The sequence below is a fragment of the Motacilla alba genome, chromosome 2 (genome assembly GCF_015832195.1).
Source record: "Motacilla alba alba isolate MOTALB_02 chromosome 2, Motacilla_alba_V1.0_pri, whole genome shotgun sequence".
NCBI lineage: Eukaryota > Metazoa > Chordata > Aves > Passeriformes > Motacillidae > Motacilla > Motacilla alba.
Genome location: NC_052017.1, coordinates 37,898,278 through 38,016,897, shown reverse-complemented (window position 1 = coordinate 38,016,897; position 118,620 = coordinate 37,898,278). Strand labels below are relative to the sequence as shown.

Below are 118,620 nucleotides of genomic sequence, written 5' to 3'. Positions count from 1 at the left end.
GCACAGGGCAGATGACTGTAAATAATGATAGAATCATAGAATCAAAGAATCATTTGTGTTGGAAAAGATTTCTAAGATCATCAAGTCCAACACTGCCAAGCCCGCCACTAAACCATGTCCCCAGGTGCCACATCTACATGGTTTTTGAACATTTTCAGGAATGGTAATTCCACCGCTTCCCTGAGCAGCCTGAACACCCTTTCAGTGAAGACATTTTTTCTAATATTCAATCTAAACCTCCCCTGGCACAACTTGAAGCCATTTCCTCTTTTCCTGTTTTTTGTTACTTGGGAGAAGAGACCGACCCCCATCTGGCTACTCCCTCCTGTCAGGTATCTGCAGAGAGCAATAAGGTCCCCCTTTGGAGCCTCCTTTCCTCTGGGATGAACACCCCCAACTCCCTCAGCTGCTCCTCATCAGATTTGTGCTCCACACCCTTCACCAGCCTGATTCCCATTCTCTGGACACACCCCAGCCCCTCAATGTCTGTCTTGCACTGAGGGGCCCAAAACTGAACACAGGATTTGAGGTGTGGCCTCACCAGTGCTGTGCACAGGGGGACAGTCACTGCCCTGGTCCTGCTGGCCACACTATTGCTGATACAAGCCAGGATGCCATTGGTCTTCTTGGCCACCTGGGCACACTGCTGGTTCATGTTCAGATGGATGTCAACCATCCCCCCTCCCAGACATTTTCCACCTGGCAGCTTTCCATGAATTCCCCAAATTATGGAAAACATGACTGAATTCTCTTTGTGAAGTGTAAGAAGCAGCATTCATTTTGTGATGCATTAACCTGGCAGTTTTGCTCATGGTCCCATAAAGGCACGAACAGGACAGATGTTCCCCTGCAGGTGCGTGTGCAGGGGGTCAGTTTGGCCCCGTGTCAAACACCCAACAAGGGGGAGCCTGTGCATGGGCACACAGAGGGCAAAGGCACACTGCACAGTAGGAAGCAGGGCTGCCAAGCCACACACATGTTAAGCAGCATGAGACAAGGCTGAAGAGGTTCGTGTTGGCCGAGGATAAGAAGGTGAAAAGAAAAAATCCTTCATGCAGCTTTGGCTGAGCTCTGCACCACAAGCCAGCCTGAGGGGTGCTAGTTTAGACACTGTGGAAAGGCAACATTGTTAAATTGGTAAATAATTTTTGCGATCTGCCTCTGGGAAACCAGGTGCATGTTAGGTTGACCATTTACCCATGTGTTTTCTCTATCCCAAAGTGTTGCACAGAAGAGAAGTCAGCTATCAGGATGTGCACAGGTCTGGATTGCCTCCTTGGGCTTCTGCATGAGCAGAGGGAAAAGGACCAAAGGATACCTGAGGTTGTCCTCGAGATCCTCCCATTTTCTGGGACTATGCAAGAACCAAGGCAGTCTCCAGCCTAGGTCAGAGACAATCTTCAGCTGTGTGCTGGCAACTGAACCTGCCAGGCGGCATACAAGAGGGCATTGGTGTCAGCCTCATTTTATACAGCATTACCACTGCGGCTAAGCCAGGGCTGCCTGCATGAGGCCCGTGGAGCATCACCCACGATGGAGAAGAGCTGTTGTACAGCAGCAATCCAGCAGCAGGCCTCTCTAGCTGTGCTTCATTTTGAGCTGCAATTTCTGACCCAGATGGGCTTTTGACACGTGGCTGTTTTCCTCTGCCTTGTACCATCTTACAAGCAGGACTCAATGCTGCCGCTTGGAATAATTTGAGTTACATTCTTCTTAAATTGAGTGGGTGGGGGGGGGCAGACAGAAGGGCACTTTGGGAAGATAAATCCCCTATCAATTTTAAGCATGTAATTTTACAAGTAATCCCCTCTCTCCAGCCAGAGGCAAAGGCAGTCCTGGGGCACAGTGCAGGGGAGAAAACACTGCCGTGGGAATTCAGGCCAGGCAGGAGACAGAACAGCTCAGCCCCGTATCAGTGCAAGCTGTGCATTCACCAACAATTTGGGAGTGCATTTACAGCAGGTATAAACTGCTCTGTGAAGGAACCTGGTGTGGCAGAGCAGTGTCTGCACAGAGGAAGGTTTTTTTCAGTGTGAACGGGCATTTTTCCCCCAAATAACCAAGAGTGTGCAGCCTGTCAGCTTCCACACACCTGCTCAGCTCCTCTCTTGCTGGTGATGCGTCTGTGTCCTTGATCAATTACCTGCCCAGCAAGCACAGCCTCTACAGTGCTTTCAGCAAGCTGCCCATTGCAGCTCAGCCAGCTGCCTCCAGGCTCTCCTCATACCTGGATGTTCCTCCCTCCCCACTCCAAACTTCAACTTTAAATTAAAAAAAAGTAAATTAAAAGGGGGAAAAAAGGCGGCATTCACTGATGAAGGCTCTTGCAGCTGCTCGCTGTACTCATCAAAGAGGAGGAAGGGCCAATTACTTCCTCGTAGGAACTGTTTCTGTAATCAAAGTGCTCTGCGGTTGAGCTGCAAACGCCGATTCCCTCCCGCCCAGCACAGCCCCTGGGTCATGAGCCAGAGCAGGAGGCAGCTGGCTGCCCACACCCTCATCAGTTTACACTTTCACGCAGGAACACTCATACCTCTGTTTTCCTTTGTGACATTCACCATTTCCTGGTGGAGTGAGGACAGGCCAGGCTGCTGCTGTGGGCACATTGTCACACTCAGGCTGGCACTGCAGACTCGGTGCCCAGCAAACTTCCCATGAACAAGAACAGATGCTTCCTGCTCCCATCGCCGGAGCATCTTGCCAGCCTGGGAGGTTGGGAGAGCGAGGGGAACTGAATCATGTTTTTGCTGGGAAATGTCTTTCCTGCCCCCACCATTTGCTGTGGTAAGGCTCTTGCAGCCAAACGGGGAAGCATTACTTGGGGCCCATCCACAGCAATTCAGGAAGAGTTGAGAAGAGCTCTTCCCAAGGACCTCCCAGCCTCTAGAACCTCTGTGCCTTGTCACACTATTCACAGGGGCTCAGACTTCATGGCGACAAGAAAAGCCATGTGCAGACATGGCACCAGAAAAAAACATGTCAAAAAAAAAAAAAAAAAAGAAGCAGCATTTTTGTGCTGTTATTTTTTTGTTATTTTTTCCAATGCTGGCAGTAATAATTTTGTTCGACTTTTTTTTTTGTGTATGCCTTTTTTTAAAAATACCAGTAGATACAATATTTCTTGGAGAAGCTTATCTCCTAAAAGAGTGCACACTCTAAAGTAGGAAATGAAGTTCGAAACATAACAGATCTTTGTCCCTCCTATTCTGGTTTTTCTATACATTTCTTATAACCCAAAGATTTGTCTTAAGCAAACAGTATTTTTTTCAGCTTTATTCTTTAGTGTTCTATCTTTTTCTCAGTTACAAAGTTATATTCTCCACATTAATGCAGTGTTTAAAATAACTATTTTAATGACACACCCAAAAAAGCCCTGTAACTGTAGCAAATGGAGTGCACCAGAAAACCCCATCCAAACACCTGGGAAGACAGAGCAGTAGCACAGACAGAGGGAGATGCTGGCTGTCCCTGCTGCCGTGCCCCAGCACAGCCCCGTGACCTTACAGCAGCTGACGATCTCATCCAGAAGAGAATCTCTTCTGCTTTGTTCATCCCAGCGTGCTGTCCTCCCCGCCAGATTTCATACAGAGAAATACAAGGAACACGGACACACAAGTTTAGCTTGCTGACATAATGCCCATATTTAATCTTTTAAAACAAGAACAAAATCAAGAATAAAATCAAGAATAAAAATTTCATTTAAGTCATACAGTACATTAATCTTTCAGCAATGACCCAATCTACAGTACTCAAATGCCTGGCATGAAGTCTATTATCTCAGCATTTAACAAGTGTATAACCAGTGACACAGTAAAAGAAGAGCTCACAATACACAGCTAACACAATGAGTTTAGATTTTCTTCTAAGAGTCCAGCTAGGGTTTGTAATACATGGGTCATTTTTGAACCATTCTTTAATCAGCTTTTTGTTCAGTCAATCTGTTTGGGACTTTTTTTTTCTGTTATGTGAGTTTTTCCATTATGTACAGGAAGATTATTTCAAATGAAATTGCACAAGTTAGAATATCTATCTATAGGCATACATGGTCAATCTAACTAAAAAAATTTAATAAGCAGTAATTACTCGGTCCTGGTTATACATTCCTAAAGGCTTAATAATACAGTTTAAAGAAGAAAAAAAAATAAAACAAAACACAACAAAACACAGCTGTAGGGTGGCAATCTCTGTAAGAAGCCTTCTTCCCTCCTGAAACAACCGAGGGCTAACTGTACTTTCCACGTTTGAAATGGGGTCCACAAAGAAGTCATTTCAGCAACTAAACAATAAAAAACATGTGACTGTGTCCTCTCTAAAGTTTGAATGGTTCGATGCATAATTCAGTGAAGCTCTCAAACAAATAATACTGGTAGGATGCAGGCTGTTAACTGAAATTAGGACAATATGCCCTGATAGAACATTTGGGTAGCAAAACTGCATGTACAAAAGGGCCATTACCCAGTGGTTAGAGCAGCTTGAAGCAGGACAGCCCTGCCTGGGGAAAGGGTGGGGGCTCTTCTGCTCCTCAGCCAAGGTTACAGCTGAATTTTCCCCACCTCTTATCAAGCACTTGCCCTGCCTGCTCTCAGCCCCTTCCTCCTGTCCGAGGTGGAATCCCCAGCGCAAAGGCGAGGAGAGCATGGCAGGGTGCGAGCCCTCCCTCTTCCCATCCCAGATCCTGATGCTGAGCAGCAGGCACAGGTCTGCTTCTGCTGCAGCTCCACCACAGGCAGGAGGGCTCCTCTCAACCCACTGTGGCGCAGGCAGGAGCTCTGCAGGCTGGAGGCTTCCTTTGTCCTGGCCTTGACCACCAGAAGCAGACTCCCTCCCAAGAGTAGCCAAACACTAGAGACCCTGAGGGCTACCTCTAAGACAACTTAACTGAACAAGGGTGATGGACCATCTTCTTCCCACATTAGCAAAACATTAACGTAACTAATTAACACAACTGCTCTGACTTCTTTTAATCTCTCTTTTCTGGTGCCAGGTCCTGCTACAAATGGAAAAACCCCCATGGAGAGCTGCTTTCCTAGATGGAAAAGCAGCAGAATCTTAGGTCTTGTGGATCTGCTCTGTAATTTGCTACTGGCATAAACGACAAAAAAAAGTCCCATTTGTTTGGTTGGTTTTTGTGGTGTTTTTTTAAGAAAAAAAAAAATCCAGATCATCTAATGCACCTTCTCTGCACATCACACACGCTCACATGCACACACACCAATGGAGAGCTCCAGAAGAACAGGCATGGGAACCACAAAGCCCAAATGGAGAAAAGATGTGGGGAATCTCACAGTTCTGTTTTCAATTCTCATTTAGCAATGAAGCAGCAAAATGATGTATTGCAAGAAATAAACAGTCACAGAACACACATACACCCGAATGCAACCATGGATACATTTTTCCCATTTTTTCTTTTTCTGACAGACGTTGCTATTAATTCTGACGGCTTCTTTCTGGCTGTGCTGAAGTTTTTGAAGAGCATCTGGTGCTTATTTAACCTTTATCACAACACAAGAACCTCAGTGGCAATGGACAATCCATCTCATTAGTGCCACAACCAACCATCTCTGCTTGAGATTCTCTACAAAACCCTTCTGGAAGTTGAATCTGACTCTGCCTCTTTAGTGCCACTCTTGGTTGTTGGTTGTTTTTTTTTTTTTTAAATTAACAAACACAGCATATTAATGCAAATTCGATGTTTTCTAAAAAATGCTCAGATAATTAGTTCAGCAATATGCAAAGTGCATCTATTTGGTTCTTTCCATAGATCACCTTCTGTTTTAAGTTTAAATTCCTTCACAGTTTAAAATATTGTGAAGAAATTATATGTATACTTTATGTATAGAACTATTTATATACATACACATATATACACACAACTCTGTACTTTATATAGCCATAAACACTCACTACTTAACTATTTATATTATATACACATGGCATGAACACACGCTCAGTGAAGAGTTGGTGCAGGCTGAAACCATTCCATCGGGTTTAATGGAATAACAACAGTGAAACCATGAGTGAGTTATCAAGAGACACAGACATACATCTATTAGATAAGTGAAAGACCAATTAAATCAGCTCTTCCATTTTCCTATTAGCACAGGATTGTTCCCACCCCATTCCATGCTCCATAAGCACATACACAGCTACTTTGCATTCAGTTTACGTCAGAGGGCAGTGGTGGTTCTTTCTCCTAAATGAAAGAGGAGTCCGTATTCACTCGGGCTCATCGCAGCCTCTTCTGCAGGAGTGGGCACAGCTGGGCCTGGATGCCGTGGAGGATTCCGAAGGCTGCGCCGCCGTCAGCTGAAAGCACCTGCCAAAGCTTTACTGCATGGTTATGGGACAGCTATCAACTGTTCACAGTCTGTGAACTCTCTCCAACAAGTGGTACAACTGTATAAATACATACTTTAGCACAAAACAGTTTAACACGAGGCAAGTCCAAGTACAAATGAGACCTAAAGGCCTATGGGTGAACTTTAAAGGCCAGCAGTTCTTCAGAGTGCATGTTGTTTAAGGAACGCAAGTCGGGTAATTTCAAAAGAAGTTTTGTGAAAATAGAGGCTTCGTTTGGGTGATTTTTCATAATTAAGGTCCTTAATGCACGGATTAGTGTTTCCTGAAGTGCCTCCACAGAATTGACATTTTCTATTCCGGAGCGATCTAAACAAAAGGGCAGGGTGAGAGGGAGAGAGAGCAATTAAAAAACAGGAGGGCAGGGGGGAAAAAGAAATTGACTGAACAGATGTAGCCTGCAACATAAAACCAGGGCAAGAATCCCTTACTAAATTAACAAGCACAAGAAAAATCAGATACTTATGCCAGAAGTTTTAAAGCACACACCAGAAGTCTTTCAAAGGTTACTTAGTACTTTGAAAAGTTAATGCTAAGTTCATGCCAAACTGGCAGCATTCAATCACTATTTCTGTGATCCCTAACCCATGTTTCCAGAGGATGACAGATTGAAGCAAATGTTTAAATATGTTGCTGAATCACAACTTTCAAACCAAGGAGAACGACAGGGTGCATGAAAGTAAAAATTTCAAACGTTTCTTAAGGCTAGATATAGAACCCTAAACTCAAACTGAAGGTTTGAGGAGGAAATCCCACTCTGGACAAACCACAGTTGTTATCTGCACAATGGGATTCTCGGGGGGAAAGGGAGTACAACCATTCGTATGACTGGGCACTATTTCTGAGCGTGTTCTGAAGCACTTAAAAAATGAAACATGATGCACCCAAAAAATTCCCAGCTGAGGAAAAGAAGAATGTCAACATCAAGACAAATATTATGTTCTCACATACTGTACTCCCACCACACCTGAAGCACTGCTTTCAAGAGAGCTGTATTTAAGTTGAACACACCTGGTATCATTAGGTGGAACCTAAGTAAGCGGCTTGAAAGGATGTATTTTTAAGTAAAACATCTCACCACATAATCATGCACAGTATCTTTTTTTTTTTCAAGCTGTAGCTTCTTTTCTTAAACACTATGTAAATTCAGCAGGGCACATACATAGCCAAGTGACTGGCACAAACAGAAATGTGCTTTGATGTGTACATGTACTTAAGCACTTTGCAGAACTGGGACGTGGAATGACAACAGCTTTCTGGAGTAACACTGAGTCAGATCGTACAGAGTGGGAATCCCTTCCTTATGCTGCCAGTGTCAATCCCATCAGATTGCTCAGGTGAACAGGCTAGGAAGTCCTCCTGGACTACTCAGTGCAGTTCCCTACCCCTATAGGAAAAATTATTACATAATCCAATTAAGGATGCATCTCGAAGCAGTTACATGTGTTTTCTTCCTTTAGGAAGACTGTTCCAGAATCTTCTACAATTAGGAGCTCTGATTACTATTAAACAATTTTTATTAGCACACACTCCACTTTTCTGTGAAGACTGTCCAATAGGTTTGACAGCTGCTGTCCAAGAGAACATGAGCGAGGAGACATCTCTCTGTCTTTATTAAATGATCTCTCCTGCTTATCCCCTGCTCTGCAAAAGCTTTGCTCTATTCTGAGCAAGTACAGTGACATTTGCACAGAACATGCCCAACAGAGTTTCACAAGAGCTCTGTACAGTGAGAACAGTACTGCCTTGCCTCTGAAGGTGGAAGAATGCAGCCCAGCCTTTCCTGGCTGCCTCAGGTGAGTTACTGTAGCCTCCTCACTTCAACAGTCCAAGTCTTTCTACCCCCTCTCATTCTACTTCCAGTTGCTCCCAGTAGCCAGCAGAAGATTTGGTTAGTATTATGTCAGTAAGGGAGAATAACAGAGGGTGTGTACTTCATATCCTTCTGCCACAAAGCAAGACCCTTAGTTAAGGGATCATCTGCTCTCTAGACCTGCACAAACCACATTCTTTCAGCTTTGCTTCCGCCTTGCTTTTTCCTCCTCCGGTGGCAATGATCCACCTTGCTACCTCTCCTCCATCTTCAACACATCCAACTAACTGAAGCCAGAGGTGAAACATTCCTTCAATTCTGGAACAGTACAAACATAATTCCTCAGAACCACCCAAGTGTGATCCTGCTTTTTCTTTCTTTGCCATACGACATGGGAAGGAGAGGATGTACAGAGTTACACAGTCCTTGCTACTACCCCTGCTTCTTCTGTACATTCTAAATACTTCTCCTAAGAGTGGTTATTCATCCAGTGTTAACTGGAGATGTTTTACACAAGCATTCTCCCAAATAGCAGTATTTAGAGACTTAGCTTCTTTCCATTGGTGGATTTTGGTTTTTTCTTAGTTTTAATCAACTAAAAGTCTTTAAAAAGATCTTTAATTAGTGCAGCACGGTACCTTATATTGTGGATCACTTAATCAACATTCAACAGTCACACTCCTTTCTGCTTTTGGAACTGATGTAAATCTTGACTACTATCTTTCTTTCAGTCTTCTCTTAAATAACTTCCATTCTGAGATGAAGTCATAATGGCCTTTTTCTCCCACCTTCAGTTCTTCTTACATTTATGGAATTTTTTCCTTTGTTTGCATCTCCATGTCATTCTCTCTGATCCTGTTCTTCAACTCCTCATCTCTAATGAAGCGCCACCTCCCCCCTTATAGGAAATTACTTTTTTGGTTACACTACTCCTCGAAGAGTGGGATGCAGGGATCTGTCTTTCAAGATCTGTTTAATCAACACATGCCCACAATCCTTCAGTTCTACAGGCACCTTCTCTTCCTGGCAATCCTTCTCACTGTAAGCATCTTCCCCAGGAACTCTGCTGAGGCCACTTCTGTTCTTCACTACCTGCCTGAGCATGAAGCCAGCTCATTTACTCACTTGTGCAAAGTAACAACTGCAGCATTTCAATCCAGTCTCATGTAAGAGAGCAAAGTTGCTCTGAAAATTTCTGAACTCGCAGTGATCATCAGGGTTAGCCTTGTGTCTGGAATACAGCCCCAACATTGGCTAATAAAGCTGTACTTTATAAAACCCTAAAAAAATTTGTGAAGATGTCCAGGAAGGCTGTGATCAGGCTGCAGATCAGATCATGAGGCAGCTAAGATACTCAGCAATAATATCCAAAATATGATCTGAAAAATCCTCAAGGACTGCAAGAAGCCTGAATACCAAACACCTTCTCTTTGTCCTGCTGCATGGCTGATACTACATGCTGTACATGTTACATGCCATCCCTAAGCTAACCCCTGCTGGGAGCTGGCAATCAGCACAGCGCATTAAAGGATGGGGAGATGGCACTGTGCTAGAAGCACATTTAACAGAACAGATACAGCCACTTAGACTGAAAACAGGTGGCACAGAGATTGAGATATTCTAGGACCCAGGAGATGAGCAAGCAAGAATGGCTGTAAACCTAGTTAGAGTGCACAAGAAGAAAAGAGATCTGGTTTGTCAGTCCTTATTTTAAAGGCTGCCTGCAGTTCTTGTCAAGAATTTCCAGAGTCAGGAAAGGCAACTAAGACCTCAGGTTTCTCTCTGCTACCTGAATATTTTCATCAACAGGTTCCATGCTTCCTTCAGATCATAGTGCCATGCTTCCTTCACACTGCCATTTGTTCTGGCTCTTGAAGCTTGCTAATTCTGCGCCACCCTCTGCTCATTATCATGGCTTACAACCTGAAGAAGCGACAGCTGCCCTGTCCTGTGACATTTCAGCTCAGCCATGCACAAAGCTATTAGACTGAAATGTCCTACCTTGTTACAGAGCCCTCACGTGCCTACAGCACCATGCCTGGGTGCCCCTCGTGATAACACATGGGTCTCAACTGCTCATGTGAAAGGGGTGCCCTTGTTCAAGGAGTTCAGTGCTCCCCAGCTGCTGACTCATTGTCTAAATGGGCACTGTGAGCATTCCTGCTACCTACCCCTAGGAGAGCTTCTGACCCAGCAAGCAGGGATTCTGCATCTTGCATTCCAGGCATTATATGCAGAGCTAATGTGCCTAATTTGAGGCTTGAGATAATACTACAGAAGTAGGTGCTTAATCCTTCTTTGAATCTGGGCCAGGGTGTTCTGTCTATCCAGGGACTGAAACAAGATAGGAGGCCAGTGAAGATGTCAGTGGATTGGCAGGACTTTAGTGGTGAGAAGTCACGATGCAGATGATAGGGCTTTCTTGCTGACATAGGCAGAGATCAAACTGTTGGATTTAGACTTAAGTAAAATACGCAATAGACTTAAATGACAACACTTGGAAGCAAAAATACCACCTTATCCAAAGACTTATGCTGTGCAAGTCAGGAGTAATTTCAGTGATGCCGTCCTGTGAAACTTAGAGGAGCCAGACAAACAGCATCTAAACAGCCATGGAGCAGCTATTTGTTTTTGCATTACATAGAAAGCAGTAGAAAACATAAGCCCACTGTCACCTTTTTTTTTTAAAAGGCAATATTAGAAAGACTAGGTCTCTTAAAAGGCACATTACAGGCTGCTAGTACCTTAAAACCTACTCAATTGCACTTATACATGAAATAACAGGGTATACATTTTACAGAAAACTTTTAATAAGAGAGTCAAAGGTGCAAGTTAACTTTCTATCCTTACCAGCAGATACCAGGACAACAGCTGTAAACAAACTCATTTCCTCATCGCTAAGTTGCAGGGCATTTAGTTTCTCACTAAATTCAAACATTGAGTTGAGTAGGTCACCAGCTCCCATTGAATGCAAGTCATCTACACTGTACTTCTTGCCACTCAGGAAGGTGACAGTACGTTCCTTTGCATCAAACAAAGATGCAAATCGTACCATTAAAACCTGGAGAAAGAAAACGGAAGAAAAAAAGAACAACAAAACCATATAAATGGAGGTGCATTTCTAGAAAAGCCAAGGAAAAAATTAAACTTTGTAACATCATTCAAAGTGTCTCATTAACCATTCTGGAAGCATTCTATTCAGAAACTGTCAGCATGCTATTGAGCTGCAAAACACAGTGCAAGCTCTGGCCCCATAATCTGAGAGAAACAAACAAGTGACAAAATTAGGGAGTGGATGCAGGGGAGGGGCTACAGCATATGAAAGGCAGGAAAATTAAAATTTAAGCCTCAGACAGCCCGAGCCACACAGACCATGTCATTCATAAATATGCCAGTAGGACAACTTGCCTAAGCCACACAACAGCCAAAGGCACACAGAGCATTAAAAGAAATGTTTTCTTGGCCACATTCATGAGGAGCAAAATGAAGGTACTGAACCAGATTCTCTCTTGGCATAAAGTGGAGCAGCTCTATGGAAACAATGCTGATTTACACCACCTGATGACCGGGCCCCCCTAGGCATTCTTTGGAAAAGTACCATGCCACATCACTGTACCCACAGGAATGTTAATGAGCTCTGCTAGAAAGGAGCCACATGTAGAGCTTTTAAGAGGCTGGGGAAGCACAGCTTGAGATGGCACCTGGTCTGCAGCAACTGGGAATACCCCTTCGGTACAAGCACCTGGGCTGGAGCAGTTGAGGTGTGCTAAACTTACCCCTTTGGGCTGAAATTTCTCGTGTGGTTTCTCAGTTGTACTGTGAAATGCTTCCCTCTGGAATGGCTTGTAAAGTTTCATTTGCTCATGTTCAACAACCTTATTTACATTTTCAAGGTTTAAGTTGCACAGAACAGCTTTCTTATTTGAAGAAAATGAACTAACGGGCATTGGTTAAAACTTCAGACTCACTGTAATCTCTTCGTGTGACACTTGTCTCTTCCCATTTACCCTATTAACTGCATCAATTCAAACGTTTACTACAGGTGACAGGAGAACCAGGTTTTCAAAGACTAGTACCTCTGACAAGCGTAAAGACAGAAGTGTTCAAAACAAACAAAATATTTGAGAATTCAAACACTGTTCATGCACATTACACGACCTGCTCCTAAATTTAATGAGCCAAACGACATGCAGCAACCTGGATGGAGACAGGAGCACTACGTACTATTCATTTTTGTCAGCTAAGCTATCTGTCCTTTGATGACATTAACTACAGAGTGCAGAAACCCAGATGCAGAAGCCATCAGAATACAACAAAAACAGGCAAAGGGCAGGCAGACAAAGCTGAACTCGTGCATTAGCACAGACCCACCAGGTATCCAGTAACCTTTCAGTTCAAAACGGTATTCTCCCTATAGAACTGGGCTTTAGAAACATCTTTAAAGAATGAGCAACCAGGATTAGTGCTGATATTCAAAACTGAAGCCCATACAGTTGTGCTGAAGGTAAAGACCTCACCTATTTCAATGCCACCATTCTAAACAAGGAACAACAGTTTGGATTGTGCATGCTGAGGACACATTTGATCAATCCTATCACCTGACCACAGCAACACAGGCACATAAAAACCTCCACTCTGGGAGGTTCCTTGATCATGTCCCTACCAGCTGAAGTCAAATCTGAGTCACTACTCAAAAGGATCCAAGGGCCCTGTTAGCTCTACCATCAACTACATTTGGAGGGGAGGTGGAGGAGGGCCCACTCAAAACCAGTCGAGTTCCTTATTTTAGGCTCTCTGCTGCTTCTGAGCTGGCTCTCATAAGAAGCCATGCAAATGCCACCACGATACACTGAGCTCCCCAGGACTCCCAGTTCTAAGAGACCTTTTTAGCTTGCGTGTGTGTGAATATAAATATAGCTGTGCAGCTTTTGCACCAACATTGTCTCCATGTGTCCTCTTACCCTCACAGGAACAGGCACTCCTCAAATACAAACTGCTAAGGAGCACAGTGCCAAACCAGCCACACCAGACCTGGAGGCAGCACTTTCACTCGGGTTCTTCTATTATAACATGCAGACATTGGAGTATCCTGGTTCAGTTACGCAGAAGACAGAAATGACCTGGGATGCACCAGGCTTTCAAGATGCTTTTGCCTTTATCGCAGTGGTTTCATTAATCCTGTTGTGGATTTTTTTCCACTGTTCTGCAGCCCTATCTTTTTTTTTTTCCTGTTGCTAAGATGCCACATAGGCCTTTAACTGCAAGTTGATGCTCACTAACAGGAATCATTAACGTTTCTTATAAATAAGTGAATAGTGACAAGCATGCAGCCATACATTATTACTAATTCCCGTGGATACAGAAACCTCCTTATCAGCAGTGCTTGTAACCAGCAAAAACGCACAGGAGTGAGAAAAGCTTCAGGTGAAGCAAGGCCAAGACAAAATGTTTTACTTGCAAAACATGAAGGTTTAGCTTTACATTATAGGGACAGCTCAAGCCAAATTTTTCACCCTCCTACTCCTTTGCAGAGGAAGGAACCAACATTTTTGTGAAAGGTGAAAGTAGTGAACAAGTAAAAATACAGCCCTTTCACTACAGGAGTTGTAGATGAATATTAAAAGGTCAAGAATAAGTATAACAGAAAAAAATTCATGACAGCAAAATGAAGGCAACAAGAAAACTAATTGACTCCAGGCAATAAGTCTTCCTGTATTAACTTGTACCTTCCAACCCAACAATTATCCATTTTAGAACTGGGCAGTATAAATGCAGACAGAAGACCCAACACATCACACAAGAAATGTCTTCATTTCAGGTAAATATAAAATCTCTCTTTGAAAGAGTAAATCACGTAAACAAGAGCAAAGGCATCACCAATGCTACACTCCCCAGAAAAGCACAGTAACATCAAATACTTGGGACTTTGGTTCCTCTGACCCCCTCTATTCAAATTTCACATTTGAATATTTATGAAGTGTGTCCTCTCTACTCAAATTTCACATTTGAATATTTATGAAATGTGTACGGTCTCCAGTAGACACAAGGGTCTGGAAGGGCAACTAAAACATGATGTAAAGGTCATCTAGTGAAGGTCACTAATTATAAAACAGCACCAAGCTCCGTGGTATAATTTCCAAATTAATACCACTAATTCACATATACGTCATGACCACAAGTGGATGCAATTAACCACGAGGACCTAGTGGGATTAGTCTAGAGTAAGTCAGGCTGCAGCTGGCACACAGTATCTACAGAGCTGCAGCAGTGCACATATTTACCATTGTTACTGCACTGGACATGGAAGCTTCAGACACTCCCAAGTTGCCACCTAAGTGGTGACTGGTCAGGATTGGATACTCTGGCTTTTGCAGGAAGCAGAGTGGCACAAGGAAGGACATGCAGAGCAGTAAACACATTCCTCGAGAAGATTTTTAAGTTAGTAGACAGCTTTTTAACCTATCCACCCTTCCAGATGCAGTACAGTCCTCCAGAGTAAGCAAAGGTAGCTAGAAACCCCTAATTATGCATTTATTAATGCCCAGGGAAGAGGGAAGGGTAGAAGGGCTGAGCAGTTTTGAGCTCGCTGGAAGAGGGACAGGCCACCAAGGTCTGACCAAACAGATCCCTTGGACACCATCACCTCAGAGAACGCTCAGAGCATCCATGAACAAGCTGGCTTTGCCTGACACACCCCAGTTCTATTTGGTTCTGTTTGTACAGGGTCAGATTGATGCATGGCTTGTCAGGTTTGCAATATGCACACAGTCGTCTTACCTCAAAGGTCCCAGCCTTCAGAAGATTGACCTGGTCGTGCTGGGAGAGGTCTCGGAAACCTGGGATGCGCTTGGCGAACTCCACCACTTCCTTTACTGCAGGTGTAAAACTCATGGAAAACTCTTCCCAGATTTCATGGCCAGACTTGTTTGGGTCCACATGGGGAGTCTTACTCATTGGGCAGACCTGATGTTTGCAAAACACAGACAGAAAACAACTTTTAAAGGTATCACTCCAAATACTGACAAATACTTGAGAGAAATATGTTTATTATTCAACAAAACTGCAATAATGACATGGAGAAAAAAAGAGATCAATATTCCTCAATCAATTCCCAAAGAAACTGGATTTCTTCCCCTTGCTTTAAAACAAACTAGGAAAAAAATCCATGGGATTGTTTATAAATCCGTTTATAAATTTGTTAACTTCAGAACCTACAACACTGTGTACTGCAAAAGACCTGACACAACCAAGGTTATGCTATTCTTCCCTGATCTCAACTGATCTGCTCTGACATCTGAATTTCTCTTTACTCGTATTATCCCTATAATTTCACAGTAAATTGCAATTTCACAATCAATCAGTTGCAATCTCATAGTCACTACGACATTCATTCTCCTATCTTTCTTGTTCTGCAGGCAACTGAAGTGCTTCAGTCAGGGCAACAAAGATGTCAACACCAGAGCAAGAAAGAAAGCCTTGGTTTCCTGAGTCACAGGTTTACACCCTCATTACAAGGACAACCCTCTTCTGCAAGTTTGCTTTTACTTGTATCACTGAAGGAGAACACCAAGGAACTGGTATTCAGTATTTCTCAGTCACAAGATGACAAAATGCTCTTTCTTTTATACAAACATACAGCAATTTTTTGCAGGAAAGTCTGAATCCATTACACTGAGATCAGACATATCAGTCAGGGCTGACTGCCAATAAATTCCCTCTGCAAGAGCCAACCAGAAGCTCTGCGATATTTTCAGTTCTAGCTTCTAAAATTTACATCTTTTAATGAAGCTTAAACCTTTTAATATGCATTTCACCTGTCATCATCAAGGACAAAAATTCCTTTTAAGTATTCCTCACAAGTATACTAAATGGTGTATGTAATCCTACATAATGTCAGCAAACAAAGAGAAAACAGTGAAATAGATTAGCAATTCCTCAGAGCTGTGCTGTTTTTGCAGGGCATCTTGAATATGGTAATTGCCTAGCAATTCTTTGCGTGGGAGGTTCTAAGATTACAAGACTATAATATTTTGGCAAAGGAAAAAGTCTAGGCACAGAACCAGAAGGACAGAAGATGCCAACCACTGCTCTGCCTGTGATATTGCAATGGTTCACGTAGGTATTGTTATAAATACAGCACTTTCCAAAAATAAGGAATCTCTGGTTCAGTACCTGCTCTGCAATGGATACAAAATCACCTTAACTTCTCATTCTACAACAGCATACCCTCACCCACAGGCCCTCAGTCCCAAGGGGAAAGTACCACTTCCACACCCAGTGCATTGTGTCTGTGGTCTCTTGATAGACCTTGGCCCAAGAACCAGAGTTTCTCTACTTAGAAGAGATCTGTAAGGATTGAGTCCAACTCCATGCTCCATGCAGAACCACCTAAAACTAAATCATATGCCTAAGAGTTCCATCCAGGCACTCCCTGAATTCTGACAGGCTTCCTATGGAAGCAGTTGTCAGCCTGTACAGTCACCAGTTCTCTTCAGAGGAACCTCTTCAGGAATGACCTGTTCTGCTTTTCTGGTTACAGGGATATTGAGTAAAAATGGCCAAACCCCTGCACATGTGTCTCCATACAGGTTCAGAGCCTAATTACTTGCCCTTATCGCTGATGACTCATTTTGGTCAGATTCTGAACTCACTGAGTTCTTGGGAAAAACCCTCATACATATGAGGGATGTGGGGCAGGGAGGGGGAGCTGCAGTGCTCTGCTGGATTTGGTTTTGTCTCCTCATCACTGATTAACTCCTGCCTGCAGCTGCCATGCACAGGTCAAACTGACTGGTTGAGCCTCTGCAAGGCAGCACCACTCCCTGCCCGCCCATACTGACAGGTTTAACCTCTGCTTCTCAGGAGTGCCAAGAATGCTATTGTAGTGACACCACATGCTTTCCCTGCAAGGAAGAAAAGGCTAGGAATTATTATTTGCCATGTTACAGTGCCTGGAGTCTGCAATTAAGGTCAGACCCTGCTACGGATGGCATGGTCTACATATGCAGTCAACAAAAAGAACTTTTTTGTTAAAAAAAGAGAAAACCCAAGAAACCAAAAAAGCCCCCATGGAAGTGCAGCATCAAAATAAACACCTTTACTGTGGAGACCTTTGAGGGTCTTCAAGAACGTGTGAAGGATCTTCACAAAGCAGGAGGCAGAAAAACACTGGCAGCTCAAGTACTTCAGAAAGGTCAGGGGCTCGCGCTTCACACCGGGAGCGCAGGATGAGAACGAGGATGTTATGTTCTCTCATCCCAGGCAGCTCCAGTGATAAAGAGAAGGACAATCTATTTTAAGGGGCTTACAGAACTGGTTGCCTGAATGGCAGAGAAACAGCAGGTGCAAGGCAAATGAGAGGGACCTGTTAAGCAAAAGCAAAAAAAAAAACCAACCAAACCAAACCAACAACCATATGCAAAAACTAGGAAGCATCCTTGTTGGGAAATCAGTGAGAAAATGCTCTAGCAAAGTCATCTAAGGTACCCAGAAGTGTGTCCTGAGCCTCACTTGCATAAGTACTACAGAGAAGACCCTGAACTTCTCTCTAATGGTTTAACTGTGCATCTTCCTCCTGCCTCTGTTGAGATCTGAACATATTCTACAGTGAAGAGGATGCGCAGCCTGTGAGCCTCATTAAAACAAAACAAATCAAAAAATTTCCATCACCAAAAAAGCAGCCTACCCTGCAACAGAGATTTTAAAATCCATAGTAAGGCCTGTAGATTGGCTTAAAATCCTAACCTCAGGGTTTGACCCCAGAAATTTGCTCTTAATACTCTTAAAGAAAATACAGTATATCTGACTGTATAGATTATTTGAAAGTAAAGTCTTCACTTCAAAAAGTGAAAAGGGGAATTTATAAACTCCTATTTTCATTTTATAGTCAAGTCACATAAAAAACCCATGACTTTTTTTCAGCCAATACTCTTTGATGTTATTTTTACTTTCAGTTAGCTAAGAACCAAGCCAAGAAACCCCATTAGTTGTATAATTTAGAATCCTTCACACCTTTAGCCATTTTTGTCCTTCATCACAATTTGCACTATCAAACTTGTGTCACCCTTTAAAGTTTCAGCAGTTGTGCCAACTGCGTGCAGTTTCCCTGACTACTGAGGCACAGCTGGATCACACCCATCAATAACGAAGTCAAATCAAACAATTGATATCAACATACCAGATGCATTCTTCCTCCAGTGCTGCAAGAGTAAGTGGCATTCTTGTTTGGAGAAAAGCCATCTTCTGGGATCCTCTCACACATTCGCTGAGTGTAACCACTGGGGAAATTCATGCAGTGGCTGTTTGTGAAGCACACAGGGTGCCCGCTTGGATAATGCATTGTGCTTCTCCCTTTGTACTGTCCACCAAGGTGCTGCTCCCTGTCAGGGTACTGAGGGCCACCGAGGCCACCAACACAGTGCTCGCCGCTCAAGATGTACTGCTCTGTGCTCTTTGACACTCTCTCCCCACTCTGAGGCTGCATCATCTCTGCTGGGTTTTGGGACTGTTCTTGGTTGTACATGAAAGTGTCTTTGTGGGCCCTGGTGACCATACCGATCACCTCCTCCTTAGCCATGTCAGCACTAGGAGGGGGAGAAGGGCTTTTGATGGTTTCTCGCTCTTGTTTGGGCTTGGAGGAAAGATCTTCTTGAGGTGCTTGGTCTTGATGTTCTGCCAATGCTTCACTGGGCAAGTGACCGCTGAACTGACTGTTCATCATGGTTTTCATGGCACTCTGCATTTCAATCAACATCCTCTGTTTTTCACGTTTGGGAATACGGCCAAATCGAACAGCTACCAAGGTGGAGAAATGGACAGCGGTGGAAAGGGAAGGGGGGTGGGAAGAAAAAAAGAAAAAAGTCAGTCCTGAAAGTGTTAGCATGCACATGCAAAATAACACACCCCAACAAAAAATTCTGCCTTTTCAGGCAAGATTTTAACTGCTCTCACCAATACCACAGCCTGGGTATTACCAAAGAGCTTTCGGGGCATAGGACTGGCATGAATACAAATGCATGCTGTTGTTTAGGGAGAAGGCAGCTCCAAGGCACACAGTCTGTAATGTCTTTTCCCCTTCTGCCTCAAACCTGGCTATGCATTATACACACAGTTGTGTTAACTGAAGAAGTGTCAGGCTTTAGGATTGGATCTATTAAATCAGCACAGCTTCAAGAGCTGACAATTAACTGAATGTAAACACAGTTCATATCATCTTTGCATAGAAGTCCTACAAGACAGGTCCTCACAGACCAATTACATAACTTACCAAAACAAGAGAATCAATGCTGAATCAAGCTTACCTTGGCAAATTTTCTTGGTAACTTTGCCTTGACAAGGACATTTTCTGCTGGCAAGGGGATGGGCATCATTGTGGCTGCAGCACTTTTGACCCTGTCCTAGGGAATCTACAACTGCCTCTACCACCCTATCCAACCGCAGCTGCACAAGGGCTCATAACCAGTTTCGAGTGATGTAATTATGCAGTAGTCCATCATTAATGTAAGTAAGTCTCTTTCATTAAAGCAGGTGCAACCTTGTGCGCAAACAAGCGCCTAGGGGATGAAATAACTCCTATGCACGACAAGAACTCAGAACAATTATTTAAAATAAGTTCTAACACTCCACCCACTAAATTATTAACAGCCCAAGATTCCTAGTTCTTGTGAAATAAACACCCAGAGAAAATTTAAAAGTGAAACAGAAGGAAGAGTTCTGGTTGTAGCAGTAAGTTGTAGCAGACAAATGAACTACACTTTCAGCCTTATTTATTAAAATGGCTCAAGGAGCGGACAGCAAGCAAGGTGGTCAGAGACACAGACCAATATCAACATTTCCTCCTTGCCTTTCCTCTCCCTCTAAGAAAAGAAAGAAAGAAAAAAAAGGAACAGATGATACATGCTCATCCTATGCACCCAAAGCTAACTCTTTAGGCTCTATGGTGACTACTCTAAAGCTATCAGGTTGGGCAGAATTCCCTATCATTGAAAAAGCAATAGTAACAAAAGAAAACAGAAGAAAAAAAAAAAAAAAAAAACAAAGACAAAAAAAAGAAAAATATGAGTCTTGTTCAGATTCAGGTAGGATACAGCTGTAAGTCTTAACATTAAACCTAAATTGAGACACTTGTTACAACCATCCCCGTAGCAGGCCACTGCAGCACATCGCACTGCATCAGCTCCTCGGGTGGGAGGACAGCTCTGCGGCTGCCTGCAGTATCACCTCACTAGCCCAGGACACTCATGGAGCAAGAAGGCAAGCTGAACTACATGCTCTCAGACAGGGAACCTCTCCTTGACAATAGGACTTGGCTGCATTATCTGCCATTAAGATCTTCAGCAATTGTTTTTGAGGTGGGCAGCAGATTCCCTCTCAGAGGATCCCTGCTCAGTACAGGAACGTACCATCTCTTGACATCCCAACAGACAGGCATTTTTTGAAACGACACTGCTGGCATCTGTTCCTATTCATTCTCATTATAGAACAGTTGTTATTCTTCAAGCACTTCTTATACTGGATGTTTTGCTGAATGCTTCTTCTGAAAAAACCCTGTAAACAAGCAAAAAAACCCCACAACTATCATTACAGCACATGTCAAATCCTTCCACCAGGATTCATGTCTCTGTGAGCACCTCACTGCATCGCATCAGCAGCTTCAGAGCCATCAGCCCCAAGAGATTTTAAAGAACTTTGTACTCCTCATGACTTAGTTCCCCTTTGTGTGTGATCTGTATGTAATGTGAACTAGTTATGATTTCTAATTACAGAAGATGCTAAGTTGTTCCCTGCACAGTCCGCACCTGAGAGCAGAGTATCTCCAATATTGCCTCTGTCACTGTACCAACAGTTTCTAAGACATGCTCTCAAACACCTATGACATCAAGTGCAAAGATGGGAGTCAAAATAACATATTCTGACTTCCATCTCTGCAGTTTGGCAACAAAACCATCCTGCTGCACCACATGGCCTTCAAAGGTGTTTTTTTTCAAACAACCCTTTATGCTGATAAGCTCCTTCACAGAACATAACATTTGCAATGTTACAGACTAAGAAAATACATATCTAGTTCTGGCTTTCCCTGTGGTAAATAATTGCTTTTCCAAAGCTGTTTTGTTCTGTGTCCCAGCCCAGGTGACAACTCACACCCACTCTCTCTTAATGCAATTAACATGCACATGTCTTGCGTGACATGGTCCTTACCACCTCTGCTTCCAGTTCTTGCTCTCTGCTGTACGCTCCAAGTCAGGCAGGATTGGACAAGGGGTGGGAACAGAAAGTACCGCAGAGCTTGGAAAATGCTGTATATTCTTAAGCGGTTTGCCTGTTCCCTACAGTTTCTGAAATGTCTCACATTTAATGGAGAACTATACCAAAATTTGTTTTGGCAACATCACCCCTTCTTCCCCTATGGGGAGAACTTGAGCATTTCACCAGCAGAAAGGTGAGCAGAAATATAGCTCACCTTGCAGCCCTCACAGGCATGAACACCATAATGAAATCCTGAAGCGACATCTCCACAGACTTTGCAAAGGAGAACCATGCCATTAAATTCTAGAATCAAACAAAAAAGTCAAGGATATAGAAACCAGTGACAACTGCAGGAACATGTTTCCAGCTTTTAAAACCTGGACTTGAATCGAAATATGTCAGGTCAGTTCAACACTTGAAAAAATACAGCAGAGGAACAGACAATATAAATGTACAAACTCCCTGAACAGTTCAGAAGGTACCAGTGCAAGGGTGGGGGAAAAAAGAGGACAAACACGAAGCAGTCAGACAAACAGGGAGAAAGCACACATTCACTGGGCTGTCAGAGTAGCACTGCACTCAGTAGCAGAAAAAGAAAGTTTGCTTACATTTAAGCACTTTAAAAAGGACCATTCAGTTAACTAGGCCACCAAAGTTCAGGCTCAATCTGGTTTTTCCATCAGGACAAGAAAGCCTATGAAAGGCTACAGTTTCCCCAACAGAGAATAAACATTTTTTCTTAAAGACCAGAAATACTAAAGGACACTTTGTAATATATTCAACACCCGCCATACACTGTAGCTATCTGGTAACAATTGAGGACTGGTAACAGCCATATCTACATATGTAGAGACCACTCATTTGAGTGCATATCCAGAATGGCTTGCACACGTCAACTTGAAAATACCTTCTAAAACCCATAAAAATGCTCATGGTTTGGGTTTTTAAGGTTTTCCCCAGCTATTTTATTTCAGCTTGTCAATAAAATTTTTTTTCAAGTCCTAAGTGCTGGTCTAACATTGGTTTCACTGAAGCCAATGGGAATTTTACCAGTGATTTCAGTAACCACAAAGTTACCTTAATACAACAGAGACAGCTGGAAATACTCTCACAGAAACATATTCTACCAGAAAAGTAACTTATTTGACATTTGGGTTTCATTTGTAAAGAGGAACTAAAACATTTTTTAAGTTTTTCAAAAAAAAAGAAGAACGAAATGACAACTTTTTCTTTTTTTTTAAACACAGTACTGAGCCAAAAAAGTTATCTATCTGAACAATTTACAACAGGTTTCATTCCAGGAACCTCAGCCCTGATACCAAAAACTTAGTTAATTAAGAATTTTAAAGTAAAAGGTTCTTACTAAGAACTTAAGGTAGGAATACTTAAAAAAAACCCCAAACAACACAGCAACAAAAAAACCCCTATCTGAGGTAGAACTATTAAACAGTTATTCTAGCTTCATAACAATCCAAAACAGTAAAACAGTTCTGCCAGTAAAAGAATTTAGCCTCCAAAAGACTAAATTTCAGCTGTTTGCTGAATCACTCATTCCAATACTTATTTTGAATCCTGGCCTTTCAAAACTGTTCAAATATTCTTCTCTATAACTGATCTTTTCTGATCACCAAAGAAGTGTAAAGTAAATATGCAGAGACAGATTGTTGTATGTATTTTAAAAGGCCATTCTTTAGTTCCAGTTTACAAGTATTTTATTTTTCACATCCACAGAATTATGACTTGGAATCAAAAAGATTACTGTTCTACCCACAGCTATAAAAGTATTACACTTGGGTAATTTATTTTGTTCCTCACAGCTGGGGGGGGAGGGAAGGTGAAGGGGCAGGGGACAGAGTATGAAAGAACAGAAAAACCAGATTTCCAAGACAGCTCCATAAATACTCTTGGAGGCAATTTCTGATTATATCACCTTTACTTCATCACTTCTTTTTAACCAACTGTTTGATTTTCCCAAGATCAGTTTTGACTAATGACAATTCGAAGTAAAGCTGGACTGTATTTATGGATCGTTTGAGGTTGGCAGCAATGGGACCCCCATCGTATCAGCATTTGTATGGCAATCACATATGTATTACCACACATATAATGCCAAAGATAAACACAGAGGCTTGCTATGCACCTACACCACAAGCCAAAAGAAGACCTGGTTGTAACACACGGGGTTGTAACACATAAGGGGAAAATGGTGTTTTCAGGAACTGGCACCAAACATACTTGTGACTCCATTATGGCCTTTTGTCAAACCAGCAACACTCGACTGGTTTGTTTTAATAGTCTCCTCCAGCCGATCGCTCTTCGGCGCCCCGTCAGAGCCTTCACTGCTGCGGCCATTGCATCCGCTTTCCGAGGAGGAGCTGTTTGGAGGAGATGGTACAGGCGAAGAGGACGACTGGAAACCGCTGTCTGAGCTCTCGCTGTGACATGAGGCTGGGCTAGATGCCGAGCTCGAAGAGCTGATGTAAGCTATCACACCCCCTAAGGCAAGAAAAAAAAGGCAGCACGTAGTGACATAACCAGCAGACATGCACCGCTGCCATGTGAGCCACGCCGTGACCCAGCACCACCAGATCAGCCATTACATGCTCCTGGGAGCACTCCTTTCCCTCCCTCTCTCCCTCAAGCTTGTTTGTCTCCATTCGTTTTCTACGGCTGACCTCCCAGTCTGCCTCATCCCCTTCTCCCATCCTATCAGCCTCCTCTGGTCCAGGCCGAGATGAAACGGCATAACCAAAAGATGGAGCAACAAGCCATGGTGCTGGAAGGATGGGGCAGCAGGGACAGGGCATGGAGTGACCCAGAGAGGGCTTCCCTGGCCACCCTCTGAGCAGAGCTCATCTGGAGCCAGAGCCAAGACAGGATCTTACAGTGCTGTGGAGCCAGAATGCAAACAAGCTAGGTTAGGAACAGAAATAGGGCAGAGAGAAAGACTTCATGCAGGCTACACGCCAGAGGCACAGAAAGGAAGGGCTGGGAGGTGCTCACGATGCAGAAGGGAAGGGGGCAAGGGAAGGAAATAGCACTGCAGTCTGGTTAGCCTACTGAACGCCATTTGTCCGACTACAAGCCTTTGTAGCCTTTCTAGCAGCAGCTCAACTCCAACCGCCAGGCTGCTATTTGCAAACAGCCTCTGTCCTGCCGCGTCTTGCAATCTGACACACTTGAGAATCCTTCATATGAAACAGCTTTTTGTCCTCAGGCAGACCTGGGAGCAGTTCTGGCTTTTCACAGGCTCCTTCTTCTTGCTCATAAGCAAGAGAAATAGTTTGCACTTCATATGAGTTTGTCTCCAAGACTCAGCATTTCAAAAGTCAATATAAAAACATTTGATATTTCACTCAAGAATTTCAAAAGCCATAGCCATGAAACCGTTTAAATAAATTACACCCAGTATGTTCTACATTTTATGCCGCTATTGCTCAGTAGACTCTCTTCACTGATGACTCAGGACATTGCAGCAAGGAACTCCACACACCAGTAAGAATTCAAAACTTTAAAAGGGCCATGCACTGCCTTCCTTTGCAGGAAAAAAGCACCGGTGTCTGTACAGAGTCCTTGATCAACTGAACTGGCACGGCAGGCAGACGCTGTAGCATCTTACATCAGCCATACCCTCCTCACAGATAAAAGCAGTGGTATTATACAACCCTGGAAACACCACTGCTTGCAGGGAGCAATTCTGACTTACAAATTTTCATTACTTTTGTTAGACATAACGGTCCTCTTAGCACCTCTGCAGCAGCAAAACTGGCCCACTTCCTCTTCAACATTTCATTTTTTTCTACCAAGGAAACCCTTGGCAGGAGGGTTCCCTAAACAGCACACAGCCCAGGAGCTCCTGGCAGAGCTGCCTGGGAGCAGAAGTCAGACTAAGGGGCCATGTGACACGTGCAGGACACACAGACTGCTGCTCACGTTCCCGGACAGCAGTGTCCCTGCAGCCTGCCACAGGCGTTGGTCCAGCACAGATTTATTTTTTTTTTTCAGGAAATCCTCTACACAGCCTAGCACGCATTCCGGATCAGGTTTTCGGAGAAAGGAGGATTGGCAAGGGGGTCATGAGTTCAGCCACGGCATGAGAAACAAGGCATCATCGGGCACCCGTGCTGGGCTAAGGCACCACCTGTTTGACAAAGGTCTGTGCCATCCATCCCCCAGCACCGCACGCGCCTCTGCCAGGTGCCAGGTCAAAGCTCACTGTTCACCTGGTCCAAGGGAGGCACCGGGCTCCTCAGCAGGCGCCATCCTTATCGGCAAGGGGCAGATCGGGACACGCAAGCACAGCCCCTGCAGGGAGCTCCACGTTTCTCCACGCTGCCACCGCGCCCCGTTATCTTTAAACCCTGCTCGTAAAAGAGACGCTCTTTTCCCTCAAGGGTAAGGCCAATGTCACAGAGGAGCACAGAAAGTGTGTGCCTGTGGGGGAGTTTCACCCCTCTTCTCCTTAGAGCTGGAGGAGCTCCAGATAGCTGGGCTGCTCTGGCACCCTAGAGAGCTTGGCAGTCTTGGCAGCGCCACAGTCGCAATTCCTCACACTTTTTGTTATTTTAAAAACGACACTTCCCTGTGAACCCTTGTTTTTGTTTGGTCAGCAGTGAAAAGTTGACTCTCACACAGAGCACAGGGTGACATCTCAGAACAAAGAGCACAGACACGGAGCACGTACACGTGCACACGGATGCTGGCACTCCGCAGAAAGGGGGTACCGGGGTGCTCGGTGGAGGAGGCAGCCCCGGTTCTGTCAACTGCCAGGGATTTTCTTAGGGAACCCATCTGCCGGAGGGTGGTGAAATGAGTCCTTTAGGCTACGCGGAGCCGCGCTACTGCTGGGGCTGCGGCGGCACTGCCGGCTCAGTGACAAGGTCCCTTTGGGCTCTACCTGGCGGGATTCACTTTAGGGACGGGGCGGGGGGGCACCGCAACGCGCTGGTATTCCATTAACACGGATCTGGAAAGCGGTAACGCCGCAGGGACGCGGAGCAGGCAGCCAACTGCCCGGGCGATCCAACCGGCGCCCGGGCCGCTGCGGCAGCAGGGGCTCCCCGGTGGGCACCCCCGATCTTCCTGGCTGACAAAGCGGGAAGGGAGCGGGGAGCGCGGTCTCCGTGCCCGCGGCCGCCCTCCCGCCTCACCCCATTCCACCGCACCGGGGCTGCGGCTTTTCCCTGCCGCGGTCACGCGGCGCCGGGGCTGGAAGAGCCGGGCCCGCCCTGCGCTGCCCCCGGGCCGCCCCCTCCCCGTTACACAACACCGCCCCCGCGCATCGGGACGGGCCGCGTGCCGCCGCCGCCGCACACGGCCGCACCGCGTGTCCCCCCGCGACCCCGCGCACTCCCCCGCACCGCGCCGCGCCGCCGGCCGCCCGCCCGGCGCCCCCCCACCGCGCTCCACCGCGGCGGGGGCGGAGCCGCGGGAGCCGCGGGGGCGGGGCCGCCCGGCGCCGCAGCTGCGGCGCGGCCCCACGTGTCCCCGGCGCGCCCCCGCCGCCGCCGCCGCCGCCCCGAATGTAGGTCACCAAAACAGCGGCCGCCCGCGCGCCTCACGTGTCCGCGCCGCCCGCCGCCCCGCGCCGCCGCCCCGCCGCTATTATGCAATGCGCGCGTCACCGCCCCGCGCGGCCAATGAGCGGGCGCGCCGCGCGGAACGTAAACACAGCGCGCACATGGCTCGCCCGGCGGGTCCATGTGAGGCGGCGCGGGGCCGTCCCGGCCACCAGCGGGGCCGGGGCCGGGCAGCGCCGCCGCCCGCCGCGCTCCCCCCGCCCCGCCGCGCCCCGGGCGACCCCCGCCCGCACCCCCGCGCCCGCCAGGCCCCGCGGGACCATCCCGCACAGCCGCCCCCCGCAACGGCCGGCCTGGCTTACCCGCGCTGACTTCCATGGCGACCTCCTCCCGCAGGGGCACGGGCGGCGCCGCGCTGGGTTCCGCCGGGCCCGGCTCGGCTCCGGTCGGCGCGGCGCGGCTCCGCTCGGTCGTTGTCTTCCCAGCTCCGTGTCCCCGCCGCAGCCCTACATGCAGCCGGCGGGAGGCTGGCTGGCTGGCAGGCAGGGAGGGAGGGAGGGAGGCGACCGCGCTGTCTCCTGTCAGAGCAGCGGGTGCGCGTCCCCGCCGCGGCGCCCTCCCCTTTACAACAAAAGCGCTCTCGGGAGCCGCGCAGAGCGAGTGCGGCACCGCCGCCCGCCCCGCCCCGCCTCTACCCCGCTCCGCCCCGGCGGCCGCCCCGCCCCGCCCCCGGCCGCCCCCCTCACCCAGTGACACACTTTCCGCGCCGGCGGCACCGCTCACGTGCGGCGGGAGCGTGCGGGAGCGCGGGGGCACTGCGGCGGCGGGGGCGCCGCTCCGCGCCGGGCGGTGCGGCGGGGGAGCCCCGCCGAGGTCACCGCCGCTGCCGCAACCGGAGCGGCGCTCGCCCCCCGCGGCCGCGGGGCAAGGTGAGGGGCGGCGGTGCGTGTCAGCTGCTCCAGCGCTGAGCACCGGCAGGAAATGCCACCGCTGTGACTGCCGCAGCTGACGAGCTCTCTCCTGTCCCGACACGAGCATCTGACAGCTCCCAGTTCCAACTGTCAGCGCTCCGTGCCCTTTTAGCCGCGTGTTTTCTCACTGCCGGGAAAAGGGAATATCCGGGAGAGACCCCTCTCGGCAGCGCACGTACGCCGCTGCGGCCATAGTCTCTCCCTCTGCAGCCATAGGGAGAGGCCATCACACAGTTGATCCCAATCTCCGTCTCTCCTGCTTTCTGCCGGGACGTGATTTTGTCACTCGCTCCCAGAGCGATTCCAGCCTCTAATACCTTATACCGTGCAGGGATGTCTCTGGGAACAGACCTTCCGCAACGGGGAGGGATGCGCCCCCAGAGGACCTAAAGCAGGGGTGTCCCAGTCGGGGTCCCCATACTCCTGCTCCCAGAAGGAAACCCACAAAGAAAATGCACCACAACAAAAAAAGGGAGCAAAAACCTGGGGAAGACTCTCCATTAAGCTCATACAAAGCCCAAAGTGAAGCTCTGGCCCTCCCTGACCCCGGGGTTCAGAGGCAGATGCGTGGCTTCATGCACTACATTGACCTCCAGACTGAGAGCAAGGCAGTGGAGTTAAATGAGGTTAACAATTGGAGGTTAAACGCAGCTAAATGTAGTTTACTGCCTCCTAATTTGGGTGAGTTTCCTCTCCTCTCAAATGAGGTAAACAGGTCAGTTTGTGTGAGCTTCATTGCTTCTCAAATAAGGTAAGAGGGTGAGTTTTCCCATTTTTCTGTGCATGGTCAGCAGTTGGGAGGCCTACAGCTTTCCTCTTGGTCCATGTTCAATATTTGTCACTATCTCCAGACCCTTCATCCCCCAGCCCCAATTTCCTAGAGAAAAAGTTCCTCATATTCCCAGTTCTCCTCCTCATACCAAATTTAGACTACATTTCCTAAGCCCTGCCATGCTGCTCTCTGGGCTCTTGTATAGTCCCTGCCTCCATGACTGGCAGCCAAGCAGTGCTGCCTGCTCTGGGCACGGTCAGGTGCAGGGCACGATAGCCCACCCTCCCTTCCCATGCTCAGGGCTCTGTCTCGCTCCTCTGCCTGGCTGCTGGTCCTTGTGGACAGAGCACAAATAAAACGTGTTTGATATCAGCCTATTAGGGCATCTCAAACCTCTCAACAGATTAAATTGGCCTACAGACTCAAAGGAGAAGGTAGTGAATACATCACATGCTATTAGAAAACTAGCTTGGATGTCAGGAAGAACAGCAGAGCAAGTCCTATCTGTCTGTGTATTCTGTGTCTCCGGGGTTTCTAATGCTGTATTTGGATTTTAAAAAAACAGATGTTTGAGTAATGTTTATTAACTGGTGGGTCATCAACCCCAGGGTCTGCTAAAAAACTCCTACAGAACTGCTCTGGGTCTGCTAAAAAAACCCTACAGAACTCTTGCTTTTGGATAAGGCTTCAATTTGCAGGTGGTGGTGGAAGCACCCAAAGATGAGTATGGAGGCTCTGGAACTCAGACCAAAGGTCCACCTGGCCTGCAGGCCGTTTGTGGTGCTCAAGGGAGGCTCCAGGTTTTTCGGGTGCGTGGACTCCATTCCTGAGAGTGGTCAATAAAGGGAAGGACTGCTTGTTCACTTCCTTTGTGGGCAAGGATAAATGCTGCTGCTCCTGCCTGGCGGGACAAATGGGAAAGGCAATGTACGCAGGTTCGTAGGATGCCATAGGGAGAGGCCATCACATTATTGCTCCCAATCTCAGTCTATCCTATTTACTGCCAGGACATGATTTTGTCACTCCCAGAGAGATTCCAGCCTCTAATATCTTTTACTATCTACTTTTGAGACTCTTAGGGATCATTATAGCAGTTTCAGCCTGCTCTTGCCTCTGGTGCTGCACTTGGCAGTCCTGAAGCCGATCCCCATCTATCTTCAAGAATATGTTTATTTTGCTTCCCTTTCCTATCTCAGAACAACCCATCCAGACCTAGGAGTGCTCTCTGTGCTCCTATAATCCATCCTTTCTGCTTCCTTCCCTGAGGTGGCTACACACACACACACGGTTTGCAAGAGCCAAGCACTTCTCTTAGGGATGTAGTATGGCAAAAAGCAAATAATGGGCCCACCACTCAGCCTCACACAGGATCCTTGTCTGCATCAAGGGCACCAAAAGGTGTGTTTCCTGGGAAGGTCCAGCAGGTAGAGCTGGCTGTGGGTGGCGACGGGATGCAAACAGTGTGACTTCTGTCCTGGAGTTTCCAAAGGAGGTCTCAAAAATGGCCCATCCACTCCTGTGCTCTAGTTCTGCTGTTCAGCACAAAGCTGTGGACTGCCACAGCAGACCATGAGAGGCACTTCAACGTTTGGAGAAGAAAACTGTCTTAGAGAGAGCATCAAGGTTTTCATTCTGCTTTCTAACCTGGAAAAAGACTCCACTCTGCCAATGTAATAAGAGGGTCAAATTTTTCTTAGAGCCTCTTTCTGCCTACCTCTTCCAAACCCACACAAGCAGAAAACCTGGCTAACAACTTGTGGCTCTGGGTGCTGGCCAAGTCGTGGTGCCTGGGCTTCTTCTTGAGGGGCTTCTCTTGGTCTCTAGCTTGGCTGCTAAAGCTTTAGTGTTACTTGCTGAGCTGCAAATAACCTTTCCGTAAAGATGTGATGCTCAGTGGATATTCCCTGGTCCCCACAAGGGTCTGTGATTCAGCTTTCCGTGAAGGGCATAACAAATCCTGGCTTTATGGAGAAGCAGTGTACTGCTGGCATTCACAGTGGCATGGCACCTCTCCAGCCTGAAGGCTGGGTAGGCACTTGAATGATCAGTGGAGGAGTGATTGGGAATTTGTGTGTTTGGTCAGTCCTTAGAATCCTTCAGCCTCTGTTTACTGCTGCTGTCTGCAGAAGACTTGTGGTTCTGGGAACAGACTGAAGCGAGGCATTGAAACATGAAGGGGCAGAGGAAGGGAAAAAGCACAGAAGGTGGGACAGAAAGCTTCTTCAAACCCCTTCCCACCCCTGGGAAGGAACACAAACATTTATCCCTCTTTACTCCCAGCCCACACACATGGAACAGTTCAAGCAGCGTGTTTAAATTCCAGAGGCTGCAGAGTGATTCCCATCTGTCCTGCCTCTGGGTGGGAGATGGCACAATGTTGTTGCAACCAACTAATGCTGACTTAAATGTTAAGTGCAGCTGATAGCTGGATGGTGGGACAGGATGCACTTTGGCCACCTCAGCAGAGGTATGTAGAGCCTGATGACTCTTTTTCCTTAGGCCTGAAGTGCTGGTGGTTCCTCAGGTTGGATCCAAATGCCTGCACCTTTCTGTCCCTGTGGAGAGGCCCTCCTAATCCTAGTAAACATCCACACATCAGCCAGGAACGCAGGAGTTTCCACCAGCAGGCATTTGTGCTTTCGGATGAGTTGGATTTCTTCACTACCTGGCACATTTACAATAATATTAGTTTGATCCCAGAACATAAACTTTGCTAAGAGAAAAAAATTGTTTACTTGAAGAGTGCCAAGGAGCAGCATTTTTTCATGCCACAACAGCTCCTGAAGTTTTCTATTTCTTTTTTTCCTTATTACCTCAGGAAAAATTCCTAACCTCTTATTTGTCTTTTTGACTGATGCTCAGAACAGTGCTGACATTTGCACAGATCTACAGTAAGTCCAAGTTCTCTTCCCTGGTTGTTTACAGCATACAATGGTTTAAATAGAATAAAAGATATTTTCCCCCATATAAAATTCTTTGTCTTTCTTTTTCACTCTGGTCAGTCTGTGTGATAAGATCCTCCTGAAAACCTCTGTCTGTCCTGAATAATTTGTGCTCCACAACTGCAGATGGAACTAGTTCATGCAAGTACACTTAGGTGAGGCAACTGATACCAAACCCGTGCTTGCATTTCCAGTTTCTTTAAAGCAGAGATTCACTTGCTATCTACAGTTACTACCTTAAATACTGCCCTCTAAAAGTCTTTATAAAGATAGCTGTAACTGTGACTTTCTTTCGTACATTAAATGATATAAATAGCCATAAGTCATCGAACTAATCTTAGCCTCTGGAAGCCAGTGGAAATTTTTCTATCGATTAGAGTCAGCTTGGGTGAAGCCCTACACAGTGTTTTCTGACCCCCTGCCCTACTTTTTCTCCATTCCAGTTTAACATATATATCTCTAACTCTTTCAGTTGGTGCACTTTTTTCTCTCTGTCAAATAGAAATCCTGATAAGGAGGTCCCAGAGGTCTTTAGCTTGTCATCACATCCCCTCATAGGCTGAATGTGTGCAGAATGCTTTAGGAAGAAGCAAAAGCTAAATATAGAATAATTTAAAGCTGCCCATTAAGGGCATGCCTACATGACACAAATGCAGCTAGCTTAGGTACTGGGAGTGGTGCAGTCACAGAGCTAAGTATAACCAAGCAGAGGATGTGGCTCACAAACCATCCCCTTGCACTCACATCCTGTCTCTCGGTATCAGAGCCTTAGAGGAAGATATAAAAGCTCATACCAGACAATCATATACCACCTTGGCCATAGGGTAACTCTCTTCCTGATTAAGCTCCTCAGCAGTCAGTTTATAGCCTGAAGCACATAACCCTGCCACTTTTTTCTCTTACCCAGCATTATGGCAAGTGTGCCTTTTCTTTACAGACTTTGGTAGTACAACTGGTTGCCTGGGCTGGTCAAATTGATGGGAAATAACCTCATGCAATAGTGATGTATTACCACTAGCCTCATCTGTCCCTGTAGATTTTAATGGATGGTGATGACTTGGACTTTTTGTCTAGAAGGATAAAGCATTAATTCTATGTTAATTAAGTCTATCTTATATGGCAGTAATATCACTGCCCACCTTTTTCTTTTTGTACTATAAGTTCCTTAATCTGTCAGTATATCATCTATTTATCCAGAAATCAAAGTATCACCTAATGAGACAAAGATGAGAATATATACTGCTTGATTGGGCCAAATGGGATTTTTGGGAGAGAAGCAGAATGGATAATGCAAAGGATATACTAGGAGCTACCCTTTGCCTTCACTGAAGACTCACACAACTTAGCTACAGGTGATTTCTGACACGTTGTGCTGTCTCGGAGAAGGCATCAGCAGTCTTGTATTGAAGGCACAGTCAGCATATGACTGCTGCCTTATGCTCTGACAGCTGCCAGTCCCTTCTCCCTACTACCCAAACCTCTCCAGGAGCAACTGCATTTCCCACTCTGGTGTCTTTTGTATTAAATACCCTTCTAAGTCTGGATTTTTGTATTTTCTTCTGCCTTTTTCCAACTCTTTTATATCACAGTGTCCTGAAGAGCACCTTATTTCAAAGCAGCGGTGCTCTCTAGGAAGTTAGCTAAGCTGGAGGCTGGCAGCAATCACGTTGGCACTGCATGACATGGTGCTGGCCAGGACATCCCTGGTGTGGTGTCACTGCTGCCTCCAGATCAAAACCATTGCTTCAGAAGTCTTCTCCCAGCTCAGCTCCACCATTCCCCTTCTGAACCCTCCAGGCCACCAAAACATAAGCCCAGTTTGATTTTTCTCTTCAAAAGCTTTGTTCATTCTTGGAGAGATGTAGTGTCATAACACAAACATAAAGCTTATCCTGGGCAGAGCAGAGATGCAAATGATGCCTTCTCGTTGTTTCGGGGAAATTCTGCAGGTTGTATGAAGGGGACACACAGACAGAAATGATAGCCCCAGCTCCTGCAAGGTTTTATGTATCACCCTTTCTTCTCTCTTCTGCAGCAGCACAAGCTTACTGTGATTACTGAAGTACTTTACAAGGAAAATTCCAGAGAAAACTCAGCTCAGTCACCAACAGAGGCAAATATGACTTGCATCTGGGCCTTAAATGGCAAAAGTTTGTAGAAAATGAGCAGCTTTCATTACAGGTGCCATTTGTCCCTGTGTATTGGCCTACAGAGTGAGAACTGCCTTTTACATCTAGTCAAAGCAAAGGCAAATATAGTCAAATCTGAAAAAATTCTCTGGGAAATAAACCAAAATGCATATTGGCCCTGAGACTTACTACCTGTAACTACCCAAAGGATGACTGGCAGCTCAAGGGCCAAGACAGCTCCAGGCTCTACACAGCACAGTGTTTTTTCCCCTGATTGTTGTCTCACCCTGGCTAACTTGGAGGCCAAAAGATGACCTACAGCTTCAAGGTGCTGAGTTGAATCAAGAGATGATGCATGGGATTTTGTATTGGACCTTGTGTGCTGCTGGATTAGGCCCAGCTGGTCAAACTCTTGTTCTGAAAAGCTGGCTTCTCTATCCTGCTAAGAGCCTAAAGAGTTAAAGTTATTAACTGGCTTCTGAATAAAATGCATTAGGAATAAATATGCTTTAGGATAAACCTATTAAATGGATAAAAATGCCATTACCAGGGGTGAAATATGATTGTGTGACCTTTTAAATAAATAAGCCTGCTATGCACCAAATTATGTCAGATAATAAGCTTTATACATGATAAAGTCATGCAGTAGGTCTCAATCTTCAGGCATTCAATGAAATATCGCTAGCCATAAAGGGCTCCTGAAATGTTACACTAAAGAAAATTGCTTCCAGCTATAAAAACTTAACTGTTAAAACAAATGGAGTCTCTCTCATGCAAGGCATTGGTAGCAAGAGCGAAAGCTTACTAGAAACAAACCTGAGGCATTTGCAAGTACACAACGCCTCTTAAAATAACTTAGATTCCAGATAAATCTGGAATAACTCTATTGAAAGCAGAAGGGCGTAACCCCAAAACACCAGCGTGAGATCCAAACTATATTTGTAGGGCCTTAGAAATATGTTGGTGGGATAGCTCTGGGTACAAACATTGCTGTGTGTCCAAACTAATATGCACTTGCAGTTTTGGCACTTGTACAAGCAGTGGAAATGCTGACCTCTCTGTCTGTCCTGAATCTTGGGTCTGGCTGTGTTATGCCTCAGCGACTTGCCCAGATTACTCCTGACACAACAATATTCCTGCTGAGGGACCATTTGTACTTGATGGGATGGAAACAGAGTTGGATATTATCAGCCTTGTGAATAAAGGCAGACATGCATTTAGCCAGATTCAGCTACCAGCTTCACATGCAGCAAAACTGGCTCTCTGCATTAAGTCAGAGTAAGAACTTTCTGCTCTAAACCATTACAAATAAGAGGGAAGGAAGCCAATTCTCTCATTCCTTCCAGGGATCACAGGCAAACCAACAAAACCTCCTGGTGAGGAGCTTGCAGTTTTAATAAAATCATCATGGTCACTTCATCTCTTGTTACATGAACATCAGCAAATAAACACAATTCCCAGCTTGGGTCTTCTGCTGGTTTTGGCTGGAACAGAGTTAATTAGTTTCAAACACAGTTCCAAGGACTGGAAATACTCTTGGAATTCCCTGACACAATCAATTATCTTCTTAAAAAGTTGATGTCAGACATTGACAAAAAGGACAATCCCTGTTTCTTCTGGATTTTCATTTTTTTGTTTCTTTTTTTGGCAGAGTATTCTTGTATGGGGGTGTTTGTTGTTTTTTTCCCCTGAATTGGGAGAACGAATCCTTGAAAGGACCTTCTTAACCTTCATCTACAAACACTGATAATTTTCACCAAAGCTCAATCCTGTGCAATCTTTTCCAGGAGGGGCACTTAAAGAGACATAACAAAATTCAAGCACACAAAATTAGCCAGGCTCGCTCCAGTTCCCAAAGAGCTCACTCTCTGAGCCGTAGCAAAGAAAGAGGTACATTCTCCACAATAAGTTTTAGTGCTCCTGCTAAATACAGTGAGGTACACTAAGGCAAACACAACCTAAACAGGACCACTGCAAAGGAATGGGTGGCATCATGAGGCTAGCAGTGAAATTTTATCCTGTTTTCCTGAATTGGAGTGCAATGTCTAGAAGCAAATAATAGATCTATTCCAGGCAGGAGTTCAGCTGCATCCTGAAGATGCCTCCAGGCACTTGCCATTTTGTTTTATTGCTGTTCCTCACACTGGTGAATTGTAAGCACCAGTCTCACAGAGAAGACACATTATCGGGGTGAAGGACAATGGCTTGTTATATAATCCTGCCAAATCCTTGATACAGCAGTTCTCAGCAACCAACCATCTTGCTCTGAGTCATCTGGAAAGTCTCTGGTTCAGTGAGCTTCCAGGAGCAGACCATCAAAACAGGTTGTATTTCCACTTCCCATTTCAAATTACAGGAGGCACTTATGAGTCAAGGCAATAATTTTCTCTTTATCTGCCTTCAGATGCCATCCCGCATATGGACCCAGCCCGTGCACCTGCTGAGCCAGAAGCCCTGTGGGAGTTCCCAGCCAGTGCTGGATGTCACAGCTTGCAGCTGTCCTGGGTGGCTGCTGGCACGAGGGCAACCACAGTGTGAGGAAATCCTTACCCTGCTCTTCAGACAACTGGAGATGCTACATGTGGGGGGCTGGACTTGCTCCACATGTAGCCTTTTTCCAAATATCCATTGCTGCTCCCTGTCAAAAACCTTTGTCCAAATGTCCATTGCTGGTCCCTGTCAAAAGCAGGCACCGTGCACATTAGACCTCTGGGCTGGCGCTGCATGACCATTCACATATTTTTCGTGTTTTATTTCCCTTTGAGGCAATGCCAAGTCTTAATTCAGTGCTGGGTCACGGATCCCACCCAGCAGGACATGTTACACTGTGTCCATCTTGGAATTAGGAGGTCTCCCGCCTCAGAGCTGGCCAGCTCAGACCCACTGCTCTCTCACCTCTGCTCTCCCACCTCTGCTCAGCCCCACTGCTCTCTCCCACCTCTGCTCCTCCCCGCCGTGCCTGACAGACAGTCACAATCAGCGCTTGTGACAACAGCATTGGCACAAGAAGCTGACCAGCTCATCCTTTACAAACCAAACAACTACAACTTTGGCAATCTCACTCCTACTGAATAACAACAACAACAACAAAAAGAACCAAGTCAGCAGCAAGCAGTAGCCTGTTGCACAGAGCTGTAAATAAACCCAGGAGAAGCGAGATGAGTCAGCTTAGGTTGGCTGGTGGGTGCTGAAAGAGATGGTCCAGGGTTACCACTTCAAGGTGGGCCAAAGTGGGGGAAGATGGAAGGCAGTCACTTCCCTGCTTCTCTGTCTGACTCCCTGCACAGGACAAAATTGCTTCAGCCTTTACTGCTATTACAAACTTCCTATGAAAGTTCCATACAATTCAGTGCTCAAGCTGTAATTCAGTTAACGGGATTTTAGGACAATTTGCAGAATCTGTGAAAACCATCAAGTTTCATATCTGTGGTTCATTTCAACAGTCATAATTTGGCTAACAGAATTATTCATGCTCAAAACTTCTCTTATTTAAATTTTTTTTTCCTTAAAACAGGTTAAAATTTCAGAATGTTGTCAGAATAGCACTTACTAGAAGGTGAGATTGTTTGCTAGAGAGGCATTTAGAAGTTTTTTGCTCTAAACAGATGAGGCCATCACTGGAGAAAATAGAACTCATGTATGCCACATGCTTAACATAGTTTTACGATTCTCGTATTTTTTATTAAACTAGCCAATGAAAGTAATAACTATACTGGAGATTTTCATTTAGCCTCAGGAGTCAGAACAGTGATTCAGTTTTTCATGGTGTTTTCATTTCTGTTTTCCTTCTCAGCAACATAAATCATAAATCTAAGAGTTGGGTTTTCAGTGTAACTTACAGTAGTAATCAACTTATTTTGTGTTTCCCATTGGTTTGGTATAACTATTGCTTTTAAATTGCTGTTTACAATGGACAGCAATCAGCTTCCCAGCACAAATCATTGGTCTAAAATTAAAAACTTAGTATCTTACTATTAGCTCATATGGATTTTAGTCTCTGCCTCTTAAAGGACTACCAGGCATCTATCAGAAATGAAACTAGTTAGATGAAGATTGGGGATTAGATTCTACAGATTCAACAGAACCAATTAAATCAAGTATTTTCTATAATTCTATTTTAAAAAAAACAAACCTCAAGAGAAGTCCTTTTACTTGCACACTGACTTTTCCTGTGTAGCTGAATCTTACTTTGTGTCTTTTTCTGTAAAAAAGATCTTAAGCAGATGTTCTCCACCAACACCCGTAGCAGTAACTTGCAAAGTGAAAATAATACAAAACTTTCTGTTTTGCTTAGAAGGTTCACTATGACTTTGTTTAACTGTGCCTTGGCAAAACCACTTTCAAAATAGCTGCAAACAAAGCAACTTATAACACATTATTTTTATATATGGCTCTGAAAGAACTGAAAACACAAAACTCAAAACACATAATTTATAAATGTTGTGTAACTTGCTATCTAAACTTATCTGACTAATCACGAAACCCGTGAGAGAGGCAGGTGGATTGTAACAGCAGATGAGTTGAAGGGCCGTGATTCTCATACAAGGAAAGGGTTCAAATAATTGCTTGTTAGTCACAGAAAAACAATGCTGCAAGAAAACTGTATGAATAAATGAATGAGTGAACACTGGACTAATGAGCTACTTCCTCTGCTTGGTGGATGAGCTCTCAGGGGATGACGACTCATTTTCCTTACACTCGTGAACACAGTGCAGAGTTAACAGGGTCTTGGTTTCTGCCTGCTGCTCTGTTGACACACAGCCTGGTGACAAGGCGGGGACATGGAGGGCTTGAGCACCGGACACAGGACTTTTATTTCACAGCGCCAATTGAGAACTGTCCTCCTGCTCTGGGTTTGGTGAAGTGCAGCCGCTGCCTGGTGTTTCAGGAAAGCCCATTGATACCAAAGACATGGTGGAGCTATTCTGAGGAGCTGTAGGTTTGTTCAGCCAGGTTTATACTGTGGGCACTGCTCCACACAGGCCTGGCTGATGAGCCCTGAGGGACCCTGGCTAGCTTTAGCCTTGTCTACCACGTGTTCCTGTCCCTGAGCAGCATCAGAGTACTAACAAGCCCCACTGAAAGCCAGCTTACTTGTTCTCTTCCTTTTTTTTTTTAACTTCTCCTCTGGTTCCCCTCTCCCCCTTTCATGTGCCTCTCCATTCCTGTGTTTCCAAGAGAACTCCTCAAGTTGCACATGGACAGCCACCTTGGGTCCAGAGGCACTGCTCTGCTGCTCTTGTGCAAGGAGATACAGACTGCAAAACCCCTATGGAGTCAGCTAGGGTTCAACATTACTAACTAGCGAGGTTTTCCCAAAGCCTGGCACCAGAAGTGCAGGGAGACCTGAGAAGGCTTGGAAGAGGGGTACCTGCCATTTGAGAGAGCAGTGTCAGCCAGCATTGGTCTTATCAGCGCCAGGCTTAATTTAATCATTCACCTGCTCTCTGATCTCCAGGATACCCCTGCTCTCAATTTCCCTGAATGATGAAGAGATGACAGTATTTAATGAGATTGAATGTCATCTTCATTACAATAAGAGCCTTTAATTATATCATTGAACATCATTTGATACCAAAGAAAAGCATGCTCTCTTAAATTTCAGGCAGTGACAAGGGGTCCAGAAGAACTGGGATCCAGTCCTGGCCCTGCCAGAGGCCTCTTCTGGCCCATTAGGTAAGAGCAGGATAGCCACTGAATTAAAGGTTGTGTAAGCAGTGTAGCTCAGACACTTCCTAACTGTAGGGAGCGAGGCTCTGCAACCTAAACACTCTGTGTGTAATTATTAAATTGAAGCTGATTCAGAACCTTGACACATAAAGAGAACAACCTACAGGCTCTCTCCATCCTTTCATACAGCTTTACATTTCAAACAATTACTTTAAAAGAGTTGGATCAAAAATTTGGTGGCTGCTCAAAGCCCCAGAAAAGAGCATCCAATTCAAATCCAAATTGGATTTTTTTTGTGGCTGCAGCAGTGTTTCCATCACTCTGAGTATTTTGGCTTGATACTCTCCGAACTAGATTTGTGTCTGCTGGAAAAAGGATGTTAAAAAATATGGTGTTTTTTCCCAGCTTGGAGAGTGAGTAGATAATAGAGTAGGAATCAGGCTCTATTTTTAGAGCTAGCTTTTTAATTCATTAGCTGTACAGAACTCTTCACAGGCAGTCACTTTTCTCTACTGGGTCAAGGCTAGGGAACAACTGCTGCATTACAAGGACAGAGATAAGTGAGAAAGTCGAGCTATAACTCTCCTCCATCGCTAATTACTTCATTCTAAGGCCCCCACAAAAATCACCAGTGAAATTCCATGACCTTCTGCTGCAAGGAAGGAGCCAACTGCCTCCTCCACCAGCATCTGTGCCTTTTGCAGGCATCGTGCCAGTGTGCCTCTCCCAGCAGCACACAACTGCCTCGCAGAGATTCCCAATGCTTCGGAGACAAAGCAAGGAAACAATCACACTCGCTGTTGATTAGTCCCTTACTTTTCAACTTAGCTCGTGTTGCCAAGTAATGAGCACTTCTATTAGCTATGTGGAAGGGAGTTTCCTACTTGCTTATTTAAAGAACATCCTAAATCACACAATCTGTTTTTACACATCCCACCCTTCAGGACAGAAATAGTGCCCTTGCCAGGTCCTCACCTTGTACCAAAAACTGAGTGATTAGCCAATCTAGGCAGCTGACACAAAAGTGAAATCCAGCCTAATAAAAGCTTGCAGTCAACTATTTTCAACAGCACCTAAAACCAGGCTGAACCAGCCCGGAACTGTACAGCCCCACGTTCCTGCAGTTTAACTGTGGTATTCATTTTGTCTTGCCTAGAAACCAGACAGCTCTTTTAATTACATCCAAAACATGCCTGCTCAGACTGAGAAATGATCAGTCCTGCAAACAGAGCCAAGTAGATGGCTTGGAAACAGATTACTAGATTCCTCTATGTCCTAATAGATTTGCCTAGTGAAATTCCTGAAGCTTCCTCTTCCCTCCCCCTGCCCTCCTTCAGCTACAGCTTAGTGTCCCTGTTTCAGGCGGACCCTTGGTGTCTGGGGAGGACTGAACTCACGTTACAGCCTCTCACTAGGACTGTCTCAGATTACTGGTTTCTACCACAATCTTAAAGAACACAGACTTCTTGCAATCTCTTGAACTTGCACAACAGGTTCGAGAATCAAGCAGGAAAAGCAGAGATCACATAACCTCTCTCTACCCCTGGCTTCCTAGCTGAGAACCGCAAACACTAAAGTTTTTCATCAATGTTTTGCCTTTTTAAAATAAAGATTTCAATAAAATATAATTAGTCTTTCCACTTCACATAAATTCTGCACAGCAATGTCCCTTCAAACCCAAAATCCCATCTAAGAGCATGAGGCATTTTCAGTGTGGAAAGACCCGAAGGCAATCTGACCTCTCAAGGACTTGGAATGAGCTGTCCATACCCAGAGCATCCTCTGAAGGCACCACCATCTGTTTCCAATGCCCTCACTGGTCTGCTAGATACCATGCCCTTTTAGATACACTGCCATCAGCAGTTTTCAACCAGCTTCAGAGGGGATAGCATTTTCTTTTAAAGTTCAAAGAATTACTGGACCACAAGGGCCAGCCTAAGGTAGGTCTCACTGAAGACACCTGCCACGTGTTGCAAGGTTTGAAAGTTGGCAAATGACACAGCATTAGTGCTGATGGCCCAGTCACCTGCTGCCACCTTCCCCCATTAATGACAAGGGTCCCAAACAGCTTAATAACCCCAGGAAGTTGTTGCCTTAAAAAAAAATCATAGATTTAGCTTGAAAGAACCTTAAAGATCATCTAGTTCCAAATCCCCTGCCACGGGCAGGGCCACTTTTTTCTAGACCATGTTGCTCAAACAAACAAAAAAAAATCCAAAGGAATGGACACACTGGCCATACTGGCACTACCTGAAGCCATTAAATCTACAAAGCAGACAGATCAGCCCCCTCTCTGCAATAACCCCCTCCATGCTCATGGGAGACCTCACTCATCAGATCTGCTCTGAGAAACTTCCACTTCATGTCCCACAACATCACAGGACTACCTTTCAAGAGCATCAGTGATACTTTAAAGGAGAGGCTAAAAAAAACCTCCCATGTTTAGAGCATATGGCTTTAATACTTTTTAATAGATTATTTTGCATTTTTCTTGTTTGAACCAAACAAAACATGTCATCAAAGAACTGCCACCTTGAGGCGTAATTCCTGGCTTTGAGAACACACTGCCAAAATATCTCTTCTTTAGACTACCACCCTCCTGTAAGAACTTAAATTGGAATATCAAGCGAATTTCTCAGCTGAAGAGAAAATCTTGACATGTTTCAAGTCTCAGGAAAAAAAAAACAAACAAACAAAACATTTCACATCCCAAGCTGAAGTTCCAGGATGACACAGCTACTTCTGTCAACCTTCTTCACAGCCTTCTGCCAGTCTCTTTTCCTATCACTACCTAATGGATATAATACAGAATCTGTGGAAGCTACGACAGCCATCCACCTAATTTACCAGGACCTACATTTAATCTCCCAGCCTTTATGTGCAAACTGACTTCAAGCTGAAAAGGTCACACTGTGATTTCACAAAAAGTAGTCTAAATACTTCATCTGTAACTGTTACCCAAACGTGTTTATTTCTACCACCTAACCATGCAGAGTGAATCAGAATGCAGCTCTTTAACACAGATGCATGTTTTCTGTTCTGGTATCAAAAGGAAGGTTTGATAAACTGTCCCCCCTCAATCTTGACAAATGAAATACCTACTCTACAGTCAGCCTTTTACTATTCATCCTAAAATCTTATCATTCTTTGCAATGTGCCCACATTTTTAATACTGTGCACTGCAATGAACAGAGCAAGCTTTACTTTTCCATTCTGTGCTTAGCTGACTTAAGACAATGTTTGTAGCTGAGAGGCTCAAGAGCTGCTTTGACACTGAAGAAGTACAAAAAAACAGAACTTGAAAAATAAAATAGCCATTAGTATTTAATTACCCATAAAAAATAAATGAGCACTTTCAGTTTACATCTCATTGCACAAGATCAAAGCTGGCCTTCAGTCCAAGCACAGGACAAACAGAGACCCCAGCCTATAAACAGTGACTAAATAAACTCAGACCAAGAGAAAAAAAGAACATGGACCAGCCCTAGGGCTTTCAACACACATTGCACATGTCCTTCCCTTCCATGCTATCAAAAGTGAAACCCATCACAGAACTCTATACTCAGGGCCTACAATCTCCACAAGTATCAAAATACATTTTCAAAAACCTGTCAAAATATGGAAACACCCGAACTCCTGGAGAATTCTACGCTTATCCACGAAACCCAAGAAGCAGCAGAAGCACGTTAAACTGAACAACCTGCATGATCTTTATTAGACGGCCACGTTTACAAGAATTAGCGGTAGCGGTGCAGCTGCAGGGTGTTGCGCCTTCTCCAGGCGGCACGGCGCGAGCCACCGATGGTGTGGTGGAACTTGTGGCCCTTGCCAAGCCCGCGGCTCTTGCGCCCGGCTGACGTCAGCCCGCGCATCTCTCTGTGCTTGTGGACGGGCTTGGTGATCCATTGGGTATCGGGGTTCCGCCTGATGGTCTTATGGAAGGGATCGATCAGGATCACTTCAAAGAACTTGTAAGTGGAATCTTCGCCCACCCAGTACGAGTTCAAGACTCTCAGAGCCCCACAGTGACGGCCAGCACGTTCCTAGAGGAAAAAATAAATGCAACGGGCTGTAAAACCATGGATGGAGGGCACTCTGCATGCAGAAAGATTACTAATTCCAACATAAAATTTCAACTTTCCCTAGGACAATCTCTTTTCCTGTAAAAACTCATCCCCTTCCAGCTGCAAAGGTGCAAGGAAAGTAACAGCTGAAAAGAACGCTGTGTTACACAAAAAAAGGCTCTTTGGATTCCTGCATGAAACAGGTTTTAAAGACCATGAGCAGGAAGGTGCTTGATTGACAAAAGAAAGAACTCTTTGTACACAGGAGCAACCAGTCAGTAAAAACACAATGTTAAAAATAACTTCAACGTGAAGATGAAGAGCATGAGCTACACTTGGGGTGATGGAACAATCTTTTATGGGAAGTTATGAAAGACTGATTAATTTCCACATCCAAAGCTACAGGGGAGAAAGAAATTTCTGCAGAGTGTAAGCCTGAACTGGTGAGAGTAAAGGAACAGCTGATGCAACAAATCTTTGTACCACTGCTGGCGTATTAGTGTGTGCTATTCCTATCCTCACTTGTGGTTAGGAAGACACAATCTTAGTTTAGAAAACAAAACAAAGCAGAAAATAGCAATTATGCAACTCAATCTGCTTCTCCTGTCAAGAATACTCCTTATTTAAAACACACTAAATGTTTAATTGTAGCACTTTATCATCATCATGGGGAAGCATGAACCAATGGACCCCATTTATCTTCTTCCCCAATGTGATCTTAACCTATTGTTACAAGCTTTCCTCAACAGCTTGACTATTTTCTGCACATGGAATAACATTTTTTCAAGTCTTTTTATTCTTGTGTGAGAGCAACACCTGTATGAAACATTAGAACACCAATCACCCTTAACCAGCTTGTGTTCAAGGATGGGAGCTCCAGCTGAGGTTTTGCATTTCTGTAATCTGAAAAATAAAAGTCTTCCAGAAAGACTGTGTCAGATTCAGAAAATCTGAAGCTAAAACTGAGATAGCTGTCCTAAGTGAGCATGTCATTAGCCATGAGGTATCTGGGAATAACACATATTAAAGAGAATGCCTTGAGCACTGAAAACAGAATAGCATTTTTAATTCAAACTCATCACCTGTGTTTCTTTTAAATAAGCATGTCCCATTTATATTTTTTCCCTGGAAAAAAAAATCCCACCATATTCAACTTGCAGAAGTCACTCAACAATATTTTTAAAGTCCTGACAACAAAAAAGCCTTCTGCTTCAAGACAGAAATGCAATGACACTCATCCTTCTTCCACAATGTCTAGTTTGAGAATGCAGCCTGGTATTAACTCTAACCCACTGAAAGAAGGTTCTTTTGTAAAGGTGAGACTCCATCTCTTCCAGACTACAATTGTGATAGCAACAAAGCTTACAACATCTCATCAAATCGAAGTTTACATTTTGAGTATTTCTGTAACAAGATCTCACCTAAAAATAAGTTAACCACCAAGCTGTGTGCTTGTGAGATACCAGTTTTTTATAAAGAAAGCAAAAGGTCTCTGGCACATGGCCTTCAGCTCCTGCAATACAGCTAAGTGTGCTGTGCAGCACTACTACACAAACAGGTGCTACAGGCTTTAAGACAGGAACTCACGTGTACTTTGTGAAAGGACATCACCTACAGCTGGTGATCCACACCTTAGCACATGCAAGTTCTTATTTCTCATGCCTAGCTCTTTATTTTACTGTGGCTTGGACTAGTTATGTGTTTGTCATGACAAATATTGTGGCATACTTGAGAAGTATGACCTTCACTAAACCACTCAAGTGGTTCCCATAGACCCCATTTTAAAAGTCTGAATAGGTTTTTTTATGGTCTCAATAGTTTTAAAAGACTGCTGCTTTCCTGCCACCATTATTCAAAATCTTCCTAACAACTTATTAACAAAACAGCTGGTTTGGTTTTGTATTTTTTGTCTCTTGAGTATTTTCAGCTTTTCCAGACTAAAACTTTCCAGCCCGAATCTGTGAGCAATAACCAAAATACTCACCTCTGCTACAGACTGAAGGCTCCGGGCAAACTTGAGCTGGTTAACACCATGATGCACAGGTTTACCATAGGTTGCACCTTTGGGGACTGGGCGTTTGCGGCCACCACGGCGAACGCGGACACGGTAAATAACGTAACCTAAAACAAACAGTGACTCAGGAACTAGAACAATTCTAGTAGCAATTGCACTGCATTTCCAATCCCCCCAAATTTACATTAAATGCTGCAACACGAAGTCATTTTACCAATTTTTTAGCAAAATACACAACTTGAGGTGGATAGATGGAAACAAAGATGGTTTTGTTATTTTCATTACAACTGAGTAAGGAAAGTGATATCCTGATGCAACTGGTTTTGGCTCCAAACCAGAGCTTATGGCACCTTTCCACTATCCAGTCCCAAACCAAGATCTGCTACAGCTCTACTGTAAAACAATCATAAAAAAACCCCACAAAAAACCCAAAAAAAACCAAAACAAAAAAAAACCCAAGAAAACCACCAGCAAAACCACTACCCTAATGGCACGATTCAGATGGCAGCACTCAAAAAGCACTGAAGCACAAGCCATCCACAAACCCTGCTGAAATCTGTTCGCTGAGAAATGACAAAACTAGACAAACAGTGACAGAAGTGTCAAGTCCTAGCTTCTTATTGTCTTTGTGAATAAATACACAGGGTTTTTAAATGGATTTCCACAAGTTACACATGGATAGCCACTTATCCCATTTCTTTCCCTGACCATTATCTGTTTTTCAATGACAGTACTAGCTCCATTATCTTGCCCAAGTGCATGCAGCTGTAACACAGTCATAATATGGCTTGGGTTGGAAGGAACTTTAAATATCATCCAGTTCCAACCTCCCTGCCATGGACAGGACACCTTCCACCAGACTAGCCTGCTCAGAGCTCCATCCAACTGGGCCTTGGACAATGCCAGGGATGGGGTATTCACAACTCCTCTGACTGATGTGTTCCCATGTGATGAGGTCCCAGTGCCTCACCACCCTCACAGTAAAGAGTTTCTTCCTAGTATCTAATCTAAACTCACTCTTTCAGTTTGAAACCATTTCCCTTGTCCTGTCACTACATGCTCTTGTGCAAGTCTCTATCCAGATCTCTTGTAGCTCTTTCCAAGGTGCTAGAAGGTCACAGTTCAGTCACCTGGAAAAAGTCGAAGTAACAGATGACAAAACTTGGGCAGAAAAAGGACATCCCCCAGACCTAGGATACTAAAACCCCTGCTCAACTGTGTGGCACTAACACTGCACAAGAACAAAAAGTGAGGCCAAAGCCCGCTTGATCTTTACCTGCCAGAAGAGCAACAGAAGGCACAGATGCAAAATTAAATGAAGTGAAGGTTTTAGGCTGTGGGCCCTGCTACCAACTTAGGACATTTATGATACTCTGTTCATTTCACGCAGTTTATTGGGGGATACTTCAGTTTCAGACTTTGTTACTGCTGTCACTCTGCGGTGAGGCACAGGGACCTCACCTGCCCGTGCCATTACCTTGCTTGGCCTTGTATCCCAGCCTGCGGGCTTTGTCCGGCCGCGTGGGGCGCGGGGCCCGGTGCAAGGCCGACAGCTGGCGGTACTGCCAGCAGCGCACGCGCAGCAGGAACCGCATCACATCCGACTGCTTCTTCCTCCACAGCTCCTGGATGTACTTGTAGGCACCCATGTCTGTCTACCTGCTGGATAGAGAGCTCAGTGAAAACAGTGCACCAACAACAATTCCCAGCTGGAACATCTTCCAGCACTGAAGGACAGGGAAATCGCACTCTTCTTCGTACCACTGACACATCTGGGAACACGGATCACACCTGGCAGCCTTCAGCATGACACCCTGCAGCCACCATTCCCAGCATCCTCCTCTCTTATTTATTCTGGAGTGTTAAACTCCTCAACTGAGAAAATGTCAGATGTGCTACGCCTGATACTACTGAACCCAACCGTTAACACCTGAATCGAGTTTTACATACAAATCTATCAAGAACTACAGGACTGTGAGGAATTAAAGGTAACTATGACTTTACTGAAGTTTTTACTTTTAAGTGAAAGCTTAACAGTTTTGTTTATAAGTGGAAGTTAAACAGTTGCTTAAGATATGAGCTGGATTGGGATTTGCTTCCCCAGGGCTATTCACAGGGTGTCTCCCACATCTCAGGAGACAAGGCCTTCCTCCACATGCGCTGAAACTGGGCTTTAACTAAAATGAGGCATGCTGACCATGTCATACTAAAGAAGAAGTGTCATAGCTCAGTGTGCTGCTGCTGCTGCCATTTGAGTTTTGCTAGTTTTGCTCCACAGATTCCCTGTAGAGCTTTTTTTTTTTTTATTATTTATTGTTTTTAAAAATCGTTTCTGCTGAGCACCATCGGGGGTAGTTTGTAGTTTGTATTGCCTTCAGCAGAGCAAGGGCCCAACACAAAGTTCTTACAGGGCAAATTTTGTCCCTAAGAAAACAATGATTATTACAAACTCCCTCTTCTGAGTTGAGTATGTCTTAATAGTTGAAAGTGTCTCAAAAATCACATATTACTTTATTTTACATCGTGTTTACTGCTGTTTTCTTAAAAACCTCTAAGGCCTTACACATCTGCAGCAATCAGCACGTGTACCTGATCTCCATCAAGCCCCCAGCCCAACTCACCATCAGATACACGCAGCTCACTTTATTTGAATGTAAAAACACGCCACAAACAGTTCGGGTGTGATTTTGGATACCCCTCTTGTTCGAACCTGCCCAGCTATAGCTCATCCACCCCCATCCCCCGCCACCCCACCTTTTCACGGCCTAACGGCACAATAAAACCCCACGACCAAACCGCAAACCCGGAGCAAACCAGGCCGCGCCGCCTGTCACCGACCTGCGCCCGCTCTGGCGCGCCAGGCCCACCCGGGCTGCCCCGCTCCCCTCCCCGCCCCACCGAGGCGCAGCCCGCGGGCCCTCCTCCGCCGGCCTCCCAGAGGCTCCGCGCCGCAGGAGCAGCCCCATCCCAGCCGGAGCCGGGCGGGCGCGGCGGCGGGACGGGCGGATGGGCGCCCGGATCCCGGGATGGGCGCGGATTGAGGGAAAGGCCGCGCGCGGACCAGCCCTCACCTGATGGCGCCCAGCGACGGAAAGGAAAGGCCCTACTTCCCACAAACCCTCGGGCCACAACACACTTCCGGCGGCGGCGGCGCTGCCTCATGGGTAATGTAGTCCCGCGGGGGTGCGTCCCTCCCCGCCCGGCCCGGCCCGGCCCGGCCCCCCGCGCCCGCCAATGGGCGGCGGGGGCGGGCCGCGCGGGTCCGTGGGGCCGGCCGGGACGTCTGTCCAGGTGCGCGCTCGCGGCGGGGGGGCGGCCCCGGGGGCGCGCTCGGGGGCCGGGGGCGCGCTCCGGGGCCAGGGCATTGGGGCACGGCCCGCCCGGGGGCTGCTCCTGGGGCAGGGGCTTGGCGAGATGCGGCATCCCCCGAGACACCCCCTCTCCCCAGCCCCCGTAAGAGCCCCAGGTCAGGGATTGGGACTTTGCTTAAAACCCTGAAAAGAAGCCTTTAAAAAAATATCTCTAAAATTCCAATTATTTTAAAAATCGTAAGATTATGAGGAAAGCCTGAGGGAGCTGGGTTTGTTTAGTTTCCAGAAGAGGAGGCTTGGAGAGAACCTCATCCCTCTCTACAACTCCCTGAAAGGAGAGTGTCGTGAGGTGGGGGCTGGTCTCCTCTACTGTGACTGCAGTGAGAGGACCAGACCAAATGGCCTTCAGCTGAGACAGGGGAGACTCAGATTAGGTATTAGAAGAAAAATTTTCACTGTTAGGACAGTCAGGCATTGGAATAGGTTGCCCAGGGAGGTTGTGGAGTCACCATCCCTAGAGAGGTTTAAAAGGCATCTGGATTTGGTGCTGGATGATGTGGTTTAGTGGTTTAGTGATTACGGTGGTAGTTCTGGGCTGATGTTTGGACTGGATGATCTAAAAGGCCTCTTCCAACCTAACGATTCTATTTTATTCTAAATAAAAAATGCTAAGGGAAAAAAAAAACAACCCTAAAACCAATCATAAAACCTTTTCAATGGAGGATAGGGAGAGGGCACCATGGAGTCCCTGGTTCTGCAGGCCCTGGCTTTACCCACTGATCTGCTCCTGTCCCTGCTCCCCTCCCTCCTGCACATGGCACAGCACAGGCTGGATGGGGCATTGAGCAACCTGGTCTGTTTGGTGGCATCCCCACCCATGGCAGGGGACTGGAAGGAGAGGATCTTGAAGCTGCCTTCTAACCCAAACCATTCTATGATTCTATGAGTTAGGCTTTCCCAGCCTGCAAAGTCCTTTCTGCCTGCCTACCCGCAGCTGCAGGATGACCTTTCTGTTTTTCAGTGTATGCTTTTCGGAGCACCTTGGCTTGTGAAGAATTACCTGGTTAAACTGGAATTGAAGCAGCACAACGCCAGCCCCTCCTGGTCCAGAAAAGGTACTCTTCAGCTCTCTCTGTGGGAATTGGCTCCAAACAGCAAACTGAGTCAGGGCCTGCTGCCCTGCCGTGGCTCACTGGAAGAGGGAAATGCCCCACACTTCTGGATGCCTCCTGCTAGAATCAACCCCCACCCATCAAACTGCTTTAAAGCAGACCAAAAAAACCTACTTTCTGCATTTGCTTTCCCGTGCTTCTGCCTTTAACGCTCCTGTTTTGTTGTTCCTAGTCCATAAAAGCTAGAACCTTTCTGTGAGCAGAATAAAAGGAAAGGAACCACCATTTCCTTCCATTTCCAGAAGCCATCCTGGTACCATGAGATACCATCAAGCCCACTCACTGCAAACCCAGGAAGCCTGATAACGCCGTGCACACACACGCCAACAAACACAGCCCCTGCCCCGGGGACGTGCATGCTCCAGCGCTCCCAGTCTCCCCAAACCTGATGGGACAAGTGTCGAGGCTGCAGGCAAGCATCAGCACCACTGGCAGCAGCCGAAAACCTGAAAAAATGGTGTGGGAGGAAACTCTAGTCCTAAAAATATCAGTCGCTGGCAAGCGCTGGGAGGGAGCTGTGCCCCCGCTGCTTCGCGCTGTGCCTTGCGCCTTCCGTGGGCTCGGCTCCCGCCCGTGCCCATCCCCATCCCCATCCCCATCCCCATCCCTGGGCCGTGCCAGGCTCACAGCCTCCCGTGTCTGCACAGGGCTCTGCCGTGGAACCGGCCCCCAGGAAGCATGGGAAAGGGCTACAAGGTGGTGGTTTGTGGAATGGCCTCAGTGGGAAAGACTGCGATTTTGGAGCAGCTTCTCTATGGAAAGCATACTGTTGGTGAGACATTTTTACTTTTGGGGGGGGGAGGTTGTTTCCTTTTCTAGCATCTTGGTCGGTGTGGGCCCCAAAATGCCAATAATGGAGGACTGCGGACTGTGCTGAGGTGAAGGAGGAAATTAATATGGTTTTGTGGCATCTCTGGGCTGTTCTTAAAATTCATAGTCCCTTGCTTACAGATTTTTAAAAGAGTCGTGGAGAAGTCGTTCCATGATGTTCCCAGTAATAAAACACAAGAGTGTTTAAAAAGAAACAGACACTGAAAGTAGGTGATGTGCCTGCTGCGTATTTACAAAAAAAATATCTCGTTCCCTGAAAGATGCCGTAGATGCCTGAAAAATAAATAGCTGTCACATGATGAGTGTAGACACTGTTTAGACTTTTGTTTAATCTTCTCAAAGCTTTATTTTGCTTGGTTTTGGCTAACATTTAATCAAAGCTCTGGAAAGAAAAGCAGCTCACCTTTAGGTTCCACATTCTATGCTGAATTTCGAAGGCCAAGTGTCTCTGCTCTCTAAGAAATCCCCACGGGGAAAACAGACTTCACAGAGGAACAGGGGATGCCTGATATTTGCCGTGCACAAAAGAAAGGGAACAAAGGCAGAGCCTGCATGTTTCCCTCTGTTTCCACATTTGGCTTTGAAAGGAAGGGCAATGATCATCAGGCTGACTAATTATTCCTCACCTAGAAAAAAGGGGTGGCATCAGGGCTTTGACAGAAGATGTTTAGTCACTTTGCATTTTTTTCTCGAGATGGTAAATTAGACGTTGGGATAAGATGTTGGATAAACACAAGGATTTCTAGCATGGTGCTTTGCAGCACTGCACCTTTAAAATGTGTGGATGGGAGGAATTTGCTGGCAAAGCGTGATACAGAACTGTGTGCTAATACCCGTGTTTAAAAGGAGGATTTCCTCTAATGTTGCAGCAACATCTGTTTCCAGCATCCTACTGAGCGCTAGGCACGTAGCCCCTGTGTTGCTTTCAACGTGAAGGCTGCAAAGCTTTGCAGGCTGAAGGTTTTTCCCTTTGCTACCAGCCTGCCTCTCCTCTGTGCCGGGCTGGGTGACTGTCAGAGACACCCGAGCAGCATGAGCAAGGCCACGTTACTTAAATCGTATTGCCTTGCATTAATTCCTGTCTCCTATTAGCAACTCTGGCAGGAAGGATATTCGGGTGTTGCTGATCAGAGGAGCTATTTATGGAGCCAGCCATGTACATGATTATACAATGTCATGGACACTGGCTGACATAACCGGAGGGAGGCCTCGTGCCTAAGGTTTAGCCGTGGGTGTCCCTCTGTCACTCCCAAATGCCCCACTCCAGCTTGGCCATTGAGCAATGCAGACCTCTCTCCTGGCCCCCTGCACTTTAAAAGATCCTTTTTTCTTGCCTGCAGCTCTGCTCTTATTTTTTGGAGTTACTGGTAAGGGAAGAAACAGATGATAGCAGATGGGGAGTACAAGGGGAGAAGGAAGAAGGTAGTTTCCTGTTTTCTGTGATTTTGGTCAAATCATGTTCCTAAGACATTCAGAGAAAGAGTGCAAGTAGCAGAGACAAGATGAAGATATGGAGAGGGTCATTTCAGAGCTGCTGCACCCCCAAGAGATGAGTGGCCATGGCTCAGCAATTTTGATATCCCCTGCACAGGCCATCAGGCACATTTGAGGGGATGGACCTGGTGCTTTGGCAGTCCTGCTGTGTGGTCACCATCCTCCCTGCCTCTTCCTCAGCACATAGACAGTTATGGCAGGGAGTGCCTGGAGTATGGGCTGGTGGAAATGGTTCTCAGAAGACCTTAAGCTACTGTTACACTCTGTATTGATTTAACTGCTGAATTGCAGGGGCAGAATGCCATTGTGAGGGTCTCACTACACAAGGACAGAGTTTGAGGAATGGAGAGTCTTTGACTGCTCCTTAGCTGAGCTGCTTTAAATTGCACAATGGTGCTACCATTGCAGGGGTGGCCCTTCCACACCTGAAACATGATTACAGGATCCTGATCCTCGTTTCCTAAAGCTTGTGAGCTCCAGAAAGCTGATATGTACATCTTGGCTGCTGGCCTTTTTGGCCGGAGGCAAGAAGGGACTAGTGTGTTTGCTGAAAGCCTGTCTGTTCAGAGCCAACCAGCAAGGCAGCTCACCGGGCAGTGCAACATGGACACAAGCTGTTTCAAAACCTGTGCTTCCTGACTGACGTCAGGAGCAGCTCTGCGGCCGCTCCAAGGGCTCAGGAGCCGTGGGGAGCATGGCCGAGCCAACAGAGGGAGTCTTTCCGTTCTGATGGCAGGCACATCCCCCTCTCACTGACGAGAGGCACGCTAGAACTTGGTTGGAGGCTCAGAGCACAAGGTCTGCTGCCATTCTTCAAGGTGTCACAGCCACTGTCACGAGGGTCTCCTCCTGGCTGTAAATCAGCCACGAGTCTGCCAGTGCTCACGTGCCTGCTGTTGACTTTGCTGTAAAAAGGAGTGGTGGCACAGCTGGTGTCAGGGGAGTGATTAGAGTCCTTGGAGGTTTCATGCTGCTATGTAAAGCCCTTGGCTTTGAGCCCGTGCTCCTGGCTGTGTGCTTGGTGGTGGTGCTGTAACCCCAGTTGCACTGTTTCTTTTCCTAGAAAAACAAGCAGCTTCAGGTCTTCCTGGCTTGCCATGGATGAAGCCCCTAAGTGCCACTGTTACTTACATGGTCAGCAGCTAACACTCTTTGCAAAGGCACAAAGATTGCTTGAGGTCAAAGAGTAAAAAGTACTCAGGAAGGAGGAATACCCCAAAAAAGGACTATCTGTGTCCCTGTAGCATGTGAGCAACGTCTGGTATTGGATTTTGTGCTAGGCTTGAACTGTAAGGGAATTTGCCTTGTGTCCCAAGATGGGAAAGGAGAGGACAAATAGATGAGAGACGCTCTCAGAGCCGTGTAGAATAATGTAGCTATTGCAAGGTGGACACTCTCACCAAACTAATACAGAGAATTAGAAGAAAAACAAAAGGAAATGGTTGAAAGGGGTGCAGATTTAGCATTGAGTCCTGTAGGGACTATATTGCCGTAGGTCAGGGCAAATAGTTGCTAAGGATTGCACATGTGTATGTGGTGCGTATACAGGTACAGCAGTGTGCCCGGGTGGCCAAGAAGGCTGATGGCAGCCTGGCCTGTATCAGAAATAGTGTGACCAGCAGGGCCAGGGCAGTGATCATCCCCCTCACCTCTGATGAGGCAGCACCTTGAATCCTGTTTTCAGTTTTGGGCTCCTCTCTACAAGAAAGAGTGGGTCCAGAGAAGGAAAATTAAGCCAACCTGGAGCGGGGCATTTGGGAGTGACAGAGGGGACACCCACGGCTAAACCTTAGGCACGAGGCCTCCCTCCGGTTATGTCAGCCAGTGTCCATGACATTGTATAATCATGTACATGGCTGGCTCCATAAATAGGGAAGGGTCTGGTGCACTACTGTGATGAGGAGCAGCTGAGGGAGCTGGGAGTGTTCTGCCCGGAGAAAAGGAGGCTCTAAAGGGGGACCTTATTGCTCTCTGCAGATACCTGACAGGAGAGAGTAGCCAGATGGGGGTCGGTCCCTTCTCCCAAGTAACAAACAACAGGACAAGAGGAAATGGCCTCAAGATGTGCCAGGGGAGGTTTAGATTGGGTATTAGGAAAAATTAGGGAAAGGGTGTTCAGGCATTGGAGCAGGCTGCCCAGGGAAGTGGTGGAATCACCATTCCTGGAAGTGTTCAAAAACCAGATATGGCCCTTGGGGACATGGCTGAGTGATGGGCTTGGCAGTGCTGATTGAACAGTTTGACTCGATGATCTTGGAAATCTTTTTCAGCCTTAACTATTCTATGATTCGGAGATTGCCTGGTACCTGGCATGATCTCTCTTTTTGTGACTTAAGTGTTGTGTTCATCCAAATCCTCCACCTTGCTGTCCTGAAGAAAGAGGGGCCAGTCTAATCTCCTGAGTCATGAAAAGGGTCCTTGACTGGCAGCAGGACATTGTCCCACTAAGTACCTGTGGTACCTGGCACCGCTTGGCCTGACCTCTCTTGACCAGGCTAGCAGGAGACTTGCTGGCTTAGCTTTGGCACAGGACATGTCTGTAAAGAAGATGGATATTTTTCCTTAAACAGTGTTCCTGTTCAGTGATGATGCAGAAAGGAGTCTTTCTTCTGCCTTTAAAATATTTCTGGCCTCTCAGCCTATACTAGAGCTTATCAGCTCAACAGGACGAGATGAGAACTCTCCCTTGTAGAAAACTTATCTCTGCCTGCTGGCTGTGTAAATAGCTGGTATGGTCACATTATTCATAAGCAGCTACTTCAGATCCTCTTACTAGCTAGGAATGAAAACACCATATATTACTGTGGTAGAAGCCATGATGAGAGAAATTGCCTCACTTGTTCCAGCTGGAGGGATTTGGGGTTTTGGCTTACACACTTTGGATGTGGAGACAAATTAACCTAATTATGCATTCACAGAATCATAGAATGGTTTGTGTTGGAAGGGACCTTAAAGATCATCTCCTTCCAACCCCCTTGCCATGGGCAGAGGCCCCTTTCTACATCTTCACTTCTTAAATTAAAACTACCTGGTGATAGACTTGCAGTCAGCTTTGCATTTTAGAAATAGATGAAAATGAAACTGAATGTATATAACTGAGGCTCTAAACCTGGATATTTGTTGGTGGGACCAGTACTTCCCTAGCAGCTAAATCTAAACAGATCAGCTCCTCTTGAGGTTTGTCCAGCTTTTTCCCAAGTCAGGGTTCCTCTGATACACTGTCTTATGAGATCTAAATAAGAAAAGACTGTTATTCTGCAGTTTACAAACATAAGGAATAGCAGGTTTTAGGAGCTCTTTGCTGAATTCCTCTGGAAAAAGGGAAGAGGAGAGTACACAGGAGATCTTCAAAAGTACTCAAGAAGACACAAAATGTGTACTGCCTTAATGTTCAAGATCCAACTAGGAACTTTTGAATTTCCATCGCTCTTGAAAATTTGATTTACTTAGCTATTTGCAGTTTATCTGCTGTGCCTAGCCTAAGTGTGCAGCATTCATTAGTATATTGAGCCTTTCCTTTTCCTCCTTGGGAAGCCACAAGGGGTTGGAACAACACCCAGTTTATGACTGAGGCTTCCCGTTGCAGTTCCTCTGTGGCAGCAGTCGGTAAAAAACAACGACCTCCTCCTCTCCTAAGATTTGCACTGGCTAAGTAGGTGCTAGAGAGTGGCATCACTTCTGTCTCTTCCTCCTTTCCCTCTCCAAATTCTTCAGTTTTCAAAGGAAGCGTGGCGTTGTGCACTATCTTGTTAGTTCCTCTTCACCCCTCTAGCTTCTGAACCTGAAAGCTGGCCCACTGTAGTGCTCTGCTCCACGGAAAAACTAGTCAAGCTGGCAGCAGTCTGCAGGACAGTAACTCCCCAGCACAAGGTGCCCTTGCCCACCCAGGTAGAGGTGGTGGAAAGATGCCTGAGGATGCCAGTGAAGGGAAGGAGAATCAGAATCTTTGTGGCAGGGAGGATGGGATGGTGCCAGCCCTCTTTCTAGGACACTGACTAGTGTTGCTTCTCTTACAACAACTTGCCTGACCCATTTTTGAATGGAGACCTAGGAAGTATTTGAATGGATGCTACTAACAAGAAGTGTGAACGCCATTGTCAGCAAGATACAGCTGGTACATGGTCTGGGCTTTAGGAGCAGGGCCTAGAATAAGGTGACACAGGTATTTCTAAAAATTGTCTATGTTTACTTAGGAAACTACTTGCATACACTCCTTCCCCCAGTGCATGTAGGTGAAATTTCACCTCTGGAATCTGATACTGGTGCATAAATTTCAACTCCCTCCTAAGTGCCCCCCCTATTTCACATCAAAATTTGTTGCTCTATTCTGCTGAGTTAAGTCCCAGGTCTTAAATTTTCCTCTTCATTTTTAAATAGGATGCTAAAAGACATACTTTTCACTGCTGCTTTTAATGCCATTAGGAAGAGATTGTCACAGGATAACAAGGATATATTAGAGGCTGTTGGATTACAGTGTAGCATTTAGAGGATGAAAAACTGTACAATGTTATTTGTTGCTTTTAAAAAAGAAAACTTAGGTACTTATGGTTCCTTCCTTCTTGCCAAAGCCATGTTTACTGATGCTAGATATTTCCTTGACCTGTCTGTACAATGCAGCAAGGCAGAGCAAGAATATAATGCTGTGTCAAAACAACGGTGCTACATGCAGAAAGGGCTTTGTTACTACCTCAGTCTTTAAAAGTGCCTCTTAAACACATTCTACAATCACACAGGATGCATTTGTGCTTCCTCTTTTCATTAACCTTTGCTTTGTCCTTCTGTTCTTAGTTTTGCTCCTACACATTAGCGTGGCTATATTTGGAGGCGAGATAAATTAAATCTTTGGAAACCTAATAAGAGTTTGATCTATGAAGACTGCACAGAGAGGGGCAAAAAGAACAGCTTGTGCCACTTTCCTGCACAGGAATGCTGCATACATCATGGGAAACCATCAGCGTGGGTGGAATGCTTTAGCTTGTTTGTCAGTGTGAAGTGTTTTGAATAGTGTCATTGAATATAGCAAAATCCTTATTTTCATAGGCCAGATAATCCCTTGTGTTTTCTTAAACAATGCACTAAAAACGGTCCCTTTTTGGCAGACAAAGAGAATAAAGCAGGACTCATTATTGTAGTCCTGCAGCAGCAAACAATTGTGTATAGGAGTGCAGTGGAGGCAAAAACGTGGGTTGCAGAGGGCTTATATGAATACTTAAAACCAACTCTGAAAGTGGCCCAGCTACACTATACATAGATTGTTTCGACCTGTAACCTTATGCACCTGCATCCAGGAAGAACACAAAGCTAAGGTGATTGATGTGTTTTCAGGTTTGGCTTAGGAACAAATAATTTTAATTAGTTCAAAGCAAGCTGCCTTGAATTACCTCACATTTACTGTGTGGAGAGGAGGAGGGAAGGAGGGCCGGTATGCAGAGAGTCAGGGTGGAACAGGTGATATGTATATGAAAGCTTGTTACCTTGTGCATGCTCTTGCCTTGCAGTAAATGAACTTGTTCCTATTAGCAAATCTGAGTCATTTTAAATCCCTAGGGGATGGAAAAAGCTCACTGTGTATTTAAGTGAATATAGTATGGAACTTTGTTTGCCTGCAAACATCCCCTTCCCTTTCTGGCTTAATTTCACTTATTGGTTAGTTGTATCACTAATTCATTTCCAGAATTATTCCTTTGGCTCCTGCTTCTGCAGTATGTTCCAGCTCATTATGAGGCAAAGAAGTAGGCTTAAGATGTTAGTACTTGACTATCTGGTGTTCCCTGGCTGTTGTTCCAAAAGGGTATGTTTGGGCAGGCTCGTTTTGCAGCATGTTTGGCACAGAACTGGTACAACTGGGTGGTTGGAGTTTGGAAAACTTGGGAGGAGAGCATATATCTTATCCTATTCTGAATATGCACATTGCACAGATTAATTTTACAGGCATAATCATGTGCTTACATATTAATGCATTTACAGTGTCAATCACTATTGGAAATAGCTAGTGCAGTCATCTATGAATACAGCCCTCCATGGAGATGCCAGGCAAGGTCAAGGCCTGGTCAAGTCACTCTGTAAAACACACTGAAAGCTACTGTGGGGCAAAATTCTGCTGCACTGCAAAGAATTCTTATAGTGAGGCTGTACTTACAGCAGTGGAACATTCCTGCTTGTTTTCAAACAGGCTTAGAAGAGGGTGCCACAATGGAAGATGTGTATTTGGCATCGGTGGAGACAGACCGAGGCGTGAAGGAACAGTTGCGGCTTTATGACACCAGGGGTCTGCAGGAGGGCGTGGAACTGCCCAAACACTATTTCTCCGTGGCTGACGCCTTCGTCCTGGTGTACGCCGTGACCAGCCTCGAGGCGTTCCAAAGAGTCGAACTGCTCAAAAAGGAGATCGATGTCTTCAGGGACAAAAAGGAGGTAAATAAATGCATGCTCGGCTAAACACTCTATCAGTGATAGGAAGTTAAGGTCGCAAAACCCAGCTTTTGTTTCTGTAAACGTCGTGTACAAAGGAAAATGAAGGTACCCACAGCCTTGGGCAACCCAGCAAAAAGGAGGCCTTCACATGCCAGGGAAGCTTAATTCACATGCCATGCAGGTCATGTGAAGGAATGCTTTTTTTTCCTCCTTATTTCCTCTACTACAGCTAAAATTCAGTCAGCTGAATGCACCAGCCAGGACACTTATGACTAATAAAACATGTGGTCTACAGCAGTGCAGCTCATGTTTTTTTAGATATTGTACAGGGGAAGTCAAGTGCATAGAATAATGTAACGAAGGGCATTATCTTTGTTTGTTTTGCATTCATGTACTTGATGGCTTACAAACTAGTGTAATTGACAATGGGTCTCCCAGACATTAGTCAATTGGCAAAGCAGCTTTAATGTATTTTAACAACCATATTGAATCAATTCAATTGTGTGAAATGACTGCTCTATTTTCCCTTAGAAAGCAGCGAGTGTTTTCAGCTGACAGCGTTCCAGCTTAGCTAAACAAATATAACTTGCATGTGGCATTAGCATTACGGCTTTTCCTACAGCATCTATATTCTGGAGCGGTTTTCCCTGTTAAGTGTCTTTAGCCTACAGCTTTCCAAATGCCTGTTTTATGCTGTTTAAAAGAAAAAAAAAAATGCACGAAGAATTAATTGGATAATGGTAGGGAGAGACTTTGCAAAAATGTAACTTGTTTTGTACTGACAGCACACAGGGTGGTAGAGGAAGGCAGGTTCAAGTTTGATGGCAGATGAATGTGCAGTCACAGGAGAGGTATGTTAGGTGGTAGGGCTGGTGTGAGCTGCAGACTGTCACGTATATCAGGGATGCAGGAGTCAAGCATAATTCCCCTGCAGGGCAAGGAAAGGTGGACAAGCAGGAAATTTTTCCCAGGCACTGTGTTTTGTGATGGCCCTGATTTGGTACCATACAGCATATTGTAATGCAGAGAGGGAGTCACAGCCCCAACAGGATCTGTGTCCTGCTCATCTGTGTTACCTGTCAGAACTCTTCTCTCCCATTGCATGCAGGTATTTTAGAAAAAAGCCAATTTGCTTATCCTTTTGGAAAGCTTAAAATTGTGATTCTGACTGAGGATAACATGGTTAAAAAAGTGGTGACCACAGTAAGATGGATAAAATAGTTTTCATTCCTATGATTTCCATAAAAAATAGGCTTTAAGGTGTACAAGGTGAGATCAGGAGTCCTACCTTAAAGTGATCTGTTAATCAGCTGATTAATGATTCTGTGACTTAAAGTTCAGGCTCCACTAAAATGAATTCTGTACTGAATTGGGGATATATCTCCACACATGGTGCTTCTGAGCTGGCAGAACTTCAACTCGTTAAGTGGCACAGTCCCCTGTTGTGTGGCAGATGACAGAAAACACTGATGGCTGGTTCCTTGCCTCTGCTGGCTGTGGGAGCTCTCCAGCACGCACCTTAAAGCCTGGCCAAATTTTATGCTAAATAGAGGTTTTGTTCTGTTATACTGACAGAGCTTTGCCATAGCTAAAATTCAGCTGGAGCATGCGGTAAATACACATGAAGATTATAGCTTCTTTCAAAGCCTTCACAGAGAGGGGGGAAAACCCCTAAGCAGCATTTTTCCAAACACCCTGGACTACCATAGAAAAGAAAGGAAGTCTGAGACCTCACAGGAACAGGACAAACATCTGTAGCTGGAAAGAAGCAGAAGGCATTCTGGAGTTAGCCTGAACAGGAAAGAGCAAGCAAGTGTGGCCACAGCAAACCCCACAAATCATCATCAAGAGAGGACTTTATCATTTGATCTCTCCCAAACCACTAGTGTGGAGATGAAAACAGATTTTGACTAAGGACCTTGAAATAAAAATGTAGGCATGGTTTTCCCCTAAGAGCTGGTGCTGGTAAAACACTTTTAGAGAACTGTTAAAATAAGGAGGAGCAGTAGCTGCACATGGCCAGCACTGCCTTTGGCACTTCATAGAGCTGAAGCACTGGGAAGGCTTCATGTACCTACTGAGGTCAGCCACGCTGGACTGTCTGGGTGAAAGTGACACAAGTCACTTGATGGATCTTTACAACAGCAGATCTGAGTTGACAGAGCTCTGCTGCTCTTGAAACTGCTCCCCAGAGGACACTGCTGGTGCTTATCTGCCCCTCTCAGCAGACTGTCCCCTTCAGCCTTTGGGTTGGCTCTCGGTGCCTGGGGCTGGGCAAGCCAGCAGGGCTGAGCTGGGAGAGGGGATCCATAGCCCAGCCTGCCCGGGCTGCTGGCACGGTTGGCTTTATTGATATTGTGGGATGGGGCTTGGGCAAGAAACAAACTGGGCAAAATCCACCACTGTGGGATCCAGGCTTTCTCTGCTGCTGTGCATTTTTTCACCTCTCAAGCATCTGCTGCTGTGACCTACTTGGATGTCATGCTCTTATCGTTTGTCTAAGGCAGGTCAATTGCCAAGTAAGTGGAGAATAGGGCTGTTTAACTTTGGATCTCTTGGCTATTGTTTCCCTTCAAGCAATCATTGAGGGCAGGGAGTGGGGTGGCAAGAAGGGGAAATCCTGCATATCCTATGATTAAAACAAGCTTCCAACCCCTAAGTAGATGTGGCTAATTCAAATCCCAGACCCTGGTATTCCAATCTACATGCAAATTACTTTGTGTCAGTGCTATGTTACAGAACAAGACTGAACTGTGTTGCTACTTGCTCACTGTTTAAAAGGATGGTGACTGGCGGATGGTTTTGGTATAAAGCTCACCCTCTTGTTTGGTTTGTAGGTTGCAGTTATTGTCTTGGGAAACAAAACTGACCTCCTGGACCAAAGGCAAGTGGAAACAGAAGCAGCACAGCAATGGGCAAGGGCTGAGAAAGTGAGACTGTGGGAAGTGACTGTGACAGATCGGAAAACACTGCTTGAACCCTTCACCTTCTTAGCTAGCAAACTGTCCCAGTCCCAGAACAAATCAACATTTCCCTTGCCTGGAAGGAAGAGCAAAGGGAATAACTGTGAAAACTAGACTAGCTTAGCATTGTCTCCTGCTACCAGGTCACAGTCTAAGTCCTTTTTGTGCCATTTGCTCCTTGCAGTTTCACTTAAAGCAATAATATCATTCAGCAATAAAATCAGCAAGCTTATAGCTAAGACGTATCCTTCCTTCTCATAGACTTGGCTTGGAAAAGCCACTGGTGGTAAAAGCCTCAAAAAGCACTTTAGGAGAGCAGTTATTTTGCAGCCAGGGTTATGGAGGAGGAAGGGATACCTCTCTAGCAGGGGCTTTTACTATGCCTGGATACATCCATGTTAAGGGACAAATGAACAAGCTTACCAGTATATAATCCCCCTGCAGATCTATAGCCTGTAGTCACAAAAAGTATTAGCTGCAATAAAGCATTCCATTTGGAAAGGTGATATATTTTAAATGGCAACAGTTCTTTTACCTTGACCTTAAACAGGGCCACAGGGCTTTTTGATGCTGCAAGAGGCTGAGATCAGTGTCTTGCTGTAGGAGAAGGATATGGAGCAGGAGGAACAGTTACCAGATTTAGTCACTGATGTTTTGCTAGTGTCTGGAAGAAAAGAAAACCTAACAAAATCCTAACAAACCACCCCCACGTCTTATGGGAAATACCCCAATATGAACCTTGTCACCAAAGTCTAGTAAGCAGTGCTTTCAGGTCAGGAATTCATTTGTAGAAACCAGAACAGCTCTCAGAGCTCATTGATTGAACAACAACCGAAGGACAACATAGCTGTGGGTTTGTTCCAATATGTTCCACTACAAATCCCGTGGGTGTCCCACATTCCCACAGGTGGTCATTTTACTGAGAATTATACGGATCGATTCTGTGTGCAGGAGGTATCGCTGGGCTCTGCTTAGGGCACGCATACCTGGCTGCTCAGGCAAGCTGCAGCAATCCACGCTCCCTCGGCCAGGTAGCAGCAGGTACCAAGCGCTGTATGACTCTGCAGGTGGAGCCAAGGAGGGTAGGAGGCTGCCTGCCTTTCTGGAGACCTCCCTGGGCAAATGCCCAGAAATACCTGCACAAATGGCCCCGGTCTTCATGTGCTGCACACGGTCTGGCTGCAGGAGCACAACTGCATGTGCTGTGTTTGACTCAATGCTGGCAAACCTGTGTGCTGCAGGAATCTGCTGTCCCAGACCAGTCTGGCAGTAAACTGAACAAAAGGGGTATATAGAGCAACAGAATGAGCACTTTTTCCCAGACACAGGGGCCAGTTTTTGGTATCTAACAACCTCCTGTACTAATTAATGCTAGCTTTTCTTTGTATTTGAAGGCAAGAGCAGGGAGAGGAAGTACCTAGTTTCTGCACTTTCCACTAAATTAATTCTCTTTTGAACAAATACTGAGAATTTCACTGTGAATCAGCAAAACCACAAGCATTATTTGCACTGTCATATCATAACTGCTAAATAGTGTGCTTAATGATCACAATTAAGCTCATAGTATTGCTCTTCCTGAATACTGATTAATAAAGCCTGTCAGCATTACTAAAGTCTGTCAACATTATTAATGTCAGAGCAGCAGTACACTTCACTAAAAATTAAACAGGAATCCCTACCATTATAATGAAGGTAGACGAAACTGTTTATGTGCTTTGCTCAATATAGTTTGAATTGCTGTGGCCAAGGAGTAAGATAAGAGAGCAATTATGAATGAGCAAGCTCTTGTAATGCCCTGCTAGGAACATACAATTGTTTCCACACTGCAGCTGAGTAAGCACAATAGCACGACCTCCCCACACCTGGCCAGAAAGAGTCATTGTGCCCAGCGATGCTGCAGGATGACACTCCCTCCTCACTCATTTCCTACTGAACACACTAGCACTCCAGGCTTCTCCCTATCCAGAAGACTCCGTATTTGCCAGCATGCTTGGGAAGTGGAGGTGACTTCAGAGCAGCAGTGGTTCACCTCGCTGCAACCTCTTACCAAGGAACAGGTCATGTACCTCCTCTTCAGCTCTGCAGAACCCTTCTGGAAGGGAATTGAAGCAGCCTTGGATCCATCAAAATAAGTGAAGATGTCTACTAACAGCACATCACTAAAGCTGACCCTTGAGCCAAAGGAGTGCAGGCTGACAAGTCAGAATGAACTTCAAATGCCTGAAGATGGAAAGAATGGGGATGACTGGTTCCTGTGCAGCTCTGCATGCTTCAGACTCGATGCCAACTCTTCTGCCAAGACTGATGTCACCTGTAGGCTGCCAGAGCTGTGCAGTGCAAGTGTAGCTTGCTCACTTGCTCCACCGGACTCCCAGGACTCGACAGTGTTTTAAGACAGGCAAGAGAAACAGTATCTTCTAAATTACTAAGGCCATTTTTCCAAATAGGCTACATAAAGGCAAACACATTTTCTTTGATTTGGCTAAATGTACAGTTTAAATCATTCGAGGCATTCAGATTAAAAAAAAAAATCACTACCATTTTCTTTCATAAACTTACTCTGATGTTTTTCTAAATATCATAGTGTTTTACTGAGAAGTGATGAAAAATCTAGTGTCTGCTCTACAAATGATATGCACACAGTGGCTGATACTGAGTAAAAATTAAACTTGCTGTAGTAGAGTTTTACACAGGGTGAATAAGCAAAGTACAGAGTATAACGTAGTACCTGATGGGCAGAACATTTATTTTGCTCTTCCTGTTCCACTGACTCAAACCCTGTTCTAGGTCACTGGGATCACTTACCTTCTGCAAAACCAGAGTCCCTTCACAAGATAATGGAGAAAACTTATTATAAAGAGGAAAAACAAATTAGTAAACTAAACTCTCTTTCTCTAAAGCCTCTACCCTACTGAATAAACAGTGTACAAATCACTCGCCCCCACCATTTACAGCAGTTAATTTGACATGTCCTGGTGGCACAAAGAAAGAAGCTGGCAAAAAACTACTGAGATTAAACCGTTTACCTCTTTACTCAGTAGAGGAGAAGGAAAGATTACCAGAGATGCTCCTAGTGTGATGTAGCTATGTACCAAACAGGTAAACAGCTCGAGGGAGCTCATACAGCAAAACATGCACTGTGTCAAATGACAGCAGTTCAGCCGATGAGGGTACAGTGCTACTACCAACCCATCGAGAAGGAAAGGACACCTCTAAGTAACAGATTGCTTTGGACCAAGTTAGATTTGCTCTGTATCTAGACAGGAAGAGAAGTATGTAAATGAAATACATACAGAATTTATTTTAAAATCTGAGAGCACAGACAACCACCCAGCACTCACAAGAATGTCGCAAGGTGAACACTTGCCATGAAAACTGAATCTGTGCTTCCGGCCTTTACCTTAAGGGAGCGGTCAGAAATGCCATCTCCACAATTAACTACCCTGTTGCTACACACCTCAGTGCAAACACTATGTCTCTAGGAGATAATCTTTATAGGTAGTTAAAGGATGTACAGATACTCCTTTATGGTGTTGTCTGCTACCTCACCAGGACATGATTCCTTCTCTTCCAGGTGTGAATACACCACTCCACCAGAAAAGCATCAAGACATTTTTTTCTTCCTTTTACTTCCTGCTTCTTTCCCTTACAGATAGCTTACACTTTTCTGGTTGTACTTTCAAACAACATGCCAGTCCTGCAGAGGCAACACTGTGAAAACTTAAGCTAAAAAGTAACTATTGTGGACTCTGTGGCAAGTTATTTCCTCATGGCCAGGTCCCTGCACAAGACTTAGGGAACAGTTGTAAAGGTCGTGTGCTGTCATTCATTGTATGGTTGTCTAGAACTGTGTTCCTAAAATAGCAGCAGTCAGTGCACTCACCTGCAGATCTCCCTTGTCCTTAACCACAGCATAAACCCTCCAAAGCTTACAGAGACACTATTCTGGCAAAATGATAAAGCAAGGGACTAAGCAGAAATCTTTTCTTCTTTTTTTTTTTTTTAAACATTTTTTATTAGCACAGTAACAAATGCAGACTTAAGTAGCCCACAACATACAACCAATCCACTGAGTGACTCCTATTCCACACCTTACAGTTAAACAGCTTAAGGTATTTCACTACAGGTTACCATAAGTCCTGATTAAACCCTTTATTCTTTTCACAAAGATAGATTGGCTCATAAAATAATACATTAACTACTCTCATTTCATATATGAGGCCATATATCCACCTCTCCATATCACAGATCATGAGATGACAGTCTTTAAAAAGGATTTGTTAAATACAATGTGCCCTCCATAGGGAAAAACAATCCAAACATCTTTTTACAAAAAAAAAAAAAAAGAAAAAAGAAAAAAAGGTCTCAACCTAGAACAAAATAAATCCCTCAAACCCAAACAAACAAAAAGCAAAAACAGTGTGTAGAGTCTTGAAAGGACTTTTACATAAATGTCAACCTATGTACCTGTACAAAATTAAGCTGTTTTAATCTTTTACATATTGCAAGCAAACTGAAAACCAAAGAAGTCTAAGAAGTTTACATTCTTCTCGGTACTATATGTGAGCTAATATTGCTGAACTAATTACAGTCTTAAAGTATGCTATTCCAAATCCTAGCTGTCTACTGTAGCAAGATACCTTAAGTTACAACAACAAAATCTTAGGAAATAAAAGACTGAATAAAATCTGTTATAGAAATACCCTACTCTTTACCAGCACCCTCCCACCCCCCACCCCTTCAAAATCATAAGCAGCTCTTTCCATCACAGACAAATAATGTAAGAGTTTGACGAAAATCCAATTTATGTAGCGTATCTTTTGGTCCATTGTCTGGCCATTCTGTCATGCTCTGCTCTGTTAGTCATATACTGAGTGGCAATGCTTCCAACCAGGGGGTCAGCTGAAAAGGAAACACACCGCTTATTTCAGACAAGTTACCCAATAAAAGCTTTTAAATAAAGCTGAAGTGTAAATTTCATACAAGGCAAACACGCAGGGTAAGGTACACTCTAACAACCTAAACATACTGAATTGATAATTTGTGTATTCTCTGATTTTGTGTATTTATGGTGATGTACTAATCTGTAATTTAATAGTGTGAAATGCCAATAAAGTTTTAAGAAGTTTAAGGCACAACAATCATTCATATTTTGCATTACTGAGAGTTTTCACCAATTCATGCATTTCAGGTTTATTTTCTTCCTTCTAAGGGTGCCGAGATACTCATGCTAAGTGTACTTGTAACAATGTAAAGCTGCCTTCTAGGAAAGATAAAATCTCAAGAAGGGGTTTAGTACAACAAGTTTAGTACACTGTGAAATCTGGCCTTTCTCTCCTCTTTAGACATATAAAAATGCAACCTGTAAAATGGCTCTGGAAATGAAGACATTCCTCTTAACTCTTGTGGACAGCGGGTGGGTTAGAGCAGCAGCGATGACCACTTGTGGCATAGTTGGCCACTTCTTTTAAATGGATGACGGAAAGTAAAAGGTCAATCCCCGGGTTCAGAATTGTTTGTGGCTCTTCAAGCTCCATTACTGATTTACTGTAGTCCTACAGAGCAGCAAAGGCTGCGTTTGGAAGGGGAAGGAGCTTTCACGTGCAGGAGGATCACTTGTTTCCCCATGGGTCAGCCTGAGGAGCAGTGAACAGCAGGCTGGTAAGGTGTATCTCCCTCCACCACCTCCAGCCCCTCTCTGACTGCCCTGGAGAGGAAAATGTGCTCCACTGGAGGCATGAGCTGAGCTGGCTATACCAATGGAATGGGCCACATTGTTTAGGTGCTGGGAGGAATGCAAGGCGCAGGTGGACTTACCGGGGTTACAGTCTGTGAGGAGGGAGCAGATGGAGAGGAGAACTTTAGAAATGGTTAACGCTGGACTCCAGTTGTCTTTTAAAATGTCCAGGCAGATGACGCCTTGGCTGTTAATGTTACAGTGGTAGATCCTTGTCCGGAACGTTACCTGCAAGAGAGGGGTGTGAGCGGGTGTGCCGGGGTGCCGCCGGCCGTGGCGATGGACGGCACAGCAGCCCCGAGCGAGGGAGCGAAGCGGCGCCCGGGCGCGCCGGGGCCCGCGCTGACCCACGCCGAGCTCCCCGGGCCGCCGCCGCCCTCTCGCGGCGGAAACAAGAAAGAGCTGGATTTAGAACAGAAACGAGTAACAGGCTCAGGAGCCGACTTACACAGTCAACGCAAAACCCACGTCGCGGTGGGTTTAATTTCTTTTTCTTTTTCTTTTTTTTTTTAATTAATTTTTGTCTTTTTTTTTTTCCCAGAGACAAAAGGGCCCAGGGCCTTAACACCAGCATTTTTCTCCTTCTGGACTCCTAAGGATTTGTAAAATCCTCCAGACAGGCCAAGGCACTTGGAATCACAGCTTCCATCACTTCCAAGAGGCTCAGCAACAGGAGAAGTTAGTTAGATTTACTTATTTTCACGATGTGACTGAGCTAGGCAGCTTGCCATAGAAGCGATCCAAAAAGGAAACACAAGCACCAGGAGCTGTGCTCAGAACACCACGGGACCCTGCAGAGGGGCCTTACCCTGACTCACTGAGTGAACAGCGACAACAAATTTGGTGCAATTTGCATGGATTTAGGATTATGAGCATGAATAAAGGCTGGTGGGTTCATGTCCTAAATTCTCAAAATTTGTCAGCTATCCAGACCTAGAAATTTTATTGTCTGTTTAGAGGTCACAGGAATATTTGCAAATCACACTTGGTAAGTGTGTGGTATGACAAGAACACACCAGTGCTTTCTCTTGAGATGGGGCCAGCCCACGCATAAAACTTGCCAGTCAATCCTCATTTTTCCTACTGCCTTTCTGATGCAAAAAATTTGCCTGTGACCTTCACTCTCGCAGGCTTGGGGAGCAGGCATGGGGTGGGGTGACAGAAGCTACAGAAGCCTGGTGACTGGCATGTCCCCGTGTACTGAATCCATGCAGTGTTTCCAAGAATGCTCCCAATGCACAGAGCACATGGGCTATTTTTGGACTTGCAAAAGTGGTTACTTGTCACACAGGAGACACCCATACTGCATGCTTGGGGAGATTTTACGCTTTATTTCTTGTGAGCTGCTTGGATTTTGGACTAAAACAGGAAGCAAACAAAGGAAACCCCAAATCCCTGCACGTCTGCACATTATGGGGGAAATAGCAAAACGACTGCAAGAGAGCAGAGATGTGTTACCCTCCCACACCTTCTGCAAAAAGCTGCCACTCCAAAACCAAGAACTCCAGGTGCTTTCTACCTAGGGAGCCTTGGAGGTATAGCAGACGAGAAGCCTAAATGACCTTTGTTTCCCAGATCATCTAATCTTCGGAGGAAAGGCAGCAATTACTCCCTGCAGTCATGTGGAAGTCCACGTGCACCAGCCTGAGCAGAGGGCGGATCTGCCTCTGCTGTACCTGCCCCAACCCACACTGTTCAGGGCAAAACACACTCGTGGCATTTGCAGCTGCTGGCAATGGCTCTGCCTCAGGTTCCTGAGCAGCCCTCAGCCCAGCCCTGCTGCTTGCTCAGTATTTCTGTGTTTGACCTGCACCTTTGGTCTCCTTCCAAGAAGGTTTCTAATTGTAAGCGAGGTAACCATTTTGACCGTTTAAACACTTCCAGAAGGGGAAGCATAGAGTATTTCCACCCTATAAGGACCAAATTAACATAGGTCAACAGTTCTAATTTGTAAAGACAGAAAGTTGTTAATCCTGATTCTCAGCACAAAAGCTAAATACTTTGTAGACAGTCTCTCAGTCCAGTTGACTAATAACTGATAACAAAGCATGAATGCTGTTTGCCTTTAAGAATAAGATTTATTTTGAAGTTATTTTTCATGAAGGAGGGGAAAGTGAAAATGAAAGAAGACTCCTATACACTCGCAGAACAGCCTGGTTCCTTAACACACCTTAAGATACAATCCTTAAAGGATATATCTGTGGCACTGAAAGCAGTTTTCTCCAGTTAGAGCAACTCTAACAAGCACTGTGGAAAAAAATCTAAATTTGTTTTCACTTTAGCGGCAACTCAGAACTAGGCTGGTGTTAGACACATAGTCCAGTGTTTGCCATTTATGATTTTAGCAGATGGCACAAAAGCCAGCAGTGCAGGGAAAGCAAATGGAACTGGAAGAGGGAGAAACTGGAGGCCCACTTGAAAACAAACAAAAATATTTAAAGTAAATGCTCATTACACCCTTAAGAGGAAAAAAAAAATTCACATCAATCTAGTACATTCAGACCAAAATCAAAAGCAATGGAGTTACATGGAAGGCAGTGAAGAGAACAGCATGTGGAATAGCAGAAAAATATAGTGTAACTGAACAATCCTTTGGAAATGTCCCACCTGAGATTACATTAATGCAGTAACTACATGGAGTTAAGCACAGCTTTTGAAAAGACATAAAAGAAGCTAATCTAAACCTTACCCTGAAGTGATAGCAGAGGTTAATTTACACAAGCAGCAGAATAGGAGTGGGTGGAAGGAAGTGGTTAGAGGTTATTAATACAAATGATCAAAGCACACACCCCAGGTCAACACAAGCTACTGTTTTCACCTCAGTAAATGAAATCAAACCCAACTGTAATGTAACTCTTGGGAAAATGTCCATTGTAATAGTACTAATATTGAACTCTTAAAGTCTAATTATACTTGTTTACTGGATTCTCCTAAATCCAGGCACACCCAGCACGTGCCTGACTCATTTGCTATCTGAAACAGACAAAACCAGAATGCAACACAAAATGAGAAAACATAAAAAACAGAGAACAGATTAACGCTAACATTTTAAAGGTGTTGTGTAAAATGCTCAATTAGAAGCAAAAGAACTCCACTATACATATTTAGGACATGAAGGAGAGTATCTGTCCCTGTATCAGATTACTCCCACTGAAGTTCCTTGTACTGTGCAACACATTTCCAAGTCAAATTTTAAGATCTTTAATTTTTCCAAGCTCAAGCACAGTAGTGCAGCCCCTCTTAATATCCTCACAGGAATCTAAACATCACTTCTAGCACAATCTTTTGGCTCTCCTACAGGAACATCCTCTCCAAAAACATTTGCTCCAACATACTGAATCAAGCCCTCAGCTGGAGCTAGACCCAGTCCTCAAAAGCTACACCTGTATATCCTTTATCACACATCTCTAAGATGCTCATCAACCACACAGTATTTGTCAGTGTTTATGCCTCAACACCTTCTCTCACACATATTCCCAAGGACTTGGAAGCTTGCCAGGATGACCATTTTCACCTAATTTTATTTAAGAAAGTAAATCCTTTAATGGCATTTTAGTTTCAGGTTATGAAATGTGTTCAATTACAGGCACTTCACCATTGGCAGCCCACCACGGCAGGAACTGTCCTCACAGGAGTTGCCAAAGACTCACAGAGGTTTTCTTCCACAGGTGTCATACAGTGCTTACCAAGGAAGATTCAAGGATTGCTAGTCCTTTTTCCTTACAGAGCTTCACCTTTTCAGAGATCAAGGCTTTTAAAATGGCATTCTACTCTATTTTAAAATTACTCTACTGTTCTGTGAGAGCCTATCATCAAAATGATATACACTGGGTTTTGTTTCAACTAGCTGCTTCCTTATTTCTTGCCCTAAAAGGCACTTACAGGAAGGCTACTGTAATTACATTAGCCTACCACTTAAACATAATCCACAGACAGTATTTACTCTCTACTGCAAGTAGTTGGACAGTCTGAAATCAACAAAATAGCAGGAATAAAGCAGGAGCGATATGATAATCATATTTTCCACTTTACCACTGATTAACACCAGTGTAGATTTTAATACAGGAGCAGCTGTGGTTCTCAAAGGATGGTTCTTCATTTCAACCTGTCCCAGTAGAAAAAGTGTGTTCTATTATAGCAGCACATTGCTTTCTCCTGTATATCATCTCAACGAGACTGAAGTTCCACGTATTTTACTTCCATGCCTGCATGTGGTTTGTAAACTGACTTGGACTTTGCTAGATAAAAAACTCCATTTAAATGAAACTGCTCCAATACAGTGAATCACCCTAAACTCACCTTTTAAGGTCTCAGTAAGTGGTGCCTATCTGTTTGGTGCTTTAATCCCACCCTTCTTTTCATCTGGGTGAGGGTTTAGATGTAAAGATAAAGACAAAACGATCTCAAAAAGAAAGCAGGGCGGAGCTGGAATGACATAACTGTTTATTTGGTTCTGCATGGGGGAACTTGGCATACAGGGCTGTCTCAGTAACTCCAGCAGTTACAGCATAGTCTTGCAAGGCATCCTACTTGACCCTTGAAGCAGCATGGTGGGAACACATCTGAGAGCAAGGGCTGCAACTCTGGCTGGGGCATTTGCACCATCTATCCTGTCTGTGGCAGATACTTCCACCCAGATGGAGCTGCTGAAGGGAGAGGCTGCAGAGTGGATCTCAGACTACAGGCAGTGTCAAGACCTTTCTGCTGAGCAGGACAGCCAGCAGGACTGCCTGCAAAAGGTGCTGCCCAGGTGGAAAACCTGCAGCAGCTGGCTGAGCTGTAGGAGGCAGTGAGAAGCATGTGTGGCATCAGGGCTGCTGAGGAGGAGTTAAGACAGCTGGTTCCAAACTGCACTGGACCCACATCCTCTGGCCAAACAGCCAGAAACTCCCACCAGCACACAGGGAAGGGAGGGGGCCAGTAATGCAGAAGAATGGAAGCTTGCCATGGCAAGGATCTGCAGGAACAGACTTCCCTCCAAAGACTGAGGTGTTCCCACAGAACCACTTTGCTGCTCTGAGATTGGAAACACCCATCCTATCAGAAAAGACACTAAAGCCAAATAAGGCAGTCCTGGGAGTGTCAAGAAAGGACTCTGGAGCATGGATGGTTTTTCATCAATCCTCCTGGTCAAAGGGAAAGGGTTCAAAAGGACTAGTCAAATCTAGCAAACCAACAAATGGTTATGGGACTGGTGCCACAGCCAGGGGCTTGGCTACTTAAACCATGGGACTTGCTTTGGGAAACCTGGTCTGCTGAGCACTGATAGGATCCATCTGTCAGAGGAGGGGAAGGAGCCTGCATGGAAGAACAAGGAGGTCCTGGACAAACTCAAACACACAAAGGAAGTGTACAGAAAGTGGAAGCAAGGACAGGCAGCCTAGGAGGGACAGAGAGAAGTGGGCCTGTGAACTCATGAAGTTCAATGAGCCCATGTGCAAGGTCCTCGTACCTGTGTCTGGCAATCACAAGCACTTGTGAGACCCCACCTGAAGTGTGGCATCCAGCTCTGGGGCCCCCAGCATGAGAAGGAAATGGACCTGTTGGAGTGAGTCCAGAAGAGGGCCTTCAAGACAATCAAAAGGTTGAAGCACCTCTCCTATGAAGAGAGGTTGAGAGAGTTGGGCTTGTTCAGCCTGGAGAAGAGAAGGTTCTAGAGAGACTTTAGAGCAGCCTTCCAAGTGGCCCACAGGAGAGCTGGAGAGGGACTCTCTACAAGGGCATGGACAAGGAGTCATGGCCTTAAAATGAAAAAGGGTTAATTTAGACGAGATATTAGGAGGAAATCCCTTATTGTGAGAATGGTGAGGCACTAAAACAGGTTGCTCAGAAAAGTTGTGGATGCTCCATCCCTGGAAATGTTCAAGGCCATGTTGGATAGAGCTTTCAGCAACATAGTCGAGTAGAAGGTGTATCTTCCCACAGTAAGGAAGTTGGAACTAGGTGATCTTTAAGGCTGCTTCCAACCCAAACCATTCCAGGATTCTATGATGTGTCTGAACAAGCTTGGGCTGATAAATGCTTCTGACCTTAGCATAGAAAGCAAAGGTGTAACAAAGCACATATGGAAAAGCAAAAGATCCCTCTTTAAATGCTTACTGGGCTCACAATATAATAAACTGCATACAGTTGGTTGGACAACAAATTATTCAGCAAATTAAACAAAAAAACCCCCAAAACAAACAAACAAAAAACTACTCAAAAGTGAATTAAATTCTGACATGAGAACCATCTGCGAATGCCAGAGAATCTCCAAAAAGGTATGGACAGATGTCAGCAGAAAAGCATTAGAGATCTCCCAAGGCAGACCCTGCTGTTTGTGAAGTGGAACCCTATCTCAGAGATAGAATTAAAGGACCTTCTACCAGAAACCCTGAAGTTATGTGAGCAAGAACAGGCAAACATTTTCCTTAATTTGGCAAGCTTGTATTAATTAGTCTTGTGCAAGCAATTAGCATTGCTCTGTTGAGATGGACTGATGGCCTGAGGAAGTCCTTTCTGCTGCAAGACTAGACCAAAGTCTGAAAGATGGTGCAGTCACTGGCATTAATCTCATCAATCAAACAACTTTTAAGTAGAAAGTTAAACATGCACATAAATGCTTTCAGATACAAGACAAACATCAAGTGTATGCACAAGCACCTCTTGTAACCCAACACTTTTCCTGTGGCCACATATTGGAACACCGGATAATGTTCACTTGCACTGGTATTTGCCTTAGAACACTGGAACACAACAACACTGGAATGTAAGAGCTTCACAAATATAACACACCTACAGAAAGTTTGTTACTGTACAAACAGGTGAACAACGCAAGTGTCCAACAAAACTGGAAAATTAAATACTACTTCGGTGGCCAAAACACATGTAACTTATGCTTACAGTACCTGATTTGTTTGAGAAATAAGTATTTGCAGCATTTCTCCTATTCTCAAGTTTATTTACTTTTCAGTTTCTCAGCCCTGTCCCCATGCTTGCACGAAATGCTTAGCACTTCTTATAAACAGAAGCAGGAAGACAGAAGACAAGCTCTAGGATAATTATCAAGAGGACTGGAAAAGCTGTTAACATTAGCTAACAGAAACTCCTGTAATGTCTAAAATTAGCTTAAGTTTGTTCTTAAGAAGAGTGGATTTCAAATGGGCTGTGTTCCATTAACACTGCATGCTATTCATGTTTAAGATGTTAGCTACAGGTCTCTTACCTTTGGAGGCTTGAAGGGATATTCTGGGGTAAATGTGATGTCAAGGAAGAAAACACCTCCCTCATACACTGAACCTGGAGGTCCTAGAATGGTTGATCTCCATTCATAGATGTTATCACCTTTGGGGCCAGCACTAAAAGAATAAAAAACAAAATCAGTTAGAAATACTACCACAGCTCAAATAAATACGACTTCTTACATTCTTCAAGTATGATTTGGAAGAAATATTTCAGTGTTACTCTTCATACACCACCTGAAGTAAAGACAGGGATTAAAAGAAGACTGAATGCTTTCAAACACTCAGAGATCTTACCTGAACTTATCAGTGCTGCAGACTGTTTAGCAGAGCTGAGAAACTAGAGGTGGGGTATGGGTTCCATTTTCTCTCTCCTGATAGTTACAAGAGCAGCATTGCCCAGAACTACTCCTAAACATACTACACTACCAATACAATACAAGAGGTAAGTTTCAAAGACCAATTTCCTACTGTATTTCAGAAATGGCTCTTCCGTCTCAGTCTTAATAAAACTGTATCACATTAAAGACCATACTAAACAAATTAAGGACTTATGTTCATTTTATTAATCTTGTGTGTTCTTTAAAATTAAAATTAAAATATATCCTGCATTATTGTTAAACAAAGGCTCATAGTATAATTGAAGGAAGCCAAATTAATGATGATGCTCTTCAATGTCAAAATTTTTTACACTTTTATAATTTTACTGCACATGATCTCATGCTGTTGATATTGCTTGCATTGTGGAATTGCATTTTTTAGGGGGAATTAAAATCACTGTGCCAAATTAAAACAGCACTTTCTCAAATTAGCTCTGCTTATTTGAGATTCTGCCTAACTTGCCAGCAGCTCACTACAAGCAGTACAAACTAAAGGTGTTGCAGAGATCAAATGTCTGCTTGGTAAAATTAGTTTTACTGATATCCACAGACACTTGTACTCGGTAGTGTGCCATATGTCACTGAGTATTTCTAACCTATAAAGCCATTAATGGTGTAGGACTCCTTTGCTGGCTCTTCCCTTCTCTACTGCTATGGTAGTATTTTGTTTGTAAGATGCCAGAGCTGGAAAAGCATTTGCATGACGGGAGGTGCTGACATAGCTTTTTCCATCATGGATGTACCACGGTTTCAGAAATCTCTTCTCTCCTTGTTCTGAAGGGGACGGATCTTAACGTTCCTAATACAATGAAAACTAGCCTTGCTCTTCTTTCTTCCTTCTTTTAACAAGGCTCCTCCAAGACAGAAGGTAAAAACCTAGCTCTTTTCATATTATAATAATCACAGAGCAGTATTACTTGAGAGGCAAGGCAATGCAATAAATTCAATATTCACATGACAATGTGCATTTGATTAACATGCAGGAAACCAGAGTAATCACTAAGTGTTAATAACAATGTTACAAACAGAAATACAATTGCAAGAACATAAATTGTCAACAGTGACCAGAGACAATTTTTTCCCCTGCTTTTCCCAGTACTGGTGAACATCTTGACAGCAGGGGAATCAGGAGAGAGAAAGGGAATAAATTCTGTTATCAAACCTAACTTTTTTTTTTCCAGATTAACCTAACAATAAAATTTCACAATATGTTAGTGCTAGATAATCCAAAAATGGTGAAGTTATGACTAAAAGCATGCTTCTAGGGAAAGGAAGGCATGTAACAAAGCAGTAGACAGATTCTCGGCAAATGATGCACCAGCCACAAGGGAAAGATTTTTCTCTCCAGAACACAAAACCCCGCACAGCTCAAGATCAGTATTAAATTAAAGTAAAAGCCATTCCATCCTGAACACTGCTGGCATCCCACTCCACCTTAATAACTTGTCCCTATCCTATGCAGGTCCATATATTTGGGCACTCAGTACTCTCCAGCTACCACTTGTGCGTTAGACTGGAAAAGTGGTGCATTTCGAGGGAAGCTCTGGCTCTGGAAAGACACCAACTCAACTGTGCAAACTTACTGAAAAGGACTCTCTGGGGCACCCTTAGCCACCGCTCCAAGGAATCACCTCTTTATGTGCCTATTAGCAACCTACTGACACACTGTCATTACTGCAAGATGCGCCTGCAATCATCCTCCCCTCCCTCCCTAAAGGTGGAGCTACTGAACGGGAACAGGTACTTGAACTTCGTTAGCACCGATTTACTGTTGGAATTTATATCATCAGAACTGCCAACGGAGAGCACTTCAGCACTCAAGAAATGTGATGTGTGATTAGCACTGAATACAGCCCTCTGAGCCAATGAGAAATATTTCACCATTTCGCATTTTATTTCCAGCTTCAGCCCAGGGGACTGTCAATAAAAAACTCCCACAGACCTAAAAAAATATATTATCATTAGTAATAGTCTTAGAAATCTCTTGTATCCTATTAGGTTTCCAATTAGAGCTATCACTGCACACAAGTAATATACTGCCATATTAAGAGTGCAACATCTTTGTAAGACATCAGTAGGCTTTAACAATGATGTGCTAAGCTCTCCTTTCAAGCTTTTCATAATTCAATTAACAGCGTAAAATAGCTGTGCACGTCCAACTTTTACACATTAACATTGATTTCTTATAAAAGAAAGACTGAAAGAGGATGATGCAAGTCAGCTTCAAGTATGATACTGCTTAGATTTAACTTAGGATTAGTAATATCAAACAGCTCATGAAGACCTAGTGAATAACAGAAAAGTGACAATACTTGACCACAGTGTAAGAACAGTGGCATTAACTTTTGGTGGAGATATGGAAACTGTCAGAGGCTAAAGATTACATTATTTGTTTAAAGTCCTTGCAGTTATCTGCTTCAAAAAGAAATTCACTGATGCATGGATACAGGGCTCACTGGCACAGCTGTCACCTTGCCTGATATGTGTCACCACTACTCAAATTAAGTGTCTAGATCTACTAATACAACACTTTAAAGCTGTCCAACATATGACCACTAGGAAGATAATTTTAACCAATTAAATAGAAACTGTTTCCACTGCAAGATGAGAGTATGTGAGCAACAACTTTCTGTATTAACTCAGCAGCCCACAACCTCTTCAGTTCCAAAGAAAGAAATGAATAAAAGACCAGCAATTCAGAGTGAAAAATGACTCTGAAAGAAAACTGAAAAGATCACGACCATTATTATCCTATCAAGCAGCATGTGTTACACTTCAGTGCAACTGAGATCTCTCTTGGAAAAACAGTGATATATATTCTGTGAAGATGCACTGCACCCACTGTAACAACTGATCCTGATTGTCCCCAATGATGCTAGCTTATCCCCCAGACTGATGTCATGACAGAAACACTCCTTGGGAAATCTCCCAGAGGCAATGTATTGTTCAAGGAGTATCTAATTTTCCAAGTCTAGAAGCAGGAAAATGCAAGGCATTACCTCCTGGTAAATCCAAGGCAGAGAGAAAGAGTGAGATGAAGCACAAGTGAGATGAAGCTCAAAGTCCTGCACGGGCCAAGTCCAAGTGAGCATTGTGCTGCTTTGGAAAAACCTGATCTTGCTCTGCCTCTTTTTGCTGGCAGATGCCATATTCTTTCCCAACTTAAAAATCCAACAGGTAAATTAGAAATGCCTGGAGCAGAGGCTGGGGAGCAGAATGATGCCCAGGCAAATTAGCTGCAGATGCCTGGCAGTACCGAGCAAATGTAAACACAGAACTCTGTCTCAGAGATTCAGTGTTCATGGAGAACACACACACACACACACACACACACACTTTCACAAATGGAAAAAGCTGAAATGACAGTCTGCAAAAAGACCCAGCCTGTGGCTTTTTTGTATTAAGCCTGCCAGATATAACCTCCACCACAGGTCTGCAGTACATGATACCACCCTGATATTTTGCACACACAAACTCAGCTTCTTCCTCTGCCCTGGCATCCTGGGCAAATCACTCAAAACATGCCTATGCCACAAGGGAAGGCAGGACTTTTTGGTGTTCACCACATACATCTAATGTATGAAAATCCCTGGGAACACAGTGATGGTACTTTCCAGGAGAATGACTCAGTAAGAGTCCATTGTTTATGTAAACACACTAGTTCGTTTAGAAACTACCTGGTCCTTTCTAGGAGTTGACCAAATGATAATGTAAGTGCTCCCTTTAGTGAAAATTCAGACTAGCAAATAGTTTAATTTCTCTTCTTTGAGATACAGAAGACACAACAGCAGATCACTGCAGTGATAAATCAAAATAGTTGATGCTACAGACACTAGGTTAATACCCTGATATACCAACGCAGCACATATTCCTTTTAAAAGCTAACTAATTTAGCAGAGTAATTTAGAAGTGCCACAGACTGCTATCTGTCGGGGTGATGAGAAGAACGGCAGTTCCCTGGTATGATGAACGAAATAACACCTAATGAAAACCTACAATATATTTCAGGTAAAATTGCAAGTAACAAACCCATGAACTCATACACCAACTACTCCATGTCCCTAGGTGCTATTTTTGAGGCTATTTTGCCCTAAACATGGTGAGTCTGATGCTAGTAGCTAAGCTGTTTTCAAGTTGCACACTTGGGGAAAATAAACATAAATTCTAAAAACACTGCAGACATGACCTTTTCCAAGGGACATAGCTCAAATCAGAAAGCAAACAACATATTAATGCCACATGGGAATTTCAAGGTGGCAGAGAATCTAATGATCTCCAGAGTAAAACTTCACCATTACAAACTGCCAGCAACATAATTTTTTTTGCTGTTGCTTTGTTTTCTAGTAAGAAACAGTTGATGGCTCAACACAGAAGTGCATCTTAGTTATGGACCTACTAGGCAGTTTTAGGAAACAGCTGATTGTTAGAAGGTCCCTTTTATTTCCCCACCCCTGCCTTTTTTTTTCCTATTTTCTTCTCCAAAGATGTAAACCCAGAACACATCAGAGGTTTTGGCTGCCAGGCACGTAGCATATCATTCTCACATGAAGTTTTGTTGCACCTTGATTTTTCCAACGAATCCCACCCCACTCCTGACCTCAGGGTAAATACATTTTTTTTTCTCACAGCCCACTGGGTGGGTCCACCCCTGAACTTTCTCACTTATGTTGTTAAGCTGAATCTGGTGGAGAGATGAGAAAAGCACCCCAGAAATACTGGATCGCTGGGGGAGGCAGGTGCCACCTTTACAAAGAAGCAGGAAAGCTCATCCATCTCAGCCACTGAAAACAAACACCAAATCCCCCATTCAAAGAAATTTTGCTCTACAGATCTTTAAGCAAGCTGTCTTAAAATAGGTGTGTTGAAGGACAGAGTGAAAACTCACAAAACAAAATGCAGCTAATCCTTTGGCCCAAACATCACTTCAAAACTTCCATATTAATGCACAGTTCTAATTTTAGAAATAAATTGTCACCTTCTGCACATGCTTTAGCAACCAAAATCTATTATTATTATTTTGATTACTATAGCACCAAGACACTCCATACACAGGCAGGACCCCACTATGCCAAACCTGCTACAATACAATCCAAAGACTTGTGTACACAACTTACAAAGGTTTTTCAATTATAAAATAAGCATTAAAACATTACACAGTTATTAGGAAGAAATCCAAAAAGACAAACCAGAAGCAATTAAAAGGATACCCGGGGCCATCCACTTAATTGCTATTTTTTTGGCAAAGTAGTTTAAAAGTGAGATGCCTCTCATTTTTATGTCAAAGAATGGAAATTAAAGGAAAATAAAGGAAAAAATAATCACAACACAAGAAAACCACTCCTGGGCAACTGTGGCAAATTAAAGGTAACATACTGAACTATCACATGCCTACGTGAATCAGCGGCAATTTTTGCCCACTGTCATTACACACAACCAAGCTGCTCCTCTGTGTTAACATAAAAATGATGGATTGTTACCAGGTGAAATTCCTGCAGGCTCAATGAGAGATAAAATGAGAGGGGAGATTTTTCACTTGCTGTCTTTTCCCTCAATGAGAGGGAAAAGACAGCAAGTGAAAAAGTTGCAGCTAGCTTTAGTTAAAACATAAGAAGGGAGCAAGGGAGGTAGAGAGGTAAGTGAGCAAAGATGAAACATAATATTGCTACAGCAAACCAAGCATAAAATTTGGAAAATAGAACTTAATTCTCCTTCTAGCTCATATACAGGGATGTGGTTCTCCAGTACAAAGCTGTAAATATTATTATTTTTGTAAGTCATTGAAAGTATTGTGTTTTCTGTCTTCAATTTAAAATGCAGTCACAATATTACTGCATGAGCATAAATGCCTTAAAAATCCCACCACATTTCCAACAGAGTTAGAGATAATATCATTCTTCACTGCATTTTCACGCACAAAATTTCTGTTTTAACATCTGGGAAAGCTTTTCCTTTAAGTATCAGCCTAATGTAAAATTAGGAAGGTTTGAACAATTGCACAAAGCTTAAACTAGAGGATAAATGGTGCAGTGAATTACTTTCTTACTAGGTTAAAAAAGGAACTAAATAACTAAATAGCTCTGATAATGGAGCTGATAAGGTGTAATGCAGGGATTTATGGGACTTCAAGGAAAACTGATCACGGGGATTTCTTTGTGGGAATAATAAAAAAAAAAAAGACTACATTTCCAATTTATATAAAAATACTTGGCAATAAGATCACACAACAACCAAGAGTTACCACAGCCAAGAGCTCATTCTTTTTCTATTACAATAGGAACAGAAATGCCATGGGGTACTTGCAAGTTTAGGACTTTTACCTGAAATATTTCAGTCTCTGCAAAAGATTACTGTGAAGTTACTACTAAGCTACCTGGTGAAAAGGCCAACCCTCTTACACAATTCCACTGCAGAGTCTGATTTTTAAACCAGGCTCCAAAGATTTAAAATAAAATCTCAGTTTTGACCTCAGGGAAGTCAGGAAGAGACTTGTGATATTCTCAGGAGTGTGCTGCAGCTCTATTTAGTTTAACAATAATCACTCCAATTTAGGAGCAAGGTCTTATAAAAAGGTTCAAGAGAAATTAATCCATTTAGCATTGGTTCCAAAATTGAAAGTAAATCCAGCCTGCTCAGCTCTCATGGGTTTCAGTTTTTCTTTCCAGTGGATTCTTTGTAGCCTTCTCTACTGCAAAGTACTGGAAGTTTGTCCCACTACATACATGTAGGAACATTTTCAGTGTCAAACATGACTGCAGAAAGGCTGTTTCTGTAAGTCTGAGACTTTAGTATGTACAGTATAGAAATACAGAAAATGCCAGACTAAGTAATGAATGAAATTATTTTCATTGTGTACAAATATTTTTCTTTTCTCCTCATATATTTAGTTAGAGGTCATGAACAAGAATTAAATAAATTAAAATGTCCCAGCTTATATGTGACCTTACACGTTCCATTAAATAATACTCTGTATAAGAAACAATAAAACAAATTGGGAAAGAGTAACACAGAATCTGACTCGCCTAACAATAAGCAATTTCTCATTTAAAATGACAAGAAGATGTAATGGTAGAATCTGAGGTCTGCCAACATAACCTCACGTTATTTTTAAATCAGTTTCCTTCCTGCCATTTGTCTGTTGACTATCAACTACCAACATGGAGACAAATTATTACACATCATCAGACCTCATTTCCAAATTATTTATGTATTTATAGCACAGATGTGTAATTTAAAGTTGGTAAGCAAAACCAGGCAGTTTCACAAATGCACTGTTTCTGCAATTACACCATTTTTAGGGGGCCTCTTCATTTCCCAACAGGTTTTTGGAAATTGGTGTAGAAATATAACTAGTGAATCTATTTATTTCTGTAACTTTAATGGTTGCATAAAGCAAGCATACCCTAAACTGGTTGCCTAGAATCAAATTGGCAGACCTATAATTAAAGACAAATAAAAGACAATCAATACTACTGATAAATATGAAAGTTCTTGTTTCATTAATCTCAAATGTGGTCTATTCCTGAAAAGAAAGCAAATTTACTTCCTCCTGGCACTTACTGGGATATAGTAGGTTCTTCATACATGGAAAGGAAACTACCCCCTCTGACAACTAAACAGTTCAATTATATCCCCTTCCCCTCCATAAGCTCTAGAGGTGCTACACTGAGTGATAACAGTGCTCCTTCCTAAACACTGTGCTTTATCCATTAAGGAAAATAGAAATCTACCACAATTAACCTGCCATTCCAGAATCAAGCTGGGACCTACATCTGTGTTTCTCTCTATCATGCCCACCTCCTGCGCTGTTCCCACCAGTGTGGGAATACGGAAGGTGATCTCACTAAGCAGATAAAACTCTCCAGTACATCATAAATATTCAGGAGCCCTGTAGTACATCAATTGGAAAAGTAATCAATTTGAACCCACATGATCTGGACACTTCTGTCTCTTCACAAGCTGCTTGCCCTGTCAAGGGAAAAAAACATAGAGAATCCCACCTATTTCATAAGCCTACCTATCCAGCACCCAGCTAACATAGTGGACTGTTTATTTTGGACTTTATCATCCATACATACCCTAAATAAATTAAATTGAAAGGGCAACAGCAGCTATAAACCAAATCGAAAAAAACAGCCCCAGAAAGTTAAAATATGCTATGTAACAATTGGCAAGATACTTCTGCTATGCTGAACATTGAAAGCAAACAAGGCTCAGAGCTTCCTCATGCTAATAAAGACAAGGTTCTTGAGGCTTCACCCAGCTGCCTCCTTGAGCTAACTTTCATACTCCCATGGGGAGGACAAGGGCTACTTGAAAGAGAGGAATCAATACATTTCCAGACTAGAGCTACACTACCATCTCTCTTGCACTGAATGGAGGAATTCTGCTCAAAGTCTGTACTAGGAACAGATGAAGTAGTATCTTAAGATTACAGTTTATATGCAACTTCTAAGTTTTCAAGAGAACATAACCTAAGGGAGAAAAACCTCTTCCTGTACCACATGCTCCTAAACGGATTTACCTGTCCCATCATCTACCTACCTACTAACCAACTCGCTCTAAAAAACATGTTACAAATTAGAACAATCCATCAGCCAATCAACAAAGAGTCCCCTTCCCTCTAGATGTATGATAAGTAAAGTCAACATCACTTAACCAGAGAAAGAGGCCATCCCATTTTCTTGGCTTCACATCTTTATATTGCTTCCCATCAGCATACCAATGCTGATACCGATAACATTATGCTGAGGAACAAAATACAGTATGTCTTGAAGGACATATCTTAAAGATACATGAAAGATAGAGAGAAAAAAAAGAGTATAATCTTGATGTCTTCCCCTTCTCCTTTGCCTATGTTAAACCTCCCTTCTTGCCACTCATTAAATAGATTAAGATTACTGCATTTGAATGAACCTATTTCACTGTGGATGCTAACAGCAAAACTACACAAACCAGCCAATAAAAGCTCAAAATTTGCTAACTCTTCTCAAAACAACAACAAAATATTCTCAATTATGCTGTACTACCCAGAAAGAATTTTTTCCTGATTTTCATAGTTCTAAACTACCAAAATTACCTGGCAGAAAAATAAAGTACTTTGAAAACACTATCTTTGAGTTTTGAAAGTCTGGCATGCACAGACTAGAAACAGAAATCTAAGATGAGAGTTTGCTTTAAGTAAAACAAGATTACCTACACTGTAATACAGCACAGCTGCCAGCCAACTATATAGCAGCCACTAAAAATTGTTTATATGCCACTGCAAGTTATTCCCATTAATAACATGAGCCAGTCACAACAGCTAGCCAACATTTACTGTAGTAGATACAAATATTTCAAAGCTGGTTAGAGAGAAAAAACTTCAAAAAAACCCCAAAAACCTATCAAGAGATTTAATAAGAAAAATAGAACTTTGATTTTTCTATGGCAGATTCACATGCATAAAGGATAGCCTAAACAGGTGCTTGCAGTGACTTTACAAACTTTTGTTTACTTTTTGTTTTCAAAATATTAGGAACATTAAATTTAATCCTCATTAGGAGCCACAAGAGGACTAAGCAGCACTCTTAAATAATGTATACAGTTTTGTGGCCAACTTGCATGCCTTAACTTGAAGAACACATATAGTCCTTCACAAACTATCTTTTTTTCTTCAGAACCCTATTTGGCAATCCATATTAAGCAACTTCCCCGTGAACTGTAAAAAAATTCATAGATGAATTTCTAACTTCCCAATACCTTTACTTCATGATCCTTTTATTTGGAAATGTGCAAATGTCCCAAATGTAAGGAAACATTAATGACGATGAAGCAATGAAGTGACAAGTAATAATAGTTTCAACTTATGGCATTATGTCACTTACACCTTTTATGAAAAACATGTTACATTCACACAAGCCAACACTTGGTGTCTTCTCCTCCCTGATTTCCACCAAAGAGAGATGACCTAGCAACAATTTAATAAGCTGAAAGACAACTCCCATGTGTGGCACTTCTCTGCTGACAGAGAACAACAGCAGGCAGGGAACAGGGAATTGCTAGGGCACACAAGAAATTCAGGCATCCTTCTCAACATCACTCCTGGTCCCACATGGCTTAGGAATTTGCTTCTTCAGCTGATCACTGATATCCTTAGTTTAAACTAAATTTAAACTTTTCGGTACCATGAGAAAAAAAAAAAATCATGCTAAATTCATACTTACATTACCTGAAATCACTCATGTTAAATAATACTTCATGTATGTTGCCATGGAGGCTTTTCTAGTCATTAAAAAGAAAGACATCTTCTTCACAAACTTCTGGTGCAATCCAAGAAATGTACAAAAAAGGGTCTAAAATACACATTTCTTCACTGGATGGTGGTAACACTTGAATTGGTAGTAGCTCTAGCAAGAGGTTTTCTATTGTAGAGGCAGAAGGAAGAGAGCACACCTCACAGAAACAGGCAAGTGTCTTAGAGATGGAGAACAGCACACATTTTCTAACCTTTTAACCTCAGCATTGTTGCAAGTTATACTTTGAAGCAAGACTGACAAGATTAGGCGTATGTTTTGAGAGCTGAGCCTTGCTTTTGTTATGCTATAACCATTTCCATAATGCCGAGGAAACTGCAGAACTGACACAGAGATAGATGAGCAGTTTGCGCCTAATATTACACTATTAAGTTTCTGAACACTAACTGAACATGTTGCTTCTAATTAGGCACAAATATGAAAACAGCATAATAGCACACAGTGGTATGGCAAAACACCTGGAAGAACTGCCAGCCTTAATACCCATGCTTGATGCAATTTTCCATACATAACAACATAAGAGAAATAAATCTCTCACTAGCTACAAATTGCAAGGATTTTGGATATGAAGGTGGGAAAATCTCTCTAAGCACAAAGAAAAGTGGTATGTTTCCAGTCACCCCAGATTCATTCACTTCGATTTTTCTTACTAAAAGGCATTTCAAGTATTTCTTGTAGAGAAATAAAGATGTTCAAACAGCACTATGTTTGCAATGTAAATATATTTACACTATTTACACTATGTTGGCAAATTTTGCATCCAGTCTAGATAACCCCACCTGAACTTTCAAGATAAAAAAATAAGCAGGTATTTTTTCATTTAAGTTTCTATGTCAAGACCTCAGTTCAGAAATGGCAGAAAATAAAACTCCTAAAGTACACACAAACAGCCTTCTTAACAAATTAGTGAGAAAAGACAATTTCCAAATGCAGCTGACATTCCCATCATTAAAAGTGACTTATCCCATTACAAAAAAAAAAATAAATCGGGATTTTAATCAAATGTAATTACAGGTTATGATGAGTCAACTTTTTTTCCAATTAAGGTAAAAAAGCTGAAAATAACTCTCTTCTGCTGAGTTTGTAAGCATCAGAAGAGTAGAACAAATCACACACAAAAAATCATCCCAATGACAGTATCATTAACAGATTAGCAAACCAACCAATATTAATGTGATTTTTTAATTCACTCTACATAAATATACACAAAACTCATGCAACTTTCAAGCCATGAGTTAATGATACTACAAACTTGAAATCTGATCAGGTAAAGTCAACCTTAAGTACTGAAGTGAAACACCAAAGTGATTCCTTGTTTTGTGCTCTAAGACTCAATGCACCAAGAGACATACAAATCTGACAAAAATATAAGAGAAAATACTTTTAGAAATCATTCTTAATAGTGGTTTTTATAAATACATACATACATATATATATATATATATATGAGTGTATGTTTCATACAACACAAACCTTTTTACAATGTGACTTACAAACATTTTTTTTTCTAAACACATTTTTCCTCCTAACAAACAACGTTAACATAAAGTTCAGTTCACACTAGAGATAGTATAACTCCAAAGATTTTGATCACAGGTCAAGTGCAAATTTTATCTACTAGCTAATCAAAAGAAATATAGATCCATCAGGCTGGATCTGACCTTAAGTCCACCTAGTTTAACACCTCATATCTCAGTGGTTTCCAGTGTCAAATGGGTCAGAGATGGGCATCAGAAGGTTTCTGCCATGTTTTCTGTTTTCCTCTACCATAACAACACTCTCAGGTGGTAACTGCTTGAGCCTCAACACCAGGCATCCATGTTTCCCTTCTGAAATCAGTATTATGAATCAGCTGTAGTAATTCTGTCTGATTTTGCCCTCCACAGAAGCCTGAGACTTTCTGAGGCTTGCTTAATTCTTGTTTTCAGTAATGCAATACAGCATGGAACTCCTATGCCCCATTTTGATCTGTAAAAAGAGAACAAATTAAATCTCACTATCTTTTAGTCTCATTCCATATGTCTTTGTTCTTGTCTTAGAAGAGGAAAAAAACCTTGCCCTCTGTTTTCTCTTGAGGTTAAAAAATGAGGAAAAATGCTCAGGCTCCCCAGGGAAGAGGTCACAGCACCAAGCCTGATAGAGTTCAAAAAGTGTTTGGACAATACTGTTGGGCACATGGTATCATCCTTGAGGATGGTGCTTTGCAGGGCCAGGAGTTGGACTTGATGATCCTTGTGGGTCCCTTCCAACTCAGCATATTCTGTGATTCTGTGAATGCTACGTTTGTTAGTTTGGTTTTTCAGGCTTTTTTTTTTTTTTTTTTTTAAGGAAACAATCCCTGTGTCTTCACATGAGAAGTCCTCCACTTCCTTTTTTTAATAAATTCCATTTCTCCTCTCCAAAATCTGCTTACTCCTCCAATACACTCTTTCAGATAAAGCAGACAGCATTCCACAGAAGCTGATAGATGAACCATTACTCTGTATGTGTTTGAATTAACTCTTTTTCTCATTCACACGATCCTTTTTTCAAAATGGGAAAACTTATCACCATAGCTGACAATGCCTCTAGTGAGCACTAGGCCAGTAAAGAGTAAGTTTCTTTCCCCACTTCAAAGTTCGTGGCAAACCACTCATTGTGAAAGGTCTATCCTGTAAGCATACATTTGTCAAGTCTCTTTCTAAAAGCAAGTACTTCTGTATCAGTCTGGGCTTGCTGAAGTCCATTACAAAATTCCATGAAGTTCAACAGAACTAATTCATATGCAATGCAGGGCACAGAAATCTCTTGGGAATCCAGCACACCCCACCCCCCTCCCAACAAAACCAGCAGCAACTGCAAAAGCCAGATCACTGCAGAGCACTTGGATTGGGAGGTTGCTTCATCACACTTAGCCCAGTCAGTAATTATGGCATTCCGAATTCCCACTGTCAGCAAAGAACACTTTTGAAAACATCCTTGTTGCACCTGCAACCCATGCAAATACAAAATACTGTATTTTTTTATGGAAGAGTAAAGTCTGAAAGTTTGTTATCAATCAATGCTGCTGCTGAGCATCTTCAAAACAAGAAACAAGCTTTGCTTCTGTCACTAAACTGACACTAGTTTATAGGTAATTACAGAAGAGTAGAACATTGTAAGGAAAGCACAGAGCTTTACAGAGAGCTGAACTCCTCTACAGGAGAAATTTTAAGGTTCTTTTGTTTAAAGCCACATGATTTATTCAAGTTGCCTTTCCCACACTCCCAATATGAGTATTTGGAGGCCAGGAATATTTTGACTAAAGCCTAGTTATTTCTAATTTTTGTTTCTATTAGTTTTTGCTCAACAACCTTTTTCTTTTCTTTCTGAATCTACAGATGTGGGTTTTTGTTGGGTTTTCTGTTATGTGGTTTTGGGTTTGGGTTTTTTTTGAGGGGTTTGTTTTGTTTTTTTTTTTAAATCTTTAGCATATCAAGATATTTCTCCTCCCTAGCCCCAACATGTAGAAACTGTGTAGTTTAAAGTCCTGCTGAGATTTGCAGGCACAAATGTCAACTATAATAGTCTAGCCTTTTAACATATTTCCTTCTCCTGATATTTTTACACTCTGTGGAATTAATTCTGTAACCTGAAGTGCCACTTATTAAAAAGGCAAGCCATGGTAAAGAGCTTGCTACCATCATCACTTCCTTTACAGAAATATAGTGATTTCACTCATTGCAGCACACTCAAGTTTAATCAACACTCTGGCTTCTGCTCTGTGTAGTTATTAATCATTTATAAGTCTTTGGATTCTATTGCTCACTTTGTAGGTCATTTCTGTAGGCATTCCCTTGCAACCTTATCAGACATGATGCATAACGTTAATTTCTGGGATGACCTGATACAGAAAGGGATGTGGAAAAGGAGCATGAAAAGGGATGAAGTCAGTATGGGAGGATTTTTCTGGTCCTAAAGAGATACAAGACAGGTGTGCAGATGTGTATGTGGAAGGAGGGGAAACACTCTTTGTGCAAGCCAGGATTGAACAAAGATTTCAATGTAATGCTCAGAATTAAAGCAGATTTTAGTCTATAGGCAAGTTTATTTGGAAGAAATAAGCAACTCCCCCAAAGCCCCAAAAAACCCCTCCACCATGTTCTTCTGGTACAACATCTCAAGGTATCTTGCTTCAACCTAGGAGCATGAGTTTAATATTGGTCCCAAATCACCATAATTAATAACACTGACTTTGAACATTGATGATAGCCACATGCCTGCCCAAATCTATTTCAAATTCTGTTATGTTCTTGGCCTCAATAATTTTCTATAACAGTATGTTCCAGAGACTAATTATATGTGTGAAATACACATATAATACCTTCCTTTTATTGCTCTTCTATTTGCTATCTTTGATTTCAATAGAACATCTCTCTTGATTCTTCTGTTATGAGAAAAATAAAACAGATGTTTCTAATTTATTTTCTCTTACACTAGAATTCAGTGCAGCATGAAGTTAGCAGTTAAATGACTGAAGTATTTCATCCTGATTGTGTTCTTCAAGACAGAGTAAATGTCTGTTCTTCCAGAGTAAACTTACTTACCTACTAGGAGAATCAGAGAAAGATAAGCAAGTAGTAAAGAAATTCAAACCTATGAACTTTAGGCATAAGGTTTATGACAGAAAATGAGAAATCAAATACCAAAAGCATTAAAAATGCTCCCCTACTCAATGCTGGTATGTCTATACTTGGGAAAAAGCCAAACCAAACAAACTACCCCAACAAACCACAAACTAACCAAACAAAACAGAGTGTGTATGGCTGACAATGCTAATGAGGGAGAGGGACAATTAAAACAGCAAAAGAACAGAACTTTATATGTAAACATCACCCAAACCTCTGGTATCACACATACTCAGCATGCTATTTTAAATCTAATTGTAGAAGCAATTAGTCAACAGTTGCAGCTTCCTTTGTGAGTGTAAGCAAGTTCTCAGGTGCCATCATCATGGTCATGGATGAACAGCTTAACAATGGATTGATGCCACCATTGTGCAATGACATTTCTGGGCACTTGCAGGAAGGGTGTACATCTGTATTTGTGTGTAACTACCATTATCTGGGTGTAAGCTGCATCAAACAAAAGCATGACTTCAACCAAAACACTTCATTAACTAGGGATGTCCATGTGGAGGCAATGAATTTGTAAAAGCAAATGGAAGTCGATTTCAGAGGAAACACACCAGATTGCAGACTGATGACATTGGTGTTAAAATTTCAGTGGAAACCTTGCTTGATTTAGTTATTGCACAATAGGAAATGACAATTCAGAGAAATTACAGAGTTTTTATGTTACTTCAGCTTTAGGACTGATCCTTAAATACAAAGGTTGCCTGCCCTTAGACCCACTACCAGCCTGCACTGGATCCTACTATACCCAATTCCAACTTTCCTCATTTATTTTAATGGAAACAACACTGCAGTTGAGGAAAAATACACACTTAAATGCTTCCTTCTGCAGATGATGGGACCCTTGTTCTTTACACTGGATTCATTAGCATACATTTGATACATGTGAAAAAGCCTCACCTATATTGCCCAGCTTTGAGGACTTGAAAACAAATTTATGGAGCAGAGAAACTCTTGTTGACAATACATAGCATTCGGGTCAGATTTTTTTTAAAAAGTTATTTTCAACAGTGAAACAGATAATAAATAAACAAAGTTTTCTGTTACAGCTAGGAAGTTCATTGCTCTAAGTCAAACACTGTAAAGACTGGAAGAAAGCCACCAGTCTGCTATGATTAGCCAAGGACACAAGAGCACAATTAGTTCTTACTTGATGACAGGACCAGACACAGAAAGGAAACCCAGGTGGACGATACACAAAATGAGGTGTCCTGATTGAGTGTGACAACATTCAGATTGAATGTTCTAAAAATGTCATACATCTTTTTAACAAACTTGTGTGATAATGGTCCTGTTATATCTAGCTCTGATCATACAGACACTACCTCATGTATAAAACTGGAATACATAAAACCTCTACAACTCCAGAGCTGTACTCACTCCATTCAGTGACATAATCACAAACACTCCCATAGGGTATTCCATTACAGCGGATCTAGAACTGTATTATTTTTGCTACAATATAACAATAAGAATATACATAATGGTACCATTGATCCCCTCTCAGTCATGATAAGTTTGACTTTACCCTTTATACCACTGGTATTAACGAGCAAGTCAGTGCTGTTGTTGGGAGTCTGTTTTGCACACCCTTAAGAGACTTTCCTATGCGTGCTGCTTCTCCTGGGTGATGCAATGTTTGCAGTTTTTATGAAAACACATACTCTTTCAACTTCTACAAGTCAAATTAAATGCTGAAGAAAAGGAAACTTGATCTTACAGTGATTCTTTTCCACACAGCTACTTCTGCACATTTAGGAGGGAAAAAATGAAGGAAAAAAAAAAACTCTTCACTTTCTCAAAACTTCCACTGCACTGTGGTAAGTGAATGGAAAAATATTTGTTTGCACACGCATACATGCTTAAAATACACTGCTGACAAAAAGCAGATCTGATTCAACACTGTTCCCTAGAGCTGTTGTCCCAGATAGCATTGAACAATTTTAAAATGTGCAAGTTACTATGAATTACCTCATAATTTGCAAAGTGAAATGGCGGGCAAAATAAAAATCAAGCTAAAATTTACTTCATCATTTCAAAGTTGAAGTCTGGTAGTGGTTCAGTCTTCTTGAACAATTCAACTACTGCAAAACACATATTGAGAGGCACCATTTAGTGTCTTCCTTACTGTAAGGGATTTACTTTTAACTGCTGGCAAAATCCAAGTACATGTTCCCCTCCTGAGCATCTTTTAATCTTTATAGTTTCTGTTCCTTTAATCCATGTAGAACAGACCCCCACCAAGTAGGTATGTCTCCCCAGGCCAGGTTACAGAGGGAAGGCAGCTCTGGTTCAGCATCGACTGAGTTCAGGTGTATTTCTGAAAAGACTAGAAAGCAAGATCTAAGCTGTGCAAGCTCCAATTAAAGCAAAAAAACCAGCTTAAACTAAGAAAAAGTCTACCTATTAAAAACTTCTCAGCAGCTGTGACCAGCATGGATGAGAAACGGTGAGAGAGGTTGCCTAGTGGCTGTTTTGCTGGTTTCACATGCTTTCCCCACTAGGGCAAAGAATGATTAAGAGACTTACCATCCCAGTGAGTACTCTTTTTTGTGGAAAGTCAGACCCTTAAAGGTACTCATGTCATAATTTTACTCCTATGAGACATAGTGTTCTACTACATACTTAAAGACATACAGAAAGAATCAAAAATTTAGGATAACTTAAGCCTTTGTTTTCTTCAGTACGACTTGTAAAGAGAAACCTGAACACATAAGATAAATCACCTTTCATAACCCTGTGAGTGTGCTGAGGATGCACATGGGCCTGACTGCCCACAGGCATGCAAGTACTAAAGAAGAGGAGTTAAACAGATCTTCCCTCTTCCAGATCAATGTCTTACCGCACATAAACTTATCTTCTGCCTTTGTCTGCTGTATGGCCACTAGGTCTGCAACTCCTGAGGTCTCCCAAAATCAGAGGACTTTAACAGCAAAAGCAATGCAAAGAAAAGACAAAATTCCCAATCCTCACACCAAAAAACACCCAAGAACTGCATGTGCTTCCTATCTTTTCTTATAATGAGAAACAGAATAATAAATTAGTAAGGAAGAAATGTGAATCTGTGCATAGCATTACCTTTTTTTTTTTAAACAGTCTATATGTTTGCTTTTCATTAGCTCTCTGTGGTGGCAAAACTATAAATGTAAGAGTTAGAGACATAAAGGGAAAAAATAAAGTAGCCAACAGCAAAGATTTCAAATACACTTACACAACCACAGTTTGTTTTACAGCTGCTTTACGTAACAATAAAAATGTAATATACCATGGACTTTTGGCAGTGTGTAGAGAGGCAGCATCAAATGGCAATAATGGAGTAAGAACAAATGATCTCTTTGGAACAATTAAGCAATTTTAATAAGACCATTATGTCCAACAAGTAATGGGTCCAAAGAGACAGAAAGGTCAAAAGTGTGAGTTCCTCTGTACTGACCAGAGATCACATTTATAACCCTCAGGAAGAGAGGATACCTTCACAATCATAATTTATAACCCTTACTAGAAAATAACCCTGTTTAGCACACTAAACAAAAATAGAGGTCTTTCCCTCAGATGCCAAAGGCAAGAATGCTTTCTCCCATCCGGTTGCCTCAGCATAATAAATAAATAAATAAATAAATAAGGGCAAAAAAATGCTTACCCTCTGTGCATAACCAGCTGAGAAAATCATTGCCTATATATAAAACAGTGAAGTGCTCACACAGTTCAGTAAACACTCTGGCACTTAAGAAAATAAAAGGGTAAATAATACACATTGCACATTAAACTCTACAGAACTGTTCTAGCGACCTTGAACTCTAGTAATATAAGCAGGGACATGCAAACCGACTTATTTCTGGACACAGTTCATTCACTATCTCCAGCAAGGACTGAAATTTAACACTGGACCTAGTGTGTCATTAGGATTTGACACATTATCTTTCAGGAAAGCCAATCTAAGCAAACATTATATTTCCATTACTTTAACACCTAAAAAAAATCTGATTCTCCCTCTGAAAAGAAATCATTTATTACAACAGCAACTAAATGACTTTCCAGGTGTGACATTTAATGTGTACATGAGAGGAGGGTTAGTAAAAATACTGAGCAAAGAATCTTTCATTTGCCTGGCATACAGTTGTCTGCTGTGTAAATGCTCATACAAGCTCACCTTCTGCACAGTCAAATGCCCTCATAACTCTGAAGTTTAGATGTATCCTCTTGACTAGAAACCTTTCAAGCTAATAAAATACTTTTCCAATGACCAAGGAATAATACATAAAGAAAGATAACAAATTTCAATTTCTGTTACCTTGCACTCAGGATTATCCCATTTGCCTATTTAAGTACTTTAAAAACACTCTCCTCTTTCCCTTTCATCAAGCTACTCTGATTCATGACCCAGATACTTTAGCAATTTAAAAAAAAAACCAAACAAACTATATACACATTCAGTAGTTTAGCTGATCAGTGCTACTTCATTTGCAAGTAAATTAATAAAACAGGAATGGTTATGTCTACTTATTTTTTAATTCCAAGTATACATTTTCTTTCTGTCAACATGACAACCTTCCCTTTTCAGTTCTCTGTAAGCATGGGTGTCAGACTTTGACACATATAATGGCTTAGTGCTGAAGGATCAGTGCAGCCATCAGGAAAGAGAAAGCACCAGAACATGCTCAGCTCAGAAGGATAAAGGAGGCAGGAGACACTATCACTGTTCTTTACAAGGCTGAGATGGCTTGCAGAAAGAGGCCCAACTCCAGGGGCCAGAACAGGCACTCTAGCTCTTTCTTCCAGAACTTACACCACACTGGTGACTTGTAACACACTGGATTATGATGAAGGAAAGGAATACCTAGAAGAGAAGCACAGAGATTGCTTGGAGTCTCTGCAAGAGACAGTAAGATTTACTACTGGAAAGGTATCTGGCAATATACTTTTCTTCTCTCTTGATCCCTGATTTTAAGAGTTACATCTAATCCCACCCCATATTTTCATTCTTTCCTAGTATGTCATAGTTCAGCCATCAACTCCAGCTCCATCCTTTTATTCCTCATTTGTTCTGAATCACTGAAGACTGTTGCAAACAGAACAGACTTCAGTAGGTAAAAGATAGCTCTCCTTTCCAGATCCAAATCTAAATCAGCACTCCAACCTTACCTCTCTAAGCGAAACTGTGAATCACTAACAAATCTCACCCAGCTGTTCAGCCAGCCACAAAGGAGGTCACGGCACATCCCCACTCACCTACAGCCAGCCCTTCACTCTGCTGTTACCACTTACAGCTGGACTCTGACACCTTGCGGTATCCCCACTTGTGGGAACCCAGGGCACACGGAATATTTCTCTGACTGCTCTGAGGGGTCCTGACCCCCAGAGAAACACTCACTTTGACCCTCATTCATGGAGAAAGCTTCCAAGACTTCAATATAACTAGAGTCCACAAAAGTGTGAAATAGATTATAGAGAGTAGTGTAGTGTGTCACTTGGGTGAGAAATTTAGGTTTTGGGATTTTTAGTATGTTGTAGATGGGAACAAGATGGAGGGCATAGGGTGTTGTCCCGAGCTCCTTCTTCTTGCTTCTTCCTCCTCCTTCTTCATGGGTTTGGGTGATGTTCTATAATTGGACAGAAAAGTCCATGTTGCGGCCTTTGAGGGATCAGTTATTGGGTTAAAAGGGAAAATAATCTAGGTGTCATTTCTTAATTGCATAGTTCAGTCTCAAAAGACCCTGTAACAAGAGATTGTTAGCCATTTTTGCGGTGCTTTTCCAGTGCACTGAGCCGGGTGTGGACAGCGTGCCAAACTTTACGTAAGGTAACAACAAACAAGAAGCTGAAGACTGAAAAAGTCCTGTGTGTCTCCTTTTCCTGACACAGAACAGCTCCAGGTGGGTTTCCCCTGACAGGGGAACCCCTAGGGAGAGACCCAGAAACCAATACCCACTGTAAAGTGTTACCACACAAGCCTCTACTACCCAATCCCTACTTTTCAGTCTTTCCTGACAAAATCCAGTTCTAGTTAATAAACACGTCCTAAATGGCTGGTTCTGTGCTACTCGGCATACAGTGACATGTGCGCCTGAACAATCCCAATGCTAAATGATTTGTCTGGACTTTACATTTCCTTATAAGTAAGATTCTTCTACGAAATACAGGGCCAAATCCTTGAAATGCAATGCAGAAAGTAGAGACTGCACAGTCTATGGGGTTAGAAAATTTGCATATTCTGTGGGAAAAACAATGTACAAGACATAGCTAATACATTACAGAACCTCATATGTATTTATAGTCATTAAGACTGCACACACTGAATACTAAGTACTTGAAACCGGAATGTTTCAACACATGTAATAGCCATGCATTTTAACTCCTATTTCCCTAATAAATAGTTACAGTCCTCCTAGATATTGAGGTGGAAGGTGAAGTAGGAACACAAAGACACCAAAGAAAGAGATTAGCTGTTGGACAGCTTCATTATTTCTCTGCCACTATCCAGGAAGAAAAAAGCCCCCAACACTAATATATCTCAAAATACCCTATCCTATTACAAAGTAGTAGTATCACAAAGTAACAGCTGTGATAACCTTGGTGTGCATAAAACCAGAAAATAATCAAATCACATATTCAAGATAATACAACAGCTGCTGAATAAAACAACTCACTTATTTACCTCTATCAGATAAGGGGAAAAAAGGCAATTTTACAACACAAGCAAAACTTTTTTGGGGAAGGGAGGATAGGGTGACACCTACAAGCTCAAAGACTAAACCTACTTCATTAATAAAGAACATTTAAACATAGACGGAAATTTACATGCCACTTTGCCAACACCAACAAAAATTAAGGAAGTGCTTTACTCTGAAAAGTTTACAATCTAAATTCAGCAACACAAATGCATGAAGGTTAATCCTTCACAAAAGCAAGGAGAAGTGGCTAAGTGACAGGAAACAAGAGCTTGCTTTAAATGGCAAAGCATAAAAAGAAGAGAGGCAAGAAGGGCAGAAGTTGAACATTTTCTGTGGCTAAAAGCCATGTCAATTGGAACAAGGAAATAGAAAAGAGCCTGAAGTTAGTGGAGTGGAATGAGGGACAATGGGGCGGGAGAAGGAGGTCATTTTGTGGGTATTCCACATAGAATGTAAAAAAAAAACATCTGGGGTCATTTAACTCAGCAACCTACTCCTGGCAGTGATAAAAGTCTACTCCTCAGAATAGGTGGACACTCTCTGTAGTCCATTTCCTTTGTACTCCCTCAGAATCCACTGCCACTGGATTAGGGGTGCTAAAGGGTACTTGCCTGACTTTTCTCTTTGTATCCGTTCATGGACCTGTTGCTCATGAATTTATTCAACCAACCTTTGAACATCCTGATACTATCTGCCTCCACAACCTCCTGCAGAAGACAGTTTTCAGAACCTCACTGGCTACTGGGTAGAAGGACTTTAACTGTTCTAAAATGAGCTTTTAACAGTTTCAGTGAATGTACATTTCCAATATTATGGAATTTACTGAATAACAGCTTTTGCCATACTTCTCTTCCAGTTGCTACAAAAACAATCTCTCCTTTGGAAGATTCAGATTCAAAGAGCCTTCAAAATTAATTTGCAACTTCCTATCTTAAATACTAATCTATTTGATTGTGAGTGACTGAGTCATTTGTTTCTCTCTCCATTTTCTGCCCTCCTCCTCCATTTCTCTGCCTGCCTTTCACTCCTACTACTTGCTATCATTTCCCCAGGTTTTTTTCCCCCACTCCTCACTGATGTGCTTCTAGGAGGACATGGCTAGAGTCACAAGTGACTCAAGCAGCAGTTCAAGGAGGTCTGCAAAGATACAGTGGGGCACCTCTCACACATATTCTTCAAGGTATAGTATGCTGTTCCCATGATAAGATCATATAAGTGCATTCACTTTATTACTAAATTAATATTTTATCTGCCAAGTGGGGGTGCAAAACACACCACAGCAAAACTATCGTTGCAGCTTGTATGCTTTACTGTTTCAAAAATCTACTCATGCCCAAGAAGAGGGTGGCCCATGGATGGTCCTCCCCATCCATCAAGAGGAAAATGCCCTGTGTCTTCTGTTCCTTACAGTGCAAGGAGCAGAAAGTGAAGCTAAACTGCTGGACCAGAAAAAGCATCAGTCTTGTCTCTACTTCCACCTTTGCTGCAAATATTCCAGCAACCAGCACAAAATCACCTCAGTCACTCTGATGGGCCACCTCTCTCTGCTGTCCCTTATAGTCTCCATTAACGCCTTGTACAACCTTGCTACCTTGAGTGGTTTTATGTTCTTTTCTGTTCCTCATCTGCAACTCATTCATCTCCCGGTCTTACCAATACCTGCAATCTGATTAACCTCACAAGAGGAGTGAGGGGATGGAAAAATTGGAAAGATTCTATTCAAAAGAAAACATTAAGATTTCACTAGAGATTTCAACCCTGGGATGTAGCTGAAAGACAAGCAGCAGGGCAGCTGAAGGCCTGGCACTGTTACATTCAAAACTTAGATTTCCTAGGTCACTTTTGTCGCTACTGCGCATCTTTCTGCCTGATTTCATAGGTTACAAGGGTGCTGTTGAAATTCAATTTAAAGTAGGAAGGAAAGCATCACCACAACTTTAATGCAATGGAGAACTCAGTGAGATTCATGATATTTTGAGACTTAGTACAGCTATTTAAAGCCTTCAGTCTTTTCTCTCTCCCACAGTCACTCAAGTGCAAGGTGGCATAAATACTTTCACCAGGACTCAAAGCACTACAAAATACAATGAGAATCTCAAATTAAGAATTACCCCATCAAAAAGAAAGCTAGACAATTCTCATTGATAAATAACTTATAAGGAAGACAAGGAGGACACTAACTATAAAGGCTTGTATGCATCACCTAATTTATCTCCTTTAAAAAGGTTACTCAGACATATAGAAAACACTGTGCAAGTACAGTATTACAACAATGTGATTGATCAGAAACTTCTGATAAAATGACCTTCTGTGGTATGCTACAGTATTGACCTAATTACTTTAAAACGGTATTATTACAACTGTATACATTTTAGCCATCTTTCAAAACCTTCTGCAGCAGCTAAACATTACTTTAATGAAATAAATTGCATTTTCTCTAGCATTTATAGGCCACTTCTCAGAGCTGCTACACTTGTTCAGAATATAAAATAACACACAAACTTTCTAGAAGTAGTCCACTTGAGAAATGCAAACATATGAAATCCATAACAGTCATAACTTAAATTAGCACCGTAAAGTGTCAGTGAAGATATTCAAACTGCATCTAAAATTTTTTAGACAATTACTCTGGCAGTTTCCTTTGCAGAATAATCACAGTCTCAAATAATTCTGAAAAAGTTCTTAGACTGTATCAGAAGTAGGTTTTTTATATCAATTCACCAACTGTGTAAAGACACTTTTGATTTCAGAATTAGTTTTAATGTCTGGAGGCCTTTTCACTCCTATGTGCAACTCCTGTACTATCCTAGGCATCAAAGGAAAACACAGCAAGACCCCGCTCCTGATTTCTCCCAGCAAAACACTGGGATTAGCACGCTGAGCAAAATATTGCCCAGATACCCATAGCAGAAAAAGCATTAAATATTAGCAGTCCACCTACTCCAGAAAGCTCTTCCCCATTTTACCTTTACAATTCTCAGTACCAGACCAAAATTCTCAGTGTTTCCAGCAAGTCCAGCAGCGCCAGAGGGAGAGAAGAGCAATCTTTTTAAACAGTCATTTACACTGATACAAAGTACAAAACACATCTACTAACACGCTTATCTCATTAGGTCCACACTCCCTTTCGACTCTAAAAGTTGAAGCTCCTGAAGGAACTGAGACCTAAACTCTACACTGATTCACAGAAATACAGAGGCAAAGAAATCTAACAGGACTCTACATCATTAATCGTACAGCCTCTTTAATCCAATTACTTTGTATTTTCTCTTAAACAAATGAACTGCCAAAACTTGGCCTGGACTCAGTTCTCAAAACAGCTCAATTTCATCTTACCTGATCCATATTTTCAGATGTGAAACTATGGAAGAGACTGGAGGAAGTGAGGAGATTCAAACACCACATCTGCCCTGAGCTACAGTCTGCATGCCCCGCTCTCCTTTTCTCCCCCAGCTTGCTTCCCCCAAGAGTCCAGGTTAATAAAGAGCACTCCAAATTGGATATTGAAATTAAGCATACAGCTCTGCAACATCTCCTTGTAATGTCAATTAGCCCCTTACGCACAGAAAATATGTATTAAATGCATAGTTGCAACCATTACACTTCCCCCAATGCCTTGGAATTTTAATTGCCTGTTGCTGAAATTTACAAATTGGCAAGAGAAACAAGAAAACCCCTCTGAATTCTTGAGCACACAGTGCTTATTTTGACAGTTGTAGTTTATTTATAGTACTTGACAATACATGTTCTCTCCTCGGTTTTGTAACATAATGAAGTGAGCATTCAGACCTCCACTGCTAAGCCTCAGAGGGAAAAATAAGTATAAATTTATTTCATTCAAATGAATGTACAGATTGGCAAGATTTTACTTATAATAACTAAATTGCATCATTAATTTAACTTAGTTTGAAGCACTTTGTTTTGTGGAGAAAGCATAGCCCTTAACTTTGAGCATGGTGTGTGCCTGCACAGGTGTGCAGTAATCTCTTAACCTATTCACATAAAATGGTATCCTTTTTTTAGTACATTAAATGCTTCTGAAAAGGTGCTGCACGGAAGGCTGGTTTGTCATGTACAATTACAGAAGAGTGCACGCAGAGGCTGCAGAAGTTTCACTACACACAAACTCACTGATAACCTTAATCCACTGATGTACTGGTGCAAGTGAACTCCGTGTCCCTCCCCAACACAACCCCCTCCAACAGCGGGACCAAAGCGAACATCTGCCAGACACAATGACACCAGCTCTCAAAACCAACCTGATCTTGAGAAACCACAAGGCTCTGGCAACCTGCTCTTGTTGCAATCTTCAAACACAAACCCATCCTCCTCGATCCCCTAGAGAAGCCAGTTAACCATGGGTAATTTTGTCTTCATATAAAGAGGCAAGAGAGATTCAAGCCCTAAAGTATAAACAATGCACATACCTTGTTTCCCATTTACGTCTATGAAGTATCATACACATACAGTCTATGTTTCTTAAAACAAAACAGACATATAAACTGCTACTGTACACACAGCCAGTATAAAAATCTAAACAAGCCGCACTGGAATACAACTGAGAAACCAAACAGGACTGTGTAACCAAGAGGAAATATAAGAATTTGTCAGATAAAACATATATGCAGCATCATAAACACAGTTGCACAGTGCCCTCCAAGGGCAGCAAAACTGAAACTCAAATAATAAAATTAAGTGGTATACAAGGGAGGATGCACAGAAGGGATTTCAGTCCTCTTTGTTCTTAGCCATGATACAATTTCACAGCCGCTCTCAAGATTCATCGTTTCCATGTTTGGCATGCAAGAGCACAGAATGCAGTTCATTTGGGAATTACCGAGCCAGGACGTGCAAAGCAAAATCTACCACAGCATCAGCCAGCTCCTGCCACAGTGTCCAAACAGCCTGGCCATCAAAACATTTCTGACAGTTAAAATAAAAACAGAAGTGGCTTCAGAAAAGCTAATTCCTGTAATATTAACTAATCGATCCTTAGCAAAGAAACTGCTCCTGTGCAGTCTTTGTCTGAGTACATCAGGCAGAGGACTTTGCCTGCAGGAGCTGCTACCTCCACATACCTAAATTCAGCCAGTGTAGAAATGTATTATTTTTATGGTTTGCGAGCTAGACCATACACAGCTGCAGAGGATCTCTAAATTAGTTAATACACCATTTCAAAAGGAAGAGTTATTTCTCCAGGGATCGTGTGCCAAACAAAGCAAGGAGGGAATGCTGAACCACTGGTAGTTTATATGACAAAAGATATTTTTCAACTACACACAGCACTAATTATGTAGGTCCTTCCTATCCTACATCTGGAAACTTCTCACAGAAAACTCACATTTTCAACACAATACGAGGTGAAAAAAAGAAAAAAAGACTTCTAAAACCACTTTTGTAAGCTGATAATTTCACTTTCCTTAAAGGTGATAATATTTTTTTATTTCTACAAGGAAGCAAAGGCTGGCATTTGTGTCATTCCTGACCTAGTAATTTGACTGGGCTTACTAAGGAAAAAAGTCATAATGAAATTAATGTTGTTACTTAGAAAATGTAAAACTGGAAAGTTTACGCTATAGAATGCAATTGTGCTCAGGAAGGGCTATTTCACACATGAAAATAACAAAAACAACACTGATATTAGAGTTTACCAGTGACAATCCATCCTTAAATAATACGCTAGATTTAAAAGCAAAAGCACTTAAAGCATTATTGGAGTTGAAAGTATTGAAAAAATACATTTGCAAAAAATTACATGCACCATAAAAAACAAATGTAAGCAAGACAAATGCCAGACCTGCATGGTATTTAAATGAAATATATTAATTACAATATGAAGCTGTTGAGTTCAAAACTGCCTTTGAGCCACACATTTTATGCAGCCTTCTCTCAAGCCAAGAAATCTTAATTCCACACTGCAAAGTTTTGAAAACTATTAATATTCCATACGTTATAATGGAGAGCACTTCTCCCCCCCATCTTTACTGAGGCACATATTTATTAAGTGCTGACAGTTAACTTTCATGAGACTCTCAAGGAGATCTGGTCCTTATTCTGCAAATTTATAAAAACTGGGCTGAAGGTGCCAAAAAACACAACTGTATTTTATTATTATTTAAATAATGAATTTGTGATAGCATTTTACTCTGAAGCAATGGAAAGCCCTGCAGGCAAATGCCTCCTTCAACAAAGGCTTGAAAATTATTTTTGTTTAAATAACAGCTGGTCTCGCCTATATGGACTTAAATGAGCCATGTGGAGACAAACTTGTTTCAGTTTGGCTAAGATAGATTAAAAAACATTAATTCTAGTTAATATCCATTTTGGTCCCTCTACACAGATGGGAAAAATAACATTAAATTACCATGCTTACATACAGTCAATACCAGACACCCAATAAAGCACAAATTCAAAGCCCTGCTCATAATGCAACTGATGCACACAGTTCCAGCAGAACAGCTCAGCTGCAAGTTAGCTTGAAACAAAAGAGATTTACAATAATTTCTCCACTTTGCCAGAGACTTCCTGTACGACCTTAGACAAGTCACTTGTTTTTTGTGTGCTGTAACTCCCCACCCCTAAAAATGGGGAAAACCACTTGTTCCATAACCTCACAACAACAAGCATATCTACCATGAGGAGATGCTTAGATAGAGAGGTTGAATAAATTACACAAAGTGAATAAAGAGTACTTAAAGCTTGAATTAACTTCTCTTAAAGCTTCGGACACTTCATCACTGAGACAGAAGGAAAGCTTCTGCACAACACTCGTAAGTATTACCAGCAAACAAAAGTCAGGACTGCTTAGATAGCAAGATAGAACAGTATTTTTGACACCTCTGCAGGTGTAAAGTGTCATGCCAAAGTAAAGGCATGACACTTCCTCTGCCACTAGCACACATAAAAGAACAAAAGCAAGAAGTTTCTAGTTACCTTCTTTGAGCTCTAAAACTGGAGTTAAATTCTCTGATATAAAACAGATTAGGACAAGAGATCACCAGATACACTCTCAAAAGATTTTAAACACTTCAGGTCCAAACAGTCATTCTCAAATTTGTCTTAACCACTAACCACCTTTTGAACTTGAAAGTCATATTTAACTTTCATAACTCAGTATTAATATCAGGAGTCAAATCACCTTGCAGAAATTAAAGACCTGCAGAGCACTGGCCTACTGAAAATAGTGAAGAGGACTAAAATCCATTCAGAAGTAGCTGCCAAACATACATTACACTAGGACACTTATGAGGACACAGCACTGCTCCCAGCAGGAACCCATGGATTTGTGACATGTAATAAATATATATTTTTAGAAAATGTTTTGAAGTCAAAAAATCTACGTTTGAATGCCAGCCAAACAGTGACTGTTTCCATGCACATATTCTGCACCTCTGGACAATTAACTGCACTAGCCTGTGAAAATCAAAATCACAGCCTGAGGAAGGAGAGACACTAGTGCACAGGGCGTATGAGAAATGAACCAGCCAATGACACACAAGCCCAGGTAAACTTTTGGGGGACACAGGCAAGCTATGGAAAAACCAGAAGCAAGGAAAGTGCTGAGGAGAGAGGAAGTTCTGGAATAAGCTTAGCCTCATATTACCCACATATGTGTAAAAACCACACAGCTGCTCAATCACAGGGTGTTGAGTGTGCTTGGGGTTTGGGTTTTTTTGATTTTTGTTTTTTAAACAGATGATCTGTGGGTTACATACATGAAAATAGACACATTGAAAGCTACAAAAATAAAAATGAAACATTTATTTTTAAGTTATTTTGTTTGAAATGTCAAATGGTTGTCATTATTTGTAATTGCATCTTGTATGTCATATTTTATAAGAAGAAAAATACCTCATGTAAGATACGGTAAAATAGTTCTTACTAAAAATCATTCACAACCTGAACCTTTATCTTTCAATATGCAGAGCTGCTCTGGGATGTGTCAAACATCTTGAACTCCCATTACTGCAGTAAGACTAAAAGAAGAACAGTATTTTGCAGCGAGGCCAAAAATTAAGGCACAGCCAACCATGAACTTATATTGAACACCAGACATAGAACAGGGGAAAATACAAACATGGTGGTGGGGGGTGTAAGAACAGATGTCCAGAAAAAGAAAAAAGATTATGATGTTTCCAACATAACACAGGATACAGTTTTGGACAAACATTTTCAAGTGTGACTTGAGGCTTTGGCAACCCCTAAAATCGACAGTACAACAGGTAGTACATGGCATCATACATAATGCTCTGAATATGTAAGTTCTAAGATTAAACTTGCAGGAAAGAGCGAGATGCCTAAAAGGAGAGGACTGACCTCTCCTCCAGTGACACCTGAAAAAAGTCTGTAGAGGCACAAAGGCAGCAGAGAGATATGAGGGGCAGGAGGTCAGAGGAAAGGTTAGAATAAGCAAAGTCATAAAGGCAGAAAATTGAAACTAAGTTCTTGAACTATGTATTTAATACCTCCTTCACAGCATGCTAGTAATGTTCACATGAAAGGAAAAAATATAAAGGAAAGCAGTGACACTGTCAGCAGGCTTCCCAAGAACAAACTCTGGCAACCTTAAACATCATGCAACAACCAGAGCCTCTCATTTGCTTAATCTCCTCACAGTCATAAATTAACTATTTCTATTTTTTTGGTTTTTTTTCACAAGAGGTGAACTTTCCCCACAACTGCACTAGCTGAAACTCATCTCACTGTTGTGGCAATCGGCACCTGCCTGCCTTTTTACAAACCAGCTTCTACAGGGGCAAACTCCCAGAGCTTGACTGCACAACTGGAGCCTTGTTAGCCATAAGTAGAGCTGCTCTTCTTGGCTCTCAGCACCGTGTTTACAGAAGCAGGATGACTTCACCCCAAGATGAGCAATACCAAAACTCCTTTGGTCACACATACACACACAACAAACCCCTCCACTCACGTTTTCCTATCTATCAACATATTAAAAGGCAGTATCAACTACACCAGTTTCATGCATTACTTGCAGGAGTTGCCAGCCTTCACTGTCACTCATCTGAAAGTCAAAAGGAATGCATAATACTTTTAACTCCACTATGGATGAAGATTAATCATCACTATTTGTACTACAAACTAATTTTTACCATTAGAAATATTTGTAAAGGCTGAAATAACACAAACTTACTATGTGGGCCTTGAAGCCCACTGTCCTCAATGGTCTATGTAATTAAAAAAGAAAAACCAGAACTACACTGTATTTTGACAAGTAGTCTGCTAGTTCATCTTTACCTGTGACCGAATCCAATTGAAACAAGGACAAATTAGGCTTCTAATATAATTTACACAAATCTTCAGAAGAAACAATGCAATCTAACGTACTCATATACTATCACAGCTTTTAGATAGACTTGCAAAGCTCAGTCTGAAGTCCCAGCACCTTGACCATCCAGAAAATTAGTGTTTCTGCCTAGTTTCAAACTAAAACCACCACACTCAGTTTTCTAGAGAGCAACCAACAGTGCCTGAGATATGCTTCTGTGCTTCTTTCCCATGAAAATCAGGTTAAAGTGAGAGGAGGAGGGAAAAGCATCTGGACTTCGTCCTGACACAGAACTGGGATGCACATGGGACAGACATCTCCAGCCCAAGAACTGGAAATTTTGTAATATTCAAGTAAGTCATTACTGTCCCTAAACCAATATTGTCACAACTAAAGATTTCAAAACTTATTGGTTATCATCCAAAAAGCACAAAAATTTTCTCAGTATCAGATTAGATGTCACACATCATATTCAATCTCTCCTTCAATTAATTATGATCCTAGGGACTGGTACTGAAAGGGTGGCTCTGGACCTGTCAGGCTAACTCTTGCGCTAATGCCTCCCCACAGACTAACAGTGGCAAAAAGCTTCAATAAAAAGGTTCATGTACATTTGTGGGTGGAAACTCAATACGAAAAAGACCAATTTAAACAGTTATTTATAAACATAATTTTCTCTGATTTCTGCCATTACCAACATCAAAAGACATCAAACCTCAGCTACAGCAAGAAAATGGGAACAGAGTTATGCATTGGCAACTACAGCAAACACAGACCAGACCAAAAGCCTCTTTCCTCTTGGATGAGCAAGTATAACCAAAGATGTTACACTACTACTGCCTCCTCTCCAAATGCAAAGGAGTTCAGCGACACCATGCAATGAAACAAACCAACCTGCCAGAGGTTTTAAAAAACAATGTAAGTTTCTAAAACATACTTATAAACAAGCTGCTTTACTGCTTTATAAAGGGCAACAAAATATCCCTGCTTTCTGTTTCATCAGCTAAGAAGCATGTTCCAGTGGGGCACCCACTGAGTGACGAATTTGCACTTCACTTCCACTGTCAGCTGCTGTTCACAACAGAACTCTGAACTAAAAACCTCAGAGCATTCTCTGCTTCCTTGGCAGGACTGTTATTTATATAAGATTAGTGCAGTCAGGCATTAGATTTATAAACCAAACCCAAAAACAAACAAGGAGAAAGTTTTCACACATTCTTTATAGACCAGTTTCTGAAACGCACAGACACAAAACAATATAACATATTGACATGCAATTGTTAAAAAAACAAAACAACCCCCAAAACAAACAGAAAACTGGTCAAAAAACATACAATCTCTGGAGGTATCCCCACCTGGAAACTATTTAAAGCATTCACAAAAGTACTGTTTGCCACCTAAACAGCCGTTCCTCTGCTCCATTCAGAGCCTCTGAGGGCAGTTACAACACACGGGCACACTTCAGCCCCTCACCTTCCCCCACCCTCCTCAGGTAAGGAATCAACACCAACCTGCAGTTGGGAGGTGGATCTAAGGTGATGTCAGCCAATTCCTTCTGAATCCTGTGGTAATAAAGCAAGAAGGAACAAAGGTAAGTCACTGAGTGGGATAGCAGTTAACACATTCTCCTTGCAGACATACTGTCACTGCGAGCTTGTCCCAGTACACAAGAGAGGCACTCTGGCCTCCCACCAGTCCAAAGCCCCTCAGCAGGACAGGCGCCCTGCCCTGATAAAGAGACAGGCAGAAAAGCACACAGGCATCGTGCACTGAACCCAGACAGGTGCATCGCTCGGCGCTCCCACAAAGATGCCAATCACACAGTGGAAAAGACTGTCCTCTTTGCTCTGCCAACCAGCCTGTAAATGAGGGGAAACCTCTGCAAATGTGATGCACCAAGAAGAAACTGCAGTCTGAAAAGGAATTTTGTCTTACGGGATTGAGAGAAACAGTCATTGCCAAATTGGCTCCCTCCTCTCTCCCCCAGCTTCTCATCACCATCCTGAGAAAAAAAATCCACAGCCCTGAGGGAGTCAATAACTGCGCCATTCTCAAGGACACTTTAAGGAAGGTGAATATCTATTTCCAACGCTCCTGCACTTCCTACCACCTTCAATTCTCCCTTCTCTTCACCCTCAAGAGCCACACAACACCCTCATGCCCCCTCCCTAGGACTCCAGATGCTCCTTCCCACTGTGCTCAGCCAACACCCTGTCCTCCCAGCCCAGACTATTCTGGGCTTACGCTGCTTTTGCCACAAAACACCCAACCAGCTATCATCCTCTTCCCTAGAGTCCCATTACTGTCACTCAGGCTTCCCTTCCAGATTTCCCCACCCAGCACTCAGCCTGCCTCCCTTCTCCTTTAAACTCAGCCAGCATCTCCTGCCACTTGTCACACACAAGAACCACAGCCTTTCCACAGGAGGCAGTTTAAAACCTTCTCCTTAGAACACTGAAGGGCACAACACGTAAACACTGCTTGCCACTATCTATGTCAGTTTGCCATGGAAACCTGCTGAGTGGAGATCTGGAATAACCAAACCACCTAAATTCTACAAAGCCACAGAGAACTCAGTTGCTACGACAGGGCATTTGCATAAAACCCCAGTTACTTTAGACACCTACTGATACAACCTCCCTGCTGCTTGGCAAAGCTGTTCAGTGAGCTGGTTTATTATTCTTACTGAAGTACTGCAAGTTTGCTTGAAAACCTCCATTTGTCAGCTTAGCTCCCTGGAGCAGGATGGTGCTGGACTCAGGCGACACAGAGAATAAATAAGAAAGGATAACTCATTAAAAAAAATTAGTAGCTCCAAGAGTCTGTCCAAGTGAAGAAAACTGACTGATGTAGCTGTTCTGGAATTCCTATTCTATGCAGGTGTCTCTCCCTACACATTATTCCAGAATAAAAATTAGTTTATTCTCAAAAAAAAGCCCAAACCCACTCTATGCTGTGAGCAAAGACTATTTTAGAGCAGAATGTCCACAAGTGGGCCTGCTGTGGATTATTTATTCCAGTTAGCATCACACCATACACAGAAAATTCAATATAAGTGATGAGCAGACAAAAATAACAGTAATGTATTTGTTGGTAAAGATCTGGGGCTATATTATGCCCCTTGCACTGCAGCACACTCCCCCAAAGCAAGCAAACTCAAAACTTCACAAACATTAATTAATCTCCAAGTCAGTTCTGGAAAGAAATAAAAGACACTCTGGACTCTAACCCACAAGAGAGCGAAACAGATGTGGAAATGCAATGCCTTACTTGGGACCATATAGCTTTCAGCAGCAGAAAAAAAAATAAGGTCTAAATGTCAATCCTACATCATTCCCATAACAAATGCTAGTAAGGAAAAAGGAAAAGACAGCAGAAATAATTGAGTTTCAGAATAACAGCCCAGAAGAAGAAGAAAAGCCAGGAAAGTATTTGGAATAAGCAGGAAGAGGGACCACAAAGCAGTGAAGTTGGGCAGATACTCACTGCAGCGAGACACCGAAAAAAGTGAGACAATAGCAGCTTCACGTAGAAAGGTTGAGCACAAGGGCTAGAGATGAGGAATGGGAGCAGCGGGGGAACAGTGCAAAATAAAATGAGGAAGAAGGGAAGATTCAACAAATCAGTGAGAAAACTGACTGCAGCCTCACCTCTTGGCACTGGTAGATAGCAGTTTAGAGTTTTTACTCATGCTGACTTTGCTTTCCTTCTTCTTAGGCGTGCTTGTCTCCTTCTCTGTCTGTTGGTTGGAGGATGAAGATGAGGAGGAGCTGGTGCTGGCCCTCGAATCGTCATCCGACATAGCGACCCCCCCACCACACACCCCAACCTGGAGAGGAGACACCACGGGGCGTGGGGAACAAACAGTGAACACAAACACACACAGAGAAAGGCTGCTGACAATCTCGATCTGTGTTTGGGTCATGCTCCTTTTAAAGGATCCTCGTGTCTCCCTCTCCTCTCTAGGCCCTACAGCCATAGCAGGAGGAGTGATAGCTTCCCCTGCACTAGTAACACCGAGGAGCAGGGGAAAAGGGACTTTAAAAGCTTCCTCTCAGAAAGCAAGTGCGGAATGAGAGGAGACCGGAACGAGGACAACTGCAAGGATCAGGGAAGCTCAAAGCAATTCTTTCTAATCTCCCCCAAACTGCACACACAAGAGGAGCCATCACCACCCACCACTATCGAGCCTAGGGGTGTAGGAGATAAAAATGGAACAGCTCCGGTCCCTTGGGTTCCCGGGAGGCACGTGGGGGAGGCAGGAAGGGATGGGGCCAGGGGGGTGCCCGTCGCCAGTTCTAAAATGGAAGTGGGGCATCACTGGCAACGCAGGGAAGACCCTGGCGGATGTGTGACCTGTGGTGGGGAAACCCCTGCCTGCTGGATAACCCCCGTCTGTGGGATCGGGCGTTGGAAGCAGTGAGGGGAGGCGGGCAGGAAGGGAGCAAACCAAGGGGAAGGGCTAAGCAGGGAGTGGGGGGCACTGGTGGCACCCACCGAGGCCCACTGCACCGAGGGGCATGTGCCAGCGGAGGAGGAAGGGAGCAGAGGGTCTGTGCCGGGGGGGACGTGGGGGGAAGGAGGGCCAGGGCCTACGAGGGGCGAGAGCGGAGGGCCCGGGGAGGCCGGTGTCAGGGACGGGGGGGCAGCGGGGGCCAGGGGCAGGCAGCCCGGGTCCATGCGGGCACCCCGGGGGCACGGGGGAGGAGGGCGAGCACGGCGGGCTACCGAGGGCAGGTCCGCACCCGAGAGGGGCGAGAAGCCGTCGGGAGGGATGGGGGGGCTGGCAGGGCACCCCGGGAGAGTTCGAGGGAAGGGCTCGGGGGGCAGCCGCGGGCCCGGGAGGGGGCGGTGGGGGGGGGGGGGGGCGACACACGGGCGCCTCCCTCCCAGGGCCACGGGCCCTCGGGGAGCTCCCCTGCCCCCGCCGCCCGAAAACCGGAGGGGGCCCGGCCGAGCTGCCCCGGCCGCGGGCCCGCAGGGCCGGGGGACAGCGGTACCTGACAGCCCCGGGCGCGACCCCCCTGCCCCGCCGGCTGCCGCCCCATCGCCGGGCCGCGGCCGGCCCTGCCCCTCGCCCTTGCCCCCGGGGAGGGCGGCGGGGGGTGCCCCGTCCCCCTACCTCTCCCTTTGTGTCTGGCTGCTCCTCCTCGGTGCGGCTGGGCCTGGCCACTCGTGTCTCTCTCGCTGGGAGAGAAGCGGAAGTGCTGCAACAGCAACTATTAAACAGGCAATGGCTTCCCTGGCTGCCTCCCCCACCGCCGAGCGGGGCTGGGGGGCGGCGGGGCCGGGGCGCCACCCGGTGCGGAGCGGGGGGCGGCGGGGGCGGGCGGCGGAGCCCCAGCTCCGGGGATGGAGGGGGATCCCGGCCGCCACGGCCCCCTCTCTTTCCCTTCTCCCCGGGGAGGGAAAGAAAGGGGCACACGGATGGGGACGTGAGTTTTTTATGGAGACCCTCTGAAAAGTAACCTGCAGGGGTGTTGGGGGGCAGAGGGACAGGCGCCCTCCCCGGCTCCGCTGCTGCTTCCGTGCGAGAGCCCCGCGGGGACGCGGTGGAAGCAGGTGGCTGGGAGAGGGGCAGCTCCCGGGGCTGCTTTTTTTTCTTTTTTTTAAGGCTCAGAGGGGGTATTAGGTTCGGCGCGGGGGCTGCTTGCTTTCCTCCTATTCTCAGAACTGTTTCAACCCCAAAGCTTCTCCCCTGCCTCACCTGCTTTGTCCCTCCGGCGGCAGCAGCAACTTCTCACCTGTCTCAGTTTGAAAGCAATACGGGGAAAAAAGAAAGAAAGAGAAAAAAAAAAAAGAAAAAAAAAAAAAAGGAGCCTAGCCCAAAGCCCACTCGCCCCCACCAATCCAGGCAAAAGGAATCCCCGGCAGCTTTCCCGTCTCTCACCTGTTTCAGCCCTAAAGCAGCAGCTGTGTCCTCCCTTCCCTCCCCCGGCTCAGCCCTGAACCAGCAGCAGGAGCAGCCGCTTCCCACTCGCCCTCGCCCGGAGTTCAGGATTCCATTGTCCCCCACACTGCATTTGGTGACATCACTGACACACAAAGAAGGGGCACTTCGTGATGTCATCAACGCATGCTGGGAGAGAAAACAAAATTCTGGGCTTGGCAGCGACAGCACTAACACACAGACTCACACAGATACACACACAGACCTTTCAATTTTCCAAAGGTAAAAGTGTTAGGATTTTTTTTCCCCCAGTCCCCTGATGGGGAGCCCGTCTGCGGAAAAAGGCGTGCTGTATTCGCTAGCGTGTTGTGTTTGCGAGGCGATTTACTCATTTCTCCCGCACCTCTGCTGTCCATCTCTCGCTCCCTGGCCACCCAACGGAGAAAAGTGATTTGGCCGGAGCGACCCACGGCCCCCGGCCCAGGCGCGGGCAGCAGCCCCGATGGGCAGCTGCGGCTCTTCCCGGAGGTGCCGGACCCACTCGGGAAGGGACAATGGGGAACAGCATTCCCACCGACCTCACCCGGGGCACATTTGGCTCGCTGCCGCCAGTTTCCACAGCCTATCGAGGGATCGCCTATCGAGTTACTTGGTGTCTTCAGTGGCCGAAAATACACTGGACTGTCACCAGCACGCACCACGATAATGGATCGGAGTTTGTATGTCACCCTTTCTCCCACGGGAGGACCTCGAGGTGATCCGCAGGCGCACAGGACTGCTGGCTCCACAGAGCGCTGTTACGACAGGACACCTGGGGAGTCCCGAGGGGTCAATTACCAAACCGAAGCCGCAGGAGCGGCGGGGGACGGGGGCGGGGGGACATCCCAAGGCTGGGCATCTCCGCTTCGCAGCGACCGCGGGGGGGAGCGGGGGCAGCCGAGGCTGGCTCCTCCTGAAGCCCGGGCTTCCCTTCTGACGCTGCCAAGCGCTGCCCGTTCCCGGGCTGCCAACCCAACATGGCCCCAGCGGCGGGCGCGGGTCCGGCGGGGGAGCCCTCCCCGTTCCCCGTGGCGAGCGGCCGTGCCCAGCCGCTGCCTTCGGGCTCCCGTGGGACCCGGCGGCCTGCCCGCCCGTGTGAAACTGCCCCTCGGGAAGAGCCTGCCCTTTAGCTAGGGTGGATGCTTGAGTGGGGATGAAACTCTTCAGGCTGGGGTCGGGTAGTGGGTGCCTGCGGCTTCTTTTGGGGTCAGCTGTCAGCCACGCTGCCTGGGGGGTGCTGAGCCCTTCCTTCATGGGACAGCAGCTTCACATTTTGTGACTCAACACAAGGATCTGCTCATGGCACTGACCTTTCACCATTTATATCCTGTAATCTTTGAGCCGGAGGTACCCCTAGAGTGGACATCCTTGCAGGGACAGTCATTTCCTCTGTTACCCTCTCCTCTGTTTCCTTGGACTTCTGCATCTGCTGCTTCTCTTTCCTTACCCTCTCTCTTTCTCTTCCTCCCCCATTTTCTGCTCACATCTCAGCAGCGCCTCATTTCCTCTGGGCCAGTCCCTAATCTACCTACACTCCCCAAACTTGCTGCCTAGTCTCCAGTTTGAGACATAGAGTGTGCCTGATATGTACACTCCACTGACGCTGCGAGTCTCACCCTGACAACAGAAGGAACTCCACTGCAGTGTCACACTTAAATGGTCTTTGTGTGTGGGTTTTGATTTTGGGGTTTTTTTCCCCGCTAACCATGCTCTTCAGTCTTTATTACCTGTAGTACCATGTATAGGCTTCAGTGAACTTTCTTCCAAAAACAGTTTGCTAGCAGAGACAACCTGTTCAGTTTGACCTATGGGAATGATGCTTGGGAAGCTATGGTCATCCTACCTTCTAGGAACTGTAGAGCTGTGGTATCTCCACCATTGACCACAGCCCTGAAGACATATAATAAATGTAATGAAAACTGGCATTTAAATATAGGTGGATGATCTGATTACTTCATGCCCCTCATTGACCAAACAGGGTCAGAATTCAGCTCCTGGAAGCTGCGATGAGCCCCTCTGCCAGCATTTTCCTAACTGACCCAGGGGGCTGTGGAGGATGGGGCTGGCATTGTGGTGCTATGTGTCAGGTGACAAATGCAAAAGATGTGAGGACACAGAGCAAAGTGACCAGGCTTAACAAATTTCACTGCTTAGATGAAATAGCTCTTTAAAACCAGAATATATTCATATTCACCACCAAGAAAAAAATCCAACAACAACAAAAAGACCAAAACCAAACAACCCAAAAACCCAAACAAAACAAAACAAAACCCCCCAAAAAACAAACAAAAAAACCCCCAAAACTTCAGCTCTTTCCTGTTGCCTCAGGAAACCTTCAGCAAAGTCAAGTGAGACAACTGATATTAATAATGAAAGCCCTGCAGTTCTGTAATAAGGGACAAGGAAAATGTAAATATTGCTAGAAAATCACACAGGCACTTTTGCTATATTATGTTAATAATCTTGGTGGGGGGTTATCTGTAGATTAACCTTTTCTGTAGCACACAATCCTTGGTAACCCTGTTCAAAGTAATAATATGATAACCAGCAGCAGCGGTTATTTACTTTGAAGCCTACCCAAAAACTGCTTTTGCTGAAAGCACCTACTAATGTCAGCGCTTGAGCAGCTGTTACAGTGGCAACTCCCACTTTATGACTCACCTCCTAGGTCTTGGCTAGGATCAGCAATGGGCTGTTCTCCTGTGTTAGCCATGCCATACCCAGAGCACTGGAGAGAGAGGGAGCCAAGAAGCTCACTTCTATGCCCAGAAATGTTTTTGCAGCTTGCCCTTCTTCCATGCTTGGCCTCTCAGTTCTGCACGGACACGGTAAAAAGGGAAGAGAGTGTAGGACATGATTATTTTTCCACCAAATGGAAGAACTACTTCCTCTAATCAATCTCATCCCACCTTGGGAATTTCGACAAAATGCCACTGATTTACTTCTATTTCTTTCCTGTAAAGTGTGTGCACTTTATTGGGTAAGCTTTCCTTCTTATCAGTGCTTCCTCTTCCTGTTTCCTTCATTTTGTTTTTGGTTTTGGTTTTTTTTTTTATTTCCTTGGCTAAATTGTGCAAAGGACTTGCGGAGGAAAACTGACCCAGATTATTAATTTTCCCTGTGCCCCAAGCTTTTTTAATCGATGGCACTAGTTCAGTGCAGCAACTGAATAGGATCAGTCACTTTTCCCTCTGGATTGAGTTTGGAGGAGGCTGAAAAGATAGATGACTGGAATAGAGTTGCCTTTGGGGCTTTGAGCTTAATTCACAACAGAAAGTAGCGAGTTCAAATCGCTCTGAGTCTTCTGCTAAAGGAGGGTGACTCAGATTAGTCCTTTTGTACCACCTCAGTTCCAAATACCTTTTCAGCATTATTTCTAGCTGGTCTGTTTGGATGTGAGCCAAAGCGCCTTATATTTCCAGCAATTCCAGTGAGTTCTGCATCAGACCTTTTGGGGGGAGCAGAAAGAAATCATCATTTCTTTGGCTCTCCTAATGTCAGCTTGCTGGTAATGTCATGCTTGCAAGTGACAGTGGCAAAGTGAGAAACACGCTGATACCTCACACCATCCTGTGATGACACACTTTGTCCTTTCTGTGTGACCCTGTGATACAAAGTGAGGTGGCAAGGAAAAGTTACAATAAGCTCAGGACTTAGGATACAACTATTTGAATAAAGCTAGACAGAAACTCTTCCAAAAGAGGAAGGAACTTCATTGAAATGAGACAAAACATAACAGAGAAAATGCAAGTGGCTTATGTATGTGACATAAGATAGTGAATTTACCCATTGGTTTCCTGTTCACAACTATCTTGCCATAACTTAATAATGCTGTCCAACTTCCCTTGATGTAATTTTCTCACACAATACAGCTCTTAGCCCTTAGAATTATATTTTTTCGGTTCCTTACGGAAAAATGAAAGGGTCCACAAGCAGAAAAATACTTGTTTCCTCTTCTTTTATTTCAGCACAAAAGAGGACTTAGTTGTGAAGGAAAAGTTTAGGTCTCATTGTCAGACTCTTGCTGTTTACTACTTGGTTCTGGTTCTGTTTGAGGTTAGTCCTGGGACCTGAAGGCCTGTCTGGGAGACTGTCAGTGTGGACAGAAATACCTGAGATCTGTTGCATGTTTTTGCCTTGTTAAAGTCCTGACTGAACCCCTATAGATGTTGAGACTGGCAGGCAATTAATTCCAAAAGCTTAAGCAGAGAAGTATAGCTGCCCATAACTATACATATCTTCTGCCTCTACTGTGCTCCTTCTGTGCATCTCCTGGTATATGGTCTGGTTTGTTTTGGTAATTGAAAAACTGGAGATGCTTAGATCAATTCAATTTCACAGCCTCATAAGGAGTTTCACAAGATATATTTCCAGGGGATTCTGCCTCACTTCCAGGTGATAAGATTGAGTCTTAAAATTGCTTTACCTTGAAGATAGAATGATTCACTGCTTTCTCAGTTTGCCCAATCTATAGCTATTACTTAGCAATCAGGACTGAGAGATATGTGGTGCTTCCCTTGTCTGTGTTTCTGGCATTGACACCATACTTCCGATCTTCATTTTCTATCCTGTAAAAAAAGAGAATTATATTGATGTGAAATCAGACTAAAAGTATAAATAGAGGTGCATTCAGACTTCACTCATAGCCACTCATTAGATTTTTTTGTCACTTCCTTTTTTTGTGCCTGATGGATTGATCTCCTTTTCTGCAGAATGCTGCCTCTCTGTGCTTCCGATGATCTCTGTGCTTCCTTTGAGCTTTGCAGTAGCTAGCTCTGCTTCATGGAATCATAAAATGGTTTAGTTGGAAGGCACCTTAAAGATCACCTAGTTCCAACTCCCCTGCCATGGGCAGGGACACTTTCCACTAGACCAGGTTGCTCAGAGCCCCGTGGGTTCCCTGGATTGCTCTATTCCAGACTCTTTGACTTTTCTGTTCTGGCAGTGCATACTCCGCTAGTTCAGATGTTTTCCTTGTTTCTACCTATTTTTCAGTTTTTACAGGAACTGTTACTTTATTGATCATCATCAGCTTTCCATTTCTACATACCCCTTTTTCTTGGCAGCAGTACTCAGGTTCTGAAGAAACTCAGATAGGGGAGGGATTATACTAGACTGAGCAGAAAATGGACTATCATCAAACAGTACTGCCACAGGAAAGATCCCAGGATGATGGCATTCCTGTTATCAAGTGCTCTGGAAGAGATGAAAGATGTGGGCCAACATGACCCAGACAAATGGACTCCTGGAAGTGATCAGGGTCAAAATGCATCAAATACTGTTTTTGCCTCTCTTCTCTTGCTAGCATGCAGGAAAGTAAAACTTGACATTTAAACTTGTGTTTGCTTTTTATTTGTCACCACTAAGTGGCCAATGGCAATGTCCACTGCTGGAGCAAATCCATAGCCGACGTATGGTTGGGTTATGACATGCCTATGCTGGGATAACAGCAGGTGTAGCCCAGTAAAAGCCAGTCCAAAAGACTGGTTTGCCAGCACAGAGTGCACCTCCTGACACTGCATTTGGTGTGTACAACTGTATTGCCTGCACAGCTATCCAAGATATCTTTTTCTGGTGTAAGCTTAACCTTGGAGTGCTTCTGTCTTGAAACAAAATAGTCAGATGGGAGAACTACTGTAGATGGCTCATTAATAGTGTAGACTCACAGTTTATGCCTCTGCCTTTGATTTTATCACTTTGATAAAATCAGATGAAAAAGGACAGTATTTATCATATGGTCACCAGAATGTTAGATTGACCATGGAATACATGCCCTGGAAAATCACTCATTGTGGAGATGCAGATCTGCAATAAGACATATAAAATGTCAGTCAGTTGTACTGAATAGTCTGTTTAAGGACTCAGTAATAAATGGACAAAGTAATTTTCCTAGTATTTGAGATAAGAGGGTTTCTTGCTTTATAAATAATATTTTTATTTTAATAAAAAGGACCTACAGTCTTTTCTTCCTGCACCTTCAAATATTTCTCAGTGTCACAGTAAGTGTCTCTCTGGCTCAGATGGGTTAGTACAAGAAATTCTGCTTTGCTTGCTCATGCGCTGAATTGGTAATATTCTGGTTTATTCCTTCTATTAAAAATGAGAGATTTCCCATCTGCTACAATTCTGTGGAGTTCTAAATCCATGTGAGGAAAAAAAATCTACATGTTCTAACTTCTTAGAAAATGTATTTAGTGAGGATTTCAATTGAGTCTTTCAACCTCTGGCTCCTCATCTAACAAAGGTTCTTCTCAACAGAGAAGGATCAGGAGAGGTGTTCAGGGCTCAGTAATTTCACTCTGTGGCTTGACTACAGTTCAAAACTTCAATGGTCTTCAACTGCAATTTTTCTCCCTAGGCCTTCTTATTATCAGAGCCTTCAAAAGGAAGCAATAGAATCACTCAGACTTTTACAGATCCCTGATGCTGCATTCTTGAGAAACCAGTGTATTGCAATTCTTTTCTTCTCTTTTTGTCTGACCAGTACATGAAAGCAAAGAATAGAACATGCATCTGATTGTTAACCAGTACTTATGTTTAACACCCAAATCATATAGTTTTTAATCTTTATTGAGTGATTAAGTATTCTTCATTTCCCATGTAAATAATTAAAAAAGGGTAAGTTGTTAAAACTCCAGCTTTAGAGAGCCCTTCATTTCAAAATTTCTTAGAAGTTATTGTCTATTTTTTTCTTCCTGATATAGACCATGGTAACTCTTAGATTATGCCAAAGGTTATAGAAGTGTTCACAGCATGGACTAAAACTTCACACCTA

General features: G+C 43.6%; 4 protein-coding genes across 9 annotated transcripts; 1 reads left to right on the top strand and 3 right to left on the bottom strand.

The window, feature by feature from the left end:
- Positions 1 to 3,616: 3,616 nt before the first annotated feature.
- NR1D2 (nuclear receptor subfamily 1 group D member 2) lies at positions 3,617 to 27,987 on the bottom strand. 4 transcript variants are annotated; one of them, XM_038128316.1, is made up of 8 exons: positions 27,297 to 27,987; positions 23,651 to 23,911; positions 21,630 to 21,718; positions 20,572 to 20,716; positions 18,348 to 18,964; positions 14,948 to 15,133; positions 11,021 to 11,231; positions 3,617 to 6,666 (listed from the first exon to the last, which is right to left on the bottom strand). In XM_038128316.1, the coding sequence occupies exons 1-8, from the start codon at positions 27,970 to 27,972 to the stop codon at positions 6,470 to 6,472; spliced, it is 2,382 nt and encodes a 793-aa protein (XP_037984244.1). In that variant the 5' UTR covers positions 27,973 to 27,987; the 3' UTR covers positions 3,617 to 6,469. The 4 variants fall into 4 exon arrangements, with proteins under 4 accessions (XP_037984244.1, XP_037984245.1, XP_037984247.1 ...); XM_038128317.1 differs by lacking the exon at positions 27,297 to 27,987 and adding an exon at positions 26,949 to 27,185; XM_038128319.1 differs by lacking the exon at positions 27,297 to 27,987 and adding an exon at positions 25,639 to 26,092.
- Positions 27,988 to 43,104: 15,117 nt separating this feature from the next.
- Positions 43,105 to 48,676, bottom strand: RPL15 (ribosomal protein L15). The gene is made up of 4 exons (XM_038125999.1): positions 48,568 to 48,676; positions 46,974 to 47,158; positions 45,467 to 45,603; positions 43,105 to 43,461 (listed from the first exon to the last, which is right to left on the bottom strand). The coding sequence occupies exons 2-4, from the start codon at positions 47,143 to 47,145 to the stop codon at positions 43,156 to 43,158; spliced, it is 615 nt and encodes a 204-aa protein (XP_037981927.1). The 5' UTR covers positions 47,146 to 47,158; positions 48,568 to 48,676; the 3' UTR covers positions 43,105 to 43,155.
- A 39-nt stretch (positions 48,677 to 48,715) lies between these two features.
- Positions 48,716 to 62,377, top strand: NKIRAS1 (NFKB inhibitor interacting Ras like 1). Of its 2 annotated transcripts, XM_038125988.1 has the most exons (5): positions 48,740 to 48,787; positions 49,829 to 49,922; positions 50,627 to 50,751; positions 58,477 to 58,718; positions 61,556 to 62,377. In XM_038125988.1, exons 3-5 carry the CDS (start codon positions 50,658 to 50,660, stop codon positions 61,793 to 61,795), a joined length of 576 nt encoding a protein of 191 aa, XP_037981916.1. In that variant the 5' UTR covers positions 48,740 to 48,787; positions 49,829 to 49,922; positions 50,627 to 50,657; the 3' UTR covers positions 61,796 to 62,377. The 2 variants fall into 2 exon arrangements, with proteins under 2 accessions (XP_037981909.1, XP_037981916.1); XM_038125981.1 differs by lacking the exon at positions 50,627 to 50,751 and having other exon boundaries at positions 48,716 to 48,787.
- Positions 62,378 to 65,665: 3,288 nt separating this feature from the next.
- LOC119696238 (ubiquitin-conjugating enzyme E2 E1) lies at positions 65,666 to 112,001 on the bottom strand. 2 transcript variants are annotated; one of them, XM_038125972.1, is made up of 8 exons: positions 111,807 to 112,001; positions 111,624 to 111,660; positions 111,039 to 111,103; positions 109,567 to 109,745; positions 107,428 to 107,478; positions 74,623 to 74,755; positions 67,499 to 67,646; positions 65,666 to 66,583 (listed from the first exon to the last, which is right to left on the bottom strand). In XM_038125972.1, the coding sequence occupies exons 1-8, from the start codon at positions 111,984 to 111,986 to the stop codon at positions 66,486 to 66,488; spliced, it is 891 nt and encodes a 296-aa protein (XP_037981900.1). In that variant the 5' UTR covers positions 111,987 to 112,001; the 3' UTR covers positions 65,666 to 66,485. The 2 variants fall into 2 exon arrangements, with proteins under 2 accessions (XP_037981900.1, XP_037981892.1); XM_038125964.1 differs by lacking the exons at positions 111,039 to 111,103; positions 111,624 to 111,660 and having other exon boundaries at positions 109,567 to 109,655.
- Positions 112,002 to 118,620: the final 6,619 nt, after the last annotated feature.

What these genes read in the sequence shown, in the direction of transcription:
- NKIRAS1 (XM_038125981.1), top strand. Translation starts at nt 48,731, where the DNA reads ATGGGCGGCGGGGGCGGGCCGCGCGGGTCCGTGGGGCCGGCCGGGACG. An exon ending in CGGCCGGGACGTCTGTCCAG is followed by an intron (nt 48,788 to 49,828) that starts GTGCGCGCTCGC and finishes TCTGTTTTTCAG; the next exon opens with TGTATGCTTTTCGGAGCACC. An exon ending in CCCCTCCTGGTCCAGAAAAG is followed by an intron (nt 49,923 to 58,476) that starts GTACTCTTCAGC and finishes GTTTTCAAACAG; the next exon opens with GCTTAGAAGAGGGTGCCACA.
- NR1D2 (XM_038128316.1), bottom strand. Translation starts at nt 27,972, where the DNA reads ATGCTCGTGTCGGGACAGGAGAGAGCTCGTCAGCTGCGGCAGTCACAG. An exon ending in ATGCCTGTGAGGGCTGCAAG is followed by an intron (nt 20,717 to 21,629) that starts GTGAGCTATATT and finishes GCTTGTTTACAG; the next exon opens with GGTTTTTTCAGAAGAAGCAT. An exon ending in TGAAGGCTGGGACCTTTGAG is followed by an intron (nt 11,232 to 14,947) that starts GTAAGACGACTG and finishes TTCTTTCTCCAG; the next exon opens with GTTTTAATGGTACGATTTGC.
- RPL15 (XM_038125999.1), bottom strand. Translation starts at nt 47,145, where the DNA reads ATGGGTGCCTACAAGTACATCCAGGAGCTGTGGAGGAAGAAGCAGTCG. An exon ending in GGGATACAAGGCCAAGCAAG is followed by an intron (nt 45,604 to 46,973) that starts GTAATGGCACGG and finishes TGTTTGTTTTAG; the next exon opens with GTTACGTTATTTACCGTGTC. An exon ending in GCCTTCAGTCTGTAGCAGAG is followed by an intron (nt 43,462 to 45,466) that starts GTGAGTATTTTG and finishes TTTTTCCTCTAG; the next exon opens with GAACGTGCTGGCCGTCACTG.
- LOC119696238 (XM_038125972.1), bottom strand. Translation starts at nt 111,986, where the DNA reads ATGACATCACGAAGTGCCCCTTCTTTGTGTGTCAGTGATGTCACCAAA. An exon ending in CTATCTACCAGTGCCAAGAG is followed by an intron (nt 107,479 to 109,566) that starts GTGAGGCTGCAG and finishes TTATTACCACAG; the next exon opens with GATTCAGAAGGAATTGGCTG. An exon ending in ATCCCTTCAAGCCTCCAAAG is followed by an intron (nt 67,647 to 74,622) that starts GTAAGAGACCTG and finishes CCTCTCTTGCAG; the next exon opens with GTAACGTTCCGGACAAGGAT.